This window comes from Camarhynchus parvulus, chromosome 3, assembly GCF_901933205.1.
Source record: "Camarhynchus parvulus chromosome 3, STF_HiC, whole genome shotgun sequence".
In the NCBI taxonomy this organism is placed as follows: domain Eukaryota; kingdom Metazoa; phylum Chordata; class Aves; order Passeriformes; family Thraupidae; genus Camarhynchus; species Camarhynchus parvulus.
The window spans coordinates 7,677,354-7,806,268 of NC_044573.1; the positions used below are offsets into that span (position 1 = coordinate 7,677,354).

Sequence of the window (128,915 nt, forward strand, 5' to 3'; positions counted from 1 at the left end):
ATCACTACCAACACGACTTCGAGGCTGATACACCAACTCACATAAATGTGCACAGACATTGGGAGTGAAAAGAGATATAGTTTTACTTCAGGTGATTCATCAGCTTGTTCATATATTGCAAAATTTATCCTTTTTATTTAACAAGGGACAATATGGTGTCAGAAATTAATGTTCCAGCTATTTTGTCCAAACAATTATTTCATTCTGGTTTTTTCCCCATGTGTATATTTTTCTGGTGTACATTCCAACCAAGAGCCATCTGATGTTTCCCTCTCTGGGATGTGAAATACAAAACACTGGTGTACCTTTATTGTGGAATTTCTCAGAGCTGCCTAATAACCATCCCCTCTACCCCTGAAATTTCATGGGCCTCATTCCATTTCACTGGAATGAAAAATGTCAGCACATGGAGGAGCAGGATGCACCTGCGATCCTGGAGCACATGATACTTCCTTAAGCTGAAGGGTCCAAGCTGGCACAATTCCCAGAGAACACTTCCCATAACAATTGGCTGTTGTTTTCCAGCTCAGTTTACGAACAGCCAGAGATTCCCCAGCATGTCCAGAAATGCTACTCTGGACTAAACCTGAAACAATTTGTACACTGGCATGGTGGAGAGGGAGAAATTCTCTGCAGATTCTAGAAATTAATAAAGAAACTGAAGTGAAAATATTCAAAGTGCCCCTTCAGTAAATGAAATTTACAAGTTTATACTTGTTTGGAAGCATTTAACCACAAGTAGCTGGTAATTAGTCCATTACAGGAATTTTTTATCACAAATAACCATTCCATGAATTTGTATCACACAGTAATTCTAGCTATCCTGCTGACCTTTTGACTCAAAATTGTATTTTAAAAGTTAAGGTATATGCCAGTATTTTAAGCTGAATAGCCGGTATCTATCTCCAAGACAGAGTTACCTGTAAAAAACATTCTGAGCTGTATAAACCAGTAAAAGCAAATGCTCCTTCAACAGTTTAAGTCTGCTCTCAGACAGCCTTCTATAATTTCCTTGATTATTAAGAAAAATGCCTTTTTTTTTTTTTGGGGAAAGGACTCAAACTACTCAAGAATTTTATTTGAAAGCTGAATGTCTGTCAAATATTAGGCATTTGTAATGCTACTTCTGGTACACGCTGCTATGTTTTAGAAGTAAAACTTGTAGCTGAAGTTTCAGGAAAAATGTCAGTTTGCCACGACTATATAATACCTGACCAGACAACTTCTGATTTGTTTGGTGCTTTAAATACAGCCACTAGGTTATGCTGACAGCCATACAAAATGAACTTGCACTTTTAACCCACAGCAAGAATATCAAGATTGTGAACAGCTACAAAATGCAGCATTTGCATTTTCAGTGCCATACCAAGTTGAATTTAGAACCACCTAAAGACAAAGCAGCAGCTGGTTAAAAAAAGAAAACATAAGTCAAATTATAAAGCTACATAGTTTAGTACATTAAAACAAAACCAAGGACAATGGTATTTGTATAAGATTCCAAAAATATACAGATGGCAGGGGGGGAATAATCACTGTACACAACTCTGAGGTGGTTAAAGTGACCAGAGAGACTGAACAGTGCAAGACATGCTTTTCCAGTTACAAGCTCAAAACAGAAGTGCAAAAGAAATTAAAGCTCTGTCTGAAGTGATTTACCTTTTAGGATAAGGAAAGCTTAGAATATTGTCATCAGTGTTACAGAGAAATTTCCACCCCAACCCCAACACAGACACACAAAATAGTTGAAGTTTTACCATAATACAGCATTTCACTCCAATGATGTCCCCTGAGCTTGGTGACTCCAGGGACAGTTGGCAGGTGCTCGGTGTTGACCCATGACCCAAGTGATGCACAGGCAGCCTCTCCATTCTCCAGCTTTGGCTAACAATGGATCCCTGCCCTCCAGGCAGGGTGAGGGCCAGCCACACAGCCCGGGCTCAAACACTCCCCAGAGCTGCTGTGCTGAAAGCAGAGACTGACTTATGGCTGAGGAAAAAGGAATTGCTTGACAGGTCTCTGTGCTCTCTCCCAGAGTTTGGAACAGTTTCAGGCAAGTGCTTTTGGCAGGCTGACTAAGCTGTACATGCATCTATCCATGCAAATGTAGAATATGGCTCCCAAGACCTAGAACCAGGGTGTATGCATGTGAAGACTGGATAGAAGGCCCTTCCGTGGAAGTTTACAAAAATATATAGCCAATACTGTAGCTTAAGAAGTCAGTTTTACTCGTTACAGAGAACCCCAAAAAGTATTAACTACTTTTCAGACATTCCAGACAAGGTCACTTGTAACAAAAAAGGTCAAGTTCTCAAAAACAAGGTTTTAAAAGCGGATCTTTCCTTCAAGTGAACAGGACATCTGTTTTTACTCTTAACCATTTAGTCAGTTAAGACAATTTATTTAAGATTTCATGTGAACATATGCATAAACACAAATAAGTTTACTTTAAAACACATCTGCACGGAAAAAAAGGTTAACCCTTCAAAACGTAACAGAGCAGGTCTGGTTAGTATGTAGCTATTGCAAATCTTAAAGATTCTGTGCATTAGGCCCACCCATATAGAAAGCAGGGGAAAAGTCAATGAAAGAAAATCACTGTTCAAGTCTAAGTGGTGTTTTGAAGAGCCAGCAGCCTAAGCAACACCATGAAGCTGGTCACAGTATCCAAACAAGCAGGCCTGCTTGGGCTACTAGAGCAGTGTATCCTCCTCAAGGCGCCGTCTCCTCCCCAGTTATTTTCTGTTCCGAAGACGTTTAGATTTCCTAGGACAGTCTGTGGAATCCACCGCCTTCCTCCTTTTCCTGGGAGATTGTTCGTTTGAGCCGGAACCCGACGAATTCCCTACTGTGCTCTCCATCACCTCCCGCAGCTTGCGCTCCAGCTCGGCCAAGCGTGCGTTCTGTTCCCCAATGATTTGGGTCTGCTCAAGCAGTTTCTGGTCTTGATCCTGGAGCTGCTTCTGCTGCTCCTGCACTTTGAGGCGCAGCTCCGAGATCTCCCGCTTCAGTGCCGTCAGGCCTGTGCCGTTGGCTTTCACCTGCTGCTGCAGCTTGGTGACTTCCTGCCTGGAAGGGCTCTGCTTGGAGAACAGCTGCATTGTTGTCAGCGCTGCAGAAGGCCCTGGAACTTCAGAGACAACTGTGATTAATACTCTGCAACTCACAGGTACAAACGGCATCCCAGTGTTTGTATTTTGCCTATCCCTACTCCCCACACATGAATCTGAGCACCCACCGCAAGTAACGTGAACAGGCAAACAGATTTACAGTCATTGAAGTGTCTAACAAGAACACGTGGTAATCTCAGAGCACAATCACTTTAATTTAAAATACTTACAGCTTTTCAGTAGTCAGGAAAAAAGTTCATAATTCATTTCCTGTATATAAGCCCCCCCCTCCTTTGCTGTATCAAAAACTGTGTACAACTATTGTGTTGTCATCTAGACTTAGTGTCACAGATGTTAAGACAAAACCCCACAAAACACCTCTAAATTACTTAACACGGAATAGTTAAGACTGAATAAATATCTTCCATTACAACAGCAAAATTCTGCTGTCTTAGCTGCAGCTAAAGTTCTAAAAATTGTAATTTGGAACTTAACAAGGTATTTTGGTATAACTTACATTTTAGAAGAAAGGAATTTATTTTCCATGCTTCTTTAGAATCACTCCTCCTAAGCACTAAAACCATACTGGAATCTGAGCTTGGAACTGTTGATTCTAATAAAGTTCCTGCAAATCAAGGAGACTAACAGCTACTGTATAATTTCTTTCACTTTTTCTGTCATTATACTCTTCTAGCGACGCTGTGCAATTAAGGTGCAACTTTAAGTGCCCTACAGACAGAAGAGTCTGGAACAGTCATCTTCCTTTTCCTCCTTTTTTTCCATTAGGATGGCAGCACAGCTACCATTATGGGACACTAAGGGGTTGCTATTGGAGAGGTGATGCCCTTCCCTCAACAAGAGAGAGGCATTTTATGCACCACAAAGCCTTGGCCTTGAAAAGCTGATTGATATCAACTGTGGGTTTGGGCAATACTTCCTCAGCTGAGAGGCTCACTATATACCAACAGATATAATTAGAAAAAATTTAAACCCAAATATAATTTTAAAAATTAAAGTACAACTAGCCCAACTATAATTTTAAAATTAAAATTTATATAATTATAAAAATTAAAGTACAATTAGAAGGATATACTAAAGGTGGCATGCACACTTATGGCTAAAAGGATGGACAGGACATACAAGAAACAAAAGCATCTGCAGTTAGGCCTATTGCTTTTACTTAAAATGTATTTTTCCGCCCTCAATTTTTACTAAGTTATCCTTCTAGAAAGTTAAATTTCACAGTTTCTAAAATGGGAACACATCCTGTAGAGGGAAAATTCTACAATTTTACCAATCTTTTGCCTTTTACCATTAGGATAAAGTCAGCCAAGAGGCAACTACCTTGGAGTTTAGTTCACAAAAGTTCTGAAAAGTCTGACAGAGTATTCCAAGGACCAGTTTAATGGCTTATTTATAGACTGTTATTTTAATTGCCTTTTCATTATTACCTGTAATTATTTTGCTTGTTAGTGCATAAAACAGTACCCCCAGCAAAGTAAAAAAAGCCCATTCCAGCCCTCTATGTACTATTACAGCTTAGGCAAATTCATTTGCAGCTTGTCCTAAAAATAAAAGGCAGCGAGTTGTCATCTCATGTGCCAAATTTCAACCAAATGCAGCGATAAAGTCTCATTCATTGGTGGCACAAAAGCATTTGTTTAATGAATACACACTATGCATAATTCTAGCATACATTCAAGTGACTGTTCTTTTAGTAGTACAAAGGCTCCTTAACTTTCAAAGCAAATGAATTTCAGTTAGCATTCTTAAGAAACAAGTATCATCAATATTTATGTAATAAAGCTCCCATTTAAGGGAGGGAGCTTAGAAAACATACAGTGTTGTGATTGTTTTAAAGAACAACTAAATAAAACTTAACTATACGTTGGAATTAATACCTGGGGCAGTTCCTATTAGACGTCCCGATACATCTGACCCAGGCATCTTTCTTTTCAGTATTGGAACAATCTTCTCATCAAAATATTCCATAGCCATGGAGGAAATGTCCCTTAGTTCTTGAAGAACTTCATGAGCTCTCTGAGGAGCTCTTGTAGAGTTTACATATCTTAGCACTCGATAAATTTCATCTATTACCTAAAACATTTAAGAAGAATTAGGATTTTCTGATAAAGGCAAGATTATTTCAGTTTGTTCGAGGAATTCTGGCATATTTAGGGGTTTTTACCACATAACAGTTGCACACCACTGTGTGTTTTAGTTCCAGATCAGCTTTTTGAAGTGTTGCTCATGATATATCAGAGAAGCTATTCATTTAATCACAACAGCTCTTTCAAAGTCATGAAATAATGCTCATTAGGTGAAATTTGAAGTACAGGCATAGTTGGCTTGCAAGTTACATAATCTATACTCAGCAAAGCATGATCATTTCCTTCAGGAGAACCTGAAGCAAGAAGCCCTAAAGCAGAGCAGTCACTACCCCTGCCAGTCATGAACCAGAATTGGAGTAGCAAGAATTAGCATTATGTCAGCCTGAAGAGCTGTAAATATTTACTTGAGTCCACTTCCATACACACAAAATATTGCAAATTCAGATTAAGTCCAAAATATATTCATTTACAAAACATCAATTCACTATTGACAGAGAACAAAACTCTCCTGACAGGTTTGGAAAGCAAAGCCCTTTAGTTAGGAGAGATACAGAGAGATGAAAGGAGATTTCAATTTATGCATTAAAATCTGAGGTAGGTCAAGATAGGAGTGCTGGTCTCTTAGCCAAAGCTGTACAGGTATTTTGGACTGGATTTAGAATGTTTGAAGAACACACATAATAAGGACCTTGTAATACAGTTGCACCTTCTGTTCTGATAAAGCAAGCTTAGCTAAAAAGTCCCAAAAGCTAGACAAGACCTAAGTTTCTCATCAAGCAACAAACAACAAATAACTGCTCTAATTTCATCCACTTTACATCCTGTTAGCAACAACATCCTCAACAGAAAACCTTGCAGCAGTGCTCTGCTCTCAAAAAATGCTGAACCTCAAAACAGGATTTGCATATTCTAACACAAATTCACTTCCTGGCAGTTCTATGGTGAAATTTCCTGGGGGAAGCAAAGCAGGTGGGACGGAAACCTCAGACTGCAAGTGAACACTAAGCCTTGAATCTGATTGACTAAAATATTAATTAATGGGTGAACTGGTAACTGTGCTGAGAATGCAGCAGTGCTAGCAAACTCACACACTAAGTAAATAATTTAAAAAAAAACACCAACAACTTTTTAGCAGTTGTATCAAAATAAAATCAAGGTGCTCACAAGTTGGTGCTCACAAGGAAAAGCAAGCTCACCTGCCCAACTCCTGCACACCCCTGGTCTAGGATGAGTACTGCTGTTCCCTCTACTCTTCAGAAGAGTAAAGCAACATTTTTTTTTAAGTATCCCATTTACTATGTAAGTATCAGGGACTTAAGTTCATTTGACTTCATTATATTAATTTTTTTAAAATACATGGTATGTAACAGCATAAAGTTATACAAGAATATAATTTAAAATGAATTAAATATCACATCACCAAGAGTAACAGAAATAGTTACTTCTTCAAGATAAGAATACATTCCATGCCCACAGTTTATCCTACCCCTGTATGCATAAATGCCTGCATGCTTCCCCAGAACCCAAGAGAGAACTTTTCCATTCATCTCATTGCAATTCAGTTCTGCGCCCACAAAAAAGTAACATCAACATATCCGAACCTTACATGGGAAGATCAATGAATAGAGCATTAGGATAATGTTCACTGATCTCATTTAATCCCTCAGCTGTACCAGTCTTCCTCTGAGCCTGATTTTGTCAATTCCCCTGTGCACTGGTGATTTCACAGCTTATAAAACATCGGTATCTCCAATGTACATCTTGCCTGCATAATTTGTATTTAATGCTGGGCTGCTATTCTAAAACACCAGAACTGTTCAGTAATGTTCCCATTTAACACATTTTACATTTAAAATTAATTCCACCTACTGTACAAAAATATACCATCCACTATAATACAGAACAGTGTTTTGACATACTAAATACCTTAATTCAATTAACCTGAAGTACTCAAAGCCTTAAGAAGGTACCTAAAATCATGATTGACTGAGTACCTAGTGTTATGTGTAATCTAAATTACTACATCTTCAGATGGCCTGATCACATGTTTTCTTCTAAAAGGTTGTAGAAGATGAGTATACCACAAGTCAAACATCAGAATCAAGAGAGAATCTAACGGCAAATAGAAATCTAATTTAAAATAATTAATATTTAAATACAGCCTGGTTTATTCATTTCAGACTGCCTGGTAAAACAGAGTATTGGCTTGTAGGTTTATTTGCAAGTATATATATATAAAAATATATATACACACAGACACAATATCAATTTTCCCCAGCTGTGCCAGGTTAAGTTACACAATCCTATTTTTTAAACACAGATACATATTCACATAATATAGTCTGCATTTTACCTTTCCAGGTATGAAGCAACAGAGATTGGAATCCACATACTTCATGAAAGTCATGTTTAGGAGAGAGAGTCTCGTTTCCACAGCAGCGAGGATGTCTGCATGGCGAGCTAATGAATGGTTTCTCCTTTCTGACTCCCGTCTGGAAAACAGACCACAAGGTGACACTCATTTAACAAAGAGTCAAAAAATCCAACTGTAACATTTGCCAAATTAATTTCACCCTTAAAACCCTGTAACCACTAACATTTGTCTTCACAGAAATAAGAGATACTGACTGAGACCCAGCTACTAACATCATGCTACACTTTCTTAAGACAAAATTCGTTCTCTAAGTAATTACTATACCTTATGTATAGTAAATTTTGTATGTAATTGAGGACTATTTAAGAACAAGGCTGCAATACTGACTAGCAGCAGATACTGAGTCAGAGGGAATATATTTATCCCACTCACTCACATGGTCAGTACTTCAATGCAATTGAAATAATAAATGTAATATATTGGTAGTGAAGTTTACATAGTAAAGAACTACTGTGAAGTTTAGGTTGAAACTAAACTAGCTAGAAACCCTTTTTGATAAAGGATCTCTAGGCTAAGTAGCATTTAGTTTTTTCACTCTGGGAAATCTGATAGGACACAGCAGCAGCTGCTCTTATTCAGTGGAAAGAGGAAGAAAGACATTGCTTTAGTGAGAAACCAGTTCCCAGTAATGCTCACATGTCAAATCCCTCTTCCTTGTTCCCATTTAATCCTTGCCAGTGAAAAACCTTGCCTTTTTTAAAGTAGAATATTTGATAAATCATCAGTGAAGGCAGTTGTTCTTGAAAAGGAATGGCATTTATTCATTCCCAGGACTCCTCGTTTGATTTGCCAGAAGAGTTGAGTAATACAGAACCCAGACTTCTCTGTTTGAAATACCAGACACACTTCTCACACCACTATTCTGTAACTAAATCTTAGGTTCAAGGTGCTTTTAGAAAAAAAAATTAAATAAAGGCAAATGTGACTCAAATTTTCAAGATATATAAGAGAATTAGCCAGAAAGGACTTCCTTTTCAATAATCTGCTTAAATGAATCTAAAACAATTAAATTTAATTCCACTTTTAACTGGTACATACCTTGGAAGTTGAGCTTTAACTTGCTTTTGACACAAGTTGTGGTACCTCTCCACTTTCAGAAATCCCTGATTTAACATTCTCTGGCAAACCAAGTCCATGCGCTTACAAACCTGTATTTAAGTAAAAAGAAACCTTAAGGCTCAATTAAAGCCACAACTCACTTTTACTATTATCTTATCCCTACCTGCCAGGCAGCAAAAGATTCTCTTAATGTTTTTTGCTCCATTTCAACAAGCAAAAACTGCAGTTGAGATTAAGGCATTCCCACCTCCACCAAATATCATGATACTCCAAAAAGAAGCAGCTATCTTTCACAGAGCTCACAAATAATTCTGCTGATTTTGCCTAACAAGAGACAGTGGGCTGAATGTTACCTATTAGAAGCAAATACAATTTCCTCTGATTTTAATGGAAGTTGCAAATGCCCATGCCTGGCTTTCTGCATGGTCTCCACAGTGATTCTGGTAGATGAAATTAACATTTTGTAGTCTCAAAACCAGAAACTTTTAAAGACAAGAAATCACGGTGGTTTTCTTCCAGTGCTTAAAGGCTTATGTTTTTTAACTCAACCACAATTACATTTAAAAACACCTGGAAAACATTGCACATGGAACAAGAGTCTCCTTTTTGTGTAAGAGTCTTTTCTCCTCTGTTTAAAGGATTCCTTTATTTGCTGTTGGACACCAGTAGTCTCAGGGGTTTTTGCCCCACAGATTTAGGAAGAAGGGACATGAAGAGCTGCAGAAGATAAAATAAACTGCTAAAGTTAAACCTTCACAAAGTTACCACTTACAGGACAAAGCCAACTCATACAAAAGTTTAAAGCAATTGCTATTCAATTCTGAAGATACAAGGGCTTAGTGACCCAACTGTTCTTTGAAATAGTTTTGGTTTTGTTGGGATTTTTTAGGTACTTAGGTCCACAGCTGCCACTGTGACTCCACTTGCCAATAAATACACTTTCTCTTTTTTTTTTAATAAACACTCTTTTCCTCCTTACACTCATCATTTCATAACTTTAAAGTCAATGTAAGTTTACACCTTGAGGAAGAAGATTCTCACCTCTCCTAGTAAAACCTGCAATTACTTTGTGTAATGCCTTCTGCATAAAAAGAAAGAAGTTCTGCCAAGATCTGTGAGACCTGACCTCTTTCAGACAGCTCTGTATGGACAGCCCATTAGGCAGTGGCTGTGGATCTGTCTGTGCTCCTCGGTATTACATCCTTAACAAAGAAGGATCAGCCAGGCAAAAGGCAGAGGAAGAGCCTCAGCACACTCTGCCCCACACTCAGTGATCCAGTTAAATCATCTCCTGCGTATAAGGAAATATGCTGGCCCTTCCTACAGGAAGGAGGAAATCCTTCTTTCTTCCCTGAGCTCGCAGCTCCAGGGGCGCGCGGATTTAAATCGTTTTTGAGTCAAGGCTTTGCAGCTTTCTGGCAGCTCCAATGGCACCGAACCCCTGAAGCAGGAACCGGGACCCGCACAGGGCTGCGGCAGCTCTGCAGTCACCGGGCACCAGAGGAAACATCTCCGGCCGCGCTCGGAGGCGGCAGAGCAGAGCGGGCTTTACCCTGGCGCACAGTGACATCTGCCGGCAGAGCTGCAGCCCCCCAGGAGCTGCAGCCCAACACACCAACCGCACTGGGGTTTGAACCTTCCTCCTCTGCTTGCCCTGCACAGCAAGAAGGATTATTTGCACCAATTTCTCGACATTGCCCATATTTAGCCAATAATCGGTCCCGATCCCAAACTTCGGGACCACCAGAAATCAAAAGTGCTTGTTTGCAACTTATGTTACCAATCATCTGGTAATTCTCAGCTAGTTCACCACCTAAACCAGAGAGCACCTGGATTTGTAGGAACAATATACCTCTTCTAGACTGCACAGTTGTACGCAAAGTAGCTTCATTACACTTTTAGGGGTCCATAGCAGTCCAAGACAGTTGGATTACATATTCAACAGATCATAAATTGAATTTCGTTATCCTTGTATTTGCAATTTTGGTAAATATTTTCTTATTTTAGTCACAGAGCTGAAAGAGGCTGTGTTTCCTCGAAGGTCAAGTCCAACCAGACCCTGTGTTCAAGTTTCAGTTTAGAAAGGTATTCCAAATCCATCTAAAAAGCAGAAAGAGAGGTTGCTTCTTCATGTGCTGACTTTTACGTGAAAGCAGCTTCCTATGATCCTATAAACTAATTTTCCACTTCATTTGTAAACACATTGACACAATCTACTAACTTCCTTAAAAAGCATGTTTTATTTCTTCCAAGCTTCACTACCAGGTAACCAGCTCCAAAACAAATATAAAACATCCTAGAGTATTTAGATTCAATATGTTATTTTTCTTAGACAGTACACTGACACCGTGGTCTGTAACATGCCTTTTCTAGGGTAAAGTAAGTGGAAAGATGCTTATAACTTCATGAAGAAACCTTAAAATAGAAATGCCTGTAAATATAGACTGGGAATATTAAAGCCATGCTGTCCAAAGGCTATCAGTCCTCACTTGTGCTGTGCAGGAAACAAGCACAAGTTTGCTGCAGAATCTCAATAATTCTGATGTGTGTCAGAATCCAAGATAACCTTCTCAGAGTGTTCATGGAAGGAGGTTGTGGACTGTGTGATTTTAGTCATGCTTGTTGCAGTAACAGCATGAATGGAAATGCCTTTCCAAGCTCAGACATGTGACTGAAAAAGAAACTGGAATCTAAGAATTTCATTATTAGCCTACTGAGGTAAAAATTTCAAAGCTTCTGCAAGTCACTAAAGATACCCCTGTAAAAGGAGCCTTCAAAAGCTGGAAGATAGTGAGCTTGCCTGTCAGCATGCACAGTGGGCTTGTCCAAAGCATTACAGCTTCAGACATTGGCATCCTCGGGGTTTTCTGTGTTTCTCTCATGGGGATCATCAGAGGAAGCAGATGAAGTAAACACTCAAAAGGACTGAAAGCAAAATGCTGCTGCTTTTCCTCTCATTCACTTTGTCTGAACAGAAGTTTGAGGGCTCAAGATTTCCCTCATTTCAGACATGACTGCTCTCTGAATACCTATTGTTTAGTCTCTGCTCCTTGGATCTACTTCACTGCTTAACCTGTAGGTGCTTCATTTCTGCTTTCTCACACAGTGACCCCACGAACAGCAGCATTATGCTCAGGAAAGCAAGAGCTTTGTGCACAATGAGGGGCCCACGGCCCTGCCTTGCCTGATGGCAATCATCACAAGCAGGAAATGTTCTTTACCTCATCCTTTGAGGACAGAAAAAGACTTCTGGATCTTATGCCTGAGATTATGCTCCTCATTATGCTCTACATAAACAATGCACATTCCTATCTCCATTTCAATCTGAAAACATTCTGGTGTTCTGTGTCCTCCCACCCAGCCAACTCCGCAGTCTGTTGTTTTGTATACACTGTAGATCCAAACCCAGTTCAGTCCAGAGATATTTTTTTTTAATGGATCAATGAGCTAAGGTGATCCAAAATAAAAAACACATTAAAACATCCATTCCTTCCATGCTGGGATCCAGAAAATGCATCAAAATTGTTGGTTCAGAGAATCCACATTTTTTGTCTAAACATGTATGATCTGACTTTGTTTAGGTCAACTGATGTCCTGGACTTTCCTGCCTTACTCAAGATGCTTTATCCCATGGAATCCCACATTCTAAGGGGTAATGAGGCTGCTTTTGGGCATGTTTCTAAAATGCATGAGACCTGAGCAATTTCATATCTGTCATTCAATTACTGTGCTCCTGCAATGTATCTTTAGCACAATACTACTTATTATAAGATACAGTCATTCATCTTTGATAAGCAGCTCAAGTCAGTCCTCACAGAAAACAAAAATTTACTGTTTGTGTAAGGCAGCTCTTAGAGCAGGAACACGCAGGTATTTTCAAAGGCTACTCACCACCTTGAAAAATCCCAAAGTAATGAAATTTCTGAATTTATGCCTGGGCACTACTATTTTTAAAGGCTACCTTAATTCTCTGACAAAAGCACCTGGAGCTACGAAGAACATCCAGTGTCTGCCAAAAGAACACCTTCAGCTCTGAACAGGCACCTGAAAGACCCAGCTGATCAAGCTTATGGGCTCAAACCAGAAAGGCTTTGATTCTTTACATTACTGCTGGTTAACAAAAGGCTACTTTCTTCTCAGAAGAATGCTCATAATGCCTTCTGATGTGCTTAAGGGAACAGTTAGGAATTTGATGGAGATTAATTTTCTTGGCTGTCACTGACTCAAAAACTCAAAGTAGGGAAAGACCAACTGAATAGTTTCCTTCATTTTACACCCAGTATTGTTCTACATGTGTGTCAAAGTTGGTATTTATCAAGTCTGGTTTTGCATATTTCTGAAAGTTCTGAAAGGGCCAGTCCTCTTCTAGAAAAAGGAACTTGGAGTACCAGTGAGAGTTAAACAGCTGATTTAGTCCTGACCTCCTCACCTTCACTGCCAACAGAGCATTACAAACACTGAGAGCTGGAGAAAGAAAAAGCCTTCTGTGGACTTGTGAGAGCTCCCAAAAGCACTACCATTCATAAGACGCAAGGGAAAGCTGCAGCCAGGGGCTGTACCTGCAGTTCTGAGCCTGAAAGGTGGCATATCCAAACACCATGTGATTTACTTCCCTTCCTGCTGGTCAAACTGCAAGTGCACCTGGGATCTTGGGGACACCAACACCAAACACCATGTGATTTATTTCCCTTTCCCCTGGTCAAACTGCGGGTAACACCTGTCATCCTGGGGATGTCCTGTGCAGGGCCAGCAGCTGGACTTTTGTGATCCTCGTGGCTCACTTCTAACTCAGGCTATTCTGTGGTTCTCAAGTACCACATCTTTTTGACAGATCCACTACCTACTCTCATAGAAGAAGCTGAAGCCTTGAGGGAACTGACAGCACACTCTAGAAATATTTAGGAACTGGTGTGCTTGGAGCAGTATAAATGAGAACAGATTTTCTGCTTGAAGAGCTTTCGGTTTATAGTTACAGTCAGGATGCAACACTTCAGGTTGCTGATCCAGGACACAGGCAGTCCAATTTCCTGCAGAAATACACTTGTAATATTATCCAGTTTAGACTAATCGAGTTCTTAAAATAGGAATGGTACAGTGTATGCACATTCACTGAGAGTTACATAAGCTGTGCATTAATTCCCTCACTATTATTCCATTTACAACCTCGTAAGAGATTCAGTAAGACAACAGCTTATCATAATATGACATGGTTTACATCAGGCTCCTTATGCAGGCAGTTAAATATTGATATACATTGATCTCCTCGCTGACAGCTGCGGGGTTTTTTGGCATTATCAAGTTCAGAGGTGCAGATACTATATGGTATTAATTACACATCCACTAAGACTGGAAGAAGCAAGCAGTATTTTTGGTTGTTTTTTTTTTTAATCTTTTTTGACCCACATTTCTAGATAGGGGAGGATTCTTGGAGCAGCAGGCTCACCACCTCCTACACTTGTAGGCTTAAGCCCTATAAGCAAAAATAAACACACATATGAGACACAATAGACTACCCACCCCAACCAGTCACCGGGAGAAACGAACCGCCGGCAGCCCGGTGCTTTCTCTCAGAGCGTGAAAGGAATGAAAGAAGTAGGAGACGGTATAAAGAGCTTTAGGAATGCGCGTATGGCAGCGCACACGGAGAGCGGAGAAGGGATAAAGCCCCATCCCACCCACCCCACCTCATCCAGCCCCTTCCCCGGCGAGCGCAGCAGCCCGGCGGGGGTCACCGGGGCCACCGCCACCGCCGCCCTGCCCCGGACCAGGCGTGCTGAGCCCGGTGCCGGCCGCAGCCCCGGGGCCCCCGCCCCGCCGCCTCCCCTCCGCGGCCCCTACCAAGCGCAGCTGGCTCGTCTCATCGTAGGACAGGAAGCTGAGGATGCTCTCGATAGCCACGATGGGCAGCCCCATGAGCGTGTTGCTCTGAGGCGGCGGCTCCATGGGCGCTAGCGGCTCGGCGGCCTCCGGCAGCGGGGCCGGGGAGAGCCGCGCCGAGCCCGGGGCGCCGCCTTCGCCCTCCGACACGAGCCGCTCCTCCGGCGCCGCCATCTTGCAGCCCGTCCTTCCTCCGCGGGGGGACAGCGCCGCCTCTCTGTGACGCCTCTTCCGCAGCCGTCACGGCGGGCCCGCCCCGGCATTCCCGCAGGAGTGAGGGAAATGGAACCCCCAGCGCTGCTGCGGTGCTCGAGGGCTCGGGTCGCTGCACCTGCCTGGGGAGCCGTTCGCCGGCGGGTGCCAGAGGCATGGTGCCCGACTCTTGTCGGTGGTGCCCGGAGACAGGGCGAGGAGCGACGGCCGTAGACTGAAACATGAGAAGTTTGCCAACCCGAGGGAGAATTGTTTAAGTTGAGGGTGGCAGAGCAGCTGGAACAGCTGCCCAGGGAGGCCCTGGAGTCTCCCTCCCTGGAGACAGTCAGGCCCCGCCTGGACACGTTCCTGTGTCACCTGCTCCAGGTGACCGTGCCTTGGCAGGCAGTTGGACTGGTGATCTCCAAAGGTCCCTTCCAACCCTAATGATTCTGTGACTCCCGTGCAGGATTCCCACTCTCTCCGTTAGGAGTTTCCCTAATACCCAACCTGAACTTCCCCCGAGGCGGCTTTAGAGCATCCCCTCGTGTTCTACGGCTGGAGGCCGGAGAGAAGGGATGAACGCCTCCCTCTCCATGCCCCTGAGGAAATTCCGTGGGAAGGAGCTCCCAAACCTCCGTGGATGCTGCTGCGCCCCATCCGGCAGTGCTCCGTCTGCACAGGCACAGTAACCTACCGGGAGAATGTGCTTGGATTCCAGTGAGGCAGCTACACGGTGGAAAATATCTCTGTAGTTCCTGAGCAAGACAAAACTACATCCTCATTACAAAGTAATCCAACCTGCTGAATTTCACCTGTGAATGGGCGAGCAGCCCTTCTGTGGTTGGTGTTCAAGTTGCCCCTGCTCTGGTGGCAGGGGGAGGCACAGGGGCCAGGGGGCTGCAGGTCCGCTGCCAACCTTTGGGATCAGAGCCAGCTGGCAAAACCCTCGGCAGCCCAAAAACCACTGCCTGGAACCAGCCATAATTGAGCCGGCAGAACACCCAGAATAAAGCAAACTCTGCTCCTTTATTTTGCCCTTTATCCTGTATGTTAAGGAGGTTTGTGGATCAGATTGCTGGGACAACAAAGGGATGGGACCAAGAGCTGTTTCTAGAACATTCCATGGTGCTTCTGAGAAGAGACACTCCTCAGTTTCACAAGCATTTTAGCCTGACAGGAGTTGGCACAGCCTTTGAAAACTATGGTGCCAGTCTCCTCAGTGCCTTCAGCTGTTGCTGCTTTGTTTCTCATCAGCAGCTTTGGGTGTCTGTGCTTGACTGGGAACTGGTGCTGCTGAAGACTGACTTGCCAGAGGAAATCACTAAACAAATCCCAAGAGTGCTGGTAGCAAAATGTGTGGGAGAAAGACATCAAATGTTTGGGGGGAATGAGACCTCTTCTTTCAGTACCTGCACTAAGGTAGTACAGCTTGAAATATTACAGGACTAAAGAATTAGCTGCCTGCAGCACTTCCGTACATTTTTTTTTCAGCCGTGCTTTCTCTCTTTGAAGGTTTATCCTAACCCATTTCTTTCACTCACCCTTCTCCTCAGAAAGTCACCTGCAACCTTTCTTAAAAACAAACAAACAAACAAACAAACACCAACCCACCAAACAAACAAACAAAAAAACCTCAAAAACCAAAAAGAGGCATCTGGAAAAGAAATAACTTGGGAGCAGGGCAAATCCAAGGGTAAGGCTTTATATGTGTCATCCTAATGGCACTCCAAAAATGTGTGCTGAAATTAATATTTCCTTTTTAGGAGCAGAACACTGTGTGCCTTGTATGGATCTGGAAGTGTTTTGCTCCCTCCCCTCAACTCATCAATGCTGCTATCTTGCAGCAAGGGTTTTATTCTTGTGCATGGTTTTCAGACCTGATCTCCTTTCACATGCACCGTCAGCAGTTTAAAATTCACTCAGGAGAATTCTTTATGAACTTGTGACTTGGCACGTGAAGTTTGGGCTGCCAGTGTGTTGATGCTTTAAAAGGAAGTAGGATTTTTCATCCTACGTAAGCATATAAGATTTCACATTGTTTCAAGGGAGTGGTTTTTATTTTTGGTCATATAATTTAGACAATTTCAGTTTTTTAGATACAGCTCTATGTTTAATAAATTTAAGCTGTATGTTTTTCATATCACCAAACAGAATAAATACAATGAACAATATATATTTTATGCTAACTATATACATAGCTTAACAGTTAATGAGTCTATTTTAGTAAGTTGGGAAATTCTGCTGCCTTCCAGGTTCTGACTCATGTCCTTCCCCAGTGTATCTGGTGTCATTTTTCTGAGCATGCATCACTTTGCATTAATTTGGAAAAACACAGTTCTCATGCACTTTCACAAAACCCCCATTACAGACTCTCCAGTGGATGAACTTTTCAGTTATTTTGGGATACTGTGAAGCCAGAAACCTTGCTAATTTTCTGAAAGGGATAAAATAAAGTTATGTAGAATCTGTTTGCATATTACATGTCATGTGTAGTCTTGAAATAGCCTTAAATCTTAAAATCTTGAAATAGCCATCGTTTTTATTTAACCATGTTAGAATTATGAGCATAGTTGGATTGATTTTTTTTTGACTTCTCAATGACTCACAAGAAGGTGTTAGGGGAAATGAATTTTTTCACTCCTTTCATGCAAAAATCCACATAATATTTTGATTTATGTTTGGGGGAATGAAATTTGGATTTCCCCATACTCTGGACTACATATTGTGCTCCCAATTGATTGGAGTGCGGTGTGTTCAGGCTGTGAAATTTTACTGAAATTGTGTGGAATGTTTTGGTTAGGCTTTGTATGGAAGCAAGCAACACCAAGAACCGTGATGAAGAGAAAGGAGCCTGGCTCAAACACAAGTCAGGTTGTATCTATGAGATCTGAGAAAGGAGGAGAAATTAAAGAAAGGGTAGAAAGAGACTGAGAAGCAGGAGCTAACAAGCAGACATCTGGGAAGATGGGAGTGGTGGAAAAAATTTAGCAGCAGGGAATGGAGGTGAAGGAAAGTGTGTAAGTAGGTCAGAACTGTCATGTTGATTAGGAATATTGGAGCAAAGAGAAGTAATATGCTCAGAAACTGATGGTAAGAGCAGAAGTTGGGTGGGAGGAGAACAGATTTGTTTTATTAAGTCAGTGTAATCAATAGAAAAATTGAAAAGCCTTTCCCACACGATATGTTTTCTTCTCGGGGGCAGCAGCAGTTTGCTCACTTCATGGATATTAGGAATTTTTTTAAAAAGATGGTAAATTTGAAAGAAGTCTGGTCAATTCACACAGCTGTACTTTCATTCAGGCTGCTGGACACTAAGGCAGAGTAAAGTCTTTCTTGCTTAAAGGTCTTTTTGTGAAAGGCATTAAAAATGGAAAAAAAGTAATATTTAAATTTCCCTTGAGTGTGTTGTTAATAAATACAGCAGTGTAAATTTGAACACATTAATCTTTCACAGCTGAAACTTTTAATCCTCTAATAGGTAAATGAGTAAATATTGTGGTATGAAGTCAGCTTCAGATATGAATGTTATCCCAGTTTAATTAAATCAATATAAATATTTAACTGGATCCTTTGCAGTTTAATCAGTTTTGGACCCAGTAGTGCTAAATGTTGTATAAAAATCTGGTTGAGAAACTGACTCTAAAATCTACATCTACCCCTTTATTTACTTGTAATACTGTATATTAGGTATCTGAGAGTAATAATATGTTGATGTTGAGAGGCAGAAGAATATGATGCTCCATGGGAGATGAGAGGTAGAGGCAAAAGGAAAACAAGTAGAAGACAGGAAGACAGAAAATACATTCTCTCTAGATTTTTCTGAACTGAAAGTGTGAGGACCAGACCAATCTTGAGTGGTTTATGTAGGCCAGGCATGTTGCACAGTCAAGCTTTCATCAAATATGTTTTTCTGTTTCAAATTTCAAGAAAAAACATAAAATGTTTTCATATCCACAGGGAAAATGGCCTTTGTAGACACATACTGTATTAATTCTATGCTACTACTAATTAATTACAAATCAGGTAAACTGATGTACTTGGGGAACAAAAAAGACAAGGGTTCAGACAAATACTCTTTCTATCAACAAGCTTAGATAAAAAAATGAGAGGCTTTCATTAGATAACATGACTTTTGCTAATTCTCTGTATTATTCTCTTGTAGGGTGTTTGCCATCCCTAGGGCACAGAATTAGTTATCACCATGAGGAAGAGCTCAGTTTTGATGTAAGTTCCAAGGAATTCCTTTAATTTCAATATACTAGCAGATATTTACACTATGATAAAGATAATTCAGGGAAGACATCAGTAACGTCTCTGTGTCTCAGAGACATCAGTTCAGCTTGGTGAAATGCCATAGACACAACAAACTGCACAAGTACTTTTGATGTCCCCAGGTCTGCCAGGGTTATCTCAAGCAGAGTGTGATATTCTGAGGCACAGGACTATAGCTCTGTGTGAGAAAGTGCAAAAAAAAAAATAGATAAATTAACCATGAGAAGAGGTTTACAAAGACATGGTCTGCTCAGTCCTGCAGTCACTTTACAAAAAAGATATTGTTGAGGGCCTGATCTTGAAATAATTTTATATTTTCTGAAATCCTTCTGGTTTAATTCTTTCTTGACTCCAGAGGGACTGCGAGCATGAGCTAAGTCTGGCTTCTTGGCAGTTGAGCAATAGGGATGAGGCAACAGTAAAATGGCAGTGTTCATTTAACTCTCCACATCCTCCAAACATCCAGCTGGGATGAAGGTCCACAGTCACTGTGTGGCTAATCACTGTCTTAAAGTTTCTGGGAAGGAATGGCATTTTGATCACAGAATTGCTGTTTCCAACAGCTGAATATATTTGTGCTTAATGAGCATTTGTTGCAGTTCCTTCCCTGTTTTTCCTCCCTGGCCAGCTCCTTTATGGGGCTGGGTGAGTGGTTGCAGGCAGATAAAGCTTTCCCAACCCACTGTAATTGCCCTAAACAGACGTTTTGTTACAGAGGGTCTTCTGTCAGGATCTGTGCTCAGATTAGTTGACAGAGATCCAGAGTGAGTGTAGTGAATATAATTTGGTTATTGAGAAGAATGGCAGCTGTGTGTGATGCATACAAAACACTGATTTGTGCCAGCCTACATTTTGTTGAAGGATGCTGGGGTCTAATGGAAGAGGAAGTTTCTTTCTTCTCTTTTGAAGGCACAGTGCAGACTTGCTTTTGCTGCCTAGTTGTTCAATTACCTGCGAGGGAAAAACCCCCACACAGAATTTAAATTACATAGAAAAGACTTTTGAGTGAGGAAATTAGAATTTTCTTCCAGCAAGTAACTTGAGAAGTTGGAGGAGCTTTAGTTAAATAATTCCTGTTGATCTGGAATAAATTGAAGACTTCTCTTTAAAGTGAATGATGCTTGTGATATTAATGACACTTTCTATTTTTAGAGAATCATCCTTTGAAACTGTATTTAAATGATCTGCTTAAGGCCTGAATATGTTGCAGCAAAATTGATGCAAATTTCGGAAGTATTTTCTGAGTGCTGCTGGCTCTGTACAATTATTAGTTTACTGAGTAACATGATAATGTACTTTGTGCAGTGGGTGCATGTGGGACTGTCACAACTTAGATAATGGGGTTAGTTTACAGAGAGGATGCAAGTTAAGCAAGAAATAATTTTTAACTAACTTTAAAGTTACAGAGTCTGAACTTTGGTGGTTTAATGTAGTTACTTATATGCATGACTAGCTCCTACATACTGTGACCAATGATGTTTATATTTACTTTGTGTAGTAGTAAGTGCTATCTCAAAGCAAGGCACCTTCTCTCATGGCTCTGAGTGAGGTAAATGTAACTCAGCTGTTCCTTGTGTTGGGAAAATCTAGATTTGGTTTCAGCTGTGGCATAGGAATGTGACAGAACACAGTTATTTGTTTAGATTTTAAATAGGTTTAATCTGAGTGTGAATAAGGAAGCATATGTCCCGACCAAAATGAACTTGGTGTGAGTACAAAGCACACACCATCCAAGGAGGGCCCTGATGATGATGATGATGTTGATATTCTGCATTAAGCATGCCCTGATGTGATAAACTCCCTAAGGAGGCTCATTTCAGCTTCCAGACACAAGTTTAGACAAGTGGCTCATCTGCAAGGTGAAGGTATGTCTGCTGTACAGCTCCTCAATGTCCCAGAAAACTTTACACTTAGAGAACAGGATGACAGAAGTTGTGGCAAGCCACTGTGTCTTAATTTAAAATTCACACTTGTTAAATGCTTCTTGATGTGCTGCTTTGAATGTAGCATCGACCAAAAGCTTTTTCTTTGGAAGCAGCCACTGGAATAACATGGGATGTCCTAGCTGATGTTAGCAAATTTCTGAAAAGATTTCATAAATGTTATGTGCAGACTTTGGAACTTGGTCAAGCACTGGAACAGGCTGCCCAGGAGAGTGATGGAATCATTGCCCCAGAAGTGTTCAAAAATGTATAGTTATGGCCCTATAGTTGTGAAGGACCTGGCTATGTTGGGTTATGGTTGGACTTAATGAGTTTAGAGGTCTTTCCCAACCTTAATGATTCTATGGTTCTATGAACTAGGGAAATTTATTTTCCAGCTGGGAGATAGGCTCAGTCATTGCTGCATGTTTTCCCCCAAACTGTTTCTGCTGTAAGGTCTGTTATTTGATGTTTTGAAAACAAATCCAATTGTAAGAATGCAGCATTAAGTAGTGGAAATGAATCTAGCAACAACAAGAGGGCAGCTGGTGGATTAGCAGAACTGAATGTAGGTGCTGAAAGTGTTAAACCATCTGTTTTCTCTTCTTTAGCTGCATTTTCTCTTTGTGAGGAAGTTTGACAACACGGTCTAATCGAGGTCTTTGTGTTGAATCACTGCCTGGAAAAGCCTTATCTTGAGCTGAAGAGTAGCTGTCTAAATTAGGTGCCAGAATTTCAACATTGCTGGAAAGAACCCAAACTTATGAAGCTGCTGTGCCACAGCCCGCTGAGTTTAGGTGAGCAATTCTCTTGGCATGTCCCCTTTTTTTTTCCTTTTCTCCACAGCAATCTCAATTCCAAAGTTTTTCCTTCCTTCTGGGCTCTGAAATCATATCCTTGGGGAATTAGGTCTCACAAGTCTGACTTGGTGGAGTTTTAACAGTAGGTGGCAGTGGACAGAAATCTAACCCAGCTGCCCTCCTGTACCTCTTCTATTGCTGCTGCTCTCTTGATTTATGTCAAATACCCTCTGAAATTACTGCCTTAGAAGCAGTCTAAGAAACATATTCAGCTTTTTGCTGAAGAACTGAAGGGTTTATTAAAAACAACCGAAAGGTAGAGCTTTTTTTTTTTCCTTTAAATTCTTATGAGTTCTTGCAAAAGGAATGTCACCGGATAATCCTCCAAATTTTTGTCAGTACTGTAAAAGGGGACTTGTCTGGTCTGGAAGTAGTTCTGGGCAGTCTGGTAGAGCAGAGGATGTGAAGTTACTATTGAAATTGCTTGGATACAGCACTGAAGGAATTATGTGGAGTTTTGGAGTTCTAAGTAGTGTGCTGAGAGCCTGAAATACAGCAGTGTTTTTCCAGCCCTGTCCTGCAGATCCCATTGTATGGGAAGATTAATGACAAGAAAAGATGATGCTGTTTATTTCCTCTGATTATCATTACCAGTACTGTCTGCAGTGTCTCTGCTACTGCAGGTTTCTGTAGTTCAGATCAAGTTGATCTCCTGTGGAAAGAATAACAATTCTGCTACATTTCTGTTTAGTGGGTTTGTGGACTTTTTTTCCTTTTCTTGGATACTTTTCAAGCCATTCCAGGAGTATGAGTTTGCCTTGAACTGATGCCTTGTGAAGACTGACCTAGAACAAAGGCTAGACAGAGTTAAAGAATAAAGTAGGGATTTATTAAAAGCCTCAATGGATCCACCTTGAGCAGTACAAGAGCCCAGCCAGGGCTACACCCAAGGTGAGCCCAAATGGTCACAAAATGGAGAACCAGTCACGAGATCTCTCACTTTTACAAGTTCTGGTCTATTGAAATCAGATGACCCCAACATCTGGAAATTATTGTCATCTGGCTCCAAGGCTTTGGAATGCTGAATTCTCACTTTATTAAAACTATATTATATTACATTATACTATACTATAACTAACCTACAAAGAATACTAAAAAATACTAAAGAAAACTTGTGACTGTGTCCCAACAGTCAGGACACAACTTTGAGTGACTGGCCAAGGAAACAAAACAATCCTCAGCAGAATCCAGTTACCAAATGCCTTCAGGTAAATAATCTTCCAACACATTCCACATGTGAAAAACAACAGGAACAGCAAGCAGAGATAAAATTTGTTTTCCCTTTCTGCTTCTCCAGGAAAAAACCCGAGAGAGAATTATGCCACTCTCTGTTCAGAGGGCATGTGAATACCACACTGGTCCTTTAGCATATTGGAGTTAATTGTCCAATTACAGCTCCAGCCCATGAAGTCCCATCCTTCTGGTTTTTCTCTCTTCATTCCACCCTTGTTTATGCTCTTGGGCCTGAAATTTGGATTGGTTGTCCTTGGTCCCCAGCTAGAGAAGGAATTGTTTTGACCACCTATTCTGTGAAGAGAGCTTACTATTCCCTAATATGAAGCTCAGAACTACACACTAAAACAGTACAGAATCTGAAAAATAAAAAAGCTAAAACCTGAGGCATCAGAGCCCTTGCTGTGATCACTTCTAGGGAACTGCATGTGGCCTTAGTCAAATGCAGCATGCTCTGCTTAGGCTACCAAAAGTAGTGGGAGCCAGGGAAGAGGTGCAGAGCTTCAGCTGTCCGTGCCATTGGCTCCAGATCCTGTGGATCTCATCTTCTCTTCCTTTTTCTGACAGCTCTGTGTGTGCAGGACTGGGAACTGCTGCCCCTTGCCAATGCTCCTGTGCATGACTCAGTTATCTCCAACTGTCGACACTCTGGAGGGTGAACCTGTGCTCAGAAACCCTCCCATATTTCTGCCCTTTCTGGGGCAACCATCAGCTCTCTGCTGATAAACCAAAAAGTCTGTTCTGTAATTAATAACCTGTTGTGAGAAATTCATGCCATGCTTCTCCAGTGAAATCATGTCTGAGTGGCTGTGAGAGGCAGGAATGAGAGGTGCTCTAGGGAGGGTGAGCAGTGCTGCTGACATAGGCATGGGTACAAGGGGTTTTACCTGCAAACCTGGCCAGCACTGTCCCCTGTGCTGGAGAGGAGCTGGGATCTTCAGTGCCAGGCCAGATGGCACTGAGAGCCCTCATTGCAGTGCATGAGTCACAGAACTGCACAGAACTGGAAATAAATACCTGTGCACCCCTTGGAGCTTCATTTCCTTAGCAGGGATGGGGTTCTGCATGGAAGATGTCAAAGTTAGAGCTTGAGCCAAAAGAGACTTCTGTGGATTGGCCTGCAAGAAGCTTATGCTAGCAAAATGTGGCTACTTCATACACACACTCATCTGAAACACCTTTTCTGCTTGATTTTTACCTAACCATTTCCAGGTTTATTTTACAGGCTTAAAATTGTTATTTTAATATTCTAATTATTAGAGTTATTTGTGACTGTATTTAGGGAGTACATGAAAAGATCACACTCCCGATTTTATCCCTTACCAACTACATGCTTCTAAAAATTCAGCAGGAATTTGCAGAATCGTTGGCTGGAGTGTGTCCAGAGAGGGACAACAAAGCTGGTGAAGGGTCTGGAGCACCAAGGGTTCTGAGGTGGGACTGGGGGATGTTTAGCCTGGAGAAAAGGATGATCAGAGAGACCTCATTGTGCTCGACAGCTCCCTGAAAGGAGGAGGTTGTAGCCAGGTGGGAGTCGGTCTTTTCTCCTAAGTGACAAGAGACAGAGCAAGAGGACACGGCCTCAAGTTGTACCAGGAGAGGTTTAGATTGGGTATTAGGAAAAATGTCTTTATTGAAATGTCTTTAACTCAAAGGGTGCCCAGGGAAGTGAGGGAGTCACCCTCCCTAGCAGTGTTCAGGGGACATGGAGATGTGGCGCTCAGGGACGCGGTTCAGTGGCAGACGTGGCACTGTTGGGTTAATGATTGAACTCGATGGTTTTCCAAACTCAGTGATTCTATTACTCTGCAATTCTAAGAATTTCAGTTCTCCATTGCCACTTGCTTTCACCTGTAACATTTTTATCCTGTAATATCCTGTAAAATCTAAAGTCCGAGTTTTAAAAAAATCTAGCAAATGAAAACTTTGGCTTTATAAGTGGCTTTGTAAACCTTCTGTGTATAGGCTGACCCATGCATGCGGGCACTGGAGAAGCAAATCGGGAAAGAGCTGGGATTCACAGATCCCGCTCAGCCGGCGGGATAGCCGCGGGGTTTGGGATCGGGGAAGTCCTGTCCCCCAGCAGTGCGGCTCTTTGCTCGGTCCGTCCGAGGCAGCAGCCCCGGGGACAGGCGCCTTCTCCGCCGGGACAACGGCGGAGCCGCTGCCCGGGACGCGGCCGGGGCGGGGCCGTGACGTCACGGCGTTGCCGGGAGACACCGCGCTGTGTTCGTGAGGCGCCCAATGGGCGCCCGAGGAGGTGACGTCATGCCGGGGGCGGCGCCTTCTCATTGGCCCGCTGTGGCACGGGGGCGAGGAGCGCGGGGAGTGGGGGGGATGCGGGAGCGGCCCCGGGATCGGGACGAACGCGGCCCGGCTCGGCCGGGATTTTATCCCTCCTGCAGCAATATTGTATTAAACAGTGCTTGCTTACCGCCTTGGGTTTCCTGCGGGAAGTGGCTCTCAAAGCTCCTTTAAAGCTCTCAAAGTTTCTTTACTGCTTTAGAAAAATAGATGTTTGTATACAAATTAGGTTCGTGTTTTGCTCTTCCTTCATCTGGGAACTTCTAATCCCCTCCGCTTTTATCCTGCCTAATTACTACGAAGATTTTAATACGACTAGGAGAAACAGATGGGGCTGGTTTTGCTGGCGAGAGAGCCCTGTAACGGTGTCGATTGAATGAATATACTTTTTTCCCCCAAGCCTTGCGTGAGCTTCTGAAGTGCTGCTAGCAAAGTGCCTGGGTTTGAAATGGATGCCCTGCACACTGCTCCAAAGAAGGGAGAACTTTTTCCCTCTACCTCTTAAGTGGGTGCAAAAGATTCGTGGGGATGTTTTTTGGACAGCCCAACTAAGGCTTTGTCATCTCAGTGAGGTCTGACTTGATTCACCAGGTCCAACCAAAAATAACAAAAAAATAAAACGTGCCTCGGGCAGGGATGCTCCATTGACTGCGTGCAGGAGGAGCTAAAAGGCATCTGTAGGACGGTCCGTCCGAGGCATAGGGACGGCAGGGGCTCGCAGGTCAGGCTAGGGGAGGCTCTGCTGTGACCTCGGCCGGTGGCTTCCACCCGCGCTGCCGATCCAGGGCAAACCGCGCTGCGTGTGCCCCTGCCCTCCGTGGGGCCCCGAAACCCGCGCGTTCTCAGCGGCGTGCCGGAGGAGGTGACCCGTGGGGACTCCCACGGATCCCGTATTGTCACAGCCCCCGCGGAGCGCCGAGCCCCGGGCGGTCCGACCTCCCTGGCGGAGCTCCGGGCCGGCAGCCCCGGCGGGGGCAGGAGGTGGGCCGGCCCCTCCCGGGGGTGGGCGGCGGGCGGGGCGCGGCGGCTCCTCCTCGCCGGGCCGGGGTTAGTTTCGGAGCGGAGCCGGGGTGGAGGCGGCGGCGGGAGAGCGGCTCCCGGTGGGAACAAAGCGGAGGCTGGGCCGAGCCGGGTGCCTCCCGCAACAGGTCGTCCCGGCGGCGGCAGCAGCAGCAGCAGCAGCGCAGCCCCTCCGCCCCCCGGGCCGCTGCTCCCCGCTCCGGGTGGCGGGGCCGGCACCGGCCGCCCCCATGCGGTTCGGCTCCAAGATGATGCCGGTGAGTCCCGGGCCGCGGCGAGCGGAAAGTTGGAGCGGGGCACCGGGAGGGAAAATGGATCCTGCGGCCGTGGAGGGGGGCGGGAGGCGGCTCTCCTTCCCTCCGGCGTTCCCTGCCCGCCTTCCCCCGCTCGGTCCGGGCTCCGCGGCCGCGCAGGGGCTTCCCCTCCCCCTCCCAGGTTTTCCTTTTCTTCCTCTTTCACGCCGGGATCAACTTGTTAGACGGGCCCGCTGGAGCCGGGCCAGGGCCGGGGGGGCCGCGGGGCTCCGCCGGCAGCGCGGGGTGGAGGGGGCCCCGCAGCGCCCGGGGCTTCTACTTCGCCCGCTGCTGGGGGATACGGCTGGGATAAGGCTTCCCCGCCCTCCCGCGGGCTAATGGGCACTTCGCCTGGATCCTGCTTTCTTCTTCTTCTTTTTCTGTTTGGTTGGTTGGGTGTTGTTTTTTTTTAATTTTTTATTTTTAATGGTACGAAGTTCTTAAAGTTGGTTTGAGCCGTGCCGTTTCTGGGCGGTGCGGGTGGCTTTGCCTTGCAGTGCCCGGGCTGCCGGAGGAAGATGGAGCCCGCGTTGTTTGCGGTGCGGAGCTCTCGGGGCAGGTATTCCCCAGCTCGGCCGGCAGAGTTTCGGGAGCTGTTGGCGGCGGTGTGTGCTAAACCTGCCCGGCTCTGGGAGGTGTCTCTGTTCTAACACTTTCAAAGGGCACACGGAGCACCGCCTCCTCTAAGGAGTTTTACCATGAATTTTAAAACTGCACCGTTTTTGTCAGTTGCAGCTGGATGAAAGCAAAACCCGGCAGCTTTACCTTAGTTTCCAGCGCAATATATGCGAAAGCAGTGACGTAAAATAGTTTCCTTTGAAGGTACACCTGCCACTAAATCGCTGGGGTTTAGTGGCAGGGATGCCCTGTGAAATCCATATTCTGTTGTTCTGGTAGACTGGAGTATGTACAGAAAATCCTGACGAGCTTAATACCTATTTAGTCCGAGCTGAGGGTGCTTTCAAGTGTTCTCTCTGCCATCCTCCCCCGGGCGGTGTGGCTTGTCTTACCGAGTAGCTTTGCACGCATAGGTGATTCTTTCAACAGCATTCTTGTATTAAAGATTATTTCTAGTTTAACTCTTCAAGGAACTGATTGAAGCAATCAAACAAGGAGCTGTAGTGAAAGGTGAAACTGGGAATCCACGCTGGAAGGATGTGGGTGTTCCAGGGAAGCTTGTTTTGCTATAGGTGTGAGGTTCTTCCTCTGCAATTAGGAGGAAATAATGAGCGATAATTTGATCTCGCACAACACTAGAGAAGGCTGGGTGACGATTGCTCTAGCTAATGAGGGAGGAACAGATAGAATATGAGCCCAACTAGATTAAATAGCCAATGTGTTGTCTGTCAACAGTGGTGTTGTCTGCCTGTAAAAACTTAGAAAAACAAGCAGTAAATATAACAAGGTGTTGATTCAATCCATGTCAGAACTGAGCTAGGTAAGCGCCCTCATATATCAGTGAAATCTTCAAGAGATGCTGTTGCTGGTGAGTTCCTTGTCACTGAGTTCAAATAAAGGAGAAAACAAACAGGCGCAGTCTCATCCCATCAGCATTTGCAGGTGACAAGTTCCAGAGTATGCATTGCCCCGGTTGCTCAGACTTCTCTTGGGTTGATGACTCAACTCATTAGGGATTCTGGTTTTTAACACGTAAATAAAGGGATGAATACGTAAATAAAGGGATGAATACGGCCTTTTCACATTGTGTTTACTGCGAATAATGAAAGGCTTGTGAGGGTTGATAAGTGGCTTAAGGAATAAAAATGTAAGTATTTTGAGTATTAGAACTTTTAATTCAGCTTAAAAAGCTTTTCTCCAGATTTCCTCATTGTTTTTTAGTAAATAAAAAAATCTCATTTCTCTTTTCAGAAAAAAATTAAAAGTTTGAGATGGGTAGAAAAGGAGGGTTTGAAGAAGGGAGGGAACAGGACATGGGGGCTCTTTCATTTGTTCAGTAGTGCAGTGTTCATAACTTCAGTGTCTTTTTCTTCATTGTTTGAATGAGAAGTAGTAGGCTGGCCCTAAACCATCTACAAAATGTTTTGTTTCTTAAAGTTTAAGATGTCTCCTTCTTTTCCCCACCCTACAAATAAAATCATCTGTATATGATTTTTAACTCTCAGCTCCAAGTCCATCTCCTGTGCTCCAGAAGAGAGCGTGGGCAAAGCATTAAACAACACAGTTTGTTCCCCAAGTGGGAAATACAGGCAACGTGAGCCCAGCCAGGAATTCACCTCTGAGCAGCTGCCAGGGAAAAGCTGGGAAATTGCTGTAGCAGCATAACTACTCATGCTCTTGGGAGACTACCCTGAAATAGGAATGTTTTCCTTGTGGTAATGACATATAGGAGCTCAACTGCTGCTGTAACCATATGTCAGGGCAGTGGGATTGAAAGTGTGCACGAGGGTGTACTGAGAAGTAATTTGTGTGTAGCTGTACTGATGAAGGTAATAACAGGGTTAATGCTGGCAAGCTGTGTGAGGTTGTCTCACCTTTCATCTGTGAAGGCTTGTGGGAGTGTGACTGGTACTGTTAAGCAGTGAAAAGGAGCTGGAAACACTTTCTAAAATAGCATATTTTTCCACAGCATAATTGGTATCTCTCTTTTTATTTTACATTATTACCCTAAAAGGAGTATGTATTGAGAAATAATTCGGGTCATTATGCATGCTGGATAAATGTTTGGGGTTTTTTTCCCTGTCAGAATGTGGGATGTGGTAGATTGAGCTACCCTTTAATACCCAGAGAATTCTTAGATCAACCCCCTTTGATCTAGATAATGATTAATTTTTCAATTTGAATTATGTGCATTGGTTCCTGGGGGTCTCTTGAAACTGGGATGGATCCAGACCCACAGCTGTATTGTTAGGGACTAACTTGGCAAACTGGAGAGCACTTTAATTCCTTTTTAAGTTTTGCCTTCTATCATCAGAAATGACTGAAATGTCTGACACCCAAATTCTTGATAACCATGTGTTCTTTTCTAATCAAGTTAAACTTTCCAGTGTAACACTACAACTTTTGATACCACAAGGAGTAGTGCTTTCCCTCTAAAGTCTAACATCTTGTCCCGAGGGATCTTCTTGGAATTGCCACATCCAGTGAGCACTTCAAGTACATATTTTCAATGCAGAATGCTCACTAGTTTGTGGATATGTCTACATTTCACCTTTAAAAAACCCCTACAGTTAAACCTGTTTTGCAGCTAACTGGAGCTGCTGTATGGATTCTGAGTTACTGAGGTGTCTGTCTCTGGGATTTTTGGTAGGAAGCACTTCTCTGGTAGTTTAACTAAAGAACTTTTAGCAGAAGTGAGTCTCTTGTGCTTTGTAATATAAGCAGCTGTAAGTTTATAAACAAACTGACCCCCAGCAGAGTTTATGAGAGGAATAAGTGAGCTGTAGGATCTCAGTGCTGTTCCTGTGGTCTTTTAATTATTTATCTCGGATCAGGTTTATCAGTCATTAACACTGTTTTCCTTGGCCCCTTTCATGGATTTCAGTGCAGGAATGGGGTTTCAGACTGTGAGCTCTTCAAAGAGTATGCTGCATATCTTTATCTAATTGGAGGATTTAGTTTATTAAGTGTTCTTTTAACTGAATATCCACTTAATGTTAATAATTTAGAAGTTTTAATACTATATTAAAACACTTTAATGTGGTACTCAGTGTTTAAGTATTCTGTCTAGAATGCTAAATAAAGCTTAGGTGATTGTTTTGCTGTGCTGTCTTAGCTCTAAACTTCTCAAACCTCTTGGAATTCCCTTACAGACTCTGACCTGTTGTTATGCAAAATAGAAAACACTGCCTTGAGGTTCCCAGAGTGCTCTTTTTCCCCTCCCTTTGCTTCATGCTGTTACAACAAGATATTTTTTACTTTTTTTTCTGTTCAGTGAATAATTGTTCCAGGAGTAGTTTTAAATGCATTTATTTTCTCCTATGTATTTTTTAATATCATAGCACTCTACCTGCAATTGGTGTTATATTACATAGCAGTGTGTTAATATCTTTGTTTCTTTGTGTGGCTTTTATCAGACATGGGGGAAGGGCAATATTATAAATTCATACCAGATCAAGCTGTGGTGACCATGGGAATAGTTAATTATGCCTCTTCTGGTTTGTTGAACAGTTCAGGGGCTGAGTGCCTCGTGGGGCTCTTGCATTTACACTTTTGAGGGCTAATATGCTGTCATAAAGTTTGGGATGGATGAATAAATCACAGAATTTTGTTTTGTCTTCTTCTTCCTAGAGTTGTCAGAAGGGATCTCTGCTTTTTTTGGTGGGCAGATCTGCTTTGTGGGATTAATTTACATGCAAGTCAGTTGGACTTTAAAAGAGGCAGATATAAAGGTTATTTCTACAGAATAAACTAGTGGCATGGCAGTGTGCCTAGCATTCCTTTCAAATTATTGATGGAGAAACAGACTTGAAAGTGCTCTGTTTGCCTGGCCCCTGTCCTTGTCAGCAGCCTGCCTTGGGGACTGCTCTCTCTCCCCCTGTGTGTGTTATGGAGTTTGTTTAATTACTGCACAGTCCTGCCTTGCTGCCACACAGCCTCCCTGGTGGGTGACCCTGACAAGATGGGCTCAAGCTGCCTGCTATGGCTTGGTGGCACAGCTGAAGAAGGACTTCTTGCTTCCTTGTGCCTTCCTTCCCACTGACAACAAAGGAACAGCCAAGATCCTTTTAATGTCTGAGCTTTCACCGTCTTGTGAAATGTAAGAGGTGCTCTGGAAACTGGAGGATGCTCCTATTCAGGAGGTAACGAGCAGATAAAACTCGTCTTTGCTCTCAGTTTTATTATCTTGAGGCCTGGTTTCTGTCAGCTTAGTCACTTGCGAGTCAGGCAAAGTCTTTTTGATGTTCAGTTCCCAAACAGTGGGATGATACTGTGAGTAAAGGTCACCAGAAATCCTGGACATCACGTGAGGTGTACTTAATTATCTTAGTCACTACTGCTTTACTGGTTTAGAGGTTTCAGACTTTTCTGTGGAACATGAAAGACCTGAAATGCTGTTTAAAACAGTGTTAAATAACTTGCTGCAGTTTGGGATAAATGTTCATGGAGAGGGAGCAGTGAGCTGGGACAGAACAGCAGCTGTGACTCTGCCGTGTTAAAGGGCACAAAGTTGTCTTCTGCTGTTGCTGTTTGCATTTAGTTAATCATTAACATTCAGGATCTTGCTGCTGCTGTTTAGGGTTAGTCATGCACTTGTACTCATTGGGTATTTCACCAGAGGGATGGTATTACATGGATGTTGCACCCCACTGGTGTCTTAAGGATGAACCCTTTGGGTTTTGTTTCTGTGGTGTTAATACCAAGAATTTTTTTTGGCTGAGCTGGTAACATAGTTTCTGTAGAAATTGATTCTATACTGCTGTGATGCTTCCTGGTCTTAATCTGATATGAACCTTTAATAGATGGCTGTGTGCAGTGCCCTACCTTTTACTGGTGTTTATTTTAAAGAGGAAGATTAGGGGAAAACTTTGTGCATTTGTCTAGGGTTTTGCATTGTTTTAAAACTCTTTTCATGTGTTTATTTCATGCTTCTGCAAAGTAAAGCATAGACACTTTAAAATCAAGCTTGTACTGCAGTTGTCACTTATTCTATGTGGTTCTCTTGATAATAAAATTGATTCTTAAAAGCCTTTATCTGCAGTGTACCTGGATGATAATACCCAAACTCATGTAAAAACATGGACACGTTCCCCCAGAATTGACAAAGAAGATGACTTTAAAGGTTCTGACATTATTGAGTTATTCTGTATGAAACATTTGATCTGTAAAATGCAAACTGCTGTGGATCATAACTTTGAATAAAGTGAGCAGAAGCTGCAGGGAGGTCAAGCCATTTGTTAAAGGTCATGCAGTGAGCTCAGCCTGGGAGGTGCAGGACCTGTGGAGTCAAACCAACTGGGACATTGTGGTGCAGCTGGAATACAGGTCTGTCATATCCAACATCAGCATTGAAATGATTTGTAGGGTTAATCTCTGTGGGGGATAGAATGTGAGAAAATAAAGGTAGTGCAGAAGGTAATCTCGCCTCTGAGGAGCTGCAGTTGGAGTTTGTTGGTTGTGCTGTGAGGGGAGCTGCAGTTTGTTGGTTGTGCTGTGAAGAAGGAGTCAGTGCTGTGAGGAGTTGCCCATGAGAAATCACCCAGAAGGTATGGAAGATTTACAGTAAGGTGACAGTAAATCACAAATGGGGGGAGAACTCTGGTGGTAATTCATTGTGTTCCATGCTTGAGAATGGACCCTGAAAGAGATGCTTCTTCACAAATCCTCTAAAATATATAAAATAAATATTCTTGTTTCACTGTTTATCTTGGATAAGAAGCAATATGTGGGGTTTGTTTTGTTTTTTTGTTGAATAAGTTAGATTTTCCTTGTCATTTGATACTTCTATTTTGTGAAACTTAACTATTTAATGAGTAATTTAGATCTAAGTTTAGATTACTGGTTTTCTTCTATTTCATTAGGGTGTTAAATCCCATTGTTTGTTTCAATTGAAGGCTAAGGGAGAGTCTCTGGAATTGTGTATTTTTCTTACTTAATTTTCCTTCTGTTATTTAAAAGAATAAAAAATTTTTTTTTTATGTGTTTGAGCTCTGTTCTGCACCAAACCACAGTAGCTCCAGTGTAGCAGCAGCCTGTGAGTGTGAACAAGGAGCTGGAAGTCTCCATGTAAGCACTGCTGTAGTTCATCGTTGCATTCTCAAAGTGTTGGAGGCTTCACCTTCTACAAGGTGACTGTCCCCTTCCTGAATTTCAGTAGCCACAAGCCTCTTCAGCAAGACACAGGAATCTCACCCTCCTATTCCTTAGTTTTGCTGAACAAACCTGAAGTTGTGCAACTTGGCTGGGCTAGCAAATCATACAAATTTAGAGGAGGGCTTTTACTCCCTGTAGCTGGGTCTCTTACTCAGCTGTTTCTGTCATACCTGTGCACAGTTATAACTTGCTAATTTCCCTGGTGCCTGAGGGTAGTGGCTTGTCTAGTGCACTTTCTCCTTTTTTTTTTTTGGAGTGTGCACAGATGTTTTTTTCAGTCTGCTCTCTCAGTAAGTATTTGCTGTCCTGAATGCAGAATCTTACCTAGGTCAGTATCCGAGTTACACAGAGCAGTGATTAGTGGAGGAATAGAATGTAAGAGAACAGTGCAGAAGGTAATCTCACACCTGAGGCGTTGCAGCTGTACTAATCACCAGAGATTAGGAACAGACTTGCCCTTAACAGGCCACAGAATAAGAAGAAGAGTGCTACAAAAGAGTGGGTCAGCTTGATGAGGAGAGAGTTGGTGTTTGTTGGTTGTGTTGTGAAGAGAGATGGAGTTTGTTAGCTGTGCTGTGAGGAGATGCCCATGAGAAATCACCAAGAAGGTATGGAACTTTTGAAATAAGATGACAGCAGTGATTGTTAGCTCCTGCCTGATTTCTCCAGACAAGTGAAACCCTTTCCTGCCATCTTTGGATATCCTAAGCCAGGGAAGACCCTCTAAAGGATGGCTAGAATTTGTTAAAGCTTCTCTGGTCTCAGTTGTAGTAAAACTGCGTATCTCTCAACATAATCAAGTGTTTAGGAGAAGCTCATTCCATAGCAGGGAATGACTGATTTCTGGCTGTAGTGGAGTGAGGGAGGTGTCACTGAGTTGTGAAAGGCTGAGTGCAAGGGACCAGGCAAAAATGAACCAAACCTTCCAGGAGGATGGCAGGGAGCTCTTCTGTGAAATACCAAGGTGGCAGAGGGACTCTGCCGTGCCTGGTGTCCAGACTGTGTTCCTGAAATGTTGCTGTCCTGTCATTCTGCCCTGTGGCCTCTCCATGCTGCATCTTCCAGCCTTTTGAGAACCCCTTCTGCTACAAGGGAAGGTCTGTGCAGGGAAGCCATGGACACAGTGCTCTGTGCTTCTTGCCTCTGCAATCTTGTGCCTCTGTGCTGTCCTTAGGTCTTGCCCACAGGGCTCTTCTCAGAGTGATTTACCAGTGTTGCACGAAAAACATTATTTAGGGTACTTCTCTTGCAAATAGTATTTAGCTGTGTTGGCTAAGAGAAGGTTTTCTACCTCCAGGGAAGCTGAATGAGCAACCAAGTAGTACCAGGCTGAAAGGGACAACTTCTGAAGCTCTTGAAGTGAGAGGAGCCTGGCATAATATGCATGTTATTTGTTTAAACTCTGCTCTGTTTAATTCATTTAAAATAGGTGTTACATCGCCTAAGCAACCACCATTCCGTACAACACTGTCTTGTTCACTGTCATGACTTTGGTGACAACCTGTAAAGCCAAAAGCCACCCAGCAAGCTCTGCTGCCTTGCCCCGCTGAACTGTTGTCCCTTCACTTCTCAGCTGGTGTGTCTGCACAGAGCTGCTATTGCCTGGAGAGAGCTGTGGGGAGTGAGAGCACTTAAATAAAACCTGTCAGACAGTGATCAGCTCTACAATCTGTCACCCTTCTGCAGTGTCTGGTGGAGTGCCTGAATGTTTGGGATACAAGTTAAAATGTGTAGAGCTCCACAGGGGCAAAGGTTGGATCAAGCAGGTTGCTTGGGCTCATGGGCTGACTGAAGGGAACAAGATTTCTCCTTCCCAGTTCTGCTGGAGTTTTACATATCCTGTTATTCTAAAGTGGTTGGCTGAGGCTGTCTGGCCATTCATCATTTCTTGTGTTGGACTAGCCCCACTGATCCCTTTTAACCTGCAAAATAACAACAAAGATCCATCTGTTTTGTTGCAAATGCTCAGTGTGTCCTCTGTGCCAACTGAATGGCTGCTGCTTTAGTTGCTCTTGACTTCCTCTGTGTGTTGCAGCCCAGAAGAGGTAGAACAAAACCCCTCCTTTATGGCTTTGAATAATAATAATAATAAAATCAGCTGTTGTCAAATAGGTGTGATCACCAAGCACAGGCATTTTGTGCTGGCTCTCTTTGGCATGGCTGGTGGCTGTGTTGGTTGTTTGCAGTGCTGTGTGTCCTGCGTGTGACAAGTGAAGGTCATTGCCACGCAGCAGGCGTGGGTACCCACCCAGAGCTGGTGGTGAGTTGGGAAGGGCTGCTCTTCTGCAAAGGTGTGGTGTGACATTACACCTAATGAATTTAATAGCAGGATGCTGCTCAAATGGATGGTCTTGTTCCTTTGGTTTCCATCCACACCCAAAGCCACGTGGCTTTTGTAGCTTCCCCTTGAATTTAGTAAGGACTTGAGTGATGGTTTGTAGAAAATAAAGGCAAAAAGGAGCTAAAAACTTCCATGGTGGAAGTGATTTGTCATGGGGCTGTGCAATCAGAAATAATGTGGATTTGAGAGGATTGTGGTGTGCCTCAGCTCTCCATTTAGGAGCAGTCAGATGATACCTTATCCTCTTCCTACCCTTATGGTATTTACAAGGAGTGCCCCAACAAAGCAGGAATGAAACATCTGACTCCATGTTCTCAGAAGGCTAATTTATTACTTTATAATACTATATTATATAAAAGAATCCTATACTAAAGAGTACAGAAAAGAAACTTACAGAATGCTAAAAAGATAATAATGAAAACTCATGACTCTTTCCAGAGTCTTGACACAGCTTGGCCACAATTGGCCAATGAGTCAAAACAACTCACACCAGAATCCAGTGAAACAATCACCTGTGGGTAAACAATCTCCAAACACATTCCAAAGGAGCAAAACACAGGAGAACCAAATGAGATAGGAATTGTTTTCCTTTTTTTCTGAAGCTTCTCAGCTTCCCAGGAGAAAAATCCAGGGCGAAGGGATTTTTTCAGAGTGTGTGAATGCCACATACCCTCCCTTGAGAGTTGGTAATACAGGGGAATTTCTGCACCATCTTTTTGTTTTGTCACTCACTGCAAGGATTAAGTTGGACTAACAAAAACATAGCATTTGCTCTGGTGGTATTTAGAAGATAGAACAAGAAAGCTTCTACATTGTAATAGCAGATATGTAGGAAGACAGAGCAGATTGGGAAAGTGATAAATAGGCACACTGTTGTGCTGTGTGGTCTGAAATTCCTAGTTTGGGTTGGTTTGGTTTGTTTTTTACTTGTCCTGCAGGTAGATGGCTGAAGAGCACATTCTGGAATTGGAGCATAAAGGAGATGTCAGCCCAGGCTGTGATGTGCTAAAATGCCTCTGAATTTGCCATTGTAGTAATGCATTTTAGGGTACCAGGCTGGTCAGCTTGCATCACAGAACAGCCTAGTGTGTCCTGTGAGTTTTCCTGCACTGGAATTAATCTGTGTGGTTAAATATGTCATCGTTTCAGATGCCAGAAATGGTGTGTCCTCTGACCTGCCTGTGTGTGTCATGAGTGTTTTGGTTTGGAGTGTTTTATGGAGGTAGGACACAGGTTTTGACAGCTGTTTTCTTAGAGGAGTGACTAATACAATGTGTTTTCAAAAGTGTTTGGCACAGAGCTCTGTGAAGTTGCTGGGTTTGGAGTAAATAAGTGTTCTGTGCTTCTCTTTTTTTTTTCCTGACTTGCTACATGATTTATTTTGTGTTGCTATTACATCACAAATCTTCTGCTCTCTAGTTCTTTCTTTTATGCTATTTTAGATACATTGACTCACAAAAAAAGAAATTCCTCTCTTCTGCTTCCATACCCTGCCCTCCCCCACGGGTGCTCCCACCAGCACAGCCCCCTGGTATCAGTAAATGGAATTTAAGTTATAAATGTGCTTGATGTATGGGTAGGCACTTGCTGTATGATAAATGTGACTTTGCCTTGTGTGTTCTGGTGGGCTGAGGTGGTGCTGCTTCCTGGTGTGAATGCTGATTGTCTTTTTATTGGCAGATTATTACAAATTGGCTGGAAAAGCAGAAAAGGAGAGTTTTTAAACCCAGGAAGAGTTGGTGTCTTAGGCAGTGGGAGGTGTGGTGTGGGTGGGAAAGGTGCCAGATCCTGTGATAGCCTGTGTTGTTTAGGTGTAGGTGGTGTTAAATATGCTTTTATCCCTGATGCATATCTATTTTTGCTTTTCTCCAGGAAGAGTCTTGTCTTGTACAAAATCTTTTTGTATTATGAGGAAAAACACTGGGCTTTCTTTTCATTGTGAGAAAGTACCTTCATTTTAAAGGACTGTCTTGAGATTTGTAATTCTCCCAGATCCCCACAGGGAGCATTTACTGTGGCCCTTTTTTGGCCTCTGGCCATGTAGGAGGCTGAAGGAACCATAACACTTGTTCCCAATGGGGGGAAACTCAATTACAGCAAGAGCAGCCTACTTTCTTTTTTATTTTCCTCTATGAAGTTATTACTAACTTTTTTTTCTTTTGTACAAAGACTTCCTCTGAGTTTGACGTAAGTACAGAAAATTGAGATGATTCAGGCTTAAGCTTGAGTTCATAACCCCATTCATTATGCTTGGATGTTGTCTTGGCTTTAGGATCGTTGGGAACATCCCACTGAGGAATGGGAGGAGGAGCAACTGGAACCCCCCTGTGATTATGTTGTATGAGTTGGACTGTTCCCCTTTTCTGTAGCTTGTATCTATTGTAAGAATCACATGCTATAATTTTTTGACCTGCCTGAAAATAACATTAATTTCGTTCTGCTTGTGTATGAAATGTTTATAACTTGGTGCTGAATGCAGAAGATGAGACAGAGTCTGCCTGAAGGGGCAAACCTCCAAAGATCCAGTTTTCCTTTGCTGGCTCCAGGAGGAGGAGGAGCAAACTGCAAGTAGGACACCAAGAGTACAAGCCCAAACACCACGTGTGGGCTTGCTTTCCTGACAGTCAGCTTGCAGGAGTTGATGGTAAAGTGTCCAGCAGTGCAAAAGTGGTGTCTGCAAGGAGCCACGAGGAAGGATTTGGGGAGAAAAGGAAAGAGTATTTTGGGGTGGAAGGGAAAATGTTGACGGAGAGGAGCTACACAGATGGCAGTGACAGGGATCTGTGAGCGTGCTGCTGTGAGGTGTAATATGAAGAATATATGCAGGGTTTGTTTACTCTGGATTTCTGCAGTTGTTTAACTAAATGGGTGCAAATTCAAGTAGATCCAGGTCTGAACAGAATGAGCTGTAGATGATTGGTGTTGGCAAATGTGGATGCTCAGTAAAAGGCTGTGGTTTCTTAGATCTGTTACTGAAGCCAATGTATTTTATGTATTTTACAGGCCAATTTGTTTGGTTTTTATACTCGTATTGGGTTTGTATAGCCAGCTTTTGGTGGGGGAGGGCTACATGGGTGGCTTCTGTGAGAAACTTCCAGAAGCTTCCTCCATGTCCAGCAGAGGCAATTCCAGCCAGCTCCGAGATGGACCCACTGCTGGCCAAGGCTGGACCAGTCAGAAATGGTGGCAGCACCTCTGGGATAACTATTTAGGAAGGAGGAAAAAAAAGATATCGTGCAGATGTAATTATGGCTGGAGAAGAGCAGAGTGAGAATATGTGAGAAGAGCAACTCTGCAAACACCAAGGTTAGCTCAGGAGGAAGATGTGCTCCAGGCACTGGAAGTGAGATTCCCTGGAAGCCTGTGGTGAAGACTCTGGTGAGGCAGCTGTGCCCCTGCAGCTCCTGGAGGTCCATAGGGATGCAGAGATCCACCTGCAGCCCATGGAGGAGACCCCCACTGGAGCAGGGGGATGAAGAAGAGGCTGTGAATGGGCTCTGAACCTGTGGGAGGTCCATGGTGGAAGAGGCTCCTAGAAAAGACCTTCAGACTCGTGGAGAGTGGAGCCCATGCTGGAGCAGGTTTCCTGGTAGGACCTGTGGCCCCGTGGGGGACTCACACAGGAGCAGGCTGTGCCTCTGAAGCACTGAGCTCTGGAAGAGTGACCTACCTTGTAGCAGTTTGTGGAGAACTCTTACCTGGAGTGGTGGACTCACACTGGAGAAGTTCATGGAGATCTTTATCCCATGGGAGGGACCCCTCACTGTGCAGGGAAGGACTCTTCTCCCTGAGCAGCAGCAGGAACAACATGTGATGAACTGACCACAATCCCTATTCCCATCTCCCTTCACTGCTGGGGGGAAAGAGCTAGAGCTGAAAAGGTGGGGGGAAGGTTTTATTGTACTTCTTATTTTCCTGCTCTGAGTTTAATATCTCTAATTTGAATCTGTTTTGCCTGTGACATTGTTTGGGGGGTGATCTCCAGATCCTTATCTCAATGTATGAATTTTTCATTATATTTTGTCTCCCTCATTCATTTGCAGAGGGGAGTGATAGAGAGGCTTTGGTGGGAGCCTGGCATCCAGCCAGGGTCAACCCACTACAAACTTTTAGATTTTTTTTTCCCCCTATTAAATGCTGATGTTGCAATAGATACTTGCAGTGTAGAAGTATGGGTGGCTTTAAAAGCCACCTTTGAGATTTTCTTGCCTTGTGTGATACATGGTAGCTCAGCCAAGGAATGGGGAGTTAGGTTGCTCCTGTGCTGGGTGTTCATCCAAAACAGTGAGCTTTATTTGCATAGACCTTTCTGGTGTCTGGCTTGTGGGAGGAATTTTGCTTTCTTGTGTATGAAAATGCCTGAAGAAAAATGTCAAGCTGGAAAACGTAACTTGGGTTCAAAGTAAAAGTCTTTGTTTGGAAAGCTCTCTGAAAGACTGGGTGCATAATGCTCAGCTGAAAGAAGGGGGGATGTAGGTCAGGAATCCTGTGTTTATCAGTTCTGATAGACTTCACAAAATCAAAATTGCTAATCTAAGATAATGATTTTCTACAAGATTTGGCAGGAAAATTGTTATTGCATATTCCTCGTTAGTAAGTCTGAACTGCAGTGCCGAGTTCTGTTGTTGAGGTTGCAGCCCATGAAGTAGAATGAGAGCAAACATCCATCCATTAATTTCAGACAGTAACAATACTTGGCCAGAACTTGGGCTGTTTCCCTTGCAGCTCTTCAGATTCCCATCATGATGATTCAGATGCCTGATAGTGAGATGTAATGTGGCATTTGTGCTGTAGTCTTTGCCCACTTGAACTAGCATATACCATAAGCAGATGGCTTTCATTCTGTTCTCTCTACACTAAGGATAAGAGGGAGGAGGAAAAAAAGGAAGGGGAAAGCTTTCTCTTTGAGGAATGGATGGGGAAAATGAGCTGAAAGCAGCAAAGTGCCCATAGATGCACGTTGTATTTTAAGTCCTGGAAAAAATTGACATTTTTGCTAAAGATAAAATACAAATGCATAACAAACTTATTGTTTAAAGTAGCAACTACCACGCCATTGAGAGTAAAAGCTCAGTCTTGTTTTCTGCTGTGATACAATGAAAAGGGAAAAGGGCTGTTCTTTATATAAGCTGGGAATAATCTGAACAATCCCATGGTGCTTCCTACTGTACTCCACCTACCTTGCATCATAACTTCCTTTCCCGTGTTTATGGCCCAAAGCCAGTGCAAAATAAACGGAGTGGTGTGTGAGGTGATGGCAAGAGCTGAACTCCGTGCGTTTGGGTGTGGCTGGAGGCAAGCACTAAACTTTACTCTGCATTTCTCTTGAACCCTGATTGAACAGGATCAGGGATAGCAGTCATCCCATGTGCCTGTAAGTCTATTATTATCTTTTGCTTACCTTAATCTTTTGCTTACCTTAATCTTTCGGGAGGATGTTGCCTTTGGAAGGACGGTTTTCAGAGTCTGAGGAAGTTCATGCAGAAGAATCAGTGAATTACTCTGTTGTTGTGGTATAGTTTGCACTGAATGGAGAGCTGTAACTGTGGACCAGCTCTGACTGCTGCTTCTCAGAACAGGAAAATATGCTGCTGTGCAGGCTGTCTTCTGTTGTTTAGAAAGTTGCATCAAGTCAGCAAAAATATCTGTTTTAGCCACTGATTTCTTTGTAGCCATCTGGGAAGGTGCAGCATCATTGCTCCCACTAGGTAAGATGCAAGACTTTAAATTTAAAACTCTGTGTGTGGAGGGGTTTTGTATTTATCAGGGAAGGCTTAGTAGTAGTTTAAACTGTGGGTAAATGCAGTTATTTCTTTCACCTGTACTTGAAATGTGCTACTTAATCTATTAATTCTAAAATTTCTATGTTGCTAGTTTTTCAGTTAACTAAAACTAGCTTCTAAAATTACATTTTAGTTCAGGATTTAAATTCATAGAAAAGGATGTAAAATAATTGAAAAGACCTAAAAGAGTGACTTCTAATGCCTCCTTAAAAATGAGAGCTGAGAAAATTTGTTATGCAAGCTAAAACCATTACTTAGCTGTGTTACAGAAGTAAAAAAACCTTCAATGCAGGTAATGAGTGCTCGAAGGGATTAGGTTTCAGTCTGAAATGTAGCTAATAAAGAATGTGCTACAGAATGATGTTATTAGCTCTGATGCAAAGTAACAAAATGAATCAAATTTTCCAGAGGCAGTATGCTTGTTTGGCTATCAAATAATGGGATTGGCTCTGCTGTTTTCTCTTTGTGTGCCTCAGTTTCTCTGCTTGTAAAGTAGGAAACTGCTTGCTTGTGTCATGATTTCCTGGTCATAAAGTGCTTTGAAGCTGAAGAATACTGTGTGAATAGATGCCATGGTTTGTGTTGTACAGTGCATGCTGTGCAGGAAGTCTCCATAAAGTTAGGAATCCAGACAATAGTGAAAAACAGGGTTAAATTGTTATTTTTTTAATATATTCTCTTCTTGACTCTGTTTTATAAGGGACTGAGTTTTGCTGACTGTTGCCCGTTGCTGACATTTAATGATCAGAGTTAAGATTTTTCCTAGAAATGTGGGGAGGGGAGAAATGTGTCCCTTTTAACTCAGGTAGTTTCAGGAATTAATTAATTAAGTGTATTTTAATTTACATCATGCCCCATATAAGATTGTTTTTCTGAATACTTGAAACCTGAATACTTGAGTGCTATTAGTATATGAATTAAGTATCCAGTTTAGCACCCTTTTAATTCCAAAGATGTGTGACATCAGCTTTATAATAGCTAAGGAATAAGAGAAGTCTGATCCTTGCAGAAACACCATCAAAGCTGTAAAGTAAATTGCATTTCTATTCCCCCCACTTTAATCAATAATTGAGGCCTTCTGATCTAAGGAGAAGAGTGATTCGAGGCCTTTGATGTGAAATGATTTCTTGTTGGATGGATGGCAATTATAAGACTTGTGTTTGCTCAGGTTAGTTTTTGGAAATGGTTTCTTCTGGATTTGGATTTTAAAAAAAATTACTTTGTTTTTAATTTTTGTTTTATGTGGCAACAAAACAGGAGCCAGAATAGAGTGTGGTCATTGGCTAGCTCTGTTAAAGTGCTAGGCTTTCTTAAATATTTTACTTTCAGTTGAAAATGTATTTGCAGATGTGGAGACCTTTTGTATTTAATATAGGTGTAATTGTATGAAATGATCCAGTTGATGAGCTCAGCAATGAATGGGTCAGATTTGCAGGCAAAGGTTTGATGTGCAGGAGAGAGATGGAGGATTATAAAATGGCCCACGATTTACTTCAATTGATCCCTCGTCTGTCCTTCTGTTTGGTTGCTACTAAGCTAGCTCCCTTCCTGTTCCTGGGTGTGTTACAATCCTGACTTAGTGGCTGTAGTTGGAGTTCATTCATAAATAAGTTGAAGCATAATGATACATTTTGTGCTGGGGGTACTCAAATTGTACTTCACACCAATGTGAAGTTTGGAAATATTCGTGACTTGTGGTATTCACGTGCCCTCTAAACAAAGAAAAACTATGAAACAAGCACAGAAGAAAGAAAACGCAATGCTTATCTTGCTTGCTGTACCTATGTTGTGCTAAAGTAAAATGCAGTATAAAAGTTGTTTACCCAAAGTAAGGATGTTTTATTCCCTTGGCCTATCAGGGCCAAGAAAGTGTATAAGTCAGACTGTCACGAGACAGTCATGAAAAAATCAGAAATAAATGCAATTCTGTGCAGTTGTAAACAAAAGTGCATAGCAAATTCAGTTGAAATAAAATGTACATAGTATAGTATAATAAAGTAATTAATTAACCTTCTAATAATAAAGTCAGATACATCATTCTCTCTCCCCTTTGTCAGAGTCGCCTTTGATTTACAATATTTGTGACTGAAGTGTCAGGCTTTTTTGAGACACGACGTCCTTTATGTTCAATACTCTGCTTTTCCATCCAGTTGTTTGTAAGTCAAGCACTGCAGTCATTCCTTGCAAAAACTCTCCCTTGCTTCAGCTCATGTGTCCTTGGGCTTCCTCTGGTGTCCTTGGTGCAGCCGATCGAACTGCCTCATCTGGTGGCTCCATAACTGCAAACTTCTATTTTCTAAGCTGGAGCAGAGTCAGCTGGAATCTCTGATGTGATTTTAAAAGGAACTGCTTCAGTAGATGCACAACATCCCTGGTTTCTCCCAACACCCCTGGTTTCTCCCAAAGTATGCCAAAGTACTGCAGTGCTTTTATATTTGACAGCTTTTCAGTAACTATAGTGAGCATGGTTTTGGGCTGGGAAAAGAAGGGCAATCTTTTAGTTTAGACCTTAATTTAGGGATCTGAGCCCTGTTCAAAAATGCTTGGTCTGTGGGCGTTCATAAAACTCAATTTTTGTAAAGGAGGAAAAAACCCTCATCCAAGGCTGTATGGAATTATCAGATGTTTCAGTAATTGCTTTCATGCTATCTTAGAAAAAATACAAGGTGTGACTGAAATTTGTCTTCCTTGTTTTTTTAATCAAGTGCTTCATTTATGCCTAGTTTGAAACTGAATTTTTTTGCATTTTTTTTCCCCTCTGAAATTGCTGGATGTTTGTATACAACTGTCTTAACGTCTTCAGTTTCAGGGAGGAGCGAGAAACTCTTTAATGTAAGGATTCCAGCTTATGAGCAAAGTGTCCTGAGAGCACTCATTTCCTTGTTTCTTGTTGCCGCACAGCAATGAAACAGTGATACAAACTAACTGGTGGGGTGGTTAATAAATGTCACAGTTGAACCATTCCCAAGGGAAGCAGGAGTGAGTCCTGGGGATCCCAGTTTGAGGTGCTGCCAGCCCCAGCAGCCACCAAGGGCGATGAGCAGCACTGAGAAGTCACAGCAGGCATTTGGTTTACATCAGTTTCTTCATCTTTCCCTTCCTCACCTCTCTGGGAAGAGGCATCTCTGTGATGGATACTCTCTGGCCAGCTTGCCCTAAGCTCCAGTGTGTCCAGGGTACCCCAGGAGGCCTTGGAGGTGAGCAGGAAGTGGTGGTGACAAATGTGACACCATTTGGTGCAGGAATAGAGCAGCTACTTACAGAACTTGATCATCTCAGCATTGCCCCTGGAGCTGAAAGGAAGCAGGATGAGATAACATCATTATCATAACATTTTAGTTGCTTTAGACTCCAAAGACTCGAAGGTATGTTTTTTAGGGAATTTGCAGTTTGGTTGCTTTTCCTTTCCTTGGTTTCTAGAGTATGTGGGCTAGAGGTGATGCAGACACTCCCAAGTCCCAGAAACGGCCCCACACGGCGGGTCTGAGTGCTCTTGGCTTAATGTATTAGTAATTATCCTGAGCATTGTGGATGGAAATGGCAACTCGTGATCCTTCCTGTGTAGTTGTCTGTATTGCTAAATCCTAAGGATTAACAACTGTATATAGACAGGCACACTGAAGAGTGAACAGCCCAGCTAGGGTCAAATTAGGTCTGCTTTGTGTATAATGCCACGGTTTGTATAATTTTCTCTTAATTCCCATCTGTGAGCTCATCTTTTAAATTAACAAATGTTACTGCAGACACACAGCCTGTGCCATTTCTGAATGGCATTCCTGTTCTGAATACAAGGTTGTACAGCATTAAATGTGAAAGGTTGAAATGTTTTACATTCATAAACTGCTGTAAATCTATTTGGGAATTTCTTTTTTATTTTATACTTTTCTGCCCCAGTAATTGTGGTTAAGAGATATTCTTACCTGGCTGCACCTGACATCCTTCACTGCCAGGCTCCTCTAGGGGAGTCAGAAACACTGCCTCTGAAAGGTAACATGTTGTGTGACAAAAGATTAAAGCCAAGTGTCAGAGTTCCTGCTTGGAAAGCTTTGTCCCTTAATTTAGGTCACTGCCTCCTTGTGCTGTCGAGAGCAGAACCCATTGTGCTCATCTTCAGTGTGTGATAAGTGTGTGGTAAACTGATCTTACCTACCTCCACATTCTCTTTCCTAGTTTCACTCCTTACAAGCTCCAAGTTTGACTTTTCGTGTTGATTTCTTGGGTTTTTTTCCCCTCCCATAAAGTGCCAAGGAAATGGGTGGGGAATGTAGCTGTCAGGTAGTTTTGAGCTCACTTTCAGCAGGCTTTTTCTTCTCTGTGAATATTTGTAGAAGGTGTTCAGGAATTGATCAGAAACCTTTGTCTTGGGGAGCTGGGCAAAACCAGTGGTCAGAAATTCTGTGTTCTTGGTGTAGTGCCAGGGCCCAGAAAACACTGTTTGCAAGTGTTTACACTGCCAGGAGTGGAACAAATACTTGCGATCTGTGTAACAAGATGTGCAGAGTCTGGAGTGTTTTTGTCAAAGCTTTTAAAGAGTAAAGGCAGTCTCTCATATAGGGTTGAAGGGCATCTTGGCACTCAGAATAGCACTGGAAAGGCTTTGGAGACATCAGGAATGTGCATGTGCACGGTTGTATTCCCTGAGAGTCTCCAACAGTGGATTCCTAAAGCTGTGAAACAGATGGGGCTGAATTTCTCTTTGCAAAGGCATTGAAAATCTCTAATTCCATAGTATTTACACAAAATCACAAAAATAGTGTGTGTAGTAATGGTTTTGTTACTTTTAAAAAATGATTCTATAAATTCATTTAAAAGGATATTTATACCTCTCCCCTCTTGTTTGATTTGGCCTCCTTTTCCTCCTCTTTGACCTTTTGAACTCTTGCTCCTAAGGATGTATATCCCCTTCACCCATTAGAAATGAGGACAGGCAAGGATTTGTGTCTTTTCTTGAGAAAGCACCTTTTCCATCTGTATGAAAAATCCTGACTTGTATAGGTTGCTGTTGCTTGAAATGCTTAGTGGAGCAATTGCTTTCTGGATATATTTGATTTTTTTGCCTTGCTGGGGAGGCTGTGTGAGTAACAGCCAGTTGAGACTGAAGTTGAGGATTGGTCTCAAGAGGACTGACATTAATTTTTAGCTGGCAGCTAAACTTTGGTAGCAGTTTAATATTAATAGCATGTAGTGAGATGATGCTCAGAGGCAGTAATCATCAATGTTTTCTATCAGATATGGCCACTGACTTTTTAGAGTGCTTATTTAGTAGTTATGGCAGGAAAGACACAAGCAAGAGCATCTGTGTGGCGTGTATAAGCAGAAAAACCAAAGATAAGGAGCCTTCTCCAGCTGTGAAGAGGAAGCCAAGTAAAATATCCTTGGTTTCTTGGGAATGGGGTTTGGGGGGTGACCATGTTTTCAGGGTGAGACTAAGAGCACAGCAAGTTGACTTGTGTTTTTAGGAACTTTTCTATGAAATGTGTTACAGAAATGCAAATTGTGTTTCCACTTCACTACCTATGTGGTAAACTCTGGTGGTTTTTTTATACCAGATGTAATTACCATTGTTTTTCACTCCTGCTGAACTCTAGTTGACTGTTTCTCCTGCTGTGTCAAATGATTGCAGGGTACATACACATGTAGTAAAGTGAGAGGAGTTCTGACACATTATCTGAAGAGGGAAGGAAGGAGCACCGGGTCCAGATTTAAAACTGAGTAATCCTCTGCCACTGTTGAGTCAGGGGTAGATGAAATGACTCCATGGTTCAGAAGGTGAAAAAGAGAGACTTTATTAAGAGGTAGCATCCTTTTATAACCAGGATTGCTGAAGTGAAACCTGATTGGTGTCACAGTAAAAGCCTTTCACACTATTGGTGAACCATGATTAGCACACTTTGAAGGTACATACCTATGAACAACATGAACAGAAAGATCATTGTTTTCATTCTTCCTCTCTTAAGTTTCCCAGGCCTGAAGCCTGGGAGAATTCTCTTTGACTGAACTGAGAATCTCCACAATCCTCCAGCAATGTGATTTAGTTGAGCAGGAGATGACTTCTGCAGCGTCTTTTTTGCTTAAATACCTTAAAGAAATTCGGGATTGTTTAGAAAATTGTACCCACTGTAGTTGATAAGATGTTATCTGTGTGGGAAAGAATGCATTTAACAGCAGGCTGGGACTCCAAGGTGCAGCCTGCCTTTGTGTTGGAAAGTAACCACGTGCTGTTCCCTTTGTCTCCTGCAGATGTTTCTGACCGTGTACCTCAGTAACAACGAGCAGCACTTCACAGAGGTGCCAGTGACCCCCGAGACAACCTGCAGGGATGTGGTGGAGCTGTGCAAGGAGCCTGGGGAGAGCGAGTGCCACCTGGCTGAGGTGTGGTGTGGCTCAGGTAGGTCAGGCTGGCAGCTGCTGAACTGCTGGGCCTTCTCTGCTCCTGACAAGGTGGCACATGGAGGGCTGACAGATATGATCCTGTCCCAGAGAGTTTCTGCATTGCCATTTCATTAGTTTCTTCATCACACTTGGCTGTGTGATAACCCACCTGCAAGAAGGCTCACACGTGCAAAACTGAGTGAAAAGCAAAAGGGAGCTTGAACATGCAGATGTTTCTGTGTCTGTGCAGCCCTTCTGGGACTCATATGAGTCTGAGGGGCATGAGAGAGTATTTTTCTCTTCCTCCTCCTCCTCCCGACAGTGGGATCCCAGCAGCCTTTATGGGGTTTTGAGGTACTAAGTATTGGTAGTTCTGTGACTAGTTCAAAATAATTTCTTTAACCCCACAGCCATTTTTACTTGCAGTGGTAAAATAAAGCTTCCTTTTTCTGATGACACCTTCAGTTACCGATTGTATTGAGTGTGGATGGGATGGAGTGTGTTAGCAGAAGTAGTGGGAGTTACCTCGTGTGAAGTGCTCTGAAGAAAGTGGGTGACAGGGAGGATGGAGGAGCTACTTCTGGCTGTCCTTTCAAGCCTGTGGAAAAGGGGCTTGTGCATGTGGCTCATTGTTGTAACTTTTTTTTCTTTTTCTATGTTCTTCTGATCTTGAGAGTTCAGATCTCCTAAACTTGCCATGCTCCATTGGAACTGGAGAATATATCAACAAAAAACCCTTAAAATATTACTAATGTCTCATGGCTTAAATGGGAAAGGGCACTGGACTATCTCCTGTCTCCATGGTACTCATTGGGTGCTGGGAGCCATCCAGTGGCATAAGATAGATGAATCCCTGGCAGGATTTTGAGTAATGAAAAATAATTATGTCTAAGCCAACCTTTTTTGAGATGCTTCAGTGAGATTATAAAAGAATCAGATGATAAGGGCTTACATTTCTGTCTTCCTCTGCTGTTATCTCTGGCTCACATCTGTTAAAAGAAGTCTTTGGTGAGATGGATGTTTGTTTAATGCTGTGAGATACCTGAGTTGTCTCTTGATATTTACTTGCTTCTGACAGAGATGTGATGTTTCTAATATTTCTAAGTTTAAAAAATGGAACAGAATTTTTTTCTTCTCCTTAGAAATAAAGAAGTTTTGCTTCATCAATGATAATAAAATAAAATCAACGATTCATCATGGAAAGAGATCTTCTAGGAATGTGTTTTAATTGTACATCTTTGTCTGAATCAACACAATACTGAAGTCTACAGTGAAAGAGAAGTAAAATAAAGGTTTAGGTAAAACTACTGAATTTATAGTTAGCCTGAATGCCCACACCCTGTTAAAGAGCACAAGTGGTTGTGGTGAGGAACAGGGTTCTCCTGTTGGTACTGAAGTTGGGGCTGTGCTAGAGTGGGCAGCTCCTCTCATGTTTCTTGAACCTGGATTCTTGCTTGGCTTTTGAGATGGTGATGTAGCATTTGCTATAAAGGGCAGTGAGATTGTCCTGAAATCAAAGGACAGCACCTACAGGAAGAGGCAAGTGAAGTCTGCCAGTACTTAGGGCCCAAATGTTCTGGTTAAGCTGAAAAATGAACTTTAAATAAAGTATGTGGTGTTTTATTTATACCATCAAATTATCCGCGTTTCTGAGGCTGGAGGTGTAAGAAAATAATCTGGATACAAACACAAGCTGAAGCAGAGAATTTTTTCTGAGTTGAGTCTTTGCAGAGACATCATGAGACATACAAGAACAGATATTTAAGACAAAAAGAGTTTTGTCCATTTTTACAGTGAAAACTTTGACAAGATCATTGGGCCCAGCCTTTGCCTGAACACCAGTGTGCCAGCTAAGTGCTATGTCCATCTGTCTCCTGAACATTTCCAGGGATGGTGACTCCACCACCTCCCTGGGAAGCCTGTTCAAATGCTTAACCAACCTTCAAGTGAAGAAACTCTTCCTGGTGTCCAACCTTAACCTTTCCTGGTGCAGTTTGAAGCAGTTTCCTCTTGTTGTGTCACTTGTTCCCTGGGAGAAGAGCCAACCCCCACCTGGCTGCGAGCTCCTTTCAGGGAATTCTAGAGAGTGATAAGGTCTCCCCTGACTCTTCTGTTCTCCAGGCTGAGCAACCCCAGCTCCCTCAGTTGCTCCTCATCAGGCTCATGCTCCAGCCCCTTCCCCAGATCCATGGCCCTTCTCTCTCCAGCACCTCCATGTCCTTCTTGCAGTGATGGCCCAGAACTGGACCCAGCTCTCGAGGTGTGGCCTCAGCACTGCTGAGCACAGGAGGACAATCCCTGCCCTGCTCCTGCTGCCCTCATCATTGCTGACACAGGCCAGCATGTCAGTGGCCTGCCTGGACACCCTGTGCTCGTGTTCAGCTGCTGTTGACCAGCACCCCCAGGTCTTTTTTCACTGGGCAGCTTTCCAGCCCCTCTGCCCCCAGCCAGTAGCTCTGTTTGGGGTTGTTGTGACCCAAGGGCAGGGCTCAGCAATTGGCCTTGCTGGAGTTCCACATACAGTTCCCAGTTGTACTTGCTAACAAAAATGCAGTTATCTCAATAGCATTAAAAGATTTGAGTACTGCATTCATGCATGTTGCTTTGGATAAAATGTCTTGAGCATCTGTGTAGCATCCAGCAACAAGCATTTGCAAGATGTTTTCATGTATATTTTGGATTTTTTTTTTGGTAAGGGGAGGAGGCAGTGAGGGAAAGAAATACTTTTAGCTTTTGCTAATCTCATTTTCGATGTCAGTAAAGTTTTCCATCTTGTTCTGCCAGGATTAGCCACGATTTCTGTTTTGTTTGCATATTACACTGAACAAATTCAACTGCTTTAAAACAAACATGGTGCAGGACAGCTAACCTCTGGGGGTAGAAACGAGATTTGTGTTGGAAAACGACTTCTCAGACTTCAGTTATTGGGATCCTTCTTACATCACTTGTTTCTTTCTTCTTCTGACATTTGATCAGGAATTTTAGCTTCTGTTGTCAGACCTTATTAAGCCTACTTTGAAAGATTTCTGCAAGTGTGCTTGAGGGACTTTGTTCCCTGAAGGGGGCAAGTTTACTACTCTCCCTCTCCTCAGTTTTGCTTGAAATTTGGTGAATATCGAGGCAAAATTTCTCAACCTTCCTATTATTATCAGAATTCTGTTAGACAGTTACCTTGCCTGCTGTGGAGAGCAGCCAAAAGGAGTGCATGTATAAAGATCTTTTTTTTTCCTCTATGAGACAGATAGGAAAAAAAAAAAAGGAAAACTGATTGTCCATTCTTCTTGAGCTTTCCAAATGTACATTTGTTTGGTATTTGAAAATCTCTTTGACCTTCCTTTGAAGCCAGTGAGTGGTATTGACAGAATCCTTGTGTAAAGGGCATCTCCCTTGATTATAGAGTTTCTGCTGAAGTATTGCTGAGCTGCTAGAAATCTGCCTCATAAGCCTGCTGTATAGCCTTTAAGACAAAAATCTGCCAGTGGTGCTGTTGATTTTTTTTGTTGTTGTTGTGGTTTTTTTCCCTTTTTTTTCTTGAATTAAGGTTTAGCAGATGAGGAACGTTTTTTTGCTGTCTAGACAAGTAACCGCCAAGAGACGGCTTTTTCTGTAACAGTGACCTACTTGCTTATTCTGTAAAGCTAATCTCTTCTGACAGTCACTCCAGAAATTCTCCTTCCTAGATTGCTTGAGCACAGCTGCAGCATTTTCATTTGAAAGAAACACTTTTATGTTGAAAAGAGCTTTTCACATACTGCAAACATGTTAGCAGCTCCTTTTCTAATGGAACTGAAAACATTTATACTTAATGCCAACAATTTCTCCTGCTGAAAAGATGATTTCATATTAAGACAGTGACTTTTTGAAAGACTTTATTGAATATGAATGAACTACTCTGATTTCTTTTTTCTCTCTTTCCCCTCCCCTTGCTTAAAAAAATGAAAGGAAACCGCCAACAAAAGCAACGTCAGGAAAAATGAAACCGGTGCAAAAATGGTGGTATTTAATTTCATTCTTTGTCTGCTTGTCTTATTTCTCAGGCCAGGAACAATATCTTCTGCTTGTCTGGCATCCAGAACAAATGGGTCCAACATGACCATGAGCCCTGATGCTCTTAGAAGATACTGTGACAGTATCCTGGCTATGTAAATTCACTGCTGTGATATATTGACCACACTGTTGCCATCACATTTAAAATAGGCAGAAAAAATTATGGTAAAATGTCTAGAATAACAAAAGAAACTGCTTTTATGTAAAGATTTAGAGACCAATAAGTAATTCTAGTTATATTCTGGCTGTGAGTGCCTGGTTGTGATACATGTAAATTTTTAAAGAATAGTAATAGAGAAAGGGAGGAGTAGTGGTAGATTTAGACTCACACTGGGTTTTTCTATTATCAAAAGGCAGCAAGTAAGGCTTAAAAATTACTTATATGACTGAATCCTGAGCTTGGGGATAAAAGCAAGAAAAGAAATCAGTGGAATTTGTGCATATAACTTTTTCATCACAGTTATTTGAAAGGAAATGGCAAGTTCTTACTGGGCTCACTTTTCACTGTCTGATCCTTTTTTTACTTTGAGCTGTGAATCCAAAGTAGTTCAGCTTTTCAAGGTTTATCAGAAATAGGGCTTTCAAAATGCATCTCGTGTGAAGTTCATGAAATTTGCTGTCCAAAGCAATGAGCTGGGTCTGTGTCTGACAGGAGCTGTGGGAGAACACTTGAAGTGACAGGAGCTGTGCTGGCACACTGAGCATCAGCCCTGCTGGGTACTGCCAGGGAGCCTCTCCAGGCTGCTGAATGCTCCTGCCTGAGCTTGACACGCCAATGCAAGGGAAACCTCTTCCCTAGAGTTTATCTTCATCTTGGTTCTCAGGAGAAGGATTCCTCTTCCCTGAGAGTTTATCTTTGCATCTCTCTTTGTTCTCCTTGGAATTAGGAAGTAAATGAGTCCCTGTAGGGATGGTGGCAGCAGTGCCCTTGAGGAGGGGGTGGGAGCGACTAAGGGATGAGTTTGTCTGAGGTGCCACAGAAGAGGAGTGAAAGGTACAACAGCACATTTCCTGCTGGTGAGTGAGTAAGGTGATTTTCACATACAAAAGGAGGACAGTAGAACTGGAATTCTAAATTCCCTGTTTGTTTTCCCTTCAGAGATGTTTATTTAGTTTCAGAATCAAGGGCAATGCAGTGGCTTCTTAAGAGGAAAAGTAGAAATCTCTTGGATGAGGGCAAGTGTTGTGTGCACTCACTACATCTGTGCACTCACAGTGTTCAGGTGAAAGATGGACAGACATTTTAAGTTTGGTGTGGGCCCAAGCTATGGTGAGATGGAGCAGTTCACTGTTATTGTATTTGAGTTGTCCCCCAGACGAAGGAAGGAATGATGACTCTGACTCCATGTTCTCAGAAGGCTAATTTATTATTTTATGATACTATATTATATTAAAGAATACTAAACCTAAAGAATACAGAAAGGATACTTACAGAAGGCTAAAAAGATAATAAAGAAAACTCGTGACTCTTTCCAGAGCCCCGACACAGCTTGACCCTGATTGGCCATTGAATCAAAACAATTCACATGAAACCAATTAAACAATCACCTGTGGGTAAACAATCTCCAAACACATTCCACAAGTGAGCAAAACACAGGAGAAGCAAATGAGATAAGAATTATTTTCCTTTTCTCTGAGGCTTCTCAGCTTCCCAGGAGAAAATCCTGGGTGAAGGGATTTTTCAGAAGACATGACTGTGCCACACTTAAAAGTTTTTTACCTTTCCAGAGCGCCCCATAGGCGACAACGAGCGGATGCTGGATGTTCTACAGAGGTTTGGAATGCAGAGGAGCGAGGTGCGGTTCTTCCTCCGCCACGAACGCTCACCCTGCCGCGAAGCTGGTAGGTGTTGACCTCAGCTGCTTCATCTCTTCAAGTTCTGTTTCATTCTTCAAGGTTAAGGAAACAGCTTGTGTGTGTTATTTATTAATGTTCATAGCCAGTAGGTGCTGCAGCCTTTTTTTTGTCTGCCTTTGTAAAGGCTTCATCTTCCCTTGCTATAGCTGGGAATAGTAAATCCCAATTGAAATTTCTGCAGGTTTTCTAGAGCTGGTTATCACCAAAGCATCCAAGGGCATACTGTGTTAAATATATTGTCTCCAGCAAAATATCTTGAAATCTGTGGTGATCTCTTCTTTTAAATAGAGAAATTAAATAAATATAGAAATAAATATAAATTTTGTGCTCATCTGCAAACCAAAATGGTGCCCAGTGATTTGGGTCATTATTCACTCTGTGGTTTGGGTCATTATTCACCTGGATAATACTTCACCAGGGTAATAAACTTGGCATACTGGGCAAAGATGGAACTCTTCAAAGTTTCTCCTACACATTTGTGTTAGTTTTAGGAATAGCATTAAATGAACTGGTGAAGTTTTCTGAGAATATCATTCTCATTGTAAAATGAAATTTCCTGTAAAGGAAATTACTTTCAGATTTTCAGGGGTTTTCTGTGTATCCCATATTAATCTCTTCAGTAAAATCTTTCACTTTTACCTTTAAATCAACCTACCAGATTCTTCTTCTTCTTCCCCCTTTTCTGTTTTTGTCCTTGGTAATATTCCTTAGTGTTGGAAATACTGAATTTGTTAAGTGACATTGTACCCAGCATATTTTAGATGTCTGACTGTATCTCAATATTTGAAATGCATACTGGTGATAGAATGAGTGCATGAAAAGCTAAAGCTGTGCCATTTATACCTGCTGAACATCTTACAGAGCAGTTTAGTTGTCAAAATGTATTTTTTCAAGTCCAGGATGCTTGTAGTATTAGGATTATTGTAATTTTATTTGCCACAGTATTGCTAAGCAATGTATTTGAACTCTGAGTTAGTCTCACAGAAATGTGGTCTTGAAATAGGAATCAAATGGACAAGAAGGTAACAGGCATGGCTTTGTCCTGTAGTACACTTATGTTCCACAGGGAAATCAATGAGGTTGGTATTGGGCATCTGAGCACTATTTGCACATAATTGGATGGGAATAAATTGGGGTTCTAGTTAAGCAGCAGCTTCATTGACACAATGACTGCCAGGAAGAAGAAAAAAATGTGCTTTTAAAGTGTGCATCTGTAATGCACATTTAGTAGGGGCTGACTGCCTGTTTGCCACAGGATAAATACTGGAATAGCCTACTATTGGTTAAGCTGTTTTTGTTTTTCTGTATTTTTGAACAGAACTATACTTTAAAATAAAAGTTGACATTGAACAGAAATTTTTTCAGAAAATGTGTTGTGTCATCACTTAAATTCATCTTGGTAGTAAACACATAAGAACAAGTGTTCAGATTCTACTCTATAATGATTATTCTGATTCTCCTTTTGTACTGAAAGCTATAGGATAAGAATAAGAAAAATCTAAAGGATAAGAAAAATCTTATATTATCTTGCATCTTTGACTGTTTCTGTCTAGGTACTGGACAGAGATCTCAAGATCCAGCCTTCAAAAGAAATGGTGTGAAAGTGCCTGGTGATCGAAGAATAGAGAATGGGGTGAGTGCTGGATGCAATGGCTGGGCTGGAGTTCATTTTCCCACAGCAGCCCTCCCTCCCAGTGCTGTGCTTTGCATTGGCAGCCAGAAGGGTGCTGATAACACTCCAGAGTTTTGGCTACTGCTGAGCAGGGCTGGCACAGCATCAGCACTGCCTAAACATTCCCCCCACATCAAGGGGCTGGCAGTGGGCAGGGGCCTGGGAGGGGACACAGCCAGACCAGCTGACCCAAAGTGACCAAAGGGATATTCCCTGGCATGTGGCGTCAGCTGAGATAGAAAAGCCAAGGGAAGGAGGAGGAAGAGGGGAACATTTGTTATTTCCCAATGTTTGCCTCCTGGAGCAACTGCTTCCTGTGCTGAAGCCCTGCTTCCTGGGAAGTGGCTGGACATCGCTCTCTGATAGGTAGAGAATAAACTGGTTTTTGTCTTTGCTTGCTTGAACAAACTTTTTTGCCTTTGCTTTAGTAAACTGCCTTTTCTCAGCCTAGAAGTTGTTTTCCAGCTTATTCTCTCTGCCCTGTCCTGCTGGGGAGTGGTAGAGCAGCTTGGTGATCACCTGGAATCTAGCCAAGGTCAACCAGCTATAGTCCTTTTTGGTCCCTGAACTGGGGTGAGACAAAGGCAGTTTATATATATATGTATATGTGTGTGTGTGTGTATATATTTATATATATGAATACTTTGTAGTTGCCAAGCATCAGGCTCCTGTGTGGGACACAGAGTTTGTCAGCTGCACTGCTTATCTTTTTTTCTGAGTTTGGGAACATATTTACATAAACAATGGCTCTGTGCTTTGCCCTCACACTGATGACCTTGCTGCGCTGGGGGAGCTGTCTTGTGGGGATGATGAGGGAATACACCTCCCTCTCCCTGCTTGAGATTGATGTGAATGCTTCTAAAATGCAGGCTCCTATGGTCTTTATTAAACAGCTTATATATGGATCAGCACTGTTAATGATATTAACTAATACTGTTGGCACCCTGAGGGGTTTGTGGAATTCAAGTGTCATGTGGGTATAAGAGAAAACAAACTTTAGGTGAGGAGATATTGAGATGTGCTCTGAGGTATCCAGTTCCTGGGTGGCAGGGTGTGTGGAAGGACTTGGGCAGGTGCCTGGGGTGCTTTTCACCTCCCATTGCCTGGGACTTTACACCTGAGCAGGTAATCAGTGAATCCTGGCAAACTGATATGTCAGCTGAGAGAAGGGTGCCTTGCCCACCCCAGTGAAAACCAGGAGTGTCTCACCCTGTACTGGGGCCTGGCCTGTGAGCCACAGTCCAGTGCTCAGAGCACTGTAGTTGCTCCAGTTGCTCCACCATAATTGCCCCAGTAGTGAAAAAGGAGAAATGGATAAAGTAAGCTGCAGCTCTATCATTGGTTGGAAAGGGAGGAAAAAGGAGACTTAGGGAGAGTAGGGGTCAGATAAAGAAGCCAGTCCTTCAAGAGAGAAATTGCAAGGAGTGAGACAAATCAAACAGGAGACAAAGTTGCTCAGTCCTTGACCTCATCAGAACTTCAAAACTTGTGAAAAGATTACAGCTGCCAGCCACGTGGGCAGATTTCTGCCTGGCTGCTTCAGTGCTGGGGTAGTGGGGCTGACAGTCAGCACTTGGAAGGTCATGAAGCCCCAACAGCTGAGATCCCTTGCCAGAAATCAGGAAATTGAAAGAAGAATTGGAAAACAGCAATTTGCAGTTTCTGGACATGGCTCCTCTCAAGTGTGAGGGCAAGGTATCCATTTAAGGAAGATCCTGTAAATGCCAAGGAAAGTGAACTACTGCATGAAGGTATCCAGTACTTGAGAGAATTAGCAATGTTGGAAGTCATCTATAGTGATCTAAAAAGTGACAATGTCCCTAAAGATCCAGAGGATGTCCCTTGCACAGTGGCCATGTGGAGGAAGGTAGTTCAAAGTGCCCCTGCATCATATTTCAGCATCTAGGTGGTACTGTGTTACCTGCAGCTGGATAGACCAGCTGTGGAGGTGTCATCCTCCTGGCTTTGGCATGTAGAAGAAACTGGGTACTTCCACATCCCTACAGCCAGCACCCCAGATTTTAGGGGCAGCCCAAGAGATTGCTCCTCTCCTGCCCCAGTCAGAGGGAAGGGAAGCCCCAAGACCAGGCCATGTAAGGAGCTCTGGTTATTCCTGCGTGAGCTGGGAGAGGACAGGAGGCAGTGGGGTGGAGAGCCCCCCTCTAAGCTGGAAGCTCATGTCCATGAACTGAGAGGGAAGAGAGCTGTTTAGAAAGGGTCACCCAAGAAGGCTGGCAGTGTAGTTGCCATGGAGAGACAGGAGGGCAATCAGTGATCTCCTGCGGAAACCCAGGGCACTGGGAGTATTTCTGTCTGCTCTGGGGTGCCCTGACCCCCAGGGGAGCACTGACTTTGATCCTCACTCATGGAGAAAGTTTCCTAGACTTCAAGATAGACTGCAATCCACAAAAGTGTGAAATAGATTATAGAGAGTAGTGTAGGTGTATCACTTGGTGAGAAATTTAGGTTTTGGGATTTTTAGTATGTTGTGGATGGAAGCAAGATGGGAGGGTGCAGGGTGTTGTCCTCAGTTTCTTCTTCATGCTGCTTCTTCCTCCTTCTTCATGGGTTTGGGTGGCATTTTGTAATTGGGCAGAAAAGTCCTCCTTGCAGGCTCTTTGGGATCAGTTATTGGGTTAAAAAGGGAAAATAATCTAGGTGTCAGTTCTTAATTGGATAGTTTAGTCTTAAAAGACCTTGTAACCAGAGATTGTTGGCCATTCTGTGCCTTCTAATGAAAAGCTGCCAAACTCATGGCTGTGAGACTGTTTTACTGATAAGAAATAATAAACACCTGAATCAGAACATGAAATGCCATCTCAGGTGCCTTCATTCCAGACCCAGAGGAACCACAACTGGTACCCCCACAACTGGTTGTTTATGTTTCAGACATAAAAGGACTGAAATCACCTCCTCTAACCGTGGTGAGGGGACTTCTGCTCTGGAATCACTAAGGTCAGCCAGAGCACTCTGACCAGGAGCAGGAATAGAGGGTCCTTGCCTTTGGCCAGGAGGAGAAAGGATGACTGGGCACACTGGACTGTGTGGATTCCATGGCCTGGCACATCAGATCCACACAAGTAGAAAGCTGTGGTAGATAACTGATGGGTGTTACTGATGCCATCAAGGCGCACAGGAGTGCAGAACCCATCTGGGAGTGACTGGGGGATGCCAGGTGTTGTCTGTAATACAGGCTGAGGTGAGTTTGACAGGGGACAAATGGCAAAAGCATCCCATGTGACTGGCCCAGAGGCCCTGGTACCCTGGGCTTCAGTTACCTCAGGAGAGGGCACTTCAAGGATCCTAAGGGGTTCTGATAGGGTTTAGCTGTAGCTACTGTGAATACAGAGAAGATCAGTTATCCACCCTGCCTGGCACAAAAAGACCTTCACTGTGGGATTATTTCAAGTTGAAGACTAGCAAGTGACAATTGCTACCAGGACAGTGCACTGGCAGCAACATCACATCAACTGAGACTCTGTAATTCCTATCCCTGAACTAATTCATTGACTGGAGAGCCAAGGAGTGCTCAGCAGGGCCCACTCACCCTTTAGCAGCCCCAAATGGCCACTGCAAAAGTCTGATGGGGCTTTGAGAGACATGTTCTGTGGTGACATGGCACCTTGGAGAGAATTGAATCAAAGGGACTAATTTTTGAAATAACCTCATAAACTCTTGGGAAAAGCAAAATGGCATTGAGTAAGCATATTGTGACACTTGTGACCCAGGCCTCTGGAAGAATTACCATTATAGTGAAAATGGAGGCTTTCCCTCTTTGGAGATACAGGTGCAAATAGTACCATGGAAAGAAATGAGAGGCTGTTGTGGAGAGGCTGGTAAAGACTGCTCTAAAATCGAAACAAAGCTTCCAGCAGTTACCATCCTGGCTTTCAGTTTTCAGGATGTCACCAAATCTATGGGCTCCCATAGCTGTGCTTGTACAGGTGATCTCAGAGCCACAAATGCACCATACTTCCCCTTCTCTCCTTTCATCAGAATTCTTTTCTCATTACTTCAGTTTGGGGTTTTTTTCCTCTTGCAGTTTTGTCAGAGATCCCTAACTCCAGACTTCAAGTTGACGCCAGTTACTGTTTCAGCATCGAATCCATTGTCTTCCACTCTTGCTCCATAACATTATGGATGTAAGCTTGAATCTAGACTCAGGAAATAGCTGAACAGACAACCAATAACAGTGCTGTCTTTGAGAGTGGTGTTTTCCCTCCTGCCCAGCTATATTTAAACTTTCTATTTTCTTCAGCTTATGTGGAAGTGCTTCAAATTGTAGTGATACACCTACAAGCACAGATCCATGCTGCCACATGCTGAGCATTCTGGGCTCAGTCAGTCAAAGCTGATTCATGCTGAGCTGAATTATAAACGGCTCTGAAATGCCTCTTGAAAATGCTGCTGGGATTTTGTTGCTAGAAACATTAATGTTCCAAAAGATGTCATTTTCTGTGAGTTGTTGGATTGGGCTACACATGTATATGAGCTTACAATTATTTGTTTTACCATAAGAACATAGTGTGTCTCTCCAATTATTTTATTGGGTATTCAGTTGGGTTTTTTGTTTGAAAGAGTTTTATCATCCTTTTCTGCAGTAGCTCTATTAAGTGCTAGCCAAATTAAAAATTCTAGACTTAGCATGCTTTGGGTTTTCTTTGACAGGTAAGTGCCCCGAGGATGGATATGACACTGGCTGAACTTCAGGAAATGGCATCACGCCAACAGCAACAAATTGAGGCTCAACAACAAATGCTGGCTAACAAGGTGAGTTTGGGATGAGATTGTTTACAGCCAGAAACAAAGGTAGTAAGAGTCATGTGAAGTGGAGGGAGGATTGGGGTTTTTTTCACCCCTTCTAAACAGAGGGCTCCTTTTCTTTGGCTGCCTGTTTTTAAATTTGAAAGTCAATGTATGCAAATATCCAGTTGTAAAACATACAAATAATGCCAGTGATAGAAGTGACCATTTAGCTTACTGAAAGGGGCACATAACATTAATATGTTGTCATTCATCCTGGTGGCTCTGTCAGCTCTGTTTGTGCTCCATGTGGTGACCAGCAATGCACCAGTTTGATCACTGAACAGTGCTTTTGTCTCTGCTGTGCTGTCATGCTATCTTGCCTTCTCCTGATAAGAGTTCAGTGTGCTTGGTTTTCTGGGACAGCTGGCTGGAAGAGATATCTTGTATGTGATAAAATAACCTAGGACTGTGATTTATAAAATGCTTGCAGGACAATAACAGAAAAGCTAATGGAAGCACACAGGGTGCTCCTGAATTGTGTAGGGGAAAAATCCTCTGAATGTATCTGCAGAATGGTGGCACAGAGCTCATGTTTTGCTTGAGTGTTGTTGGTACACATTACTCTTGAAAATGTAACTGAAAATGCTGCTTTTGGCAGAGAATTGGGAAATGTGAGCCTGTCTTGAAGAGGGCTCATCTGTCTGGGTGGATGTTCCATGGATTTCAGTGTGCTTTGCTGGGAAGAAGGCTGCTCTGGGCATCTGCTCTCAGTACTTTTCTGTGTCGCACACCCTCTCCTCCTCCCTTTGAGATCAGTTCTGTGTGTCTGTATGTTTAGTACCTTGTTCAGTTCCCTTGGCCCTCAATAATTGTATCTCAGGGAAATGCTTCAAGCCATGGCTTTCTAATAGTTCTGCGGCACCTGCTGAGTGATGTTATGGCCTTCAAAATAGCCAATAAAACTTTTTCTACTTGTGGTAAGAACAGGTGCAACTATGATGCAGGAAATTCGTCAATCAACCAAGTGATGAGAAGTTTCACCTGAAATGTAGCAGCACAATTAATATCCACACTGCCTTGTTTAGTTGGCCAAATAATTTTGCCCTCTTCTCAGTTCCAGCTGAGATGTGTTTGTATGTGAGGGGCCTTAGCTTTCACATCTTCTGTTTCACTCACAGGTGATGGCAATACACCCTGGTCTTATAAATAACACTGTAGTCACAAGAAATAGGAGCACTATTTTTACTGTAAATGATTTTAAAAACAAAAACATGAGTTTGAGTCTGGATAGCTACCCATTGGGTAGGTGTTTGAAGAAGAGTAGCCTTGTGGGTGTCCCACTGGTAGGATTTTTCATTTCAGTGCCTGCCTGGAACAAACTTGCTTTCCTAGGTGCCTCTTCAGAGTGACTTTCCATTGCCTCTTTCCCGCCTTCTGAAATCAGATGCAATATTAAAAATAGATTCTGAGGGAGGAAAAATACCCTTTCTTTTTAGACACGAGCTGTAATCTCTTTTTTTTGTGACATTTTCCTGCGTGGGAGTGACTCTAAAGTAGTGCATACACTGAGCCTGGTCCTGGTTTTCTCCAAAAGGCAGGCTCACTTTTTTGCTCTGCCTGTTTTATTCCAGGTGTACAAGAATCCCTGTCTTCTAAATCTGACTGGTGATTTTTTTTTTTCTTTTGTGGGTTTGGTTTTCTTGGAGGAAGTGTGGATTTCTAATGTTAGCAAGCAGTGGTAGTCTTGGATTTTAGTGAGTGCTTGGGAAAGTCTCACTAGTTCTACTCCCCTGGAGCAACCTGTCATCTCCAGAGCTGGAAGCCATGTACAATGGCCAGTGATTTAAAGGAATTTTTTGTAGATGATCTACTGGTCCCATGGTTTCTTCTAAGTCTAAACTAGACATATGTATGTAGAAACTGATAACACATTATTTTACTCTCTAAATGCAAAAAGATCCTCTCCACTAAGGTGATATCTTTTGTTCAAATGAAGGCCAGTTCACTGTAAAAGGTTTTCCAGTGTCTTAATGTGTGGTGGTCATTATCAGGAGATAATGATCTGATATCTGATCATTATCGGAGGTTTGGTGTGCAGCCATCCTCCATCTCAAGGAGGTTTTAGCAGAACTAGTAAAAGTACGAAATAGTAATGGAAATTACCAATGGTTTATGGAATACCTTCTACATAAAGAATGTCTAATATTTTCCAGCACGACTTAGTTGTTTAAAATGTGATATAATGATATATGTGATATAATGATATATGTGATATAATGAAATATGACAGAGATATGTAAAGTACAAACAGCATGGAGAAGGTGGAGAGGAAGAAATGTAGCTCAAGAGCTGAGTAGTGATTAAAACAAATTGGTAAATGTCTTGGAAGAGGAATGCTTAAATTTTTCTTAGACTTCAAAATCTTTGCCTTGACTGCAGGAGCAGCGCCTGAAATTCCTGAAGCAGCAAGATCAGCGCCAGCAACAGCAAGCTGCTGAACAGGAAAAACTGAAGAGATTAAAGGAAATTGCTGAGAATCAAGAAGCCAGACTTAAGAAAGTGAGAGCACTGAAAGGTCATGTGGAGCAAAAAAGACTCAGCAATGGGAAATTAGGTGAGTTGCTGCTTAGGGGAAGGTAGCCTGGGATTTTTCATGAAATGCAGTTCTTAGAAGTCAAAAAATTCTGATGATTTTCAGTGAGTCAGAGGAGTTATTTACAGCATTCCAGGAGATGGTAATCTTAACAATTTCACATCTTTTATTTACCAAGGGAACGCATGGCTGACCTAGAACAAAATATATTTTCTTACTATATTTTAAAACATCCTGTAAGAGCACCCTGTATTTTGAGCCTAGCATGTCTGCTCTTTAATTACAGTGTACTTTTTTCCTTACTTGAATACCTTTGTGCACCACAGTAACTTTTTCCATCCTGCATGTCAATATCCTACACATTTGGAGTGTTATTTTCTTGGCTTTAACAAAGCTTAGCCTGGTACCCAAGTTACCTTCTATGCAAGAGGTAACTAATGGCCAAATTAGCTGCATATTTGCTTTTTAGTTATGTGAATCTGACAGGGTCTCACTTGCTATGGTACTGGTTGGGTGCTTAAAGTTCAGTGTGTTGATACAACATTAAGTCTGAAATAAATATTTATTCTTCTGCCTACCTTTTCATGCTCTCTGCGGTGCAGAACTTGTTATTTCCAGCCTGTCTCGACTGAAAACATGAATACATTGTTTTAGTAGGAAGCATTTTGGTTGACAGATGAAGCAAAAGTGTTTTTCTGTTGGAAAATCCCTTTTCTGCTTGGGTTCTGTTGCACAAAAGAAATGCATGTTTTAAGGCTTGGAAGGATGGTAGAATAATACAAGATCTTGGAGCATGTGAATCTCTTTTCCTGCACCATCCCCAGCAGGTCTGATTTTGGTACTTGCTTGAATTCTAAGTGATTCCTTAAACTTCATTCTACAATAGAACAGTTTCAGTAGTGGGAGCAGCTGATGACAGATGTTTGTAATAGACCCGAAAAAGCTCTCTGAAGTCTTTGTCACCCATGTGACAACTTGGGTGTTTTGTCACTGATTCTTATGACCTGAATTCAGAGTTCCAAGTATCATAAATATGCCTTGTGGTTTAGTGAGTATCTTCCTGCTGAATTCAGCATTCAGTGGATTTAGGCTTCTCCAGATGAATTCAGTCTGGCATTGTGGTTTTGTTTATTTCAATACTTCAGAAAGTCTTGAAAAAAAAATTCTCTTTCTCTCTCTGTCAGTGCTCTCTCTAAGTAGACCAAATTTCCATAACCATTCTAGTGAGCCTGCATTTGCCAGAGCTCAGAGGAAGAGCTGGTGTGACAGGGCAGTGGCTTTGGCTGAGCAGCCCTGCTCTGCCTCCTTAAGTGCTGCCTTGGAAGCAGCCCACGCTGGGCTGGTTCTCAGGGCAGCTATTGTGCTCTGCCCTTCTTTGCAGTGGAGGAGATTGAACAGATGAACAGCCTGTTCCAGCAAAAGCAGCGCGAGCTGGTGCTGGCCGTGTCCAAAGTGGAGGAGCTCACCAGGCAACTGGAGATGCTGAAGAACGGCAGGATTGATGGTTACCATGACAACCAGTCGGCTGTAGCTGAGCTCGACCGCCTCTACAAGGAGCTGCAGGTAATGGGGGGCCAGCCTGGGACCCTCAACTCTTCTGGGCTTAAAGTTGGTTGGGTTGTTTCTTACCTTGTTGGAAAGAAATCCCGTTGCTCCTGTTCCTGCCAGGGCTGTGTGTTGCGTGACAGCCTGCATGCTGGATAGTTGTGCTGGGTTTAAGGTAAAGAGGGGAAGGAGCACACTGTCTGTACCTTTCCTTTCTGCAAGATTTGGAGTCTAACCAAAGTTTTCTCCGGAGGGAAAACATGACTTGACTTTTTAGAAGGCTTTTCTCTTTCCAACTGTTTCCTGTCCTGGATCGTGAAAGTGAATTTGTTTTTATTTTGGTTGTTTTCCCCTCCTCCCCCACTGCTTTGTGAATTTATTCAGTTGAGGAACAAACTGAACCAGGAGCAGAATGCCAAGCTGCAGCAACAGAGGGAGTGTTTGAACAAGCGCAACTTGGAGGTGGCAGTCATGGACAAGCGTGTTAATGAGCTGCGCGAGCGGCTCTGGAAGAAAAAGGCAGCTCTGCAACAGAAAGAGAATGTACCAGTAAGTGGGGGCTATTTCATAACTAAAACATTAATTCTGTGTCTTGTCTCTACAGCCTGAAGTAAAGACTTGCTTGGGGGGAAGGCTGTGGAGATGCTAGACTTGTTGTCTTTATCCATATGTAGTGGAAGTCTTGTATTATTAAAGTCCTTTTCATGGTACATTAGTGTTAACCTACTTACTCTTTACAGACAAGAGGTCTTATGTTGTTGTGGAATTCTACTTTAGATTATTTTTTTCCTATTACCACCTCAGCTTTATAATTCTCAGAGCTGTTTCAAAAAAGCACTTTTGATATTGGAATGTCATTTGCTACTTGCTCTGTTCTTTTCTACTTATTTTTTAAACTCTGTGAATGGATACTGTAGAATAAAATTCTTTATATTTCCTTTTTTCCCCGCCAAGGTTTCTTCAGATGGGAATTTACCACAGCCAGTGGCTTCTGCTCCAAGCCGAGTGGCAGCAGTAGGTCCTTATATCCAGTCCTCTACTATGCCACGTATTGCTTCCAGACCTGAGCTCTTGGTGAAGCCAGCATTTTCAGATGGGACACAAGCTCTGCAGGTACCTGATGGGCCACTGAAAACACAAACACTGCCCAATATGAGAGCTGGGAACAGTTCACAAGTTAAAGCTCCTGCAGGTAATAGCTTACAATTAATATTTTTTTGTCCAGACGTGTTTTGTTTCCTTACCTCACAGCTCTGTTTTGATGCTTTGTCTTTTTAAAAGCAAAGTGTTATTTGAGATGCCAGTATTGCTACTTGCCATGTTTTCTGCACCAGTGAATATATTTTAGAAGCACTGAGGTTCTGTGATTCAATGTTAAAAATGAAGTAAATCTCTCAGTGAGCACTTTGAGTCCTCCTAGAGGAGGACTTTTCTATAATTTCTATTTTCTATAATTATTTATTTTAAAGTTCTCCTAAGAGCTATCCAACAGCATGTTTTGAGTTTTGTAGAGGCAATTCTAGTACATGCCTGGTGCCTGGATTTAAAAACTGGCAGTGCCAAGTTTTCTGATTGAGCATTTTGGAAATGACACATGTGAAGGATTAACCAACATGACAAATTTCGCAAAGGTGGCGATTGCTTGGAGCACAGAAATAGCAGTGAAGTTACTGACTTGCTGGAGAGTGAGGTTTGGCCTCTCCTCCTTGGAGAGTTAATGGAGATTTGTTGGCTTCTCTCTGTGGCTTTCTCCTCTGAGAGACAGTTCAGTTCAGCAAGAGAAGTCTAAAGAAACTTTTAGAGAGTTGTAAATCTCTCTTCTGTGCTGTCCTGGGAGAAGATTTCCTTTTCAGCTGGGAGAGAAGTGAAACACTGAAGCAAGAAGTGGAGACTGAGCTTGCAGAATAGTTCTGTTTATTTTCTATCTCCCTTCCTCCATATCCAATTCTGGCAGATACTGCAGTGAACGTTGCACAAAAGCAGTTCCAAGTGTCTCTTGCTGTATTGGAGAATGGAGGATTGTTTTTTTAATTTGGTTTGCTCATCCTAGAACTTTTGGAGTGGAATTTAAGCTCTAGACCACACAAAATATGAATTTTTGCTAGAGGAATGCATGGTGGTTAGCTATTTGAACTAAAATATCACTTATTTTTTAGCATTTGGATAAAAGGACTGCTTTCCTAAAGAGAGTTTTTGGTACTTTGTCAGAATGAAATTTTCTGCTGCTGTTTGAATTTAACATTACTTAGGTTACTTAGAATTTAGTAGAGAAAATTTGGTGAAATACTTAATAGGAGATTGCAAGCATTTTCTTAGTGGTTTTTGCAGATCTCTACTCCAGTGAATGTAAAGATCATAGATCTTTAATGCAGACCCTGTATGCACATTAAACACACAGATGAATTTTCTCCTGTTTTGGTTATCCCTGGCAGAATCTGTCTATGCTTTAAAGCATCATGTTTTTCTTTGCACAATATATCATTTTAATACTTAACATTGTATCACTTTTAGCACAGATACTCAAGGAAAGTTTCCTACTAACTGAAAAGAAGCCAATCTAGAGAAGTTTCTTTTTTGAATGCTTTAAATGCAGATGTGTGCTATAGCAAAGAGTTTTGCTGCTGCTTTTGGTGGTAGTTCTTGAACTTCATTTGCATTCTCTTTTTGAAACAAATTAAAATCTCTAATGATAGGTTTTATAGCTGTTAACCTCTATGTGATACTTTTACATTGGCTAGACCTGACTCTTACAGAAAAAAAACCTATTGTAATAAGTCAATAAAATATTGTAATAAATCAATAAAAACTAATATTCTAGCTTAATCTGTTCCACTTAATCTCTCCCTAGGTTCTGTGGTCCCCAATGCAAAACCTTCCCCATCTGCTCCTGACTGGGGTAGTTCAAATACAGACAATCATATTAATCAAGGATCAACCTTGACTTCAGGAAAAGGAATTGTTACAAATGAAGGACAAGGTATGTTCTTGTGTGCTTGGCTAATCTTAAAATTTGGAGAATCTAATTGATGATACCTCTCTTCTAAATGCCTCAGTAAATAATTGAGAATTCATTTGAAAGCACAAAAATATACCGAAGAACATTGCCATTGCTTTGCTGTCGGAAACACAAGGCAACCCCATGGAAGGCTAATGAATTACTTTATTATACTATATTATTCTATATTATATTACATTTCATCTAAACTGATTCTGCACAAGCACCCAACTCAACTCAACTGCCCAGAATCTCGTGACCATCTGCTGACTGACAGTCTGCACACACACTTGGCCCTGATAGGCCAAGGAAACAAAACGCCATCACTCTGGGTAAACAATCTCCATATTGCATTCTCCTTTGGCACAGCACAGGAGCAGTGAATGAGAGAAGAGTTGTTTTGATCATTCTTTTCTCTGCTTCTCTCACTGGTTGTCTCAGGTTCAGAGAATGTGATTCCCACACTTTGCTATGGTGTTGCAGGGTTTTTAAGAAGAAAGAAACCAAACTCACAACTTACATCAGGTGGTGAAGAAAATCCTAGTTCCTTCTTACATGCTTCTGTTGAATTTGCATAATACAGCATTTGACAGGCCCAGGGGCCCTTAGTGCAGAGATAGGATGCAAAAAGCATCCCCTGCATACACTCTGGTAAATACTGCACACAGCAGTATAGGAAAGCAGGACAACCCTGATGATGAGGAGAAATGATGAGGAGGACTCCATCTTATCAGAAGGCTAATTAATTGCTTTATTATACTATATTATTCTATATTATATTACACTATATTACACTGAATCTGCCAAGCACTCAACTGCCCAGAATCTTGTGACTGTCAGCCGACACACACACATGGATTCAATTGGTCAGTGAATCAAAACACACCAGAATCCAATCAAGCAAATTCCTTCAGGTAAATAACCTTCCTCAGTGCATTCCACTCGTTCCAAAACACAGGAGCAGTAAGTGAGCTAAGAATTGTTTTTTCTTTCTCTGAGGTTCAGAGAATGTGAATCCTAGAAATATCTTTGGGAAGTTGTGCCTTGCATTTCTCTGTGAGGAGAAACGCGGCCGCACAGCAGGACTCTCACCCCTACAGTTGTGCCATCCCTTTTGAAAGTTGTCTCCTCTCTCTTCAACAGCAGCTGAAGGAGAGGCTCTTTTACGAGACAGAGAGAAGAAGGTGCGTCCATTCTCCATGTTTGACTCTGTGGAGCAGTCTGCTGGGCTGGGCACGCTGAGGAAGAACCAGAGCAGCGAGGATCTCCTGAGGGAGGCACAGGTATGCAGGGAGCCCTGGCTGCTGCTTTCCATCTGCCAGGCCTTACCCACAGCTCTTCTCAGAGCTCTCTGCCAGCCACATTAGAAGTAGTGAGGTCAGCTTTTTAAAGACTGCTTCTGAGAAAAAAAACCTCTTAGGCTTTTAATGGCAGTTGGTAACTCCAAATGATTCTCTGCAGTCACTGTGGTGGGAATCTATGGCTGTATTACTTGTACAAGTGTGTATTTATTCCCCCAAATATACAAGTTTGGGGTTTTTTTCAAAATCATCTAGGTACCTTTTTCACTCTTCAATGCAACAGTGTCCTTCAGATGTTTGACAGCAGTAAAACTTGCCACCTCGATTTTGGCATGAGGACAGAGTTTGATCAGATAGAGGTACACTAGCCTACAACTGGGGATGACAGGTGCTTTGTTGGAGAGCAGCCTCTTGCCAACTGAGTGTCTGATATCTCTGGAGAAATTACTCTGCTCTGTCATTGCTCCTGTTTTAGACATAGCTGTTACAGAAGAATTAAAGAGAATAGGCTCAAAGTATTTAAAAACATCAGTGATGACAAAATGTTTCAAGCAGTTTCTTCCTGTTGTAAACCTTATTACAACATTGATGCTGTAAGCCTTATTTACAGCAGTAGTAGACATAAGATACTGTGTCATACTTTGAGGCTCTTTGGTCCTTCATAGCAGAACTCCTAAATCATGTTTTACTGTTTTATCTTAATGAATTTTTTTTGTGTTTCAGACAACCAATAAAAATGTAACCAAGGTGCCACCACCTGTCCCCACTAAACCAAAACAGATAAACTTGCCTTACTTTGGTCAAGCCAGTCACCTTCAACCTGCTGATACAAAGCTGGATGGAAACCTGCAGAAGCTGCCTTTGGCTATTACAGCTGTGGGGAACAAGCAAAAACCAGTGGTACAGCAGCCTTCTCATCCTTCTCAGCAGATACAGCAAAGAATTTCAGTACCTCCTGCAGGTTCTTCCTCTAGCCAGGATCAAATTCTTCCTTCCTCCAAACAGGAGAGTCCCCCAGCAGCAGCTGTGAGACCTTTTACTCCCCAGCCATCCAAAGAGACTTCGCTGCCACCATTTCGAAAGCCTCAGACTGTGGCTGCCAGTTCCATTTACAGCATGTACACCCAACAGCAGACTCCTGGGAAGAACTTCCAGCAGGCAGTGCAGAGTGCTTTGACAAGGGCACAGACCAGAGGGACCACACTTCCCAAAGTGGTAAGCATGTGGCTCTCTCCCTCTCTTCTGTCTGATAAACCTCAGATGGATGTTCTTTCCACCTGGTCTCTGGGTATGAAGCTGTTCGTCAGGAGAGTTAAGTGGGTGAGGGCAGTGTAAGAATCTTGGGTGGATCTTCCATGCTGTGTAAGAGTGTTAACAAGAAGTGCAGAATGTGTGTCTTGGGTTTGCAAGATAACTAATGGTAGATCTGCTTACCAGATTGGTTCTGTTCAGTTTTTTGTCTTCTGCTTCTTTGCTCTACATAAAGAATACACAACCTGATTCACCTTTCTTTATTGTTCTCTTGAACATCTGTTGAGTATTGAGTTTTGTTCTCTTGAGTATTTGTTGTTGATCAAATACCCAACCTTGTTTCCCCTTGACCCCTCTCTGACCTGCTCCACAGTGTACGGCAAGCCTGTGATGGCAGGAGCTGGATTGCAGAACCAGCTGCCGCAGACGGACAACGTCTACTCCAACCTCCAGGGCAAGCCAGGCAGCCCAGAGCCAGAGATGGAAACAGCAGCTTCTGCTCATGAGAACCATGAACCAGAGAGGATCCCCCGTCCCCTGAGCCCCACCAAGCTGCTGCCCTTCCTGTCCAACCCCTACCGCAACCAGAGCGACGCCGACCTGGAGGCGCTGCGCAAGAAGCTCTCCAACGCGCCCCGGCCACTGAAGAAACGCAGCTCCATCACTGAGCCTGAGGGGCCCAATGGCCCCAACATCCAGAAGCTGCTCTATCAGAGGACCACTCTGGCTGCAATGGAGACTATCTCAGCTCCCTCGCATCCCTCCAAGCAGACAGCATCGGCTGCCAGTCCTGAAAGCCCAGTGGAAATCCCAAATCCTTATCTAAGCACGGAGGCAGAAAAGGAAACGGCTGCTTCCATGCCAGAAGTGGCTATTGCTGAGGAGACAGAAAGCACAGCAGCAGAGCAGAGTGAAGCTGCTCTTGCCCCTGTGCCTTTGGAGCCTGTACCTGAAGCTGTGTCAGACAGCGATGAACTCACGCAGCCCAAGCCAGAAGAGCCAAACCTAGAAGCTCCACTGCCACTGGAGGTGTACATGGAAGAATATCCTCCATACCCACCACCTCCCTATCCATCAGGGGAACCAGAGAGTTTGGGAGAGGACTCATTCAATATGAGGCCTCCTGAAGTTACTGGACAGTTTTCCTTGCCTCCTGTAAGTATTAGCTTACAACGGGGGTGCCCTGTCAATAAATCATCCCAAGTGCTGCCATAAATCCTGTGCTTTGTGTTGTAGAGCTCATGCAGATGTGGGAGAACAGTCACACAGTCTAGAAGTCTCTCTGTTGGTGTCTGTTCTGTTTGTGTGATGCTCTTATCTCCAGACAGTAATGAAAAGTCTCTCTTGTCCCTAGAATTAATGACATAATGAAAAGTTTCAAATGGAATACACAAATAGTAAAACTCTACAGAGCTGTAAAGAATCCTTCCTTCTAGAAGTCTGGCTACACTCAGATTTTACTTCCTTTTAAAGAAAAATCAAAGCTGATTTTTTTTCCTTTAGGTACAGATACAGATTTCACAAGCATTTCCCACTATTGCTAGCATGAGCTGGGGACTAATTTTCTTAATCCTGGATTGCATTTGTTTATCTGACAGTGCCTTTCTTGAAAAATACGTAGGAACAGACTTCTTTAGTTTTTATCTAAGAAACTCATTTGTAGATATCAGCTGTTTGTACTTTTTCTACTGAATGTTTCCTGAACTTCTTTGTAATCTGATTTACCATCAGCCTACTCTCAAGTTGCATCAAAATGGAGTCTCTTGGGGCTGGGAGGAGGCAGCATTTTTACTATTTTATTTTGCAAGTTTGTATCTCTGTGAGGTATGATGTTATCTCTCTGTTTCAGAACAAAAATGCTTAATGTTTTTGGTTTCTCAAAGACATGCTTTAAAAACCTATCAAGAGTAGAGTTTTGATAACAGTTGCCTGATACATGAAAGTGGTTTTTTCCTCTATCACTTCAGTGCAGAGGAGTTTAAACATTTAAACGGGCTTTTTAACCTTGTAATTTGTGCATGGAGTAGACATTTCATGTGTTCATGCTTTAAAGATTTTGTTCTTGCTCCCTTTTACAAGGAAACTTGAATGGTAGGATTTCCTGACTTGTGAGAACTCACTTCTGCTTGGTTTTGTAGTAATTCTGCAATGATGGGAAGAAACCAGCCCAACTTCTTGATTTCATATTTAAATCTGTGGGTTGTTCTGCCAGGCTCACTCTTGGAAAAGCCACTACTTTTGATATTACATACAAATCTACAGGCAGAAGAGCATTTTCATGGGAATCTCTACTTAAATATCTCCACATGCCTGCTCTTGCAGAATATGAGTCAGTTCTATTCATCTTTGCCTGGACATCTGTCAGAAATTTACATACCCTCGTGAATGGTCTTATTGCTGCTGCCCAGGCAGCTGGGCGAGCGCTGAGCTAATGTGAGTGTGTTCCCTAAAGCAGTGGGTACAGACTCAGCTATAGAAATACTTGGGAATCAGTGGCAGAATCTAGAGCAATTCTATACTCAGTTCTGTATTTTCCCAAAACCATTTTCCATCACTGTTTGCTCCTGCTAACCTCTGGTATACTTGCAAAAATGTTAGGAACTTTAGATCAGCGCTTACATTAGTGTACTTTGTGGAGTGTGCTGCTTGGTTTGTCTAACAGCTATGAGAGTTAATGGTGAAATTGTTCAAAAACAAACAAACAAGCATCTTTTCCTGGTCTCTGGTAGTTTTGCTACTTTGTTGGTGTTTGATCAAAGTAACTTCTGTATGAGAGCTGAACAATGACCTTGTCCAGAGATAAAGGCAGAGATCTGTCATAACATGCTTAATCTAATATATTCACAACATGTTTGGGGATTGGTAAAAAATACTATAAATTTCCTATTAGACACTTTTCTAGTTAATCATTTCTGCTGTCATTCCCAAATAAGCACTTTTGCATTCATCATCTTTCCAGGAAAAAAGTGCCTGTAACTTGTGTCACCTTTTCACAGGGGAAAAGGACAAACTTGCGTAAGACTGGCTCCGAAAGGATTGGCCATGGAATGAGAGTGAAATTCAATCCCTTGGCATTGCTTCTGGATTCATCTTTGGAGGGGGAGTTTGACCTCGTGCAGAGAATAATTTATGAGGTACAAATGCTAATTTGTAGGACAAGGAATTGCAATGCTGGTTGAAACTGGGAAGTCATAGCTTTTCTGGACTAGTGCAGAACCTAGATCTGTTCTTGAGGAGATGAAATCCTGACAGGTTCTAAGTGGTCATACTTGGAGGCTGATTTTAAGTGTGTTAAATCCACAGTGGATTTTTAGCATCAAGACTATAAATTTTCAGGACAACTTTTTCTCATTTTTTAATGTAGTGTTTCATTCCCTGTCTGGCATGTTACCAGATAATTTGGTAGGCAAAATCCATGTGAACTTTGCTCACAGTTAAATAAACATAGATCAGAAATTTATTGACAGTACTTTTAGTAAGTTATCAAGATCCTGTTTCTCTGAACCACACTGTTAAAGGGAGACTGCAAGCTTAAATATGAATCTTGGTGCAAAGTTGGTAGTGAATTAGTCTTCTTGCTCATGTCCTTCCTAGAAATACATCACAAATTCATATTTCATAATAATACAAGTAATTTTTGTATGAGAAGAGATGTTTATTCCAGAGAGTTTCACCTGAATGTGATTGTTCCTTTCTGGCTGGCCAGGTGGAAGATCCTAGCATGCCCAATGATGAAGGAATTACTGCTCTGCACAACGCTGTGTGTGCCGGGCACACGGAAATTGTGAAGTTCCTGGTGCAGTTTGGCGTGAATGTGAATGCTGCAGACAGTGATGGATGGTGAGACTTTCATTAAGTGCCTCCTTATGGATGTTCTCCACTAGAGTCAGGACTTGGGAGCTGCTGTAGGTCCCTCACAATGTCCCTTGCTTTTCTCCTGTGGAGCTGGCAATGAGTTTTCTTTCCAAAGTAGAGCAACAGCAGTTCTTTGTGGGGTATCATATGGTACTGTGCAGATGGGAAAATAGGGAAATTAAAACAATATTCCATGTGTGAAAAAACCATTGTAGGGGTGGACACAGTTGTCAGGAAATTGCTCTGTTTCTTTGAGATATTGAAGACCGCTTATAATGAGCTTTATGCTGAATATCCTCTGTGAGATAACCTATAACTTACTCATGCTCTGGAGCAGTATCTGGCCCTGCAAACTCTCCCCAGTTCTTTGTCCAATAATCAGCCAACTTAAAACCAAAATAAAGTGGAAAACCATAACCTTCAAACAAGCTTGCAGCGATGATGTGTTACAAATCTTTTTTACAAATAACTAGGGAGATTATTTATGGAAGGCTAGTGCAGGGGGTAGTGATTTTACTGTTACTTCTGCCTATAACAGAAGTGCTTGAGGCCTAAAACTGAATAAAGATGTTTGTGCTCCCTCAGTCTGAGGGGTTATCACAATTACATGCACTTGTCACAAAGTCAAATCTCGAAGTAATTATCTAGATTGTAAGAGGCATGATGTCAGGAAGATTTCTGGGTGGGTTTTCAGTATTGATTAATTGTTGAATTTTTAGTGCCTTAATGAATGTTCCTAAAATGTTAATGGATTACAGAAAGGTAGAATGACTGGAAATCTGTATGGAAACTTAGCTTTAGGGCTCAAGCAACTCTCAGTAGCTCCTGTTCCTGTGAAAAGTGATTGCTCTTGACGTGCTGAGTTAGGTGTTGTGCTGGGCAGGGCTGATTGCCCAAGTCCTGCAGGCTTGGATGCTGTTTGCTCCCAGGGCTCTGTGAGCAGTGGGAGTGAAGTGCCATCCTTCTGTGCTTGCCTTGCAGGACCCCTCTGCACTGTGCAGCATCCTGCAATAACGTGCAGGTGTGCAAGTTCCTGGTGGAGTCGGGGGCAGCTGTGTTTGCCATGACCTACAGCGACATGCAGACGGCTGCGGACAAGTGCGAGGAGATGGAGGAGGGCTACACACAGTGCTCCCAGTTCCTGTATGGTGAGTGCCATCCTGAGCCCTGCAGCACCCCTGGGGCTCCCCTGCTCTCGGGTTTTGTCTTGCTGGAATGGCTCCTGAGGGATTAAAAAGTCTTTTTTGCCAGCCCCATGATCAAGGAAGAAGTTGAGATTCCTCAGCTCTGGTTTTCAAGGTTGTTTATTTTCTCTTATCTATTACATTCTTTCTGACCCACTGAGGTCTGTCCAGCAGGTTGGGTTGAGGCACACTGACCACCCTTGGGGGTGGTGTTATCTTTTTATACCAAGAACTACATGTACTTTATTTACAATAATTTTCCAATACCTATCACCTATGTTAGACAGTCTGTCTCTACCCTAAACCAATCCAGAAGTGTCACCATCACAGCAGAAGGTGGAGGACAAGAAGAAGAAGAAGGGCAGGACATGCCCAGATTTCTCTATCTTGCCTCTTGAACCCCCATTCTAAATCCCCCCAAAATTCTACATTTTAACCCTGTGATAAATTCACTAACATTCTACTCAAACCCTTGTGGCTTGTAAATCTTCACTGAATGAAAGTTGGTAATTTTTTCCATGGGCTAAAATCGAAGGCACAGGTGTCTTTGACTCCGTGCCAGGGTCTGGAGTCCTCCAGGGCAGCCAGAGGAATGTTCTGGGTTCTGACACCCTGCCACCTCTCACTTCATTGGTGCATGAGGAGGGGTGAGTTGCACACTCAGGTTAGGTGCCTGTGCCTCTTGGAAAGAGAGGGGTTTTCACCAGCTTCAGCAGCTTCCTGAGTTTCATCGAGATTAACTTTGTAATACTGACCCTGTGGAGGAGAGCTGAGTAACAGGAGGTTTCTTTATATTAAAAGCTTTGACTGAAACAGGTGCACTGACAGATGCACCACTCAGGTGAATCTTGCCACATGGAACTCCTTTACATGAAAACAAAAGTGGTATGGATATGTCAGTGGGCAGTTTGTAGCTGTTACCTGGTGTCTTGAAATGGGTATTTCCTAATGCGCACCTTAGAAGCAGAAAAGGTATTGCCAAGGTCCTGCCTTGATGGATGTTAGTGAGCACTGAGTTTGACTTTACCTTCCTGACTTTTTTCTTGCATTTAAAAAGAAATCCCATATTAAGTTTAGATTTTATTCAAATAGTAAGGCTACAGAGATACTATCTTTGAATGGAGAAAATGAATTCCCCCTAGGGTGTGATGAGTCTTAGGCAGTGAGGTTTTACATTACTTTACTGTATGTTTTGTGTGTAATGAGGTTTTAAATTACTTTTCTCTGTTTTGTATGCAGCTCATGTCCCCTAGGCACACACCAGCTGGTGTGTCATCTCTCTGCAAGAGGTTAGAGTAACAGCAATGTAACACAGCAGAAAAAGCTGTAAAACTGCCTTTCTGCTTTTGTGGCACAGCCGAGAGCTGAGTTTCTCTAAGCTGCTCCTAAGCCAGGAGATTTCAAAACAGTCTGTCCAGCTGTCCTCACTAAGCTTGAAAACTGTGTCTTTGGTGCCAAATATGTAGTTTTCTTTGTAAAGGGAGGAAGCCTTTTTAAGTGGCATCAAAAATTGTAGGCTAAGCAAAATTCCATTTGGTTTTGTATCCAGACTCTGAGGGAGGTCATCAACACCAAATACCCAAGGAAGGTTGTAGGATTAGATAAAAAAATACTTGTCTAATATTTTAAACTGGTTTTAACTCGGACATGAATTAAGAGATGTTATATTTGTGTTGAACAGCTCTTGAGGGATTTCTTTCAGGAATTTGTCTAATTCTTCGATTCAGATAAACGGCCCATGAGATCCTGTGGAAAGGAGGTCCATTGCCTCATTATATACAGCATGAAGAAATCAATTCTTTTTGTTTGTGGGGGTTTTTATGACTTGCCATCCAATGATTTCACTTGATACTCTGTTTTTTGTTGGGTTTGGGATCTTCTTGTGTTATGAGATACTTTTTGCTGGGTCCTGAAAGGACTGTAAGGGTTTGGCCTATTAAGTTTGGCCAGTTTTTCCAGATTAAAACCACTGAAACTATCTCTTGATGGTATTGATTGTTCAGCTACCAAAGTTCCTTATTGTTTCATCAGAAATAAGTCTTATTGCTAAGACTGGTTCTGCTTGCCTGTAGTTACTGTAAGAAATTATTCCCTGCCTAAAAGTGCTTCTGTAAAAGAAGTTTGGGAATGTGTATCTGTTTCCAGAACTGCACTAAAACCTGGCCCTCTAAACTCATTATTGAGCTAATAAACCCTGGTGTAATTCATTGTTTCACCTCATCTTTTTTGTTGCAAATGATGTCCAATATCAAGTAAGAGGTACAGGTAGGTTTAAATAAAACCAATCATCCTTTAGCATCGATTAAATTACAGGTCTGATGCTACTCAAGTATGGAAATTTTCACTTTGTTAAATGGAATGCCTGTGCTGGCTCTGTTTGCCCCACTACCCTGGTATGACTACAAACACCCCTTTAGGACACCACATGCATTGTGTGAATCTTCTTTGCCTGCTTTGATGCTCAGTGCTCAATCTTCCCTTCCCTGGGTGCAGAGCGTGGCTTTGGCCAAACCTCTGATTGTACCAAATGCAAAAGCAAGGGAAGAGTTTTTCTGAGCAGAGCTTATCATGCACTGCAAGTAATTTAATATTATGTGCTGAGCTGGTGTGCAGAAGTGAAGAAATTTGATTTGAGCAGATGTAGGTGGTAATAGATACTTTGATGAAAAGGGAAATAGAGTGCAGTGTACTCTCTGTTCCTGAAAACATCAAAACCAACCAAAAAAAAATCACAGTAAAATTCAGTATTTTAAAATAATTACCTAAGAGAAAATCAACTGGTGTACAAACTAAGATACCTTTTCCAGTTTTCTGCCCAGAGGCTGAGGAAATGGGTATGGAAAGAAGAGTATCATCTCTGGCTACAGCTGTAAAATGAGCAAGTTCTGAATAACCCTGCAGGGTGCATGTGTGTACTCCAAAACACCTTGGGCGAGAAATCATTTAACAGAATTGAGTTTCTGAAGGCAGTGTTTAAGACAAGAAAAAATATAAAAATAGTGTCAGAAATTAAGAACTGCTGAGATAAGCAAAAAGCAGCTGCAGAGTAGCAGGCAAATCTCTCAGGTTCAGGGCTGAGATGCAACTTGCTTTAAAGTTCTGAAATAAAATGACCCAGGTGGCAAATGACACCACAAGCGTCAGAATGACAGTGGTGGTCAACCCAAGCAGGTATTGCTATCTCTCTGTGACAGAAGGAGATTACTGTTGCACTAAGAGTACAGAAAGTGATTCTTGCTTATCACTTAGGTCTAGAAAGTGTGGACACAAAAATACAATCTTTTGTCAGTCCGTGCTGCTCTCCCCAATTGCCTTGTACTTTTTGAGCATGTTTAAGGAAGAAATCTGTCTGCTGGAAATAACTTCACAAAGCCACTTCTTCCAGGGCCAACTCTGAGTAGGCAGCATGGTGCCAAGTAGGTAGGAAATTTGGTTTTTTTAGCCTGGACTGTCTTCCAGTAAAAATAAAGGAGTCTTCCCTCCCGTCATCCTTTTTGTTTATATCTTTCCTTCTCACTTGAGCTGCTCTGTGTTTGCAATGTTGCAGGAGTGCAGGAGAAGATGGGGATCATGAACAAAGGAGTGATTTATGGGCTGTGGGATTATGAGGCTCAGAATGATGACGAGCTGTCCATGAAGGAAGGGGACTGCATGACAATCCTGCGCCGCGAGGATGAGGAGGAGATCGAGTGGTGGTGGGCACGGCTCAATGACAAGGAAGGCTACGTGCCCAGAAACCTGCTAGGGGTGAGTCCTCGCTGCTTCCAGAGCCAAAAAAATCCCACCCCTGGATATGGAGCGTACACAGCATTGTGTTCTCCTTGGATATCTTGTGTTGAGGTGCAGCTCTAAGAGAGGAGAGGAAGGAGGGGACATTCTCCATCTTTACTTAGGGAGTTGAATGCCTTGGCAGAGTGGGCTAACAGCCTCTGTTTAAGGTACTTACCCAGATTAATGGGTGCCATAGGAATGTGCCCCCTGTTGATGGAGTGACAAACCTATCCTTTGTCTCTGAAAAAAGCCCAGAAGTTTCTTTGCTCGATTAGCAAAAAAGACACCTCATAGGATCTTGCCCATTTCACCTCAAACTTAAGGATAGCCAAGGATAGGAACCAAAAAGTCCTGCTGAGCAATTTACTAGAAAAAGAAGAGAACAAAGAAATTAATGGCTTTTGTGGGGTGTTTTACTAAGAGCAAGAACCTCTTGAACCTGGCTCAGGTTTTCTCTGTAAAGAGTTTTGTTATTTTGCCTTTTATTAAAACTTTTCTGTTTCCAACACCACCACAGAAGCCATCCTGCTGATTTTATGCCTTCTAAGGTAGCTTGGGTGTGATATGAATCTCCAAGAGCTTATGAGACCTGGCTTGAGGAGACCATATATCAGGGTGCCCAAAGGAACAACATGTATCACCACCCTGCTCTACACAGCAGGCCCTAATACCAACCTTGTCTCACCATCTTAGAGAAAAAAAACAAAACCCCAAACATGACATGTGAATAAGGCTTTCTTGAGCATGTTTGTTACTGTCGTATTTTCTGAAAAATCCCTTTGCCCAGGATTTCTCTACTGGGAAGCTGAAAAGCCTCAGATAAAAAGGAAAACAGTATTATCTCATTTGTTTCTGCTGTGTTTTGCTGCTTTGGAATGTAGTTGGAGATTGTTTATCCAACATGTGAATTGTTTTTACTTATTGGCCAATTATGGCCAAGCTGTCTAGGACTCTGAAAAGAGAGTCACGAGTTTTCATTAGTATCTTTTAGCCTTCTGTCTGTATCCTTTCTGTGTTCTTTAGTATAGTTTAGTATAGTATTCCTTAATAGAATATAAATCATAAAATAATAAATTAGCCTTCTAAGAACATGAAGTCAAATTCATCATTCCTTCTAATGACGGGGGTCTCAGAAAATACCACACATGTTCTCAGGCACATGGGGTGATTTTAGGGCTGTCCTGTGTAGGGCCAGGAGCTGAACTCAGTCATTCCTTGGAGGGTCCATTCCAACTCAGGATATTCTATGACTTTTTGAGAATTTTCCCTGTTTCAAGAAAGTGATGTACTGGCACAAAGGGCCTTCAGAACTGAAACTTGCATGAAGGGTGAGTCATGAGTCCTTCCCTGTGTACACAGGGCACCTTTTGATCCAAGGAAATAAGCACTGCAAAAATCTAGGTTATCCTAGTGTTGGAAAACAGATTACATAGCTCAGTGAAGGCAGATCTTTGTTTTCTCCTATGCTTTTAAAATAACATTTAACTATATGCCTAAGGCCTTACATGAATGGCCTCTCCTTCTCTCATCACCTTTTGTATTGCCTTTTATTAAAAACAACACTGTACAAATAAGATACTTTCAATTATGTCCCTGTATTTCTCCTCATAGCTGAGTTGCTAGAAAATGATGGCAGATGGACACATATATAAAAACTCCATTAAGCTTTTTTTCTGCAATTCTAGTTCCCCTGGTGCTGGAGATAAGAGGTTCTCCAAGATTAACCACTGTGAATTTTAGCTGATTGATGTATGATGCTTGAAAGAGGCTGAGCCTACTTCCTCATGCAGATAATCCTTACTCTTAAACTGGTTGGTTTTTGCAGAGCAACTCTGTGTAATGCAAAATCAGTTTTCATGTCTGTATCATTTCCAGGTCAGGCCTCCACACCATGTACTGTGAAATCCTGCCTAACATACTACTCCTGCTCAGTTTTTTCCTCTCCAAAGTAAACATTTCTAAATTGAGAGCAGCTATTAGCCCTGCACAGTAAGGCTAAAATGGCAGCTTTTTGATTTTTGCCTGCCCAAGGGTGAATTGTGCATGTAGTGCTTGTTCATAAGCTTGTGCTTTGAGCCTGAGCACAGGTGTGTAGGAACACAAGGAACATCTGTGCTTCTAGGAAAAAAAAAAAAAGCACAAGGCAGCACAGCTTAAACTGGAGATCAAAACTTACCTCTGTAAGCACAACACAATCCCAACAGAATCTTCGGGGAACACTACACAGTATTTATTAACTGTGACACTTCTGCCACTGAAATATCCTGTGGTGATTCTCCAAAGCAATTACTGGCCTTTTAATATAGCAGCTGAATTCTAATCTGTGATTAGAATAGATCTGGTAGATTAATATATTCTTATTTTTATCATAGTTGCTTTTATCCTTTTGCAGCCAGGTGTACTGAATAAAAACAAGGATTAAATTATCTGTATCAGTGCTCTACCCTTCTTAGAGACGCCCTGGCTCCCTATGCTAGTAAGATAATACTGTCAGGTGCTGTGATACTGTAACTGGCTGACTTCGTCTCTAAGAGTGGTGAAACCACAGCAGGCTGAGAGAGATCTTGTGGTGAAGTCATTGGCCTTGTTTTAGTCCCTGACAAAAGAATGGAGTCAGAGTCTGGTTAAAGAGAAAAGGGGGCAGCTTTGAGGAGGGCTTTAGGCTGTGATGTAGACATTCTTCACTTAGAGCACAGAGGATTCATCTCTCCTAACTGGGTGAAGTGTCTCCTCTTATTTTCATATGCCAGTGGCCATGCTGTGCAGAACAGCAGCTGCTCCCTAAGCCCTTCCAGGTGGGAGCCAACAGCTTCCCAGGCAGCTTGTCTATTGTATTTGCTGGGAATGTCCCCATGAAGGCAAGAATGATGCATTTGACTCCATGTTCTCAGAAGGCTAATTAATTACTTTATAATACTGTGTTATATTAAAGAATACTATGCTAAACTAAAGAATATAGAAAAGGTACTTACTGAATGCTAAAAAGATAATAATGAAAACTCATGGCTCTCTCTCCAGAGTCCAACACAGCTTGGCCCTGATTGGCCAACAAGTCAAAACAATTAACATAAAACCAATGAAACAATCACCTGTGGGTAAACAATCTCCAAACACATTCCAAAGGAGCACAACACAGGAGAAGAAAATGGGATAAGAATTGTTTTCCTTTTCTCTGAGGCCTCTCAGCTTCCCAGGAGAAAAATCCTGGGCAAAGGGATTTTTCAGAGAATGTGAATGCCACACTTGTCCCTGTTGTGTGCTGTCCCAAGCTGTGTCCTGTCAGTTTTCCCCTGCACCCCTGTGTGTGTGACCAGCACATGGCCCAGGGGCCACAGGCTGGCAGGGACCAGTTTCCTGCTGGGCAGGTCATTCCTGGAACTGGCTATCCACCCTCCACTCTCTAAAGCTCCTCCACTTCCATAGTCCTTCTGACAGATGTTTCCAGCTTGCCCAAAGCTATATTGCCATAAAAGCTGATAGGTGAGAGAAGGCAAACCAGACTTCACCTCTCTGGTCCCATTTATAAAACAGGGAACAATCCTACAGTTCACTGCACACAGAAATCTCTTGACTTAAAAGGCCACGTGCTTTTCCTGGCCCACCCATCTGGGTAGAGCTGAAAGTACTCAATTATGTGCTGTTCAATACCTTCCTTTTGTACTGACACAATTAGTATTTTTTAAGCTTGCCTAAGACTGCTAAATTCATATTTATCAGTGCCCTGGGTGGTTTTTATAACCATGCTTTTGCTACTATGGGTTACATTAGAATTCTAGCACCAAAGACAGGGGAGTTTTGTTCCTTTATTTTTCTTTTAAAAAAGTAACCTTTTAAAGTACTAAAATTTTAAACCTCATTTCTGTTTTACCCTCAGCTGTATCCAAGGATTAAACCTAGACAAAGAAGCTTGGCATGAAATAGTACAGAAGCCAGATTCTTGAAGTACTAATCATGGATAACTTACAGGAAAAAAGAGTCCATTTTGTGTTGGTTCCAATATCATGAGACTTATTTCAATGACAATGTAATTTGAAAGCTATGAAAAATGTGCTCTGAAAACAAATGAAGGATTGATGCATTAGCAAATGGATGAGGGCATTGTACAAGATGAAATAATGCTTACAAGCAAATGAAATTCTGCTGCCTTTGGTTAAATCAAGCCATTTTGTTCAAGTACCCACCCAGCTGTCTTCAAACATGGCAGAAGAGAGTTTCACATCTTTTCTGCATTAAATACAAGGACCTTTTGAAATTGCCATTGAAGGAATCATCATGAAACAGACAACTTGGCTTTGTCCAAATTTATCCCGAGGCTTTTTCCAGATGGGAGAAATTGAAGTATGTGCACAGCACCCAACTGCGTATTGCTGGAAGCAGAATGTTTGTTAAAAGAAGCTAAAAAAACTGAAGTGCATCTGAAGAGTGACAACCACCTGAGCAATCCATTAAGCAATAACTTTTAAAAAAGCTGTAGCATTTTAGAAATTTTATGTATTCAAAATATCATGTGCTGTAACAGAAATGTAGTTTTAGATTCCTCTTTTTACAAAGAGCCTCATGTATTTATTGTATTTTGTACTTTGAAGACTAAGTGTAGAAACTTTCTGTAGTCCTTGACAATGTAATTGTTTTTACTTGTTTACTTCACCATTAAACTTTTGTCTCCTCTTAAGCTTTAACTCTGGGTATTTTAATAGTGATTTTTATTAGAAATGTTACTAGGAAGACACACTGTTGTTGTACATTGCACTAACTTTCAGCTGCTTTCTGAATTAAACTGAACCCCTCCTCCCCCAGCCATTCAAGGTAGGTTTTCTGCATTTAAAATTGAGCTGAATCTGTTAGTGACACATGGTTAAACTTCAAAGCTAAGGGACATACTCAAGGAAAAAAACCCAACTTGGCACAAGTATTTTCCAAATAAAGCCTTTCCTATAGAGCTATCCTTTCTATCTCTCTATTTGGCAACAATTTGATACTGAACAGTATTTAACAGAGGAGCAAATAATTCCTTAAGGGTATTTAGAAAGTGCCTTACCCTACTAGGTAAGTCCTACTGCTTTCTGAAAAGGTGCCCATAAGGAAGAAATAGTTTCTAAGGAAGAAATTTCCCCACAGTTCCTCAGGTGGTGAAGCTAAAGGCAGCAGCATTGAGTGTGGGGTATATAGTATCAGTTACCTATCTTAGGAACCTTTGGCTGTTCAAGCATTAATCTTTAAAAGTATCAGCTTATCTAACATTTCATTAACTGCCACACATCCACAATCAGCTCCAGCATGCTAGTTTTCCCCTTTGAAGGGCAGCAACTTTTGTTCCTCAAAGCAAAAGGCTCTGCCCGTGCACTGTGATGATCTATCTCTAAGAAAAAAACCAAAAAGTGCTTCTTTTCAGCAGAAATAACAGTCTGGTAAATTTTATTTCTACTACTTTTTTTTAAAATTTAAATACTTGTATTGCGAAGGAAGATAAATAAGATACAGGAACTCAAGATGTCACCTGAAAGCATGGACTTTCTCTTAGAAAAATCTTGTTGCCAACAGCCTCCTGCTCCAGGCACATGAATGCTCACTTTGGTCAAAGATGTACTTGCTACTCAAATTCTTTAAAGAATATTTAACTAGGATAGTGCTGGGGCTTGGAACCCCTATCTTTGAGTACAGGTGTTTAGATATGCATTACTATCTCTTTACTAACTTCAAATATGCAGGATGTTGTTCAAAAAGCACTTTTTAAAACCAGATTGTCAAGCTATAATGAGCTTTTCTTCCTGAAGTCCTGTAAAATGCCTTAAATACAAAGATATTAGCAAAGCAGTGTTTTCAAAACTTGCACTGAGGATTAATACTAAATTAAAGCCTTTGTCCAGAGGCTGTATGGTAGTAGGCACAGACTGTCAAACTCATAAAAATGAGGTTGCAGGTTCTTCTGTGGAAGTAGAATGCTTTTCTTCTTGCAATTGCATGCAAAATCTGCTTGCTTTGTGTAAGTTAAGGCACATTCATGTTTGCATATTACTTGTATGTAGCTTGATTATCTTCACCTGACCATGCTCTTGTTGAGGTCTCAGGCTGATACCAGTGGCTCAAATGACAGTGAAGCACAGCCACTGTAACAAGAGAGAGAGGAAAACAAGGTTGAATTTAATTAAAAGACCTGTAGCAAGCATGCATAGTTGCATTTCTAGCACAAAGTCAGCCTGTTGTTACCGAAGTAATTTTAGGCTCTTTCCTGAAAGATTTAAATTTATATTTCACTTAAATCACAGTTTTGGGATTCTCAAGTTCAGAAATAAGTTATGTTCAGGTAATAAGCAAGTCAGACACACGTAGGAGGGTACTTTTCTCCAAACTTAGTCCTTTCTATAGGGCACACATGAAAGGCAGAAAGAAGCAGACATGAGCAAGACCTTCACTCTTGCCTACACAGCTGCACCTACATTTTGGTCTGTTGACAGAAAAAGCAGGGAAGAAGCCAAAATTCCTGCCAGCAAAGGGATAAAGGGCTTCTGGTGCAAGTAACTGTGTCTGTTAGAGAATATGTTGTGATGTAGGTACATTTTTAAAAGGTAACCTCTCTGAGGCTGCTTATGAGTACACAAGGTAGATAAATCCAGCACAAATGTGAGTACTTATAAATGTGAGCCCTCAAAAAAAATGAAAACAAATCTTTTAGAGCTTAATGAACTTACATTAACAAGGTTCAATTCTATTGTCCCACTCTTCTCAGTATCCAGTTTTCTAAACATTTCTGTGGTTGGAGAGAGATAACAGACAAGGGTAAATACAGGAACTAATTTGAAAGTCTTCCCTTTCTTTGCACTTCAGGATCAATAAGGAATTTAGTCCCAGAATCTAAAACTTGACAATGGCCTACACCCCAAAGCAGACAAAGTCATTGTGCAGGAGCAAGACTGAACATTTTTAATTGCTGTCTAGTATTTTTTAATTTTTTAATCGATACAGAGTTGTTTGCAGGGAAGACCGTCTGTGGTTCAGCAACCTGGCCTAAAAGACTGATTCCTGGATCTAGGAGAAGCCAGATTAATATCTCAGGTTTGAATTTGTCTGAGCACCTTATCCTGGGCTTCATGGACAGTTTTCCTGCTGGATTCCCAGGGCAGCAGAGCCTGCCTGGTTACTGAGGGTGCACTTACTGAACAAGGTTTCGAGCCGAATCAAACAGCGCACAAAGTTGTCAAAGTCAATGACGAGATCCTCATCAGCAAAACGAGCCACAATGACCTGATGTAACTGGCAGTTCAGTTTGAACCCTGGAAATACAATGCCAAGGATTTAAAAGACTCTTACAGAATATTAAAGACTATTTCCAAAGAGTAAACAAAGGTACAAAATGAAATGCCTGATCCTGCGTGGTGGCAGGAGGGGAAGGCTCCAGAGTGCCCAAAATTTGGTAATTTAAGATGGGACTGTATGGCTCTGAACATCTCTCAACCCTGCTTGAAACTGATGGAATCCTAGAAGAGAAGAGACAGATCAATATAAATACCTGCTGTTTCCAGTGCCCTCCTCATCTCATACGAGTTCATGGTACCCGATCGATCCACATCAATTTCTCTGTAAATTTTCTGCAAAACACAAAACCCAAAGGGAAACCTTGACAATAATGCAGAGCGTGGTTTGGCCTCTGGCAGAAGCGAAACATTTTGAAATGCAGCCCTTAAAGCACTTTGCAACATTGATCTGAAGGGACTTGGTACTTACATCCATTTCTTCTAAAAGTGAATTTAAAAAGTAAGTTTTTTTAATGCAGTAGCCAGAGCAGATAAAGACGAAACCTGGGGGACTATAGACAGACAGTCCCTGCTCTGGGAAAGGTGACTGTGCACATTGTATGGCACAGATCAGTCTACAGCCACTTCTAAGTGTGATTGTTCTCTCAAAGGGGTTGTGCTTTACCTGGTATTTCTGAATCTTTGTCCAGAGGGTGTGGAACTCCTTCAATCCCAGTTTGCCACTCCCATCATTCTTCTCTGAGTTAAGGAAGTTTGTTCAGAGGGGAGAAAAAGGGGTTTCCTCTCCCTCTGCTGGGTTTACCTGCATGGGCAGTTATGACTTTAAAACAATTACAAACAGAAGAAGGATTCAAGTCCTCTCTGAAAGACTCGTCCTCTCCCCAGGACTCATCCTGTTGAATGCACAATTGTTGTCCAAACTATCTTTCTAAATCATTAAGATCATTAATTTAAATCATGACCAGCTCACAAGTTCTTTCTGCACCCCTGCTGCAGGTCTCTGTCTTTCCACTACAAGTATGAACGAGCCAGGATGATTCCATTTTGTTCTGCACAGTGGGTTCAACACCTGCAGTTACTGGAGCACAAGTCCTGGGTCTGGGTTGTAAACAGGAAAAGCCACAGCCAAGCCTGCTATTTGGAGACCTTCAGCTCCTGAGCAAACAGCTAACAAAAGAACCTGGGCATGGCACTGCTCCCAACACCTGCCATGGAATGCCTATGGACTGCTGTATTTTACACCAAATTACAGAAAAGTATCACCTTGTGCTGGTAATTTTCCCTTTTTCCAACTCTGCAATTCAACTCCCACTGCACAGAGAAGCTGAACACAACTATTCTTAGACCTCATCCTTCATCCTACATTTCTGCCTGTATTGTTGGAGTAAAAGCTCCTAAAATCCTGCATACTCTCTGCTTCCTGTGTGGCATGTCAAAACAAAACACTGTATTTGTGTCCCTCATTTTCCATTTGCTAAGTCCTCTAAGTGGCTTTGTGATGCTCTTACCAACTCCAGCCACATAACAGAGAGGTGAAACAACCAAGGCCACCATGCTGAGAGCCTTTTCCCAGCACAAACATCACTTTGTCCCCAGCTAAACCAGAACACCCAACAACTGGGAAGGCTTCCAAGCAGACTTTGTTTGATAATGGATTTTCCCATTGCCTGGGATAACACCCCTCTGAACAACAATGACAAAGGAGTGGCCTTCCCAGAGGAATCAGGGTAAAGCCAGCTTCTCCACCTCAGGAGCCATTAGTACACCAGGATGGACCCACCAGGGAGCAGGGGCAGCTGCCCTGCTTCAGCACAGGAAGGGGAATGTCATCTAGGAAGAGCTTTAAAGGATACATCTAACAGGTCAACCATTATTTTGCATGTCTCAATACTAAAGCCATCAGATTTAATATCTTGGCCTGTAAAGAAAGAGCAAAAGACAGGATTACCACTGCATGCTGTACCACAGCACCTTCCTAAATAGCTCATGAGCTCTCCAGCCAGCTTTTATTTGCTTCCAGTGGTGCCATCCTTGGAGCTGGGATGTGTCCCTAAGCAAACAGCCTGAGTAGTCTGGTTTGTAGGCGTGCTGCAGGAGCAAGAGACAGAGACAAAAGCTTTGCTACTCTGTCTGCCTGCAAAGTGGACTTCTGTGGGCAACGTGGACTCGCAGCTTATGAAGATCAGCAGGAGGTGGCTTCATGAAAGGCTGAAGATGAAGCCAAGCTTGATAGCCAGCAACAGCCCATTGCTGGTTACTGGCTGCTGCACTCAGACATACACCACAGCCCTGACCACCTGCTAAGATTTCACTCTGGAAATTAAAGAGACACTTATTTCTCCAAGCATTTGTTTCTTCAGCACTGTTTAGCAGGAAGGAAAATAATGCAGAACCAAGCTGGGAATCTCTTCACAGAAACAGAAGCCCAGAGTTTCAATGTTTCTCCTCCTCCTTAGGGACACCCCAGACCATCGGCTGAGCTACTGCTTGAAGCACTCCTGGGTGGTTCAATACTAAAACAGCAGCAATATCTCTCTTGATTATTATCATGGATTATTCAAATCCATCCCTCTTCCTGGCAGCCAATTCCCAGTGGCAGATGCTGGGATAAAAGACACCCATCTGCACCCTGCCAAAGCACACAGCTTGTGAGACACCTTCTGGGCTGGCACAGCCCCAGCGTTTCTGCAGCCCTCTGAAGCAGCAGAGAGAGCACATGGTCGTGGCCATGAGGAGAACCAAGCAGCAGGTCTGGGGCAGAGCCCAGGCTCTGACCCTACCCAGGTCAGCAGTGCCCTCTGTGCCCCCATGGCCACTGTGGAAACCTGCTGGTGGCATCTGAAGCTGCTGGTGGAGGAAGGCACTCACGTTTAGCCAGGATTTTATTCAAGATGCTGCGCAGTTCAAAGGCAGAGATCTCTGCATCCTGTGGAAAAGAGGAACAAATTTCTCACCCTGAGCTCCTTTGGGTAAGCTGGCCAATTTCTAACACTCCTTCGAGTTCAGCTCCCTTGAATGGAAGCAAGTGGGAAGCTCTCCCCACCTCCCATTCCCAGGAGCTTCACCAGTTCCCAGAGATTTGTGGCATTCACGTTCTCTGAAAAATCCCTTCGCCCAGGATTTTTCTCCTGGAAAGCTGAGAAGCCTCAGAGAAAAAGGAAAACATTTCTTACCTCATTTACTTTTCCTGTGTTTTGCTCCTTTGGAATGTGTTTGGAGATTGTTTCATTGGATTCTGATGTGAGTGGTTTTGACTCTTTGGCCAATCAGGGTCAAGCTGTGTTGGGACTCTGGAAGGAGTCACGAGTTTTCATTATTATCTTTTTAGCCTTCTGTAAGTATCCTCTCTGTATTCTTTACTATAGTTTAGTTTAGTATTCTTTAATATAATATAGTATCATAAAATGATAAATTAGCCTTCTGAGAACATGGAGTCAGATTGATCATTCCTCCCTGCCACGGGGATCCCTGCAAATCCAATAGAGATTAGCACACCCAGCAGCAAGTGTGCCCTAGGCAAGAGCAGCCTGGGGAGAAGCCCAGCCATATGCTCTGCCCAGGGACAGAATTTGGGCCCTGCAGAGATAAAAGTTGAGCCCACAGTTCAAAAGGAGCAGAGATTGTTCACCAGGAGTGCTCAGAAATCCTCTGTGGGAGCCTGCACAGGTTGGGTGCACAACTGTGTGCAGGCAACCCACCTGCAATTGGGTGCAGGTGGGTTGACTGCACAGGTTCTGGGATGCACAGTTGTGCTCACACTTGAGAGCTGACCCTGCACAAGAACTAAACTCTGTCTTGGGGTAAGCATCTCTCTTACCCACTTATTGTATTTGCTGGGTCCCTCACAGCAGGAAGGAATGATGAATCTGACTCCATGTTCTCAGAAGGCTAATTTATTATTTTATGATACTATATTATATTGAAGATTATTATACTAAACTATACTAAAGAATACAGAAAGGATACTTACAGATAATAATGAAAACTCACGACTCTTTCCAGAGCCCCAACACAGCTTGGCATTAATTGGCCAATGAGTGAAAACAACTCACACCAGAATCCAATGAAACAATCACCTGTGGGTAAACAATCTCCAAACACATTCTACATGTGAGCACAACACAGGAGAAGCAAATTAGATAAGAAATGTTTTCCTTTTTCTCTGAGGCTTCTCAGCTTCCCAGGAGAGAAATCCTGGCCAAAGGGATTTTTCATAAAATGTGAAGGTGACACCCACTCACCAGGATGCCAGTAACATATTACCAGAAAAATACTCACATTTCCTGCTAGCTGCCCAAAAAGCTTTTTAAAGCTGGGTTCGATGTCATCTTCACTGATCTCAGTCTAAAAAACAGAAACAGAGAATGTCAAACGGGGAAAGTTTCTGCCTGAGAAACACTTAATGCAATTCCTTGCCCTTAGTGAAAAATTCAACTGGCAAGGTTGAAGGTACAAAGTAGTTTTTAGTATGCTTTTATTCAGTTTTATTTTCAGGAGCACCTCAAAATACTGGCAATTGTAAATGCTGGAAAAAAACACCCACTACACATGGGGTAGCTGCATTAGTAGGCAAAGCATCCCCAGCTCCAGCAAGACTAAACATATGGTGAGCCACTAGTTACTCCTGGAACAGCATTACATGCAGAAAGGGCCCTGCTGCTGGAAGCTGCACTCCTGGAGTCCTGGACAACAAAGGGAATTTCCTGTGGCTCCAGTTAACTCTTGAGATGTACCTCTGCCTGGGAAGTCCAAGTTCTAGATAAAGGACAACCCTTGTTTCCATTATATTCCTGAGGATATTTCCATTTGCTTGACATTCAGATATGGATATTGAAAGATCTTTTCCCATTTTCCCATAGTGAGACAACATTTCTTGATAATGCCTATAGAGAACATCACCCTGCACAGGGAACAGGCACTCCAACCCCTCCCTTACAACAAAATTATCTAAATTGACAACATTTCATTTGATGTACCTCATCAAAATTGCCTTCAATTTCATCATCTATCACCCTAGAAAGAGAAAGAAATCAATATTAAAATCAAAACAAGTCATGTTTATGATGCTTTTCCTTCAAGCTTCATTTAAAAGAGAGGTTTTTTAAAATATGGAAATAACAATGAGCATTCAAAAAAATTACTGGATTAATTAGCTGTGGACACAGCACAGCACAAAGTTGCATTTTGCCAGCTGTGGCAACAAGAGTTTGAAAAGACACTACAAATTGTAGTGCCACAGACAGGATTTTGGGGCTCACACAACCCTTTGGGTCTTTTTTTGCCTACTTAGCACAGGACCAGGTTCTTGGGGACAAATCAAACTTTGTCTAGTCCTTTCTTCTTTAAAACAGCAAAAAAGTGAGAGCCCTAAAGTAATTCTGATGTGTCTCATGCTGAGGGAGCACCAGACCTACAGATGGTACCCAAGAACTCCTAAGGGCCGATCAAAATGTGAATAATGGATTATTCAATCCAACAAACACCCCGGGTTTCCCACTGCTGCAGGAATATGCAGCAAAATATTACAGGACAGAGGAAGGTTTCTGCTTGCTTTGAATCAGGGTAACTCAATCCAAAAGAGCCCACAGCCCTTCCTCAGGCTTTAGCCCAGCTGCTCTTCAAGATGTGACATGTCTAAGCCTTTTAATTTTAATTAAATAGGAATTGGGATAACAAAAGCAATAATAAAAAAAATATAATAATCTCCCCCCCGTGCCCACTGCTGTAATATGGTCACCACAAGCTACCTACGTGGAGTTTGCATTTTTTTCAGAGAAGACCCTGAGGCAGAAGTCTCCATTCTTGTCGGGCTCAAAGGTGGAGGGCACGATGATGTATTCCCCTGCAGGCAGCTTGAAGCGGTTCAGCACCTCCCGGAGGTTGATGAAGGTATTGGATTTTTCCCGAGCTTTGTTGGTCAGGAAGAAGTTTTTGCTCAGATGAATATTTGTCTGGCCAGAAAACTTAGGAAAAGCAAAGAAAGGGAGAAAAAAAAACCCCACTGCAGTCTGCATGTGTTCATGTTTACAAATTTAAAATAGCTTAGACATGTCTGGGGAAAAGGAAATATAAAAGATGTCAGCTTGACAGAACTGAAAAAGAAGAGAAGGAGAATGAGACTCCTGAGATGTGGGTGCAAATGTATTTTGCAGATCATTGCAATAAATCATTCAGGTCATGCTTGTGTTTTGCAGATGATGATGGGTGGCTGAAGACATTGGGACATTCTTCCACCAATCATTTTTCTTTAAATTGAGATGGCACATGAGCCATGTCCCTCTGGTCCCCAGAGCTGGTGCCACCTGCAGCTCAGCTCTGCCTCCCAGGTCCATGAATAAAAAAAAAAACAACACCAAAATAATGAAATAAAATGATATTTGGAGTGAAACATCTAGTAAAAGGTGTCCCTGCCCATGGCAGGGGGTTGGAACTGGGTGATCTTTAAGGTCCTTTCCAACCCAAACCATTCTGTGATTCTGTGATCTTCCAAAATGAACTATATTTGCAGAGTCTTACAGGTGAGCTGCTTCAGCTCTAGAAACCAGCTTCAGGAATGTGCATCTTTCAGAAACCTCCTCCCTTCTCTCCTCCCAGATTTTTAAGAATGAAGAAAAAATTTGAAAAACCTGTCAGACCTGCTGCATAGTGAGAGATAAAATTCTACCTTCTGGAGGAAAGAAGAGCAAGAATCGGTTTTCTTATGGAAATGAAATATTTGGACAACTAGGGTGAGTGACAGAGTACTGCTAAGGCATTAAAAAAGTACATAAGAAATTTAATTAACTAGCAGCACCATTTCTTTTCCTCATGAAACCATACTTTACATAAAAGCTACTGGTTTGGGCACAGCCTCAGGAGCCACAGGATGCCCCAGCTGCTTCACGCAGAGCCTGCCAGGGACAGCAAACCCAGTAATTGGGTTACCCAGGGGTTTTGCTGAGCTTCACTCCTTCCTCTGAGGAGCAACAGCTCAGAGGCATTGCTGCATTGCCACCCCTCTGTGACTCCCAGGGTGCACTATTAGCTGCCTGCAGGTAGAAATAGAGGGAAATCAAAAGAGGTGCTGCTTAGGGAAATGAATATAAACACCTCCTTGGAATGTTATTCATGAGTCAAACATGAACTCTGTGCCAACCTGGAAAAAGCAGCTCTGGGGGAGCCAGTGTGGGGCTGGGCTGAGAGGAGAGCCACAGAAGAGTTGCTCTGGGGAATTTTTGCAGCACTGAACACTCTTATCCCAATACAGGACACTCTAAAAATGCAATGTGGGCTCAAGGCCCCTTCCAGAATCAATGGCCTCTAACTGTAGACTCTGTGCAGTCATGTTGTCCTGCAGTGAAGTAGGATCCTCTGAACCTCTTCTTCCCACCAGCCACTGAGCCCCAACTCTGCACCTCGACCACCAACCCATGGCACATACCTCTGGGGGCACCTGCAGGGAGAAAAGGACAGAGTTATTTGCTGGTTGAATGGTGAATGGCATCTCCATCTTCTCACCATTACTTAGCAAGGACACCCACAGTCTTGGGGGAAAAAAAAAAGACAAAACAAAAGAAAAAAAGACTTGGCTTGAGGGGAAGATAGGTGTAGAGCCCACATCACCCAAGGCCAAGTGCTGGCTCAGCTCCCAGCTCCATCCCTGAGGCAGGTGAGGCTCACCTGGGGCAGCGTGGGCACAGCCACAGCCAGGCTGGTTGTGGGTTCCTGCTGAATCTCCTCCCTGCAGCCCACCAGGATTGTTATTGTAGGCTCAATTTCTCTACTATTTCTCCCCATCTCCTCTTTGTCACTCCTGGCTCTCTGACCTTTCCAACATCAGGAAAGGAGGCAGGGGCTAAGCAAGCACGATGCAGCTTTTTATTTAATTTTACAGCCTCCTTGCTGCAGCTGCTGTCCAACTCGGCCCATCTGAGTTCTGATGGAAAGCCCAGCCTGGGAACTGCACTATCCCATTTATGGGATAGATTCAATTAGATTTTCCCTTTTCCTTCCCAAGTCCTGTCAGCCCTCCTTGCCTCATAAATGGCAAAGCCAATGGTGTGCATGTCCTCGCCCATCTTCCTCTGCTTCCGACGGTGCTTCTGGATCAGCCCAATGAGGAAAGTGCAGCCCCCCTCAGGATCATCAGGATCCTCATCTTCTTCCTCCAGCTTGATCAAATACTGAGGATTCGTCCAGAATGTGTCTGGGAAGTGGATTTAAGCAAACTACTCAGAGGCTTCTTTGATAGCAACCGTGATGATATATAAACATGTCAGATGTGACAGATGTGGCTCTGACTGCCAAAATCAGCTGTGAGAAGAGAAAACCAATGCACAGCCCTGCCCACCCCCACCCCAGCCTTTACAACCACAACAGACCCTCATCAGGGAGCCACATTTCCCAGACTTTTTGGAGGTTAGTCCTAGATATCCCATAAGCCATCCTGGAAACCATCTCCTGGAAGCTCCCAGAGGAAGTACAAGCAGACAACTAAAAGGTTTCCAGATTTTCTTACTTGGGTAGTTCCTGCAGCCCCCTGCAGTGGCTCCTCTCCTCCAGTTGCCATCCAGCTTCTGCAGGCTCCACTTTTTGTACCTGTCACTTGCCAGGGTGTCTGGGGTCAGGTTGCAGATCTCCAGGCGGGAGTAATGCCTCAGGAAGTCGTTGAATGCCATCCTGTGGGAGAAACGCCACTGGCAATCTCTCCTCAGCAGGGTTTTCCATCCCACCACCTTGTCCATCCTCCCTCCCTGCCACTGGGATTCAGCACCAGGGCTTGGGGTGAATTTGCACACTCCTCTTGGAGAGCAAACTGGGAGAGGTTGCTTTGCATGAATAAAAGTAGAGCAGCTGACATTCCCTGTCACTGTGATATTTTCTGAAAAATCCCTTTGCCCAGGATTTTTCTCCTGGGAAGCTGAGAAGCCTCTGAGAAAAATGAAAATAATTATCTGGTTTGCTTCTCCTGTCTTTTGCTGCTTTGGAATGTGTTTGGAGATTGTTTACCAACAGGTGATTGTTTCATTGGGTTCTGCTTTGAATTGTTTTGACTCAATGGCCAATCAGTGCCAAGCTGTGGTGGGACTGTGGAAAGAGTCACGAGTTTTCTTTATTATCTTTTTAGCCTTCTGTAAGTATCCTTTCTGTATTCTTTAGTATAATTTAGTTTAGTATTCTTTAATATAATATAGTATCATAGAATAATAAATTAGCCTTCTGAGAACATGGAGTCAGATGCCACAGGGCACCCCACAAATACAATTCCCTTCTGCTGGAATGTGACACTCACCAGAATTCCCCATCCTCGTGTCTCCTGGTCAGTCGCTCCCGCACCTCAGGGTCAACACCACTCCAGTTTGGGCAGCTGGAAGAGAACCTCACATCAACTACAGCCCATGGGAAAGGTGAAACTCTAATGTGGCTGTTCTGGCACAAGATCTAACTTTTAGCAGTTCCAGAATTCTCAAATCACTGCAGAATTAAAAATAGATGCACCTGGCACATAAAATACCTCACTTCTCAAATATCCAAGGTAAAGGATGAGAAACAGAATGTTATTTTTAGAAAAGTGCAATGTCTGGACTGAGACAGAAAAAGGAAGAGTCAGAATAAAAACTGCCCAGCCACAGAAGTGAGTAAATTCCAGCTTTCCTGGCTAACAGCAGAAATGGACTTATAAAGCCCTTTCAGAAAGTGAGTTTTCAGAAGCTCACCACTGAATCCAGGCTGTTAAATAAGCAGAAACTACAGGGAGCTTTCTAGGATCCACCAACCAAATCTCTGCATCTTACACAAAGGCTGGAATTTGCATGAAAGGCACCACACACTGTGATGGCTACCAGGGAGATGACAGTGAGGGGATCCTTCTCTCTGAAACAGTTCCATGTGAACACCACATCCAGACAGGACTTACAGAGGAATTTCAGGTAGGGAAGAGAAACACACAGAAAAACACAGAAACATAACTGCACCCCTGCAGTAAAGGGCTACTGGCAACAAGGAAGCCATTGACTCACTTGTCATTCCATTTCCCAGTCCACTCCACTTCTCCCCAGGGATTTCGGATTCTGATCAGCTTCTGCACAGTTCCTCGGAAGTTCACCTGGTGGAATCAGAAGTGGATGGAGAGGCACCAGGGACTCAGCACCACATTCCCTCCCTCATCCTCTCCAGTAATTAAAAATGTGGCAGAGCAAGTATCTCGGTGCTGGGCATGACAACATGCACACATTTGGTCCAAAAGACAAATGTCCAACTGGTTCTGAGTGAGCTTCACACAGCCAGCCTTGTCCAGATAAGTTTTACAGCATGCACAAACCAAAGCCCATGAGAACCAAAATGTCTGATTTGTGCTGCTAAAAAATCACCTTTGATAGGCTTACAAGCAAAGGGAATGTAAAACTGCTATACAAAAGCCAAAAAGCAGGTACAGAGATATTTCTCAAAGACATCACTAAGGTATAAATTGTCTCTTCACATTCAAATGCCTTTTTACCACCCTGCTTATATGTTAGAGGAGCCAGGACACTCAGACTGCCACAGCCCCTCTGACCACACCACTGCCCCAGAGAGCAGCAGCCTCAGCCCCTCCTCTTGTCATCTGCAGGTCTCTGGAGTCCAGAGATGACACCCCAGATGAAATATCCTTACAGAGTCTGCACAGATCTCCAGAGGAGCAGCCTGGATAAATCATGCCCACTTGTGAACTAAGGTGAACAAACTCCCTCTTCCCTGCTTTTGCTGTGAGAAGACCAAATGCACACCCACAAACCAGCACAGCAGGTCAGCAGCTCTCTACACCTCACCCTGAGCTTTCAAAAAGTATTTCAGAAACAACTAACAGTGAACTAAGCAAAAACCCACTGCACACATGGAAGGATGCCATGATCTGCTTCCTTTGATTACCTTCACCAGACCCCCACTCTTGGGCAGGTCCTTTGTGCTTGAGCACCAAGCCCAGCTGAAAGGTGCTGTTCAGCAGCCACTTTGGGGACAATAATACATGGGGTTTTGGGTTGTTTTTTTTTTGCTCAGGACATTTCTTGCTGTGCTTCTAAGGTAAAAAGAGTGTGGCCTGCTGTACAGAAGTGCACTGAAGAGCCTAGTCACCAGCAGAGGACAGCATGCCTTCTGCACAGAGCTGCTCACCGGGAAATAGCCATGCTCATGGAATAAGAGGGGATTGTTTTTTGGTCAAACACCCAAGAAGGCAAATCTGTGTTTATCCAAAACACGCCAACTAATTAAGCATTCCTTTAGAAAGAAGAGACTCAAAACCCAATCCAGCAAAATGGGTGACACTTAGGAATTTGCAGTGTTTGAAGAAGATGGGTTTGTGGTGCCCCACACAGACCCTGCTGCACCTCGGGGTGGCACACCTACCTGCTCTGCCCCGGTGACCGAGTACGCGTGTCCCTTCACCAGCTTCTGGGAGGTGACTGCTTCTGTTTCTGCAGCACTGGTGATCTGCAGGGCAAAGGACATCAGTGACTGCAGCTTCCCATGGGCAGGGGATCCAGCAGAACAAAGCTTCCCCCTCCAGCAGAGCTGTCAGCTCGCTGGGAGGCTGCAGGAGTGGCTTGGCTGCTGCACAAAAGCCACAAGTGTGACAGAGCAGGGAGAGGGGACAGCAGCACGTGGGGTGGTGCTGGGACCCCAGGGACTTGGCCATGTTTGTGGCATGGGGTGCACACCAGAAGCCTGGCACTGCAGCAAAGTTCCCTCCTGGCTCTAGAACACTCAGTGTGGTGAAGCCACTCTTGTGCACCTCCAAAGGGGATGCACACCATAAACTCCAAATTCTCAACGGACCAGGAGAAAAACAGGGAGTGACTAGCCTGAGGCTCCACTGGGATCACACCCAGCTAGCAAATTTCAGGGTCAAAACACCCCCTGCAGCTCCAAAGCAGGGTGGGAGGTTCCCCTCCCTTTCCCCAGCCCTGCTACCCTGGGATCTGCCCTGCAGGGCAGCAAGGGAAGAGGCTGAACTTTGGATGCCATTCCTTACCTGAGGGCACATCCCTCTCAATTTTTCAGAGCCACTGCGTGGGCAGTCTGGCCTTTAAACACTGCAGAGAAAAGTCACTTCTTACCAGACAGTGAATGTTTAACCACCTATGAAACATGTGGCTGTCATTGTCTTTCCATTATTTCAGAAGTGTGTGACCTCTAAACTAGCATATTTGAAGCTTAAACAGAGAGGATTGGATGGAGCAGGCAGGATTCCTGCTGTCAATTACTGCCCAACAGCACACTCTCCATTTAATGCTTAATCTCTGTGTCTCTGTTTCTCTTGCAGAAGAGAAGGAAAGATTTTACAAGCTTTTTATTTTTTTCAAAGGATAAGCTCAGCAACAGTTAATTTACACTACAGAAAGTGGCAGCACTTATCAACAACATAATATATTTACTCTCCCCCCACCCACCCAAGGGATTTGTATAAGTCTGGGTCAAAAATCCAGATGTCAGATTCTTATCTAAATGCAAACGAGTAAAACAGGCCTTGAAAATACCATGAAGTCAAATTGACATTAACCAAGCACTTTTCCTGCTGTGAAGCTTCCCTCTCCTGGGACTCGGATTTAACTTGAAAAATGGGAGGAAACATTTACATTTATATTATGAATGGAGTTTTTATAAACAATTTACCTTCCCTTTAGACATAACTAAGATGCAATCTCATTTGAGAGGAGGGTGATTACCACACTAACAATACCTAGACTAATTTCAGTAAGGCTAAAAGCAATGCTGAGTCCTTGAAGGCAGGGCCAAAACTCCTCTTTTCTTTCCCATGTGGGTCCAGCTTCTGACAATGTGTCTTCCCATAAAACCTTTCAAAGGTCTGGCAGCAGTCTGAGCTTCTCTGCTTCAAGAACAGAGCCCAGATTTTTTGGGAACATTTCAGGTACAAGTTGTGCAACAAAAAGGCTGCAGCAAGGATGGACATTGTCACCTCTGAGCACCTTACTGCAGGAGCCATTAGCAGCAGCTCTCTCAGCCTGTGCCATCCTGCTACCAGGCTTTCTTAGGAACACAGATGCCCATCAGCACCCCTGACAAGTTCCCTGTGTGATTCACTACCCTCAACCTACTGCACAGCAGAAGGTCTCATGGAAGAAGCACAAGGGAGGGAATGAACTTTTTACATGAACTAAGAAGTTTAGTTTCAGCCTAGCCCCCATGGAGGGCACATGTCAGAGTCACAGCTGTGGGTCAAATTCAGGCACAAGGCAGAGCAAGGAGCCACAGGCAGAGGGGGCTGGCATGCTGTGTGCAGCTCCACCCCCAGCCTGTGTGCACAGCAAGGACCCAGAAATAAACCTGCTAACTCACATCAATGGAGCAGCCAAGGAGAGAGCCTTTCTGGAGTGCCTTCTGGATGATCTTGAAGAGGTTGGGGGGTGGCTTCTGCAGCTCGTACCACTCCGCAATGCCACCGGTGAAGTCCTCGAAGCCTTCGGTGGTGGTGCCACCAGAGAGGGACTCATAGGAGCCATTCAGCCTGCACAAAATGGGGGACAGACACAACCATCAGGCTCCCTGTTCTCTTCTTCTCACACACACACACAACCATCAGGCACCCTGCTCTCCCCTTCCTTCAGGAGAGGCACTCAATGTGCCAGCTGTCACAGCATTGCTGCTTTCAGGAGCATTACAGCAGCTACAAACGTGCCCCTCCATTCAGCTTTGCTTCTTACACCTCTGTACTTGGAAAACCCAGCACAAAATATTAAACAATCATGCCTACACCTTGCAGGTTCAGTCATATCAATGACAGGAATCATGAACACTATCTGAAGAAAAAAAGAATATATATTAAAAAAATCAAGACCAAACAATTTGCCTCTCTAGTTCCACAGTCTTTAAATCCCTTTAACAGTTATGGGTCTGAATTTCAGCAGATCGAAATTTTTTAAATCAAGTCAAATAGTAGAGTTAGAGGATAGAACTCCTCTCTGGCCAACCCAAAAATGGAGATTCAGGTATGAGCACTGAACACAGACCTGGGCACACGGACTGATGTGCTCTGCACACTGAAGCACTGGTAGCTGCCAGCCCCTCAGAGGTGCATAGAGCCCATGAAATGGAGCTTCCCAGGCCCTGGTGACAGCAGACTAATCCTAGAACAGCCTCACCACGAAATGCAAGAGCTGCTTTTCTTGGCTAGCAACAAATCCAGTGCTTTTGGCTCCTTGTCTCAGGCATCTGTCAACAGAGCTGTACCAAGGAGCCATTGTGGGATACCCCAGCAGAGAGCCATTTCCTTGGATACCCTGGGAGCTGCAAAGGCTAACAATCAGACTGACACTCTGAATGCACAGTCACCATGCAGCTGGGGGTGCTGTGGGGGATGTGAGAGGGGGGAAGCCTGGCTCCTGACTCACTTGGCATAGGCCTTCTCCAGCAGCGCGCTCCAGAACTCGCTGCCCTCCGCCGAGTGCACGAAGAGCAGCTCCCCGTTCTTGGTGGGCAGCCTGTCGTCCACCACCACGTCCACCCACTCCCCATACTGCCAGAACTGAGGGAAAGAGAGCACAACCATCCATCACCACCCCATGCTGGTGGATGATCACCATCCTATCACCAGCATATTTGTCTTTGGATGTTGACTTCCCCAGGGAAAAGCAATTCCCACATCCCAGCCAGCTTCACTCCACCCTGTTCAGGGATGCACATACTCATATACCCTTCCTCAGGGAGGAAGGACCACAAGGGCAGCCCCTGCTCCCAGATCTTTGATTAATGGCCTTGTTCCTTCCACCTTCCTTTTTAGATGTCTCCTTTTTTCTGTCTGGCTTTTTTACATCCCACAAAGCCATGCCAGGAAACATCACACATGGATACATAGCCAGCCACATTGGCTCCTGCCCAACAGCACTGAGAGGAAAAGGCTGTTTTCCACACACCTGGAAGTGGAAAATTCCTGCATATTTATCCTGGAAGCTCTGGTCTTTGGGAACAACACGGGCCAGAATTTCTTCATTCAGGGTGAGAGAAGCAATGGCTGCCAAGAGCCAACAGTCCCCTGTAAAAAGAAAAGGAAAATAAAGAAAACCAGACAGCATTCATTATTCAAACTTTAGTTTTTGCACTGCATCAGGATTGTGCATTATAACCAATAATTCCCTCAGGTGGGATAGGATGATCCCTCCCCTCACTTTATCTCTCAGACAGATCAAATATCCTCCAGATCCAGGCAAGTGTTTCCTCAAGACCAAAATCACTAAAAAAAAAGTCAAAGCAGGCTTTTTCTGACCTACCACCACAGTGATCACCCATTCTGGCCCTGTTTGAAAGAAAACTTAATATTCAATGGAGTGCCTGTATGATAGGAAGCAGCACAGAGAAAAGGCAAAGAGCCTGTGGGCACACACTGGTACTTAGGGGTGCCGTTTCTCCTCAGGTACAGGCTGCATTCTTTTCCCTTCTCCAAGGGAAAAGTTTAATAAACAAGTTTTTAAACAAGTTCAATAAACATATTCCTTGCTCTCCAGAGACCTGTCCTGCGGGCAAGCTCCCTTTAAGGTTTCTTGCCATCCTCCCTGCACACAGGAGCTCCTTTCACCTTACACATCTCTGGAGGCTCTTGCTCCAGGCCTCTCTGTTTAGTCCCATGTCTGCTGTCCAGCACAGTCATCAGAGAGCCAGGAAAGGCCTGAAGGCACGCTCTGTTCCCAGCCCCACACAGCTCCTCATCCTGCCTGGGATGGAGCCAGCACCCCCCAGCCCAGCCCTGCACACCACAGGCTGCCCAGACAGTGTTTTTCCACACCACCTCCTGCCACGCAGAGGGAGGAAGAGACCTCAGCTCTATAAACATTACACCTCTACTTTCTGGAATTCTTTTCAGAGCCCAGTTTTAGTTTCCCAGAGCAGTCACCTCTCTGCAGCCCATTGGTGAGGGGGTCAGAGATGTACAGAGCCAGATGATATCAATGCAGGGCACCCCCAACACAGTGAATAATGTGTTCTGACTCCATGATTTCAGAAGGCTGAACAAATGCTTTATTGAGCTATATTATATTACACTAATTTTTTATTATATTTTATATATATATAAACATACATATATATAAAATATAAAAATTATACTAAATTAAAGAGAACCCATGGCTGTCTGGAGACAGTCAGGACACAGCTTTGACCCAATTGGTCAATCAATCCAAACAACCATCACCAGTGGCCAATTAACAAATTACTTTGGGTAAACAATCTCCACAACACATTCCACATGTGCCAAACAACAGGAGCAACAAGTAGAGATAAGAATTGTTTTCTCTTCTCCCTCTTGTGCTGCCTTCCCCAGGAAAATCTCTGGGAGAGAGAATTAACTCTCTCTGTTCAGAAAATGTGAATACCACAAGATGATGCCCTGACTGCCACAGCCCAACACAAAACTCCTTGTTACCATCCCCAGAGCTGCTGTTCCCTTGCTTTGTGAACAGAGGGCAGTCAGTATTGCACTTGAGATCCCACAGGAGAGTCCTGCAGGATTGCAGCTTCAATGTGTGAACCTGCCACAGCTGTCAGCAAGCAGCAGTCCCTACACAGCCACCTGTCTGCCATGGGAAAAGGCTCAAAAGCTTATGGGTGAGAAGCTGGGATCCAAATGGGACAAAGCCCCAGGGTGAATGAACTCTGAAGCAGCTCTGGAGGTCCAAATCCATCACTCAGGCCCGAATCCATCACTGCTCAGAGAGCACCAGCAGGAGCATGGACAACCTGCAGCTCCCTCCAGGCTTGGCACAGCTGACCCCCAGCAACAGCTCTGAGAAATACATCTGTCCCACACTTCTTTTCACACCTCAGGAAAGGTGGAAGAGGTGAAATTGCAAAATAATAATAACAATAATAATGAATAATTTCAAAACCTAAGGTGCTTATACTGCTTCACAACCTGGAGGGGAAGAACTGAACATAAAACTTCCCCTTCAGCCCTGCCTCTGGCTGAAGCAGGGAAAAATCAGCCTGTCAGAGAAGTTTGCCAACAGGAAAGTCACCTTGCTATTCTCCTGTGTCAGACCATGAAGCAATGGTGAAATTCCCCTCCCTGCTCTGTCACAGCACATCCAGCTGGCCCTGCAAAGTGGGGACTCCTCTCACAGCCTCCTTCAAGGAGCTGAGACCTCCTCCCTGGGAGCTGCATCCAGAGGCAGCACTACCCACTGCAAAGGTGTGTGCTGGGAAAGACAGGGCCAGGAGGAAAGACTCTGGCTCAGAGGGCAGCTGTCACACCATCCTACCCAAGAAATAATAGTATTTCTATTCTGTAGCCATGGCAGGGGCTGGGCAGGCAGGGAGCAGCACAGGGAGAGCAAATGAACAACTCAAATGGCCACAGCAGCTCAGGAGGGCTTGCTCAAGAAGCTGCTCAGGCCTCCAGATGGTGAACAGCCGCTCCAGTGCTGCAGCACATCTCTGAGTCATGCTTCCCCTGGAGGTAAGGAGCAAGGAAATTCCAGGGGAAACACCCTCCAGAGCACCTCCACGCCCACAAGCAGAATTTATAAAGAATTTCCTTGGCTTTCCAGCTGTCTCATCAAGGCAGACTGAAATTACAGCCTGTTGTAGAAATCTCTGTTGAACCTTATACTGGTTTCTAACAAGAATTTGGAATCAAACACAAATCTTAACTCTGACAACTCTGGGCAAGGTCCTGAGGTTTAAAGGCAGCTGCAGCATATGTGGAAGACATCCTTTGGTTTCCACACTTAAAAGTGCCCAACAGCCAGGATTTCATCTCTGCCTTGTGAAGAGCCATCACTAAAAGAACACCTAATAATTCCAACTCTGGATGAGAACAAATTTTGTGATTTTACCTGGAGTTTTAGCACCAGGCAAGCTTGAGCAGGGTATTTACCAAATAGCCTGAACATCCAGAACTGGGGCTTCTGCAAGGCTCTTGACAGTGATTTTCCTTTGATAGGGAAGGAAAGTCCAAGGAGAGGCTGACAGGTTGCTTAGAGCCTGAAAGGAGTGTTAGCAGGGCTACATTCATCATAAATGATTTTTGTAAATGAACAGTAGGCAGGACAAGGTTATCAGAAAAGGGAATATTCTCAGGCTGTGAGTTTATCTATAACATATATTAACAAGAAGTGCTATTTTTTTGTCTTGCCATGCTTACTTTTTCCTGCTTTCAGTGCTTTACTTGTAATTTTCATATACCCATCTCTGCATTTACCTAATCTCTAGCTCTAAGAAGAACATGAAGAAGCAAAAAAAAAAAATTGCAAGGCAAGCATAAATAGCCCTAAGGGCTTAAAATTAACCATTCTGGAAAAAAAAAAAGGCAAACAAAACACACCCATCAAATGCCTGAAGGGCTGTAAGCAAAAGGAGCTCCTCTGGTCACTGCACAGCTTATATAAGAGTATGGAGTAAAAGGAAAAATGTTCTTTCTGCCAATCACAGATTCATCATTATTTTAAAGCAGTCTTAGATTAACAGCTACAGAATGTATTTATATTAATTAATTAATATTAATCGTGGTATTAAATAATTAAAATATTTAATTTTATTTTAATTTAATTGTAATAGTTAATAAAATAATTATTAATATTTTAATTATTAATTAATCAAATTAATACCACAGCACTCCAGAACGTTTTCTGGGTACAAACACGAGGCTGTGGCAACCCACTGGCAGTGGAGTGGCTATCAGCATGAGAAAACCAAGGGTCTGATTTTGGAAATTCAACGTCTTCAATTTGTTATTTTTTCACACCTTTGTTACGTGAGGAGGAGACACCTGCATCCAAACAGCAGCTGGGAGATCCTGTGCTATTTACACCCCAGTGTTGTGATACCATGGTCACATCCACTCCCAAAAAAGGTGGCTAAGGGTGAACCAGGCTTCTCTGGCTTTGGAACCTCCCCTGAGCTGTAATGAGTCACCACATCCCACGTGCTGCCATCTGCAGCCAAACACCATCACTGACTTTGCAGATCTCGTACTGCAAAACCAACTCCAAATCCTCTCCTCCAAAAGTTTCTCCTAAGGAAAAGAGCCCCAAAACAACAACAAAACCCAACAGCAACACACCAAAACAAAAAAAAAAAAAAAAACAAAAACCTCACAAGGCCAGAATAAAGGATAATCCAAATCCCAAGGGGGAGAACTTTGGTGTCTGGAGAACCTTTTCTGCACTGATGATCAGCTATGCCTTACATGGATCACAGTTTCATATAGTTCAGGTCCAAAGCAATTAAACAGATTTATGCACCTGGCCAAAGACTCCTGAGCTGAAAGAAACCCTGCTCGTTAGCTGAGCTGTTTGGTGACACATTAGTCTCCCTGACAAGAAGCTGCCATGCAGATGTGCTCTGGATGCCCCATCTGTCCCTGCAGCACTCCCAGAAGTTCTGAAGGGCTTAGCAACAGCACTGAAACTCCCCATGGGCACAGGTTTGTTGCTTTTTGATCAAGCCTTTTGGGGAAAAATGAGACTACAGAAGCTTCCCATAGAAAAGGAGCAGGATAATAGAAAGTACAGGTTTCCAAAAGCACCTGGCATCTTCCAGTGCAATCTTCTCTAGAACATCCTGAAATGTGATGGGACATGAACATTCAAAGTAAATACAAACCTCAAGTAAATGTAAGCTTAAGCAAATTTCTCAATACAAATGCTGGCATCAGATAAGGCAGTGGAAAAAAAGAAAAAAAAAAAGAAAGCATTTGTACAGTGCATCTACCAGCCCCATTGTGTGAAAGAGCAGAGATTCCATCCAGGCTCTTAGGAACTCAGTGGCTACACAGAGATAAGATCAAAAGCATCTAACTTTTAATCAACAATTGTCACACAAGACCAAAATCCTGCCCAGACTCATGAGAAGACAGCCAGGAGAGTTACTGCAGTACTTAGTGACAGTGAAAAGAGGAGATACAAACAAGAGCACTGACAAGCTCTGATTCAGATTCAGTCAGGAGTACAAAAATACCAGCTGTGAGTCACTTCATATCCTCTGGTGATACCATAAACCCCATGAGAACATCTGACTGCTCCAAAGACCACTAGGGCAGCAAATGCTTTCATCAATTTAAAAACAGAGTTCGGTATTAGCAACAGCAATTTCACAGCTTGAAAATGAAGCTTCAGATCCTTCATTCCCATGCCCTGGCTGCCACAGCATCTGCAGAGAAAAGCTGGAAAAGCAGAAGGCAGAAAGCAACTAAGAGACTCCAGAAAGCAACACCTCTACAGAAATGCCAGATGTTGAAATGGCATTAAGTAAACTTTGATTTCAATTTGAAGAACTTCTTCCCAGAAAGTTTCATAATAAAAAGAGATAACAGATGTCTGGCACGTGTGTTTAAGCACTGGGACATGCTTCATGCCAAAGCAGTCATGGTGGGAGACATGGTATAGAGCACAGGAAGGAAGGAAGCTGGTGACATGGCAACACCCCAAGGCACAGCAGAGCCAAACCCACACCACCAATGATATTGGGGCATGAGCAGAACCAAGTTAAAATTCTAAATATTTTTACTGTCATGGATTTTTTATGCAAATTGCATCTGGTTGTCAAAGCACTAACCTAGAAATCGTATTTTTCTGAATGAAACCATAAGCACAAAATATAAGCTTCTCTGCCTGTTCCATTTTTGGATATGAACCTGCAAATAGCAGCAATGGGACTAGAAACTAAGAAGTGGCTGTGTGGTGAATATTTGAAAGCAAACAAACAGAATTGGGTTCCTTTGCCAAGTGCAGCAGCACAGCACAGCTCATATTAGTCATGTTTCCTACAGGAGAGCTTTCCCTCAACCACACTATCTGTCTCATCCAAACTCCTCTCACTACAGCTATGGAGTAGGAGCCTTCTACTGCTTTCACTTCACTTTAGTTCTTCTCCTCATACCTCTGCAGACATCCTCCAGCTAAAACCCCTCCTGTCAGGCAAGGCAGGAGAGAGGCTTCCACACTGGGATAGCTGTGCACTCACGGCCAGGCTAAGCCATTTGCTCCCCACTGTCCCCTGGCACTTCCCTGCAGCTCCCAGAGCTTCCCTGGGGAGCCCCACCAAGGGGCTGCCACTGCACAAACTGAGCAGAAGCCTTGGCAAAAGCACAGGGCTCACAGGCTGGCCCATCTCTCCTGAAACACCCCAGTTTTGTCTTCCCTGAGAGCTGGCCACCAGCAGGGAATCCCCCATACTACTTCTTTTCTCTCTGCAGCATCTCCCCAGGTTTCAGGAGATTCCTCCTGCCCAGCAGAACTCTCTCCCACTGGGGAAAGGGAAGTCCTGCTATGCACACAGCTGACTGTTAAAGGCAGAAATGAGCCAGGCTGCTCTCAGGCACATGGACATGGATGAGAACATGAAAGGAGCTGGCCACGATCAGAAAAGCCATCAGGAAACCAGCGTGTGCCACCCCTGCTGGGTGCACACAGAGAGGCTGTGCTCAGTAACCACACACATGCAAACGCCAAGGAAAGGTGAGAAAGGTCTGATTTGAAATGAATGGAGGTGGGAGGATGCAAAAGGAGGTATTTACAGCCGTGTATAAACCGTGGCGCCCTGGGGCAGCACCTGCACAGAAAACCCAGCTCTGTGCCCCACCTTACCTAAGGCCCCTTGGCAGATGTCCGTGCGAGTGGCTCCTCCCGCTATGAACAGGGGGTTGGCACACAGCTCCTGGCAACAAAACAAGCCCGGCATTACCACCTGGCCGCAGGTGAGGCAGGGAACGAGGCCACACTCGCAGCAAATTAACCAAACCATTGACCACAGCAGGTGAGCACCACAGAGATGGCGCAGGGCAGGACCGGGTGCGGGCTCCGGACACAGCAAGCACAGTGAGAACAACACTGGTGACCAAAGCTCGGGTGCAGCCAGCTCACTCCACAGGACGTGTGCTGCATTTTCACATGCACAGTGCACACACTGCTCTGCCATTACCTCCCCAGCAATGACCACTCCAAGGTCTTTCAGAAGTGCCTGGAGGCACCCCGGAGTCCGCCTGACCCCATGGCTGGAAGGGAATAAACCGCACGGTGGTCAACTCTGGCTCTGCTGAAGGGAAGAGTTATCGGAAGGGACAGCCCCAAGCGCTACCCAAAGCCATTTGTCCACACGGGGAGTTCTGCATGGAGAGCAAAATGACTTTTGTGACTCGTTTGTTTTCCAGGCAGAGCAAGCCACGCTGCCAGCTTGTCCCCGGAGCATCGGCACCCGCACGGTGCGAGCGCACCGCGCCCCGCACCGCCACCCCGACCGGCTCAACCCACCCAAATGTAGGGGCTGGGGGAAGCAGGAAGCCGGGGGATGCTGTGGAACGATGCTACCGGGGATCCCCCCATTTCCCCGCCGCCCTACCGTGGGTCTGCGCCAGACGACGCCCTGTGTCTTGTGCGAGCGGGGCCCCAGCTCCCGGTAGCCGAGGGCGGTGGGGCCGGCGGGGAAGGAGGGGTCGTGGAAGAGCCGCCCCTCCTGCAGGCACTGCTGCCGCAGAGCCCCGAAGCGCTGCCCCAGGTAGGGCACAGCCCGGTCGTGCCGCCCCGCGCCCAACGCCACCGCCCGCTCCTTGGCCAGCGCCTCCGCCATCCCCGCCATCGCTGCCACCGCCCCGCCCCGGCTCGGCACGGCTCATCCCGGCTCGGCACAGCCCGGCCCCGCCCGCCATCCCTCCCCTCCCGCCCGTGCCACGCCGCTGCTCAGCCCCGCCGCACCCCGGCGTGGCTCCAATCGCTCCGTGCCGGCGGAGAAATTCCCGCTGCCGGTCTCTGTCCCGCTGTTGCCCCGGGCGGGAGCATCTCTGCCTCACCGGGCGCCTCAGCAGCTTCGCACCTGCGCCATCCCTGCTCCCCTGGTTCCACATGTAGGCATCAGTTCGAAAAAGGTTGGTATTTTCCGTGTGAAAATCAGAACTATCCATATCAATTCTCTAAGTTTAGGGGGAAAAAAAAGAAGAAACCAATAAACAACAAAAATCCCCCCAAAACCACCACCACCAAACAAGCAAACAAAAAACAACAACAAAAAAAAACCAAACAAAAAAAAACAAACCCAAACAAAAATACCCAAACAACCCCCCAAAAAACAAAAACAAAACAAACAAGCAAAAAAAAAAAACGGAGGAAGGAAAAACCCCATGGCTCAAATCCCACTATGGTACATCCCGTTGTCACCTTGTCACAACTTTGAACATCACAAGTAGCAGAGATCACTTACAGCTCGATTTGCTGGTGATCACCACAGCGCACAGGACCCACCTGCACTCCCACAAACAGCGAGATTCCCCTGATCCTCCCCAAAACACACACACACACACACACACACACACACACACACACACCCCCATTTTGGCAGTGAGCTCCTGCCAAGAACGGCTGAAATGTTGCTGCTGGCACCAGTGTAGAGCAGCATCTCTCCAAGGGAGAGTTCAAACCATTTGTTTCATATTTTAAGTCTGGCTCAGGACGTGCTGGAGCCAGGCAGTGTTCCCTGGGCAGCACACAGGGCTGGGAGCCCTTTGTGCTGCACCCACAGTGGCTGCCCAGCTGCCCTGGAAGGGCAGGCACCTCTTTTTGCACATTGTTTTCTAAGTCCTGGATGCATGAAACAGTGTTTGGAGCCATCCTAGCTGACTAAGATGAACATTACTGCTTGAAAAATGCTTAAAGAACATAAAATTACTGGCAGTACCATTTTCTGAGGTGTGGTGGGAAGTTTTCCTTCATTGCTGGTACATGGTGCTCCAAAGCCTTGTGTATCACTGTCTGTTTGCTTGCTAGCTTTGCACTTTCATCGTTTATTACTCCTCTTCCTAGGCTCAGCACAGGTCCTGCTTGCACAGTTCATGGGAAGCCATTGCCATTAAACAGGAAAAAGAGCTAAGTATTGCCCATTCAGTTCCCAGTGTACCAGAGGGGGCCCCCAAAATCTTTTGGAAGTTAGACATGAGTGGTCTGAGCAGCTGATGCCTGTGTAGATCATGGCCAAGCAAGAAAACAGCCCTGGTACCACCTGGTTCTCCAAACCTGGAGGCACAGCCCAACTTTGCTGTGCTTTGAAGGTGCCTCCTCTCCCCTACAGGCCAGAAAATCTCTCTTTATGAAGGGAATAATTGTGTTTTTAGCAGCACAATGGAGAGCTGGAAGCACATCCAGTCGTGTTACTCAGCACTCAGCTGAGGGTGTGTTTTTAGCCAAGGTCTCCAGCATGGCTGTGCTGAAGCTTGAGCAGGACACAGAGTGGAATTGGAGGAAGGTTTGCTCAGCTGTTTCGATTTGTTAAGCACTGCTGGGTTATCCCACAGGCAAGGCCATCTCCTGGACCAGGAGACAGCAGCACCTCACCCCCTGGGAGTTTATCTGGCTGTGTTGCATCCTAACAGGAGGGATCTGGAGCCATAGAGGTGCTCCAAAAGTGTTTCTTTGGCTCCACGCAGTGGCTCGAATCTGTACAGCTGCCACAGGTCAGACGTCTCTGCTTTTACAGGAGTCAGGGTTGAAGGAAACCAGAGTCAGTTTAAAGCAATGGTTTTCATTCACAATTTTGTTTTGTGAACTCTTTTGCTCCAGCTATTTTCCAGCAGATGCAGGATTTTTAGCTGGGTTGAAAATTTGTTATATAATTACTTTGCTTTCCTAGCTACATCTTATGTGCCCCATAGATGATCCTCACAGACCCCTTTGGAATCTGCTGGCTGCTGAGAGCCTCTGCTGGACAACGATCAGGACCAAGTGTGTGCAAGACTCTTGTGTGGCTGCTCTGCTCAGCCAGAGCCACCAGAGCTTTCCTAGAGTCTCTGTGGTGCAATGAGGGCTGAGACTGAGCCAAACAGAAAATCAGAGGAACAGAAGGGAGCAAAGCCAGAAAGAAACTGAGCCAGCAAGGATTCAGTTAAGCAGGGGGAGGGGTACCTGGGCAATGCAGGGAAGATTTGCCAGCCAGGCTTGTTAAGCTGGTCCCAAATGTGTAGGGACCTTGCTGTCCCACGTGGTTTGGTGACAGGACAAGGATACATTGGTGTAATACAGAATTTCTCTTGTTCTCTGGGCAGTTGGCTGTCCCAGCAGCCTCTGAGCAGCCCCTGCCCACAAAGTCCTCTGCAGCCAGGTGAGTCAACTGCTTCCACCTCCAGCCCAGCAGCACATGTGGATGGAAGTTCACAGTTTGAGGGAAGAAAGTTCTTTTGAGCACTACACCAGCCAATTCCTTCATTTTCTACATACCCACACAATATGCCCATTTTCTTTAAAGAAAGAGGTGATTTCCATTTGACTCTGAGACCAGTGTGATGCTTTTAAGTGAAAGTAGCAGTTCCACCAATAGTTACCCACTTTTGTCTCCCTAAAACCAGGCAATTTCAGAAGGAAAAAGGAATCTGATTTCTTCTCAATCTCCCTGCACACCTGCAGCTCTCCAAAGAAGTCACCAACTCACATTTTGCAAGTGAGTGGTTTCAGCTGCTGCTGCAGCAGCTCATTCCTGCTCCTGATAAGGAGCACCCAGCTGCCATTCACAGCATTGAGTTTCAGGCAGGATGGGCTTCTCCTTCCCTGTGCCCACACTCAGCAATTGTGAGTACCCCAGAGCTGCTCTGCTTTGCATCATCCCTCCTCTCTCTGGCTCCTCTGTCTTTTCACTGCACATGGATACTGGGGAAAAAATGGCCAACAGCTCAGGAAGGGAGGAATGGGCCCAGGCACCTTCTGGGCTCCTGTTCTCCTTCCCAGGGACTGCCCTCATTAGGATGAGGGTGGTTTCCCAGGGGAAGAGGCTCACAGTAGCAGCAGGGATGTTTCATCAGGAGGGGAATTGCTGTTCTCTCTGAGGCTGGGATCTGAAGAGGTTCTGAGCTTTCCCCAACATCTCAAGCTGGCTCCAGCCCTGGCAAGTTCAGTGTGAGGTGTCAGAAGGACCTGGGTCATCCTGCAAAATCCAGCTAACCTTCAGCTTCCTTCCCAGTGCTGAGCCAGCATTCTGGATCAGCCCAACTCCTGTTGTGGAGCTTTGCATGTGGGGTGCAGGCATTACCTCTGCAGGATATCATCTTTCTCCTCCTCAGGCAGCAGCAATTCCATGGCTTTTATAAAACAACCAAGCAGGATCAGAGGTCATTTTAGATGTGTTTCCCAACAGGGAAACTGCCAGGCTGCAGCTTGTAGCAACCCTTCCCTTCCCAAATACTCAGATGAAATATTGCAACCTCTAAAACAATAATCTTAGAGACAAACATTTAGGAACTTTTATAGCTCCCAATGGTCTTCCCATTGATAGTCACTCCATTTTCACAGTAACAGAGTGGGTGGGAACCCATACATCTAGAATATGAGAAGACAGGCTCTCAGAATGAAACTGCTCTGTTTTCATGCTGCAGGATCTACAGTACAGGGGAGCAGATTTAATTCTCATCAGCCAAGTGATGCAGCACAGGAGAGTCCTCTCATTTCTCTCTAGTGCACTATATCAGAAAGGTGTCTGAAACTGCTGGCTAATTGGCAGTTATTTTCTTCTAAAGATTTCCCCATATACAGAACAGTCCTGACGGTTCTCTTCTTTGAAATTCAGGTGAAGCATTTTTCTGGTTTAATTGGTTCTTTGTTCTCCCTCATCCTCTTGCTATCATCAAGAAAGGGGGAGAGGGAAAGGAAAGCAAGAAGAGCCAGGCAAAAATATGCAAATCCCAGAGGCAACAAAAGTCAGAATAATTGTTAAAACTATTAACCCTAGGGGTTAATGCCACTTCAGCAGCAGTATTTGAGTCATGGGGAACCTTAAAACTTTTTCCTCCTATAATACAGCAGTCAGCTGTTGCTGTAGTCAACTACAGCCATCACCATCTCCTTTATATCCTCTAGATGGTGCTTGTGTATCACATTCTACACAAAATAAATCATGCTGCTGCTAATCAAGCTTGGAAAATGGATTTGAAGTGCTGTGACAAATCACTAGAATCAAATAGTTGTGGTGGGCACACTGGGTGGCCACCTGGTCCAAGCCTTCCCCAGAGGAAAGGGTTGTCCTCAGCCTCTTTCCAAACATGAAAACTGAAATTCATCATTAAAATCTGATTGTATTATAGAATTATAGAATGGTTTGTGTTGGAAGGGACCCTAAATATCATCTTGTTCCAACCCCCCTACCACGGGCGGGGGCACCTTTCACTAGAACAGGGTGCCCAAAGGCTCATCCAACCTGACCTTGAACACTTCAGGGATGAGACACCCACAAGATATGGCTCCAAAAAAATCTACACAGAAAAAACAGTACAGAAGTGATTTTTAGATAAAATAATCACATAAATTATACTTTCCTCATGCAGGGAAAAAAAAAGATTTTGTGTTAAAGTCTGACGTTGTAGGAGCACTAATCCACTCATTCATTTTGGCAGGGCCCTTCACAAAGGTCTGTCTGCAGGGTGAATACAGATTGTTAGCATTCCTAAAAGAGCCTCCATGCTTTGTTGCCAGGAAACAACAATGAAAGTGTAGGATGCCAGTTGGATGGTAAGGACACAGGGCAGTGGCATTAATCCCATGCTTTGCAGACATGAGATCTCTATCATTTGCAAACATGAGTGTTTGACAGCCTGTCATTTTTTTCTGAGTATTGTTTGGCTAATGGATTTATAGAAATGTAGAATACTAGAAGAGCTCAAGCCAACTACAGCATCATTTCAGGTCTCTGAAAGCCCTCCTCTACCTTGTAGAATATGGCTTTATGGTATATTGTGCTCATGGATAAAATATTTGTGCTCTTTGTTTTCTAGGTAAGAAGAGTACAGCTAAGGTGACTTGAATCTGCCAGGATCAAGTGTTGTCATTAATTATTAAGCCAAGGGATGCTCATATTTTTACTGCAAAAGGCATAGAAATTAAGATGGGGCTTTTCTAGATAATCTTGCCTGGGAGCAGAATTAAGACATGCCTTTGATAAATCCCAAGGGTGGGGATGCAGTGGTCAGGATTTTATGTGAATTTGAGGGCTTTTATTTTTTCTTCTAGTGTTTGTTCAGGGGCAAAGACGTAAGTTTGATTATGCATTCATAAAATAATAGAATTTTTAATGGTTTGTTCCATACAGGGTGCTTTATGCTGTCTTGCTGACTTTCAAGGGATTAACCTCTAGTAAGGGTAATGGAACCTTGAAAAGTCTTATGATTCTGCTTCCTTGATTTTTAGCACTCCTTCAGAATAATTTGTTCAAATGTGTATATTAGGAATACAGTGAATTGTAGCAAAGACCTCCCAGGGAAATCAAGGTTTTTTATTGGTTTTTTTTTTTTTTTTTTAAAGCAACAGGTAATTTTCACTTTGACTTATCACTTGTAATTTGGCTGAAATTTCCAAGGCATGGAAAAGCCCCATGAAACATCTCATTACACTGGAGTTCTGCTGGACTCACACAGGAGACTTCTTGCAAGTCGGGGGCTGAGTATAATGCAAGTCCAGATCTGCTTTTACCCCTTCTGTTCCTTAATCTTCAAGAAAAAAACAATCTTTGTGTATACTTGGTCATTCTAGAATGACCCAATATGCACTTTTTAAATGCTTAGTGGGAAGTACAGCTCAGCTGAAACAGCAGTGGGGATAAGAACATGCACACTGACATCAGCTGCATGTCTCCTTGCCATTACCAGCTCCTGTCACCCTGGAAAAAGCTCTGTTTTTCTGATACTTGGGCTGCTATTTATGTGTCTTCAATTGCATTCCTCCTCCTGAAAGCAGCAAACATGTATCTTGTTCTTAGTTATTCAAACAGCACTTCTTGGGAAATATTTAAATTTGTAATAATGTGCATGACAGCAAGTGCTGCAGAACTCATGAGCACTGCCCTGGGCTTGCATGCACAAGAGGCAGTTTTGGAAATTAGATAGTGTGAGAAGGCATTTCCTTTTAGCAATCTTGAGGAGCTCTTCCAGTGCTGATAGCAATCATCTCCAAAGGGAAAAAAAGTGCACTGACTTCTGGTAAATGTCTTTTGAGAGAAACAAAATCAATCTTGTGGGAGGAATTACCCAACTTCTGAAGGAAGAGCCCTGGTAAACGTGTTGCTTGCTTGACCTTCTGCAGCAGGTTGACCCTGGCTGGGTGCCAGGTGCCCACTCAGCTGCTCTGTTGTGGCATTCACATTCTCTGAAAAATCCCTTTGCCCAGGATTTTGCTCCTGGGAAGCTGAGAAGCCTCAGAGAAAAGGAAAACAATTCTTATCTCATTTGCTTCTCCTGTGTTGTGCTCACATGTGGAAAGTGTTTGGAGATTGTTTACCCACAGGTGATTGTTTCATTGGTTTTATGTTAATTGTTTTGGCTCATTGGCCAACTGGGGCCAAGCTGTGTTGGACTCTGGAGAGAGTCACGAGTTTTCATTATTATCTTTTTAGCCTTCTGTAAGTATCCTTTCTGTATTCTTTAGCATACTTTAGTATAGTATTCTTTAATATAATATGGTATCATAAAGTACTAAATTAGCCTTCTGAGTACATGGAGTGAGATGCATCATTCCTGCCTTTGTCAGGACATTCCCAGCAAATACAATACTCTATCCCTTTCCCACTGAGACACAGAATAAGATGGAGAACAACCAGCAGGGTGAGATAAAGCAGTTTTATTACAGTAAAAGAAAGAGATAAGCAGAGATCTGTGTGTGCATGGGCTAAAGAGAAAAAATAGTCAGTCTCTACTTCCCATCAGCAGGGATGTTTGGACACTTCCTGGGAAGCAGGGCTTCAGCACACATAATGGTTCCTCTGGAAGGCAAACACTGAAAATTCACAAACGCCCACACCCCCCTTCTGCCTCTCTCCCTTAGCTTTTATATCTGAGCTGACATCATACAGTATGGAATATCCCTTTGGCTAATTTGGGTCAGCTGGCCTGGTGGTGTCCCCTCCCAGGATCTTGCCCACTCCCATCCCCTTTGGTGGGGGAAGGAATGCCAGAGGGATGGGGCTGCTCAGCAGCAGCCAAAACTCTGCTCTGTTATCAATGCCCTGCCAGCTACCAGGGCAAGGCACAGCACTGTGAGTGTAGTGGATATTTTTGTTCACAACAACGGGGAGAGAATGATGCAACTGACTCCATCTTATCGGAAGTATTATAATAAATAATAATAAAGCAATTAATTACATTGTTATTATATTGTTATATATATTTTAATATTATATATTAATTAGTAGTAATTAATAGTAATAGTAATTAATACATAATATTAATTATAGTAATTAATATTCTATATTAATTACAATATTATTTTATACTATATCACATTACATTCAAATTGAATTTGTTAAGTACTTTGCACACAACTGCCCAGAATTTTGTGATTGTCCTGATACACACACACGCTTGGCCCTGATAGGCCAAGGAAACAAAACACCATCACTCTGGGTAAACAATTTTTATATTGTATTTTACTTTGGTACAAGACAGGCACAGCAAATTAGATAAGAATTGTTTTTCCTTTCTCTTGAGGTTCAGAGAATGTGAAACCCAGAAATATTCTTGGGAAGAATTGTGCCTTGATTTTCTCTGTGAAGGGAAATGTGGCAACATGTGAGGGCTGTGAACTTCCCCTTGGTCAGACCCAATGCACCTTTCCAGCTGATGGGACATGAAAATGGGGAGATTGAAGAGGCAGAGCTCATTCCTTAGAGGAGCTCTTCTGCAAGAGGACAAAGCAGGACAGAAAGAGAGATGTCCTGTATCTCTGCTTCTCTCCAAGGCAAGTGCCACCTGCACTACCTTCACGATGGTGCCTTTCTCTGGTGGATGAATGCTGACTTTATGGTGGCTTGGTGGTAGGTGGGCACCTGGAAAATGTCTGTGGTGGAGTTACTAAGCAAACTACCCTCAGAGGAATGTCTTTTGGGACAGGAGGCTTAGGAATACATTCTAAACATACCGTCTGAAAACTGTGATCTGTGTTTAGCCTGCAAGATATTCACTGCTGCTTCTTTGTTTTCAGCATGTAGAAACTGATTAATGCTGCTTTTCCATATGGGATTAGCAGCATGTCTTTTGACTAAACACTGTTATGAGGTGTTTCATTTCAGCCTTTGAATGGGAAATGTACCTTAAAATTGCACCTACTTAAATTTCAGGGCATCACTGATTTACTAGACTGGATTTCATACATGAGCAGGTTGGGTTTTGTTTGGAGTCAGAGCTTATGTCTCTGTGACATGACATATCAGGCAGGTACATGAAACAAAATGCAAGCAGAACATTCCATTGTTGGCTTTTTGCTTCTTTTGAAGCAGCAGAAGGATTAGATAAGGGATGCTGGGAGCTGTTCTCTGGTTTTCCAAAATGACAGACACTGAGCTCTGGCTGTGCTCTTTGCCTGCAGTCTGTGTGATCCAGGTGTTGGATCACACTGTGTTCTCACTGACTTCTTGTGTGACTCTGTGCATCTCCTTTCCCTTCTCCTTCTTTCCTCCTGTGTTCTGTTACCTATCTTCTCTATTCAGGCTGTAGATTTTCAGCACAGAAAGAGCTGCAGAGTATCTGCCACCACGGGATTTCTGGCTTCACTGAGTGTCACCGTGATATTTTCTGAAAAATCCCTTTTGCCAGGATTTCTTCTCCTGGGAAGTTGAGAAGCCTCAGAGAAAAATGTAAATAATAATTATCTGATTCACTTCTCCTGTGTTTGGCTGCTTTATCCAAGAGGTGCATGTTTGATTGTTTCTTGTGAATTGTTTTGACTTAATGACTAATCACATCCAGCTGTGTCAAGACTCTGGAAGCAGGAGTTTTCATGCTCATTCTTTGTAACCTTCTGTCTGTATCCTTTCTCTTTCTTTAGTATAGCATTCTTTAATATAATATATATCATAAAATAATAAATCAGCCTTCTGAGAACTTGGAGTCAGATTCCTCATCTTTCACCTCGTCCTGGGGACCTCACAAACACCACAACTGTGTGGATACTCCAGATATTTTATTAGCAATATTAATTGTTATTGCCAACAATAATATTACTATTCTTATTCCATGGCAAGGAGGGGAAACATAGTTTCTCTCTGGTGGTACTCATCATCTTAAAGTACGTATACAACAATATACCATGTAAATTTTGTAAATATGCCATTATTGTTATAGCAGCAATGATGCTTCTCACAGCCCAAATAAATGCTGTTGGGTTTTTTATGCAGTCAACTATCAGTGCAGCACTCTGTTAGTGTTTTATGTATTTATACACACAACTTTTGCCAATAAGAAAGTAATATTTAAATAACTGTTTTAGTTGTTATACTTAATAGCAAATATAGGAAACTATACCACTTGAAATATTGAGCAAAACTACATTTGTATCTTTAGAATATTTTGAACTCTAGTGAAGAGCAGTGCCTTTTTAATGTAATCATCACATAACAGGTGTGATTTTGCAATTTTTAAATTTTTTTTTCTGGATCAGCAGTTCAGCATTTGAAAGGCAACTGGTGCCTCTCCAACAGAATTATTTCAGCTCTGGTTTGAAACCAGATGATTCTCTCTTGCTTCAGGCAGGAGGATGTGCAAGATTGCACTGTGCTGCCTCTGACCAGCAATGTTTGATCTGTCAGTGAAACATCTCTAAGCAGGAAAGTGGACACTTGAAATTAAAAGCTACTTCAGGTCTTCTTCACTCTTCTTTCTTTTCCAGTGGGGTATGATTTAATCTCCATGCCATGATTTTATTTTTAAGGAGGAGCAATGTTCACTAAAAGAATACAATGTGCATTAGTTTGGGACATGCATTCTTTTTAGTCATGTTAAATACTTCTTCTCTATGAAGTTACTGACATATAAAACCTGTTTTTCTTTTTCTGGTTTGTGTGGTCCTAATCTAATTTTATGTCACTGGGGAAATGCAATGAGGTGAGATTGACAAGATTTAGTTTTATTAAAATGTTTCACTTGGCTTGGTTTGAATGTAAATTTGAGGGACCATTGTCTAATGCCTTTTGCAGATGTTATTAAAAAAGAAATCAAAGATTCATAGAAGAGTTTAAGTTGGAGAAGCCCTTTAGGATCAAGTCCAACTGTTAACCCAGCACTTCCAAGTCTACCACTAAACCTTGTCTCATGTTGCAGGTTTAAAGATTACTAAGTAATAAATGATTATTGTCTTATTAGTGAGGTGTTGTGGTGTTGTGAGGGTCCCCAGGATGAGGTGAGAGATGAGAATTTGACTCTAAGTTCTCAGAAGGTTGATTTTTTATTTTATGATATTATATTAAAGGAAAATGATATATTAAAACTATCCTAAAGAAAGAGAAAAGAGACATCAGAAGGCTAGACAAGAATGAATAATAAAAACTCGTAGCAGGCTCAGAGTCTGACACAGCTGGCTGTGATTGGCCATTAATTAAAAACAATTGACATGTTTAGATAAACAATCTGCAAACTATATTCCAGAGGAGCAAAACATGGAGAAGCTGAGGCTTCTCATCTTCTCAGGAGAAGATATCCTGGCAAAAGGATTTTTCATAAAATATTACAGTGACAGTGAAGGTTACTTCTGAAAGGAACCAGGACTGGGTAACATTGATAAACTTGAAAGAAAAAATCTTTCTGATGTTGTTTAGTTTCTTGCTAAATTTTCCCCCAAACTTTATGTAAAATATACATCAGTCCCCAGATCTGTTTTTTTTTTTTTTTGGTGGGGGCTCTTCAATGGTTTTGCCTGAACTTCTCTTTTCAGCTCATGAACAGTATGTTTTGCATCACTGAATGAAGAGTCATCTGTGACCTAAACCCAGTTTCCAAGGGCAGGTCTGGGAAGGTGTTTCATTGCCTTGGTACCTGTAGAAAAGGAGCTGAAGCAAACTGATAGCAATTTTGGAGAGCACAAAAACTCTCCCCACTCAGCTGCCTTTCAGAGGAGGCAAAATCCTGAGACTCCATATTCAGGCAAAGCTGGCCTTTGAAGCCAGTGATGAAGCTTATTTTATCTTTAGGACAAAATGTGGAGTCAGTTCAATAGAGCTCCAGGGAGCCCGTAGGAACAGCAAGGATGGATATAAGCAGTGAGGTTTTTATGATGTTCTCTCAATGGGCTGAACTTTCCTTGTCCACCCCATGCAGAAACAGAGCCTGTGGTCATCAGTCAGTCATTCTCTTTCATCCCATGCTCCCCACGGCTCCTCTCTCCATCAGGAGCCCACCTGCCCTCCCCATCCCCAGCAGCAATCTCTTACCTCACCCTCTGCTGCCCCTTATCTCATTGTGTCTTTTGCCCCCTGCAATTCCCAGCTCCTGGGCTGGCATGCTGGGTGCTAGGCTTAGCTTACTAGCCTGAATAGAAAGATAGTTATGCTCATTTTCATGAGCAAGTGTCAGGAAAATGGCTTTCCAGACTGCCTGAATCTTCCATTTCAGCCAAGAGGAATCTGTAGATTTTTTGAAGATGTGTGGACTGCCTTTCAAGTACCTCCTCAAATAGTTTTCTTATGGCTATTACCATATTGAGCAGCTCAGTCTTCCACCATCCTTCTTCCTAGGGATTACAGATAAAGCCTTATCTCATCAAGGCAGCTGACCCATACTCCACTCTGTTTTTCTGCTGAATCTAATGTTAGCATTAAATACAGCAAGATTTCATATAGTAGTGTATTAGGACATAAATGTGCTCTATACTCAGAATAACCTCTTTATTTCTCTCCAAATTTGCTTTATCCAGGGAACTTTATTCCAAGAATGTTATTTGTCTGTTTTTCCCTGTGGATATTGATCAAATTGCACTGAAGTCAGTACAATATTTCTCAGTGCTTTTCAGTATTTTACCTTTGGTTTTGCATGAATCTGTATTTTCCCAAGCTTCTTATTTTATTCTAAGCTTGCCTATGTCACTTGCCTTCATTTCCATTGGAAAAGAAAGGAATAAAAAATGAAAAGAGGGAAAAAATACCAGGGAACAAACTGGGTGTAAAATACATGCAGAGATAATTTTGTGCCCATGAACTTCCAGTGTCCACCCTCAAACATTCATTATTGGGTCCACTGAACCCATAGTTAATATAACGCACTAATTCCTACCCTCAACCTCTCTGGCAAAGGAAAAAAATTCTGCCATGAGAAGGAAAAGAAATAACATTGGAAATACAGAAGAAAGGTTAATTATTATTCTTTTCTCATGTGCCATCAACCAAACCTTCTCTGGCCTCCAGGAAAGCTTCTGTTCATGCCACTCATGCAGCCTGATGTCTTCAAAGATCCATTGAGACTGAGGAACATTTTCCTGCCTGAACTCTAGATACCCTGACAGCAAACATAGCTGAGTTCCTGGTTTAACATGCCTAACAGGTGCCCTTCACAGCCTTTATCTCTTGCTGGGGATGTCACCATGAGCATCATCTGTTTTGCTTTTCCAGATGGAGAATGAAGAAATGGCTTTCAGTGCTAAATTCTCTGCTCCTCCAGCACTGTGACTTGTTGGGGCATACAAGATGGCAATGTAGGTACTCAGTGTCATGATTCACTGGAAAATCTGTAAGAGATTTCTCTGGAAGAGACTTTGCAGCCTCCAACTTCCTCTGTCTTTAACACCAATAAAAGTGATACAAAGGGTGCTTGAGTGAGGAGAAAGGGGGAATGCATCGCCTGTGTTTTAAAAAGCCAGGAGTAAATGGCAGTCCTGTATGTACACAAGGCGTTTCCTTGGCCTCATGGATAAAACTGCACTGGCAAATCCAAGAGCTTGTCCCTGACACAGCCTCAAAAAATCCAGCTGTTCTTGATCCCTGGTAGTGACATGTTAATGTGTTGTGTAAATCCCAGGGTGCTGCCAGGAGAACATCTCTGAACATGGCACTGCAGTAATTCATTAAACATTATTAGATCTTCCTGCAGCTTTCTTGCTTGCTTATCAGGCCTTGTCATGTTTTCTTTTGGACACAACAGATTGCCTTGGTGTTAATTGAATGATGCACCAGAAAAGAGCAAAAGAGAGAGCTCAGAGACTGACACTGTCCATGAATTGTAAATAATAAGAACTTGATAAGAAAAAAATTATCAGAACATCTCCCTATTATATTTAATAATGAAACAACATACTGCTATGTTCTTGGGTGATTGGATGTTCTTGGATGGGAAAATTAATGAGTTGAACAATAGACAATCTCATTTCTCTTTCCAACTGTGCAGAAATTAAATGTCAAATACAGCCACTTATTCTTCATTTCCACTTCTCTGTAGCATGCTTTCCCTTATCAGGCTCCTTTAGTGAAAGTGAAGCAGGAGAGGGGACAAAAAACAACCTCACTTCTAAGAAGCCAGAAACACATTTAAAATGCTAGAATGTACTCTGTGAAGCTCAAAGAGTGCTCTTTGTAATGAGAAAAGTTTCTGTGTAGGGCAAAATTCTGTTGTGCAAGGCCATCTCCCATGAATATTTTGAAATAAAAATGTAGTGGCTGTATTTTCACAGCTGGAGCTCAAGGTGACAGTTGTGTATCAGAGGAGTAAGTTGTCTCCTCCAGAATATATATCTAAATGGGAGCAGTGCATTTCCTTCCCTGTTATGTACCTTATTTACTTATTTCCACATGAAGTATGTCTAAAATGCTTTGAAACTGAACAGAAGAGGAAAGTACAGCAAAAGGAAAATTAGTTCATAGAAGAGTGAACAAAGCAGTTATCAGGAGATCAGAGCAGCAGAGGCAGGCTGGTGACTTTGCAGTTCAGTTCTAACTAAGCTTTGGCTGAAGCTGTTCTGGATCAAGCCTAACACAGCTTAGAAATGATGATTGTACACTCAGTGGTTTGAGTCTTTGCTAGGTTGATTCCCCTGATCCAACTCAAAGGTTATTGGAGTTATACAAACTCTCCTTTCCTGTGGTCCTGCAGACCAAAGAAAGCTTTTAGTGTGGACGTTGGTGTTTCTCAATCCTGCTACATCTGCACCTCAGCAGCTTCTGGGTCCTTCCACAGGTAAGGAGTTGTGTCTGCTTCCTCACCCCAGCATTAAACCTGCGTGGTTCTAAAGCCTTTGTGCCCTCCCTCGTAGCTCAAAGGACAGTCTGTGTAAGGGGTGTGCCATGAGGAGAGCTTCCAACACAGCCAGCCACCTCCCTGTACCTCTGGCCAGGAATTTGGAGGGTCCCTGCACTCTGCACTGGGAACAGGCCACTGTCTCCTATACCAGCCTCTCATGGTGCAGTATCCAAATGTTTGTGCTTGGCTCTCCAGGAAGGGATGGACCTGGAAAGCCAGGCAGCATTCACTGCTCTCAACATGAGATCTCGTCATGAGCTGTGAGTGGCCTCCCTGCCAAGCACAGGTGGAATGGTCACATCCTGGGTTGTATTATTGCCATTAGAATTGTGAGTGTCAAGAAAATGGCAAAGAAGAGAGGGACACAGACCTGTTACCATTTAGTTCAAGCTAACATCCCCAGCTGTGGCAAGCAGAGCACTGGCACACTGCCTGGTGCAGCAGTGGTTGCTGCTGCTGCTGCCAAAGGCACTGAGGCCCCACCTTGTCTCCTGCAATTCCTGCTCCTGCTCTCCCTGAGCTACTCCCAAGGATGGTGCTGGCAGTGCCAGCTCCAAGTGACCCTCCTGAGCTGCCCCAAAGTCCTCACTCCTACCCACATCCTCTGGCAGCACCCTGGCAGGTGGATTGGCTTGGTGTCCATGGCATTTCATTAAAAAGAAAAAGACAAGGACAAGAAACATCAAAGTGGGAAATACCAAATCTCAGTGCTAGTGGCAGCTCATTAAAAATATGCAGCTACCATTGAGAATGTCAAGCTGATGGCTTGATGCTTATTTACTTGAAATTGAGTGCTGAGAGCTGCTGGAAATGAGATATTTCTACTTGTTTAATGTGAGTTTGCATAGTGCTTTGTTAAGTTTGTAATACCAGGATATCCTTTATTTTTCATCCGTGGCTCCATTTGGGCCTTCAATTGGGAAGCTATAGTGGAGCCCTGGCTTCACCAGGCCTGGCAGAGGGCCACTCATCCCCTTGAGAAGTTATCCATGGCAAACTCCTCTACTGGAATACAAGTGTGAGCTCAAAAATGTACAAAAGTGATCTGTGCAAAGTTGGTGGGAATACAGGCTGAAATCTGGCTTGGGAATGAACTCAGGAAAGCAGACTGTGTGCGTGGACTAGAAGGACTGTGTATGTGTGCTGCTGGAAATCAGCAATACTGTTTGTTCCTCATAATTTTGACAGATTGGGAAATCAGAACAGTCCAAGAATGCCACCATGATGTTTTCTGAAAAATCCTCTTTGCCCAGGATTTTCTCCTGGAAAGCTGAGAAGCCTCAGAGAGGAATGAAAACAATAATTATCTGATTGCTGCTCCTGTGTTTGCTGCTTTGGAATGTGGCTTGGACATTGTTTACCAACAGGTGAATGTTTGATTAGTTCCATGTGAATTGTTTTTAATTAATGACCAATCATGGTCAGGCTGTGTCGGGCTCACTGAGTCAGTCATGGGTTTTTATTATTCATTCTTGTGAAGCCTTCTGATGTATTCTTTCTCTATAGTTTAGTATATAATGTAATATAATGTAATGTAATGTAATATAATATAATATAATATAATATAATATAATATAATATAATATAATATAATATAATATAATATAATATAATATAATATAATATAATATAATATAATATAATATAATATAATAATCAGCCTTCTGAGAGCATGGAGTCAAATTCTCATCTCTCACCTCATCCTGGGGACCTCATAAACACCACACAAGAAGAAAGAGGATTCTTCTGGCTGAGATAATAGAGTTTACAATCTGTTTCAGCAGAGATGGCAGAAATGACACTCGAGTCTTCATGGCACCTCAGGTGTAAAAAGCCCTGCAGCAGCAGGGTTGGAGGACGATGCTGAGCAAGTGTTTTCTCCAAAGGACTCCCAGGACTGGAGAAATGAATAACTTTCCTGATGAATTGATCCATGACAAGATAATACCTTCCATTGAGGACTCTCTTAATCATTCTAGCAGTGAGCATTGACCTTTCTGCACTAAATTATCAAATGCTACTTTGCTTATCTACAACCTGATGTGGGACTGATGACAAGCTCCAGCCCAATGGTGAGTCCCACGGGTGGGGAGATGCCCATCCTTCTGTCCCCTCCCTGCTCTGCTGGCTGGAAGGGTATCTCAGCAAGCTCAGACAGAGGTCCTGGATGATGTCTCCTCCTTAGAAACATATTTCAAACTGTGATAGGACACGAGTATTATAGCAGGTAAGAGGTAACCATATGGTAAGTCATTAATTCCTGTCCTTCCAGGCTATTTGCATATGGATGCAAGGAAAGGCAAGGTCATTGTCAAGGGGAGTGTGCATCAGAAGGGCCTGAATGGAAGACTTAGCATCACCCATTATTAGTGAGGTGCAGCCTTTCATCCATCTTGTGTGCTTGGGAACTGTTTTGCAATCCCAGGAAAGGATGATAAGTGCCTGAAGGTGTTTCTGAATGTGCAGGTGCATTGCAAGGGCCCAGATAAGAGCAAGAAGGAAAGACAGGAGGAGGAGGTCAGAAGTCAGTCCAGTGCAGCACTTCTTGTCTTCCTGTGAGCAGGCTGGAGATTCACAGCAGCTCCACAGATCCCACCTTTGAGTCTGAAGATAATTTCTACTGCAGGTGGAACTTGCTCTCTCAACTCCTAGTGAAGGGTAGCAGAGACTTTTTTGTGACAGTGCAAGGAAAACCAGTTGAAATGCTTTATTAATTTTATCTGAACCACAGGTTTATTAAAGACATTCCAGAGGAGCAGAGGAGTATTTGGCAATGAATGTGTCTTGAGTTTGGTTAGGATTTGGGTTTGTAATTCTGCCAGGTGTTTCAGAATGTAAAACATTTAGTATTTAGAAACTGACTGCTGTATTTTTCACCAGGTTTTTAAGGAAAGGAGGTTGAGGTGCTTTGTGTGGGTAGGTATATTTACATACCTTTATATTGTTTTTCTGGGGGGGCTGTCTACTTTGACCTTGTCTTGGGGTGATTTTATGATGGTACTCTATTCACTGATCATCTTCTCCATGCCCAGAAATGGTTTTGGTAGCTCTGAGGTGGCTCTGGGGATGGACATTGAGCCTTGGGGCTCTGGTGGGGTTTTTCTGAAAGCCTCACTCCTGACCGTGCTGGGTGCAACTGGGACCAGCAGTACTTTTTTGCTTAGCTAGCTTGTTTTTTGTTAGCTCAGGCAAGAAGGTTTTTTTCCTTTTCCCTGTTTTTTTTCCCTGAACTGTTTGGTTTTGGTTCAAGATCAGGATCAATGGAAGAAGCATTGGCATGGACTGGTGGAGACCCAAGAAGCTGCTCTACCCAGAAAAGCAGACCCAGCCCAAGAAAGGACCCTAAATCCAGCAGCTTCACCTGCTGTGAAGAGGAGACCAACATCAGAGATTCACCAGGTTCCCATCTGTGTTTTCCCTGAGCTGCTGCATGAACTTTTTTTCTTTCCCTGAGACAGAAGCTGTTGCCATTTTGTTCTTCCCTGCCATGTGTCCAGCCTTTATTTTTCTCTTCCCTAGCAGTTTAGGTTTCCTTTTGTTGTGATATGTGTGTGTGTGTGTGTGTGTGGAGTAAATAGTATTGTGGGTGCCTTAGCTGGTCCAGCTCCAATGGGCACTCATTGTGGAAGTGGAAAAGTGTTTTGTTTTCTCTGAATGTGGAAAAGCTCCTGTGCCCTTAGTGCCTGGATGTCTCAGAACACAGCACGTGGACATGTATTTACTGAACAAGGTGTATTTCTTCAAAAGCTTTGCTAAGCAGAAATAGGGAAAGCACAACTGTTTGAGAGGGGTTACTAGATGCTCTAGAGCTTAAGCAACATTTTGGTTGGCTTTCCTAGAAGCCATGTGTAGCTTTTACCATTGCTTTTATTCTTTTATCTATTAAGCTTGTATGTACATCTTTTTACAGATCTACATGCATGCTTTATACATGCATCTTTTTCTTATACAATTTTTAGCTTATTTTTACATATTTCTAATGTGGTTTTGCTATTCCTTGCCAGCTTATTGCACATCTCCCAGAGTCCTCTATGAAGTTTTCAATAGGCTTTATTCAGTTTGCCCAGTGCTTTGGTGGGGGTTCCCCTGCCTGGATGTTTGGCTGCTGCAGTGTGTCAGCTCCTGTGCTCACTAGGGTGACTCAGTCCTTGGCTGATTTTTAAGCAAATATTGCTACTTCTGTGATTTCCCAACACCCCTGTTCTTTCTCTCCCACTGTAACACCTCTCTGACGTGGCAGAGATGATCCCTTCCTCCTGTCATCTCTGGTACACAATACTCTCACACTGCTGCCAACACTTCTGGCTTTCCTCTCTTTCCCTTGGAGTTTATCTCAGCAACACAAGCTGTCTCCCTCCTTGCATCTTTACCCTGTGTTTGTCCTTTCACATCACTGAAAACCTCAGGAAAAAGCCACATTACAAATTCACTACTTTTCCATCTCCAAAACTTCAGGAGAGTTTTTAATCTCTGACTTGCAGGTCAGAGGTCCTGTCTGGCTGTTGAAAGCCTCCTGGATCTCCAACAATGTGCTCTGCTCTCTCCCTCTCTCACTTATTGTTCCTTTCTCTGTCTTTCCTACATGGCCCTATATTTCTTCCTTCTTCTTCTAAGCTGCTGCATCAATTGGACTTTCTAACTCCTTTCCCTGGCCCCTTCTTGTTCTTATTCCTCCTGTTTCTTGAGAAAATTGAACATATAATAGTTCCTGGTTTGCTATAAAATCACTCCTTGAACTTGACCTTTCTATTCAAATGTCACCTCGTCTCTCAGTTAATATGTGCACTGCTGGGGACTGGGGACATCATTTTTATGCCTTCTTTCTTCATCCTCTCCTTTCTCCAGCCCCGTGGCATCTTTTTGTCCTGGTTTTCAGCTGTCATTCAGGGTTTGATAGCCTTCCACCCCATTCTCTTTGACCACCTTCCCCAGTCAATCATCCTCTAAATTTCTTCCATCCTGGCTGTGTTTCTCTGACCCTGGTTCTTCCTGCACACCTCTGGACTGTAAGCATGGGGTCTTTCTGTCTCTCACTTCCCCTTTCCTGCTCTCCTCCTTTTCCCAGGTCAAGGTGTTCATCTGTGAGCCTTGATGGGGTGGTTGAACTGGGTGTTCTTCAGAGGTCCCTTTCAATTCTAGTAATTCTATGATATATGTAGAAACATGTAGATTCATATAGATATAAATGACAGGTAGATAGAGAGATAAATAGAAATATACAGCTATCTTCCCCATCTATAAATAGAGGTATATATAATATGTATGTAGATATATATTTTATATAATATATATATGCTCTCTATATTAAGAATATATATAATTGTATATATAAAAAATTCTCTCCATGTATAATGGGGAGTTATATATTTATATGTATATAGATATAAATTTAAAAATATATGAATATATATAATATATACATATTCAGAGGGCTGTATATGTATACATATATGTACATATATGTGTATGTATATGCATATGTACATATATAACCAAGTGGTTTCAGCCAGGTGAGGGGTGATCCCTTTGGGGTCTTGAGCCACACCAGGGGAAGCTCATGTTGGACTTCAGGAAGTTTCTTCACAGAAGGGGTGATTAGACAGAGGAGTCACTGTCCCTGGAAGTGTTTAAAAGACCTGACATGCCCTGCTCCAGCTGACACAGTGGTGTTTAGACAAAGGTTGGGCTCGATGACCTCAGAGGTCTTTTTCAAACTAATTGAATCTATGATTCTGTGATATATATATGTACATATATACATGACTATATATAGATGTATGTATATGTATGTATGTGTCTATGTCTATGTATATATATGGATATATGATATACGTACATATATATATGGCTATATATGTATGTATGCATATGTATGTATGTGTCTATATATGTATGTATGTGTATATGATATATGTGCATATATATGACTGTATATATATATATATGTGTATATATATATATGTATATATATATATATA

General features: G+C 43.1%; 3 protein-coding genes across 3 annotated transcripts; 1 reads left to right on the forward strand and 2 right to left on the reverse strand.

The window, feature by feature from the left end:
• Nucleotides 1-2,202: 2,202 nt before the first annotated feature.
• Nucleotides 2,203-14,774, reverse strand: FBXO28 (F-box protein 28). Its single transcript, XM_030946212.1, has 5 exons — nt 14,550-14,774; nt 8,691-8,800; nt 7,572-7,710; nt 5,009-5,204; nt 2,203-3,127 (listed from the first exon to the last, which is right to left on the reverse strand). Exons 1-5 carry the CDS (start codon nt 14,760-14,762, stop codon nt 2,733-2,735), a joined length of 1,053 nt encoding a protein of 350 aa, XP_030802072.1. The 5' UTR covers nt 14,763-14,774; the 3' UTR covers nt 2,203-2,732.
• An 11,642-nt stretch (nt 14,775-26,416) lies between these two features.
• TP53BP2 (tumor protein p53 binding protein 2) lies at nt 26,417-84,450 on the forward strand. Its single transcript, XM_030944377.1, has 18 exons — nt 26,417-26,651; nt 47,823-47,970; nt 53,730-53,843; nt 55,412-55,491; nt 60,199-60,300; nt 62,716-62,890; nt 64,251-64,432; nt 64,799-64,963; nt 65,369-65,606; nt 67,263-67,391; nt 68,553-68,692; nt 69,434-69,929; nt 70,335-71,116; nt 72,958-73,095; nt 73,668-73,801; nt 74,798-74,964; nt 78,548-78,747; nt 82,646-84,450. The coding sequence occupies exons 1-18, from the start codon at nt 26,625-26,627 to the stop codon at nt 82,685-82,687; spliced, it is 3,459 nt and encodes a 1,152-aa protein (XP_030800237.1). The 5' UTR covers nt 26,417-26,624; the 3' UTR covers nt 82,688-84,450.
• CAPN2 (calpain 2) lies at nt 83,444-108,563 on the reverse strand. The gene is made up of 21 exons (XM_030944376.1): nt 108,327-108,563; nt 107,576-107,645; nt 100,913-101,031; nt 100,391-100,524; nt 99,339-99,507; nt 97,389-97,472; nt 96,023-96,108; nt 95,296-95,370; nt 94,522-94,682; nt 94,040-94,209; nt 93,445-93,456; nt 91,776-91,987; nt 91,001-91,037; nt 90,303-90,368; nt 88,893-88,950; nt 87,878-87,942; nt 86,689-86,757; nt 86,279-86,357; nt 85,926-86,042; nt 85,461-85,519; nt 83,444-84,878 (listed from the first exon to the last, which is right to left on the reverse strand). The coding sequence occupies exons 1-21, from the start codon at nt 108,561-108,563 to the stop codon at nt 84,855-84,857; spliced, it is 2,103 nt and encodes a 700-aa protein (XP_030800236.1). The 3' UTR covers nt 83,444-84,854.
• Between the last annotated feature and the right edge of the window lie 20,352 nt (nt 108,564-128,915).

Coding starts and splice junctions, on each gene's coding strand:
- FBXO28 (XM_030946212.1), bottom strand. CDS start 14,762: ATGGCGGCGCCGGAGGAGCGGCTCGTGTCGGAGGGCGAAGGCGGCGCC. Junction 7,711..8,690: donor GTTAAAGCTCAACTTCCAAG/GTATGTACCAGT, acceptor TCTGTTTTCCAG/ACGGGAGTCAGAAAGGAGAA. Junction 3,128..5,008: donor TCTAATAGGAACTGCCCCAG/GTATTAATTCCA, acceptor TTGTCTCTGAAG/TTCCAGGGCCTTCTGCAGCG.
- TP53BP2 (XM_030944377.1), top strand. CDS start 26,625: ATGCGGTTCGGCTCCAAGATGATGCCG. Junction 60,301..62,715: donor AACAAATGCTGGCTAACAAG/GTGAGTTTGGGA, acceptor CCTTGACTGCAG/GAGCAGCGCCTGAAATTCCT. Junction 73,802..74,797: donor GCTGCAGACAGTGATGGATG/GTGAGACTTTCA, acceptor CTTGCCTTGCAG/GACCCCTCTGCACTGTGCAG.
- CAPN2 (XM_030944376.1), bottom strand. CDS start 108,563: ATGGCGGGGATGGCGGAGGCGCTGGCCAAGGAGCGGGCGGTGGCGTTG. Junction 94,683..95,295: donor CACGAGGATGGGGAATTCTG/GTGAGTGTCACA, acceptor TTTCTCCCACAG/GATGGCATTCAACGACTTCC. Junction 84,879..85,460: donor TAGAATTGAACCTTGTTAAT/GTAAGTTCATTA, acceptor CTCTTGTTACAG/TGGCTGTGCTTCACTGTCAT.